Consider the following 137,985-nt stretch of genomic DNA (forward strand, 5'->3'; position numbering starts at 1 on the left):
TTTCTTTACTGTGTCTCTTGGAATATATTTTCCTGTGTTATGTTAACAATTTATAAAACCATATTTGATATTACCTTTTTAAAAAATTGAAGTTGATTTGCAAAACGTTTCAGGTATACATTCTTTTTTAAAAATTTTTTTATTGAAGTATACTTGATTTACAATGTTGTGCTAGTCTCTACAGCAAAGTGACTCAATTATACACATGCATACATTCTTTTTTAAAAAAATTTGTTTATTTTATTTATTTTTGGCTGCGTTGGGTCTTCGTTGTTGCGTGCAGGCTTTCTCTAGTTGTGGCGAGCGGGGGCTACTCTTCGTTGCAGTGAGCGGACTTCTCGTTGTCGTGGCCTCTCCTGTTGCGGAACACGGGCTCTAGGTGCGCGGGCTTCAGTAGTTGTGGCACGCGGGTTCAGTGGTTGTGGCTCACGGGCTCTAGAGCGCAGGCTCAGTAGTTGTGGCGGACACGCTTAGTTACTCCACGGCATGTAGGATCTTCCCGGACCAGGACTTGAACCCGTGTCCCCTGCATTGGCAGGCGGATTCTTAACCACTGCGCCACCAGGGAAGTCCATGTGAGTCTATTTCTGTTTTGTAAAGAAGTTCATTTGTATTATTTTTTAGGTAACACATATAAGTGATATCATATATTTGTCTTTCTCTGTCTGACTTACTTAGTATGATAATCTTTAGGTCCATCCGCTATTATCTTTTAAAAAAATTTATTTTATTGAAGTATAGTTGATTTACCTGCTATTATCTTTTTAAGCAAGGATATGTTTTGTTTCATGACACTTCTTTCTCTGGAAATATCTCAGAGTTACAGAAAAGTTGCAAGTACTGTACAAAGAAATTATTTTTCCTAAGCCATGTAATAATGAGTTGCCAATATTATGCCCCGTCACCTATGGGTGTTTAGTGTGTTTCCTACAAACAGGACTGTCTCCTACATAACCAAAGTACAACCTCAAAAATAAAAAGTATTAGCATTAAAAAATTACTACCATCTAATCCTCACGCTCCATTCAAGTGTCACCAGTTGTTCCAATAACGGCTTTCACAACAAAGGTTCCAATCTAGACTCTCGCATTCCATTTTGTTGTCATGTCTCTTTTGCTTCCTTTAGTCTGGAAAAATTCTTCATTCTTTCCTTGACCTTCGTGACTCTTGTGAACATTACAGCCCAGTTCTGGGGTAGGATGTCCATGGATTTGATATCTTCTCATGATCAGATTCTGGTCGTGCATCTTTGGCAGGAGCGTCACAAAAGTGGTGTTAGGCTCTTACATCCCATCAGGATATTCTCATTAACGGTGGTGTCTTTCAGGCTCCTCCGCTGTAAAGTTCCTCTTTTCCCCTTTGTGATTAATGTGTTTTCTGGGGAGGTCTTTTGGGGTCATGTAAATACCCTGTTCCTTGTCAGACTTTTGATTTATTCATTTATTTAGTCATGTCGGGATGGACTCATAGCGTCAAGGGATTGTAATCTATTACAGTCATTGTTCATTTTGATGTTCCAGTTGTTTCCAGTTTGACCTGTGGGAGCTCTTTCCAGCTGGCTCCTGTGTCATTTTCGCCTGTCCCCATCATTCCTTTTTTTTGTTTGTTTGTTTTAGGAGAAGTTAACTGATTTTTAAAAAAAAATTTTATTGGAGTATAGTTGATTTACACCGTTGTGTTAGTTTCAGGTGTGCAGCAAAGTGAATCAGTTATACCTATACATATATCCACTCTTTTTTAGAGTCTTTTCCCATATAGGCAATTATACAGTATTGTGTGGAGTTCCCTGTGCTGTACAGTAGGTCCTTATTAGCTGTGTTTTTTTATATATCCCATCATTCTTTAAACTTGTGGAGTTCCCTGTGCTGTACAGTAGGTCCTTATTAGTTATGTTTTTTATATCCCATCATTCTTTAAACTTTTTTTTTTGCTTCGTGGCACAATAAGATGTGCCAGGCTCGCCTAGTACTTTCCCTGTCCCAGTCCTGGAATTAGCCTTTACTCTGGGAAGCCCTGGGCTATTTTGCTGGAGAATGACATGTAGAAACCAAGAGTTGGGAGTTACATGTGGCCATTGCTAATTGGCTCTTACTGTACCCAGGCTCTCTCAGAGTGGGCAGAGGTAGGGAATGTACGTGTGTATATGTGTAGATATAGATTTACATCTATATTCCTTTTTTAAAAATTTTAACTTAAAACATACAGATATGGGTTTATTTGCCAGCCTTTTGATGAGAAGCCTAGGCTTTTCTTTTCTTTTTTTAAAAAATCTTTTGGCCATGCTGTGCAGCATGTGGGATCTTAGTTCCCCCACCAGGGATCGAACCTGTGGCCCCTGCATTGGAAGCGCAGAGTCTTAACCACTGGACCACCAGGGAAGTCCCCTAGGCTCTTTTTTTTTTTTTTTTTTTAATTTTTATTGAAACACAGTTGATACAATGTTGTATTAGTTTAATGTGTACAGCAAAGTGATTCATGTACGTATATATACATTCTTTTATAAATTCTTTTCCATTATAGGTTATTACAAGATATTGACTATAGTTCCCTGTGCTATACAGTAGGTCCTTATTGGTTATCTACTCCATATATAGTAGTGTGTATATTTTAATCCCAAACTTCTAATTTATCCCTCTTCCCCCCCACCACTTCCCCTTTGGTAACCACAGGTTTGTTGTCTCTGTGAGTCTATCTCTGTTTGGTAAATAACTTCATTTGTATCATTTTTTTACATTCCACGTGTAAGTGATACCATATGATATTTGTTTTTCTCTGTCTGACTTGCTTCACTCGGTATGATAATCTCTAGGTCCATCCATGTTGCTGCCAATGGCATTATTTCATTCTTTTTTATGGCTGAGTAATATTCCATCCGTGTTTATTTCTACATCTGTCTCTCTATAGTGAAAGTCCTGAGTTTACACTGATAACTCCAGTTCCAACCCAGCACTACAGGGCTTATTCTTGTTTTCTCCCTTTACATAATTATAGCTCATTTCTCCAGCAGTGAGAAATCTGGCTCCCAGTGCCCTTAATATATTTACTTATTTATTCGATCCCCCTGAAAGTAACCAATCTCTTATGGCTGCCACTGCCTGCACCCCTGGCCCCTGAGGTGGAGGCCCTGCTCACCACATTTGGGTCCTGACACCCTATTCTGGGTCCTGTGTGGCCCCTACTCCAACCCCTCTTCCAGACACCTACTTGCTTGTGCTCAGGAAGGGAAAGGAGAGGAAGAGATTGATGTGTTTAAAATAGAATAGATTACTGTTTTGCTCTTCCAGTTTCTACTTTGAAGCTCCTAGCTATTCTTTCCTTTTCTTTTCTGTTCCTTGTTAGAAATGCCAGATTCTGCATGAGTTAAGTGTTCTTTTATTGAAATGGACATAGCTTAAAAATGTTTTCAGTGTAATGCTCACCATAACAGAGGTCACAATGAAGGAAAAGGAGGAGAAAGACGATGAAGAGCAGGAGAATGTAGTTGCATAAAAAGCAACAGAGAGGGAAATGACGTAATCGCATTCCTGTATTTTTTCCAAGGTTTGATCTTTGAGGTCCCTGGTTTGTGCTTGAGAAATGGATTTCAACATGAGGCAGGGCTCCTTGGGGACAAGGAAGGTGTGACAGGGGACCTGTCACAGGGGAGGCTCTGCCCGAACTGGCCTTGCTGGTTTCTCTTCTTCCCAGGTTTGTGTTTTAAATGAAGGGCTTATTTAATTTTAATTACATAAGTAATACACAAATACCTCCCCGCTGTAAAACATTCGCACAATATAGAGAGAGAGCAAAAAGCCCTTTTGAGAAACGGGAAGTCAACCAGTGACAAAGGGAGGAATTTGGAGGGCAGTGCGGAAATATTTTTCAAAATGACAAATGCACATCACTTTTGACTTGGCAGTTTTCCTCTTAGGAATTTATCTTACAGGCATGGATCATATGGCCAGCATGAGGTCTGCCCAAGTGATATTAATTACAGTAGTTTTTGTAATGGCAATAAAACTAGGAATCACCTAAGTGTTTATTAAAAGGGGTCTGGTTAAGTTAATGATAGTACATTCAGACAGTGTGATGCTCTAAGGGCATTAAAAAAAAACGAGGTACAGCTCTATGTATTAATCTGGAGAGAGCCTGAAGAGAATCTTAAGTGAAAAATTAAAGTAAGATGCAGAACTGTGTGCTACCATGGTGTAAAAAACATGATCCATGTGTGAATGCTTGTATATGCCTAAAATATCTCAGGAAATCACTATATTCTTGCTTCTGGAAAGGGAATCGGGTGGCCACGGGATGGGGGGGGAGGAGATTTTCCCATCCCTCCTGATGCATCCTTTATATCCTTCCTGTGGGATCTTGGACAAGCCATGTGTCTTCTCTGAGCCTCAGTTTCCTCGTTTGTAAAGGGAGGGTCATGACAAGGGAGACTGGAGTTCTTATTCTGGAGCTGGCACAGCAGATGGGCCGTTAATGAGAGGCCCTACCTCCCCCCGGTCTGGGTCTTCACAGAGAACTCACTCCAACTTTCTACTTTATCTGACGATAAAGAGACACAGGCACCCCAATGTTCACAGCTACATTATTTCCAGTAATGCCAAGACATGGAAGCAACTTAAGTGCCCATTAACAGATGAATGGGTAAAGAAGATGTGGTATACATACACAGTGAACTATTAACTCAGCCGTAAAAAGGACTGAAATATGCCATTTTCAGGAACATGGATGGACCTAGAAATTATTACACGAAGTGAAGTAAGTCAGACAGAGAGAGACAAATATTATATGATTTCACTTATATGTGGAATCTAAACTATGACACAAATGAACTGATTTATGAGACAGAAACAGACTCACAGACATGGAAAACAAACTGATGGTTACCAAAGGGGAAGCGGGGGGGAAGGGATAAATTGGGAGTATGGGATTAACAGAGGCACCCTACTATACATAAAATAGATAAACAACAAGGATTTACTGTATAGCACAGGGAACTATATTCAATATCTTGTAGTAAACCATAATGGGAAAGTATTGAAAAAATATAGATATATACATATATATATGTATAACTGAATCACTTTGCTGTACACCTGAAACTAACACAATATTGTAAATCAGTTACACTTAAAAAAAAAAAAAAAAAGAGTCAGTAGCATTTGCAGCCACCGGTCTGCAGTGAGATGCACAAGGGGATTTTCCTAACTCCTTGGCAATCTCTGGCGGGTAAGAGGCAAGATAATCCAGTCCTTTCCCAGGCCTCTGCATTCCCAACCACACCCCCGTGCTTGGGTCCCCCTGTGGGTCTCCCCTTCAGGAGTCTCAAGAACCATGATCGTTCTCTCCCTACGGAGACCTCTGGTGAGTGGGGAGTGGGCTCCTGTGGGCTGTCACTCACCCAGCCTAATAAGTGACCTGTGTAGGAGCCCATCTTGGTTCTACATGGCAGGAGCTCCATCGCCTGGTCCAAAATCCTGCTCCTCCACCAGTCTGTGACTTTGGGCAAGTCCCTTCATCTCTTTGTGCCTCAGTTTCCTCATCCATAAAATGGAAACAGTTCCTACTTCATAGGGCTGTTGTGAAGACATCCTAATTAGCTAATGTGACTAGATCTGCTCTGTCCACTAGGGTAGCCACTAGCCCCCCACGTGGCAATTGAGCCCTTGAAATGTGGCTGGTCTCAACAGAAGTGTGCTAGCAATGTAAAATACACACTGCATTTTGAAGACTTAGTATGAAAAATAAAAGAATGTAAACTAATTTTTATGTTGATCGCATTCTAAAATGATAATTTTTGGATGTGTTGGATTAAAGCATGATTAATCTCCCCCGTTTCTTTTGCCTTTTTTTAATGTGGTTACTAGAAAATGTAGAATTACATGTGAGGCTTGCATTATATTTCTGTTGGATGACACTGGTTTAGAAAAACTTCGGGCAGCCTCACAGCTGCTACTCCAAGCAGCCCTCAGAGCTCATTTTTTGTCCCCACAGCTACTGATTGCTTTTCTCCACAGCTTTATGGAGGTATAATTGACAAATAAAGTTGTATACATTTAAGGTGCACAAAATGATGATTTGACATACATATGCATTGTGAAATGATTGCCACGATCAAGCTAATTAACACATCCATCACCTCCTGTAGTTACCGTGTGGGTGTGTGGGTGGTGAGAACATTTAAGATCTACTCTCTTAGCGATTTTCAAGTAAACAATACATAGTATTAACTATAGTCACCATACCATATGTTGTTAAATCCCCAGAACTTGTTCATCTTATAACTAGAAGTTTGTCCCCTTTCACCAACATCTCCTCATTTTGCTTGATTGTTATTTTGATTGTGTTTTGTTGGTTGGTTGTTGTTTTCATTTCGTTTTGTTTGTTTGTTTGTTTCGGCCGCACAGCATGTGGGATCCTAGTTCCCTGACCAGGGATTGAACCAGCAACCCCTGCATTGGAAGCGTGGTCTCTTAACCACTGGACCGCCGGGGAAGTCCTGGTTGGTTGGTTTTTCTTATTTTTTACTTTTATGTTTCTTTAAACTTTTTAGTTTATATTGGAGTACAGTTGATTAACAGTGTCGTGTTAGTTTCAGGAGTACAACAAAGTGATTCATTTATACATATACATCTATTTTTTAAAATTAATTAATTAATTTATGGCTGCGTTGAGTCTTCGTTGCTGCGCGCGGGCTTTCTCTAGTGGCAGTGAGCGGGGGGGGGGGGTGGTGCGCAGGCTTCTCATTGCAGTGGCTTCTTTTGTTGCGGAGCACGGGCTCTAGGCACGCAGGCTTCAGTAGTTGTGGCTCGCAGGCTCTAGAGCGCAGGCTCAGTAGTTGTGGCGCACGGGCTTAGTTGCTCCACAGCATGTGGGATCTTCCCGGACCAGGGCTCAAACCCGTGTCCTCTGCATTGGCAGGCGGGTTCTTAACCACTGCGCCACCAGGGAAGCCCCATCTATTCTTTCTCAAAGTCTATTCCTAATTAGATTATTACAGAATACTGAGCAGAGTTCCCTGTGCTAGGTTGATTGGTTTTTTAGAATAAGAAATTTGGGGAGATCGCCAGCACATACAGAATTCTGTGTGACTCTTGAATATCTCTCAAATCTGTTCATGTCTTCTGTTTCTACTGCTTGAGTCCAGGCTTTCTCTTCTCTTGCCTGCTTCCTGCTGTTCTTTTTTTTTTTTAATTTAATTAATTTATTTTATTTTTGGCTGCGTTGGGTCTTTGCTGCTGCACGTGGGCTTTCTCTAGTTGCGGCGAGCAGGGGCTATACTCTTCATTGTGGTACACGGGCTTCTCATTGCGGTGGCTTCTCTCGTTGCGGAGCACGGGCTCTGGGTGCACAGGCTTCAGTAGTTGTGGGTCGCGGGCTGTAGAGCGCAGGCTCAGTAGTTGTGGCTCACGGGCTTAGTTGCTCTGCGGCATGTGGGATCTTCCCGGACCAGGGCTTGAACCCGTGTCCCCTACATTGGCAGGTGGATCCTTAACACTGCGCCACCAGGGAAGTCCCCATCAGAGGACTTCTGAGAAGTGGGATGCTGTCTCTTCCTCTCTCTTCCCTTCATTTTTCTATGGGGGAGGGGGGGAACTTCCTTCTGATCCAAGACTTGACAGTTGTCATAATAATTCGTTCCTGAATGCTGCAGGAAAGTGGCTGTGGTTTCTGTGGAAAGTCCCAGAGAAATTCTTATTTTCTTGGCTCCTGTAACCAATTCAACCCAGATTTCTTTGCTGAGGCCACCATCATCAACTTTTATTTTTACACTTTCCCAAACCTTTTTAATGAAAATTTTCAAACATAGAGAAAAGCTTAACTAATTTCACAGTGAACGCTCGTGTACCCATCACCTAGATTTGACCATTCCCATTTTACTCTGCTGTTTGCTTTATCACACGTCCACCCGTCTTTCCATCTCTCTGTCTATCCATCACTCCCCCTGATTTTTCTGATGCATTTCAAAGTCGATGTCACCACTTCCCTCTCAACGCTATCGCAGGTGTAGCTCTGTGCCAGCCAGATTCCTATCGTGAATCAGAAACTTACCATCATTTAGAGGGTTTCCTTGCACCCCTTCTGGGTCCATTTCTAGGTTTCAGAAAGGAGTAGGGGAGATAGGAGTAATGCAGTGGAAAGATGGGGGCTAGACCTTGAAGGCCCTCTTAGACCATGATGAGGAGTTTAATAGTAAGATCACTACTCTTGATGATGATGACGATATACTGGATATTTTTTGTTTGCTCTTTCAGGTCCGCTCTCCACCTTTCCCTGTCATACTCTTGGGAATAGGATCCAACCTTGGGAGGCTGATCACTATGGACTACCATGGGCTTTCTTGACCTCCAGTTTCCTGTGGGTTGGCCAGTGGGGACACTGACAAGAGATTGGAAGGAGGGATGTTTATTTCCCCACCTCCCTCCCTGACACAGCTGACTGTGTCTTTCCACCCAAGGCCACAGCTCCTGTCTGGAGGTCCACTCCACACACATCTGGGTTCTTTCAGGCCTGGGGGTAATCAAAGCTCCTATCTTTCTAGACCTGAAGTGCTGCACCACCCTTGTGGTTTCCCTGCTCACTGCTCCATCTTTGGAAATAGTCTTTTATTTTTTTTAATTGAAGTATAGTTGATTCAGAATATTGTGTAGTTTCAGGTGTACAGCAAAGTGATTCAGTTTTGTGTGTGTGTGTGTTTGTGTGTGTATGTGTATTTTAGATTCTTTTCCATTATAGGTTATTACAGTATATTGAATATAGTTCCCTGTGCTATACCCTAAATCCCTATTGCTTATCTGCTTTATACATAGTAGTCTGTATCTGTTAATCCCATATTCCTAATTTATCCCTCTTCCCCCTCCCTTTCCCCTTTGGTAACCATAAGTTTGTTTTCTATGTCTGTGACTCTGTTTCTGTTTTGTAGATAGATTCATTTGTATTATTTTTTTAGATTCCACATATAAGTGATATCATGTAATATTTTCTTTCTCTGTCTTCACTTAGTATATTCTCTAGGCCCATTCATTTTGCTGCAAATGGCAATATTTCATTTTTTTTGTGGCTAATAGTAAATAATCATTTTATTAAACTCTCCCCAGTCGATCAGTTCGGATTTGCTGTTTCCTGCTTAGACTCTGAGTGAGGCAGCAGCTAACTGTGCTGAGAACATCCTAAGAGACATTCTTCCAAGAGCTTTATAGGAAACAATGTATTTTTTTAACATCTTTATTGGGGTATAATTGCTTTACAATGGTGTGTTAGTTTCTGCTTTATAACAAAGTGAATCAGTTATACATATACATATGTTCCCATATCTCTTCCCTCTTGCGTCTCCCTCCCTCCCACCCTCCCTATCCCACCCCTCCAGGCGGTCACAAAGCACCGAGCTGATCTCCCTGTGCTATGCGGCTGCTTCCCACTAGCTCTCTACCTTACGGGAAACAATGTATTTAATCCACCTGATGACCCTATGGAGAAACAGAGGTCTGGAGAGGTGGTCTCTAGCTCAGCGTTTCAGAACGAGGAAGTGGCTGACCCACGATTTGAACCAGCAGGAATCTGAACTGCTAAGAGTAACTAACTGGGAGCCACTGTGGGAGTTTTAAGCCAAGAAGTCAGGTTGGTGTTTCGAAAGCGCCCTCTGGTGGCTGGGAGGAGCACTGTCAGCTGAGTTAGCATCTACCCTGTCTCTGCAGAGAACTTCTATTTGGCTAATGTGTCGACAACATTCAACTAAATCCTGCACCGGAGACCCAGACAAATGGACTCTGCCTGGGTTCCAGGATGTCTTCTTGGAGGAGGTGACGTTGGAGCAGGGCTTTAAAGGACAAGTAGCAAAGGCCTGAGAGAATCCGCCTTGTTCTGGGAAGAGGGTGCAGCATTGTGTCCGGGAAAGCCCAGCAATGAGGCTGGGGAAATAGGTCAGGACTCATTTGGGAAAGTACCTTGGCTTTGGGACTTTGTCCTATAACTCACTTTGGAGCTTGCGAACCAGCAAATTTCAAAGATAAAATTAGAGGTCAGACATAGGGTGGTCAACTTTTTATTCTGCCAGTTTGGACTTAAAGAAAAAAGAGAGGGAGAGAGAGAGAGAGAGACCATTTTGTTAATTCTAAAAGCATTTATTGAGCACCTACTGTGTATTAAGGAATGTTCTGGGGCAGGGTCTGAGTTTGTTTTTCCCACTCTTGTACCCTCAGAGTCTAGAGTCATGGAAAGCCCCTAATAGAAGGAATGAGTAAAATTAAAGGCATTTGCTAGGGTAAGGTCAGTGTGGGAATAAGCTGCTGGGAATGAGGTCAAGGTGTGTGAGGCTGTAGATGAGCTTGGAGATAGAAGGGAATAAATTTGGAAGTCTTCGGTCTTTAGATTATTATCAGTTTTAAAACTAATTCATTTTATTTTTATGGTTATTTCCTGTATTCTGGGGATTTCATAAATAAAGATGAAAGAGATTTCCCTGGTGAGTCTCTTTCTTCTTAGTTGCAGCAGGGGCAACCATGCCATGGGGATTTTCCTCTTAGGGACTCCGGAACCGGGAGACACTGCATTTTGTGGGTGAAAACTCCAGCGGTAGAGTGAAAGCTGTCACCTGCTGAACACTCGTCATGACCCAGGCGCTGTCCAGAGCTCTGTCCACATATTAACTCATTTAATTGTCATGACAGTAAAATGCAAAGTCCTTACTCTCATGATCCCGTCCCTGGCCCGCTCTCACACATTATCTCCTGCCACTCATATAACCTCCTGCCTCCTGCTTCCTGCCTTTTTCACTCCAGCCTGCTTCCCATTCTTCCTACACACCAAGCTCATGTCCAGCCCCAGCCCTTTGCACCGGCTATCCCCTCTGCTGGGAAAGCTCTCTCTCCATCTTTGGACGGCTTCCTCTCCTTCATTCTCATGTCGGCTGGAGCGTGACCACCTTATGAGAAACAGCATTTCTTCTTCCACACCCCCAGCCCTCCAGCCCTCTACTCTGCTTTACCCCTCTTCGTAGCAGTTCTCTCTTCTGACATCCTATTGTACATGTATCTGTTTTTTATGCAACTGCCCCACATGAATGTCAGCTCCATGAGGGCGGGAACTTTGTCTCACCGACCTTTCCTCCTCACCCAGAGCAGTAGGAGCTCAATAAACATCAGGACCCTGAGTGATGGAAACAATCTGTCGAGGTAAAACAATCTGTCCCATTTTACAGATGAGGAATCAAAGGCACAGGGAGGTTAAGTCACTCAGTTGACAAACGGCAGAGATGGGATTCAGATCCAAGCAGCCCAGCTTAAAGATTGGACCAGGGGCCTGCAGGTTTCCCATATCATTTAGCTTTTGCTATAATAATGCTGTGTAACAAACCACCCCGACTCTCAGTAGCATTTATTTAGCTCACGAAGTTTGCGGTGGGCAGTTTTAGGCTGGGCTTGGCTGGATGGTTTTCCTGGGCTCAGCTGTGCTTACCCACATGTCCGGGGATCTGGTGTTGGCTGATCTAGCCTGGTCTTGGCTGGGGTGGCTGGGAGAGTTGGTTTTGCTCCACATGTCTGTCCTTTCCAAGAGGCTAGCCCAGGCTTGTTCTCATGGAAGCAAAAGTACAGGTAAAAATGTACCAGGCCCCTCAATTAAGTCGTAGGCTGGAGATTGGCACTCTGTCATTTCCAACTCATTCTGCTGGTGAAAGCAAGTCACACAGCCAACCCAGAGTCATATAACTACAAAGTTACATGGTGAAGAGCATGGATACAGGAAGGGGTGAGGAACTGGGGCCAAAAGTACAATCTACCATAGTTCCCATCAGCTGAAAGATCTTGGGCTCTGCTCCCCAGCAGGAGAGGTCAGAGGCCATTTAACAGAGGATCCGAGGGAGCTCCCTTTTCATGCTTCTTTGAAGGAAACACTCAGGGTCAGGGTGGACAGGGTTTGTGTGGGGGGAAGGGAACAAAGTAGTAGAGAGTGGATGGGGGAAGAAGCTATTGTGTCTGCATTTCTTGTTTGGGTGTGGCTGTCTAGAGGAAGCTGGCTGGAAGCTTGGAAGGCATCCACGTTATCTGGTTGAGGAGTGAGTGCTTTATTTGATCATAGTCATGGCATTATCTGATTTGAGGTTTTTCATCTAAATAGATTAATTTAGATCTATTTATCTATCAATCAATCATACATTGGCTATGTTTTTCTGAATTTTTGTCTTTGGCTCAGTGAAGCCTTGGTTTGTAAATAATGGTGCAGATGGGGGTTTCATGCATCCTAAGATCTTTTGAGTCATTTCAAAATCTTTCCTCCTAGTTCTTGTGTAAGCTTTGGGCTTTGCAAACCCACCTTCCATGCTGCATGCCGTGCAAAAGCCACTTAATCATCACAACAGCTCTATATAGCCAGACTATGATTATTTCCATTTGACAAGCCAGGAAGATTTAGTGGTTTCCACAAGCCAGTTTCCCAGAACTTCTACTGCTTGTAAAAATGATTGGACCCAGATGATTCTAGAACTTCCCTGGATACAAAAAGCGAGGCTGGCTACGCTGTCACCAGCATATTAGAGACAGCTGTCCTGGTACAGGGGCATGAGGCAGGGATTCAGACATACTCCTGTTGCAGGAGGGGGGACCCCTTCCAGGGCTCTTGGCTAGCACTCGGAAATGAACTGTCCAAGGAGACACATGTGCTGACAAAGCAAGAGACTTTACTGGGAAGGGGCGCCCGGGTGGAGAGCAGCAGGGTAAGGGAACCCAGGAGAGCTGCTCTGCCACGTGGCTTATAGTCCCGTGTTTTATGGTGATGGGATTAGTCTCCGGGTTCTCTCTGGCCAATCACTCTGACTATAAGTCCTTCCTGGTGGAGCTCGCATCACTCAACCAAGATGGATTCAAGCGAGGACTCCGGGAGGCTGGTAGGACATATGGACTGGAGTCTCCTCTCTCCTTTTGGCCTGTCCTGAATTCTTCCGGTTGGTGGTAGTGAGTTAGTTCCGCATTCCTTACCAGGACCTCCTGTTTAAGAAACTCATGCAAATGGTTACTGTGGTGCCTGGCCAGGATGAGCAGTTTCAGTCAGTGGTTCCCGTAACACTCCCATCTCTCCAGCACCACAGGATGTAGAATGGCGGGACTGGTCTCTCTGCAGCTGTCATTCTTACAGTAACTGTGGGTGTGTGTTTTTCCTGGTTCCTGGTCTGGAGTAACCTTCATATCCTCAGGGCTCATAGGCTTTGAGAAGCTCAAGTCCGTAATAACAGTGATCCTTTTACAGCTCACCTGGCAAACCCAAACTCAGTCTTCCACATTTGGTCCCTCATGGTGCATTTGGAGTGTTAATTAATTTCCCTGTGTTTTACCAATCAGAACTCAATTTTTTTTTCTTTTTTAAAATGTATTTATTTTTGGCTGCGATGGGTCTATGTTGCTGCCCTCAGGCTTTCTCTAGTTGTGGCAAGTGGGGTCTACTCTTTGTTGCAGTGCGCAGGCATCTCACTGCGGTGGCTTCTCTTGTTGTGGAGCACAGGCTCTAGGCTGCAGGCTTCAGTAGTTGTGGCACGCGGGCTCAGTAGTTGTGGCTCGCAGGCTCTAGAGCACAGGCTCAGTAGTTGTGGCGCATGAGCTTAGTTGCTCTGCGGCACGTGGGATCTTCCTGGACCAGGGCTCGAACCTGTGTCTCCTGCATTGGCAGGCGGATTCTTAACCACTGTGCCACCAGGGAAGCCCAGAACTCAGATTTTTTGGTTCTTGATCTCAGAGCACTGAGAGACACAGGTATGTCCCAGCCACTCAGAGATACTATTCAGGCCCAGAGCAAAGAACCTGGTCTAAGTGTTGGGCCTTTGCAACGCTGAAGATGCTCCCAGCTCTCCCCACTCTTATCACTGCATCCCTAAGGGCTTCTTCAGCACTGACCATCGCACCAGGAACAAATGTCCTATTACCCAGCGTGGAGCTGGAAGTACTTTATCAGCCCCACACTCTGTCACCCTCAGCCTGTGCCCATCAACCTCCTGGGAAGGCTGCCCATTTGTTGGGACAGCCCAATGATTAGAAGGTGCTTCCAGACAGGGCCTTGAGGCAGCTGGCCTCTTGCAGCTTGAGTCCTGAGGGTCCCACATTTCCCAGCTGCCTAGGGGCAAGTTTGGCACCCCCAGGCTATACCCTACTCCTGGGTTTCTATGTCTCTCACAGTGGAGCCAGACTGCTGGGGTTCAAATTCTCGCTCTGCACTAGTAAGCATGCTTTAGCATCTTACTTAGACTTTCCTGTGCCTCAGTTTCCTCATCTGTAAAATGGGGCTAGTAAAAGCACTGACCTCACAGTGTTGTGAGGAAGAGGTGAGTGGACCCATGTAAAGTGCTTCAAACCCTGCTGTGGTCGGAAGCCCTCCATGAATACTGACTGTTGATACTTTAACTATTCATAATGCATCATACTCTACCAGGCACATTGATACTCACTCCTTCCCACTGTGAAGGGGAAAGATTCAGGGCCCAAGGTGGCTGGGTGTGAAATGCTGAGTCTTTATTTATCCATTCTACCGTTTACAGGCATTTGGATTGCTTCCACGTTTTGGCAACTACAAATATTGCTGCTAGGAACATTCTTGTAGAGGTCCTTTGGTGGACATACCTATGCACTCCTGTTGAGTACCTAGGCTGGGCCGGAAGTGCAGGGTTAAAGGGTATGCATATGTTTAGCTAAATACTAAGAAACAATTTTCCATGGTACTTGGATATACTTACTGAATTTTGAGAATTCAATATTTGAACCATGAGATTGTATTTCCTGTTTGAATAAAGAAAATTCAGACGTACAACTTGCACACAGCACCAAGTTGCCCAGACATTGCTTGAATTGAGTGTATCAGTTTCCAATTGCTGCTTGTAACAAATGACCACAAACTTAGTGGCATAAAATAACACAGGCTTACTTACAGTTCTGGAGGTCAGAAATCTTAAATAGGTCTTACTGGGCTAAAATCAAAGGCCGTCTTCCTTAAAGAGGCTCTAGAAGAGAATCCACTCCTTGCCTTTTCCAGTTTCCAGAGGCTGCCTGTCTTCCTTGGCTCCTGGCCACGTCACTCTGATTTCTGCTTCTGTTGTCACATCTCCTTCTCTGACTCTGATCCTCCTGCCTCCCTCTTATAAGGACCTACATAGTCACACTGGACCTTTCCTGATAATCCAGGATAATCTTTCCATCTCAAGATCCTTAATTTAATCACACCTGCAAAATCCCTTTTGCTATGTAGGGTCACATAGTCACAGGTCCCAGGGATTAGGACGTGACATTTTAGGGAGGGCATTATTCTGTCTCCCACACAGAGGCACACAAGTTTGGTACCTACAGAAAGATTCGTGAAACCCTCTGGGCCACAGATTTGGACCAGCACTGGCTGTGGTGGCTATGAGTGGGCCATCAGGTTCTGGAAAAGAACATAGAAACCAGAATGGCATCTCCAGTTTAGCCAAGCTCCCCATCCCCAGTTGGTTTCTGAAGAAGTGGGATGCCAGGTCTTCCCTTATTGGTTACTGAGATTTCATCTCTTAATATTATTCAGTTAATGACTTTGAGCTCTTCTTTTTTGCCAGGTAATGTTCTAAGAGCTTCGTGAAGACTAACTCATTTCACACGAACAGAAACAACCACACCACAAGGTATGTAGTACTATTATTTCCACTGTATAAATGAGGATACTGGGGCACAGAGAAGTTAAGGAACATTCCCAAAGTCACACAGCTAGGAAATGACAGAGCTGGGATTCAAAACCTAGCTTTGAAAGGGCTACAGTCCTCTGTAGTGAGGCCGGCATCATTATACAGCATTCCCACCCTAGGCCCATGCTCTCCTTTCCTGGAGCACACAACCCTCCACCACCAGTGATACTTCTAAGTGGGCAATGTCATCTTCAGCTGGTTTTCCCTCCCAGAGACTTGGTCAGAGAGGCTTGGGGGAGGAGAGAGAGCCACCTTGTGGTGAGAGTGGGAATCTAAGAACCTGGGCCCAGTTCTCCATGTGTGTACTCCACCTGACCAGTCCTGCATTCTGGCATTGCGTGTCTTGAAAGTACCAACATACCAGTCATTTATTCTATTCTATTTATTTAAAATTTTAAAAATTTAAACTTTTTATTGCAGTATAACTTAGAATACAAAGTGTGAAGCTTGATGCATTTATATTTGTATACATATGTGTTCATTCATGTCACTGCCACCTAGGTCCAGATATAGAACATTCTAATCATTCCAGAAGGTTCCCTTGTGCCCTCTTCCAGTCAGTACCACCCAGGGGTGACCACTTTCTGATTTCTCTCACCATGAGTTGATACTTACATAAAAGGAATCATTCAATTATGTACTCTTTTGTCTTCTTTCACTCAACATTGTGTTGTGAGATTCAGCCATGTTGTTGCATGTAGCAGTATTGTTATTTTTTTAATTGCTGTGAAGGGAATTCCCTGGTGGTGGTTAGGACTCGGCGCTTTCAGTGCTGTGGCCCGGGTTCGATCCCTGGTCGGGGGAACTAAGATCCCGTGAGTGGCACGGTACAGCCAAAAAAAAAATATTGCTGTGAAGCATTTCATCTTATGAACATACCACACTTATTTACCCAAGTCTATTGTTGATGGACATGTGGGTTTTTTCCAGTTTTTAGCTATTATGAATAGAGCATCCTTGTCTATGGCGATATGCACTCATTTTTCTTGGGTATATACCCAGATGTGGAATTAACGAGGTCATCGGGCAAACGTACGTTAGTCTGAGTAGGTACTGCCAAACATTTTTTTTCAAAGTGGGTACTGGTATTTTTCAACTCCACCATATAATTTTTTTTTTTTTTTTTTGCTGAGCCATGCGGCATGCAGGATCTTAGTTTCCTGGACCAGGGATAGAACCAGTGCCCCCTGCAGTGGAAGTGCTGAGTCTTAACCCCTGGACCGCCAGGGAAGTCTCCTATTATTTCTGTCTTTTAAAATGAGTCAGGAATCTGAGTCATTTGTCTTGAGACATGCTGAGAAAATCAAAACACTGCATTAAAAGTTTGTCTTGAACAAAGTTTGCTCATTTCTGACTAGTTCCTTCCCTTGTTTGGAAAGCTGCCAAGGTAATTTATTGTTGTTTTAGTTTGCATTTCCTGGGTTCCCAGGGAGGGAAATTGAGCATATTTTCCAATCTGCTAGCACACTAGATCATTTATGGGTAATGCCATTGTCTGAAGACCTGGGTCCACCACTGAGGGGCACCACCCCAGAGGCACCCTTCACAGTGTTCTGCTCCACGGTGCATCATTTACATGCACCGCTGTAGACTGCAGTGCTAATTAAGGCCCTGCCTCTCTTCTGCTAGGATAATTTTTTAAAAATTCAAACTTGCTTTCCCAAGTATCCCATCTGGATTTAGCACCTAAATTTGAACACTGGAGGAATAGTGAAGTGGCCGAGGACACCGTAGGGAAGACAATAGTGACCAAAGTCATTGGATAAATATTTACTGGGTACCTATTCTGTTCCAGGCACTGTTCCAGTCACTCAGGCTACCTCAGGGACAGAATAGACAAAAATCCCTGCTCATGTGGGACTTGTTTTCTAAGGAGGGAGACACTAAATACTGTAAAGTTTGACATATGATGGCGATGAGTGCAAAGGAGAGAAAACAGGTGGGGAAGAGGGAGTGCCTGGGTTGGGGAAGATGGTTGCAGTTTTATATAGGGTGGTCAGCGAAGGTCTCCTTGAGAAGGGGACATTTGTGTGAAGACCTGAAGAAGGCACCAGAAGGAACAGCAAGTGCAAAGGTCCTGAGGTAGGAGTGTGCCTGGTGCCTTAGCAGAACAGGAAGGAGGTCAGTGTGGCTGGCATAGAGGGGGTAGAGGGGCCCAAGGCATGTGTCTTAGGGGAAGGGGTCAGAGAGAAAGGGGTTGGTATAGAGAGTGTAGGACCTTGTAGGCCGTTGTAAGAACTTTGACCTGACCTTGACTCTTAGCCTTTTTTTTTTTTTTTGGCCTCACTGCGCAGCTTGGGGGATCTTAGTTCCCCGACCAGGGATAGAACCTGGGCTTCAGCAGTGAAAGCGCCAAGTCCTCACCCCTGCACCGCCAGGGAATCTCTAGACTTATTGTTAAAAAGGATCTCTCTGGCTGCTGTGTTGAGAATAGAAGGGGATTGGGGAAGAGCAAAGGTTGAAACATAGAGACCATTGCAATAACCAAGGTGGGAAAATGTGGTGGCTTGGACCAGGGAAGTAGCAGTGGAGGTCATGAGAAATGGTCAGATTCTAGAGGAAATTTGAAGGTTCGATATGCTAATAGGGTAGGAGAGGAAGATCAAGCATAGCTCCAATGATGTGGTTTGAGTAGCACACTTAAAAAAACTCTTGGGGGGCTTCCCTGGTGGCGCCGTGGTTGGGAGTCCGTCTGCCGATGCAGGGGACGCGGGTTCGTGCCCCGGTCCGGTAGGATCCCGCGTGCCGTGGAGCGGCTGGGCCCGTGAGCCATGGCCGCTGAGCCTGCGCGTCCAGAGCCTGTGCTCCGCAACGGGAGAGGCCACAGCAGTGAGAGGCCCGCGTACCGCAGAAAAACCCAGAAAAACTCTTGGGGACTAACCTGGTGGCACAGGGAACAATCCACCTGGTTGAGAATCCGCTAGCCGATGCGGGGGACATGTGTTCGAGCCCTGGCCCAAGAAGATCCCACATGCCGCGGAGCAACTAAGCCTGTGCGCCACAACTACTGAGCCCGCGCACCTAGAGCCCGTGCTCCGCAGCAAGAGAAGCCACTGCCATGAGAAACTCGCGCACCAGGACGAAGAGCAGCCCCCGCTCACCGCAACTAGAGAAAGCCTGTGCGCAGCAACAAAGACCTAACGCAGCCAAAAATAAATAAATGAAATAAATAAATTTATTAAAAAAAAAAAAAGTAACTCTCAACTTAAAAAAAAACTTATTTTGGACGATTTCAAACATATACATAAGTAGACAAAAATAGTATAGGAAACCCTATGTAGCTACCAATGAGCTTCAACAATTTTCAACTTATGGTCGATGTTATTCTTCTATGCCCCCACCTCTCTCCATCCCATATTACATTGAAGCAAATCTCAGACTTTGTTTCATGAAATTTGTAAATCCTTCAGTATATTTCTTCAAAAATATGTACCCCCTTTTTTGTTTTTTTAAATTGAAGTATAGTTGATTTACAATGTGTTAATTTCTGCTGTACAGCAAAGTGCTTCAGTTATACATATGTATATGTATATATATATATGCACGTTATTTTTTATATTCTTTTACATTGTGGTCTATCACAGGATATTGAATATAGTTCCCTGTGCTATGCAGTAGGACCTTGTTGTTTATCCATCCTGTATATAATAGTTTGCATCTGCTAATCCCAAACTCCCTCCCCCTTAGCAGCTACACGTCTGTTCTCTGTGTCTGTGAGTCTGTTTCTGTTTCATAGATAGGTTCATTTGTGTCATATTTTAGATTCCACATATAAGTGATATCATATGGTATTTGTATTTCTCTTTCTGACTTACTTCACTTAGTATGATAATCTCTAGGTCCATCTATGTTGCTGTAAATGACATTATTTCATTCTTTTTTATGGCTGATATTCCATGGTGTATATATACACCACATCTTCTTTATCCATTCATCTGTCAATGGACAGTTAGGTTTCTTCCATGTCTTGGCTATTGTAAATAGTGCTGCTATGAATTTTGGGGTGCATGTATCTTTATGAATTACAGTTTTGTCCAGATATGTTAAGCCCCCCCCTTTTAAATAAACATGCCAGAAAAATATTATTATACCTGTTAACAGTTGGCTCTCACAAAGACCACAGAATGTCAGTAGTGCCACAAAGGGGAAAATTAAGTAAGGCTACTTGAGATGGGTTTTTCAAAGCAAGGAACTGGATAAGATTAAGCAACGATTATGGCACAATAATGCAGGGTTGGTGAACACAGTCTTCAAACAAGCCTTGATAAGCAAACTGTAGTGTAATAAGTGAGCAATCTGTAATCCTGAAAGGGGAGCTGTTTGCCCAGGTGAATAAACTGTTTGCTTAGATAAATTGGTTCGCATGCATTTCCGGGGGTAAATAATGAATTATTTATTCTTTTTCAGACTTATCCTTCTAGGCAAGACTTTCTTGGAACAAACCATTAAGTCATGTTGAAATGCATAGTTTCCGTTCTCATGTCTAATAGAATTTAAAATACCTCGTATGGTTAAATAGCCAATCAATGAATAGATTTCCTTACCTGTCTCATAAAAATATCTTTTCTTGTTTTTTCAAGTCAGGATCCAAGTGAGGTTTACACATTGCACTTGATTTTGTGTGTTTAAGTCTCTTTGAAGCTGTAGCTTCCTTCCTGTCTCTTTTTATTCCACTAAAATTAACTTTTGACAAAGCTAGGTCACTGTCTTTCAGAGTTCCTGCAGTCTGGATTTCACTGATCGTATCCCTGTGGTGTCATTTAACATGCTCCTTTGCCCCACAAATTCCCTTTTACTTTGTAGTTAGAACTACCGATCTAAGCTGTTCAGCCTAAATAACTATGGCAAACAGTGGGAAGATGGGAGAGTAAGAAGCACTAGGAATCTGTCTCCCCACCTGGACAACAGTTGCACTGGCAGTGTCTGTCTGATATAACTGTTTTGGAACTCTGGAGTCTGTTGAAGGCTTAACAACTTCCAGAGGAAAGCTTGATGGTAAATTGCGGTTCATTTCAGTCAATCTCATCTCTCAGCACAGTAGCAGCTACCCATCCAACACCCCCAGCCGTGTGACAGGCTGCTATGTTGTGTTCCAGGAGCAATTTGCATGCAGCTTGTGGGAGCTAGAGGGCAGCAAGGACCCTGTCCTCCAAATGTCAGGGATCTGTGCTCTGATCACTGATTGCCGCTTTTTTTTTTTTTTTTCTTTTTCGGCACGCGGGCCTCTCACTGTTACGGCCTCTCCCGTTGCGGAGCACAGGCTCCGGACGCGCAGGCTCAGCGGCCATGGCTCGCGGGCCCAGCAGCTCCGCAGCATGTGGGATCTTCCCGGACCTGAGCACGAACCCGTGTCCCCTGCCGGACTCTCAACCACTGCGCCACCAGGGAAGCCCTGATTGCCGCCTTTGATCGCAGACAAAGAGGTGGGCAGCTGAGGTTGTTGCACCTTCCCCCATTGTTGTGAGCCCCTCTCTCTCCAGCTGAGACTGACTTCCAGGTGACTTACCTGGCTGGTACCTTTTCTCCCCCGTTCATTTTTACTTTTTCCCCTTTTGAGAGCCAGACATTAAAAACAAGGACATTGAAAAACAACTACACATATGGGGAAAATTAGGAAGCGACAGTGCATATCCAAGAAGAGGCTCAGAAAAGACCTGAGAAGAACTTAAGTTTACACCTCAGGCTGATCCTCTGCACAGAGACAGCCTACAACAATCAAAAAAACCCCAACAACCTGAAACTTCCATGAAAACAATAAAAACAACAAACCCTGGGGGAGGGGAAGAATCTGATGTCCAGAATTACCACTTCCTTAGATTCAAATGTCCAGTGTTCAACCAAAAAAAAAATCACAAGGCATACAAAGAAACAGGAAAGTATGGCCATTCAAAGGAAAAAAAAAATTAACAGAAACTGTCCTTGAAAAAGACCTAATGGCAGATATATTAGACAAAGACTTTAGAACAACTGTCTTAAAATTCTCAAAGAACTAAAGGAAGATATGGAGAAAGTCAAGAAGACAATGTGTGAACAAAATGAAAATATCAATAAAGGGATAGAAAACCTAAAAAGAAACCAAAAAGAAATTCTGGAGCTGAAAGGTACAATAACTGAAGTGAAAAATTCAGTTGAGGGATTCAAAGGCAGACTTGATCAGGCAAAAGAAAGAATTAGTGGGCTTGAATATAAATAATGGAAATTATCAAGTATGAGATAACAGAAAAAAAGATTGAAGAAAAGTGAGCACAACCTAAGGGTCCTGTGGGATACCATCAAGTAAACCAACACACGAATCATGGGTGTCCTAGAAAATGGAGAGAGAGAGAGAGAGAGCACAGTGAGAGAATATTTGAAGAAATAATGGTTGAAAAATCCCCAAATTTCATGAAAAACATGAATATAAATATCCAGAAAGTTCCACAAACTCCAGGTAACATGAACTCAGAAGGAGCTGCCCTGAGACACATTATAATCAAACTTTCAAAAGACAAAGAGAGAATCTTGAAAGCAGCAAGAGAGAAGCAAATCATCACATACAAAGGATGCTCAATAAGATATCCAGAAAATTACTCATCAGAAACTTTGGAGGCCAGAAGACAGAGGGTCAAAGGGCTGAAAGGAAAAAGACCTGTCAACTAAGAATTCTATACCCAGCAAAATTGTCGTTCAAAAGTGAGGGAGAAGTTAAGACATTCCCACATAAATGAAAGCTGAGGGAGTTCCTGACCACTAGACCTGCCTTGCAAGAAATGCTCAAGTGAGTCCTGCAGAGTAGAATTAAGACACTAGATAGTAACTTGAAGCTGTATGGAGAAATAAAGATCTCAATAAAGGTAAATACATGGGCAATTATAAAAGCTAGTATTGTAACAATGGTTTGTAACTGTGCTTTTTGTTTTCTACATGATTTAAGGGACTAATACAATTAAAGAGAAAAAACCCAATTATTAGTAAAAGCTAGTATAACTGTAACTTTGGTTTGTAACTCTAAGTCTTGTTTTCTACCTTATTGAAGAGTCTAATCCATTACAAATAATTATTCATTTATTTAGGGGGCACACAATATTTAAAGATGTAATATTGTGACATTAATAACCTAAAGGGGGTGGGGATGGAGCTGTAAATGAACAGAGTTTTGTGTGTTATTGAAGATAAGGTGGTATAAATGCAAATTAGAGTGTTATAACTTTAGGGAGTTAAATGTAATCCCATGGTAACCACAAAGAAAACAGCTATGGAATATACACAAAAGGAAATGTGAAAGGAATTTAAACATTTTACTACAAAAAATCAACTAAACACAAAAGAGGACAGTAATGCAGGAAATGAGGGACAAAAAAGCTAAAGAGCATACAGAAAACAAATAGCACAATGACGGAAGCATGTCCCTCCTTATCAGTAATTACTTTAATTGTAAATGATTAAACTCTCCAATCAAAAGATAGAGATTGGTAGAATGGGCAAAAATATATGATCCAACTGTATGCTGTCTACAAGACACTCACTTGAGATCCAAAGACACAAACAGGTTGACAGTGAAAGGATGGAAAAAGATATTTCATGCAAACAGTAAACAAAAGGGAGTGGGGGTGGCTATATGGTATCAGACAAAATAGACTTTAAATCAAAAGTTTATAAGAGACAAAGAAGGACATTATATGTTAATAAACGGTTTACTACAGCAAGAAGATATAAAATTATAACATATGCACACCTAATGACCAACTATCAAAATATATAAAGCAAAAACTGAAGTTGAAAGGAGAGATAGTAATAGTTGGAGATTTCAATACTCCATTCATGCTAATGGATAGAACAACTAGACAGTGGTTAAGTAAGGAAATAGAGGACTTAACACAAAAAAAACAACTAACTCTAACAGACGTATACAGAGCGCTCTACCCAACAACAATAGAATACACATTATTCTCAAGTGTACATGGGACATTTTCCAGGATAGACCATAAGTTAGGTGGCAAATGAAGTCTCAACAGATTTAAAATAAAGATACGTACAACGTATTTATCTTATCTGACCATAATGGGATGAAGTTAGAAATTAATCACAAAAGGAAAACTGGAAAATTCACCAAGTTGTGGAAATTAAACAACACTTTTAAACAAGCAATAAATCAAAGAAGAAATCATGGGGAAAATTAGAAATAGTGGAAGCAATGCTAAGGGGGAAATTTATAGCTATAAATGCTTACATTAAAAAATAAGAAAGATACTAAATCAACAATCGAACTTTACAACTTAAGGAACTAGAAAAAGAAGAGCAGACAAGCCCAAAGCTAACAGAAGGAAGGAAATAATAAATATTAGAGCAGAGATAAACAAAATAGAGAATAGAAAACAATAGAGAAGACCAATGAAACCAAAAGTTGGTTCTTCTAAAAGGTCAACAAAATTAACAAACCTTTACCTAGATGGACTACGAAAAAAGAGACTTAATTTATTAAAATCAGAAATGAAACTGCGGGTATTACTACCGATTCGACAGAAAGGATTATAAGAGAGTATTGTGAACAATTGTACTCTAACTAATTGGGTAACCTAGATGAAACGGACAAATTCCTATAAACACAAAACCTACCAAGACTAAATCATAAAGAAATAGAAAATTTGAAAAGACCTGTAACTAGTAAAGAGATTGAATCAGCAATAAGAAAAATCTCTCAACAAAGAAAACCCTTGACCTGATGGCTTCACCGGTCAATTCTACCAAACATTTAAAAAAGAACTAATACCAATTCTTCTCAAACTTTTCCCAAAAAAAATGAAGAGGAGGGAACACTTTCTAACACATTCTGTGAGACCAGCATTAATCAGATACCAAAGCCAGACAAAGATACTATAAGAAAAGAAGACTACAGGCCAATATCCTTATGAACATTGATTCAAAAATCCTCAAGAAAATGCTAGCAACATAATTTATCAGCATATTAAAAGGACTATAAACCAAGGCCAAGTATGAGATTTATTCCTAGAATGTAAGGATGGTTCACCAAATGAAAGTCGATCAATGTAATATACCACATCAACAGAATGAAAGAAAAAATAAACACACATGATCATCTTAATGCAGGAAAAGCATTTGACAAAATTCAACATCCTTTCATGATAAAACACTCAACAAACTAGGAATAGAAGGAAACTACCTCAACATAATTAAAGTCATATATGAAAAATCCACAGTGCCATAGTCAATGGTGAAAGACTGAAAGCATTTCCTGTAAGATCAGGAACAAGGCAAGAATGTCTGTTTTCACTGCTTCTATTCAATATGGTACTAGGGAAGTTCTAGCAGACCAGTTAGGCAAGAAAAAGAAATGAAAGACATCCAAATTGGAAAGGAAGAAGTAAAATTATCTCTATTTGCATATATGATCTTGTATGTAGAACACCCTAAAGATTACACACAAAAAAAAACCTTTCAAAAAAAAAAAAAAAAAAACCTTTCAGAGCTAACAAATGAATTCAGCAAAGTAGCAGGATACAAATTCAACACACAAAAATCAGTTTCATTTCTATACGTGAACAGTGAACAATCTGAAAAGGAAATTACAAGAACAGTTCTATTTATAATAGCATCAAAAAGAATAAAATACTTAGGAATTAACCAAGAAAGTGAAGGATTTGTACAATGAAAATAACAGAACATCGCTGAAAGAAATTAAAGAATGCTCTTGGCATTCCTTGGCTTATAGCTGCACCACTCCAGTCTCTGCCTCCATCTTCACATGGCTTTCTTCTGTGTGTGTGTGTGTGTGTGTGTGTGTGTGTGTGTGTGTCCTCTCCTCCCCTTATAAAGATACTAGTCATTGGATTTAGGGCCTACTGTAATATTCAATATGACCTTACTTAACTGATTATGTCTGCAAAGAACTTATTTCCAAATAAGGTCACATTTTGAGGTTCTGAGTAGACAAGAATTTTGGGGGGACACTATTCAACCCCACACAGCTACCTTGAGCAACTACTAATATCAAACTCATTTATGAATCCCTCCAGAATCACAACTTGGACTATTTGAAAGAGAGAGAGAGAGAATGCTTTTCACTGCCGGGAAATATTTCATTATGCAATAACTTTCGGTGTTCTTTCATCTGAGAGGAAAATTCCTCTTTTCTCTTACCTAAGTGCTTCTGTCACTCAACTCCTTCCCATCCTCCAAAGCTTGACAGAGTGTTTATCTCTGGCTTTGATAATGGTGCAACTCACAGGACTTTATGATATTTGTTTCAAGAACATAGGACAAGGGCTGTGGAGAAGTATTTCTCTGAGGCCTGACTGGTGTTAGACACAAGAGCTGACGCTTAGGGCTTTGGATTGTCCTGAACCATTGCTGAGTGCCAGATCTGTGTGTGTGTGTGTGTGTGACACTCTAAAATGTGCCCTCTTGCCTAAGTCTTGCCCAAGAAAATTGTGAATGCTATTCTAAATTTAAAAAGCTAAAGAGGCATAGCAACCAAATGCAGTGCATGGACCTAGATTGCCTTTTAGTTAAAACACAAATAAGCTCCAGAAGACATTCTTGGAACATTTGGGAATGTTCAGACAAAGATATATATTCAATGATATTATGAAACTATTGTTAACTTTTTGTTATTTTTTAATATGATGATTATGATAATTGTGCCCTCTCTTGCCATTTTATTTTTATAATGCTTATTGAAAGTGGTTTCTGCTACCAGGGATGGAAAACTTATTGCAAGTAACAGCCGTAGTGTTTTTAAAGTAATGAAAGTGAGATGTACATTTTAATGAAACACGTGTAGAGATTTGGGTTTCCAGAGACTTAATTTTCTTATATGTCATAATGGTATTGTGTCTCTATAGAAGATTGTCCTTATTCTTGGAAGATGCATGTTGAAATGTGTAGGGGTGAAAAGTCATGATGTCTAAATTTACTTTCAAGGATTCAACAACAGTACAAGTGGCAGGGTGGGGAGGAAGAGAGAGCAAGCAAATATGGCAAAAAGTTAATAATTGTTTGACCTGGGTGGAGAGTATATGGGTATGTGTTGTTCTATTCATTAAACTTTTCTATGTGTATGGAATTTTTTTTTTGGCACGCAGCTTGTGGGATCTTAGTTCCCCAATCAGGGATTGAACTCGGGCTGTGAACCTAAAACTGCTCTGAAAAAAATAGTCTGTTAAAATTTTTAAGGGGAAAAGTAGCAAAAGATTTAGAATTTTTGAGGACTTGAGTTCTCAGAGAGTGAATAGAGTTTTGATTGGAATGACCAATCATCGTTTATGAGATGAGCACATGTGGGCACCATACACCTCCTGATTTTATGTAGTGGGCAATGATGCCTGCCCTCCCAGGCCTGAGATGGGGGTTGAGGTGGGAAACATCCCTCACACATTAATAATAGAGAAGAAACACCTTGAGAATGTAAAGGTTTGTGCTTTTAAAATTTGTTAAAATGTGTTGTACATTGTTACTGAACTTGGAATTGGGTCTGCTCACCCGATGCACAGCAAAGCCAATGTACTGACACCAGGTTGTGGTGAAGGAAAGTACAGTGTTTATTTGCAGGGCACCAAGCAAGGAGAATGGGCAGCTAGTGCTCAAAAGACCTGAACTCCCTGATGGCTTTCAGGCAAGGTTTGATTTGTTGTTGTTTTTTTTTATTTTTAATTTTTTTATTTTATTGAAGTATAGTTGATTTGCAATGTTATGTTAATTTCTTCTGTACAGCAAAGTGACTCAGTTATACATACATACATACATATAATATTATATATTCTTTTCCATTATGGTTTGTCACAGAATACTGAATATAGTTCCCTTTGCTATACAGTAGGACCCTGTTGTTTATCCATCCTATATATAATAGTTTGCACCTGCTAATCCCAACTCCTAATCCATCCCTTCCCAAACCCCCTCCCCCTTAGCAACCAGAAGTCTGTTCTTTATATCTGTGAGTCTGTTCCTGTTTCCTAGATATGTTGATTTGTATCTTATTTTAGATTCCACACATAAGTGGTGTCATATGGTATTTGTCTTTCTCTGTCTGACTTACTTCACTTAGTATGATAATCTCTAGGTCCATCCACGTTGCTGCAAATGGCATTATTTCATTCTTTTTAATGGCTGAGTAGTATTCCATTGTATATATATATATATACCACATCTTCTTTATCCATTCAACTTTGATGGACATTTAGGTTGTTTCCATGTCTTGGCTATTGTAAGTAGTGCTGCTATAAACATAAGGGTGCATGTATCTTTTCAAATTATAGTTTCTTCTGGGTGTATGCCCAGGAGTGGGATTGCTGGATCATATGGCAACTCTATTTTTAGTTTTTTAAGGAACCTCCATACTGTTTTCCATAGTGGCTGCAACAATTTACTTTCCCACCAACAGTGTAAAAGGGTTCCCTTCTCTCCACACCCTCTCCAGCATTTGTTATTTGTAGACTTTCTAATGATGGCCGTTCTGACTGGCGTGAGGTGGTACCTCATTGTAGTTTTGATTAGGCAAGGGTTTTTAAAGGCAACTTTAGGGATGTGGGTTGCAGGGTACCTGATCAGCTGGTGGACATTCTTCTGATTGGTTGGTAGTGAGGTAACAGGATGTTTGGGGCATCAACATCATCAACCTTCTGGGCTCAATTAGTCTGGGGTCCATGTGCTTGTAGTTAGCAGTTTCCATCTGGTGAAAGTCTGGTTTCTGTAAAAAAACAGTAATGTACATCAGACATTGTTATCTATGTCCTTTAGCGGGGAACTAAAACTCCTGTGACTCTGCTATATGGCTGACCTATTGTTTAAATTGTTACCAAGTTCCTGGCCCAACAGTTTTTCTTTGTTACTACATGTTCATATTTTCCTAATCATTAACTCTTTTTTTTTTTGCGGTACACGGGCCTCTCACTGTTGTGGCCTCTCCCGTTGCGGAGCACAGGCTCCGGACGCGCAGGCTCGGCGGCCACGGCTCACGGGCCCAGCCGCCCCGTGGCATGTGGGATCTTCCCGGACCTTGGCACGAACCCACGTCCCCTGCACTGGCACGCAGACTCTCAACCACTGCGCCACCGGGGAAGCCCCAAGATGCTATTTTTTAAAAAAACAATTCTACTGCTAAAAAGCAAGAACAACAACAAAAACTAGCTCAGCTACTTTACTGTGTGACCTTGGGCAAGTTATATCAACTCTCTGAGGCTTCATTTCCTTTTGTATAAAAGTTAATAAATAAATATCTTGCTCAGAGGATTGCAGTGGGAATGAAAGGTTGAGTATTAAATGGATAATGCCTATAAAGCTCTTGGCGCATTCCTGGCTCATTGTAAGTGTTCTGTAAATGTTAGCTGTTATTGCTGTCACTTTTAGTTCTGTGAGTCAGTGACACCAAATTAAAAGTTCCCCCAGCTGATGGAGGAAAAACTGAATCATGTTCTCTCGCGCTCCTGATTTTGTGTGATGTTTGTGTTTAATCTGTTGATGGAATTGCTAGATTTTCTAATTCTGAACCCACATTTCTTTCCCTAGAAAAATTCAACTTGGATATGGTATAGTCATCTTTTAATATACTGTGGCATTCTCCTTTTCCTGATGATGTAGTTAGTTATGCAGAAAATCCAATAGACAGTTTTTGTTTTTAAAGGGAGGTGGAATGAGAGAATTTGTGAAGGTGGCTTTTCTCCCTTTTGGAAACAAAAGAAAGTGAACTTCCTCCAGCTCTTTTGTCTGAATCTGGGTATTTCTCTGCATTTTGTTTCTTGGTTTATTGCTTTTCTCTACATCAAAGGCTTCTCACTAATTTAAGAGAATTAGATATCCCGAAATGCCTATTGCTTCCTTCTCTGCACATTCTCTTTTGTGTCGCTTTGTTTCATTCTTTTATTGGCTAATGTTTCTTGATTTCAAGAGCGTGTCTTTACCTTTAATCTGGTTAGAATTCTCTGCACCAGAAGAAATCATCTTTGAAGTGTCTCTTTTCTTTCCCTCGCTTAGGGTCGCTGTCCTGTGACTTGAAGGTCCAAATTCGCTCTCCCCCTCCCATCCCAAGCCTGTTTGATCACAGGTCAAGTAAATACCACTGGAGAAGAAAGGATTTATTTATTGAGCACCTTATGAGTGTGTAGAATCCCCACCAATATCTTGCAAGGGGAGTTGGCTGCTCCCATTTACAGAAGGGAAAACTGAGGCTCATAAAGGATAATTTGGGGGGGGCAGGATTGAGTTTGGAACAGATATTCTTACAATTACATCACATTATCTCTTTAGTGGTTGGCACATACATGGCTTGAATCCATCCTGAAGGGTAGCATAGTATAGATTTAGAATTTGGAGTCTGATCTTCATTTTCACCTTCAGTAGCTGTCACATCCTGGGAAATTTATTTCACTTTTTCTGAACTTTTGCTCTCTTATATGTAAAACGGTGCTCTTTTTAGTCCTTCCACTAAAACTTGGTGAGACTCCATTAGGTGATTCAGTGTAGAGTTCTCACCACAGTGTTGGGTACATAGTTAATATTACAGCTCTTCTCTCTCTCCCGTTTCCTTCCTCTTCCCCCTCCCTCTCCCCTTCCTCTTTCCCCTTTTCTCCATCTCCCCACTTTCCTTGCTCTCAGCCTCCTCTTTCCTTTCCATCTCCTCTCCCTTCTCTCCTTCCATCACCCATCACCTCCTCTTCTCCTTTTATTCCTCATCACTAACCCCCTTTTCACTTTTTTTAAAATTAATTAATTAATTTATTTTTGGCTGAGTTGAGTCTTTGTTGCTGCGTGCGGGCTTTCTCTAGTTGCGGTGAGCGGGAGCTACTCTTCGTTGCGGCGTGCGGGCTTCTCACTGCGGTGGCTTCTCTTGCTGCAGAGCACAGGCTCTAGACATGCGGGCTTCAGTACTTGAGGCTCACGAGCTCTAGAGCGCAGGCTCAGTAGTTGTGGCGCACAGGCTTAGTTGCTCCACGCATGTGGCATCTTCCCGGACCAGGGCTCGAACCCGTGTCCGCTGCATTGGCAGGCAGATTCTTAACCGCTGTGCCACCAGGGAAGCCCTTTTTCACTTCTTCTATTTTGTGAGGCTGCTAGTTTCCTTGAATAGGAGAAATAGTTAATAGGTGCATTCCTGGAAGGATTAGGTGTGGTTGGTGTTGAGTAGAAAGGAGTAACGGTGGTGCAAGGGAGAGAATATGATCAGCTGAAACAGATCCTATGTCCAATGAAAGTATCAGTGACAGACTTGACTCAAGTTAAGGCAAGCAGCAAGGATATCTATTTCTTGTGTTAGGATAGGGGTAATAATTAACGAACAGACATGGCTTTTCCTTGAAGATAGGAATGTGTCAGGGTCCCATGCATTTGCCAAGGGAAAATGGCAAGAAGGAAACAGGGATAACGCTATAGAATTAGCTTTCCAGTTTTGCATATTATCTATTTATAACTTTTTACTCCTATAATGAGAGGACTAATGTGGAAATCCCACAGTACACACAGTGAACTTGGATCATTCAGGTTTTTTCAAATTAATTAATTAAAAATTTTTTGGCTGCGTTGGTCTTCGTTGCGGTGCGCTGGCTTCTCATTGCTTGGCTTCTCTTGTTGCGGGGCATGGGCTCTAAGCACCTGGGCTTCAGTAGTTGTGGCGCACGGGCTTAGTTGCTCTGTGGCATGTGGGATCTTCCCGGACCAGGTATGGAGCCCGTGTACCCTGCATTGGCAGGCGGATTCTTAACCACTGCACCACCAGGGAAGTCCCGATCATTCCGTTTTGAAACTCACATACAACCCATAATATTTGCGTTGTCACACTAAAATATTTCTACTGTATTCCCCTCCTAAAAAAAAAATCAAACACTGAAATTCCACTAACCTGAGATCCCCAATGAATCTTTTCCTAGAATCTTTGAGTGTTAAAAATAGCCTCTTGTGGAATTCCCTGGTGTGGTCCAGTGGTTAAGACACCGTGCTTTCACTGTGGAGGCCCAGGTTCAATTCCTGGTCAGGGAACTAAGATCCCACAAGGTGTGTTCTGTGGCCAAAAAAAATGAAAACAAAAACAAAACAAAGAAACACCACCTCTTGCTTTCTGTGAAAGCCTGGACTCACTGAGAAATTTATGCCAGGCCTGAGAGATAGAAATAGATGTAGAGAGAGATAGAGATGAAGGTGGGGTGTGTGGTGGGGGGAGAAAGAAAAAGGAGAGATCAGGTGGTTTTTTTCTTTCTTTTTTTAGTGTGGGGTGTGGGAACAGAAACAGTGAGAGTCATGGCAGATTCCCAATGTTAGGAGGAGGATGGAGGTCTGCACGTTGCCAGAGAAGTGGACCGTTGATTCTATCCCTTACAGTTCAGTAGTACCTGTATGATCATCAGGGAAATAGCCATACTGTTCTGATTATCTTCTGTTCAGCCCACCTGAAACGGTATGAGAGGACCAAATAAACAACACCCAGCACTGCACAACTGAGAAAGACAGCAGTATATAAGCCACATATATTCACAGCCTGGGGGAGGAGGACATTGCACACCGCACAGGGCCACCCAGGGGTTGCACTTAGGTGCAGAGTGAATAAGCAGGGGCTGTAGGAAGCAGGCTTTGTAGTAATGAGGAGGAGGCGTGACCTGGTTCTCTTAGTTTGATGGAAAAATCCAGTCGTGAAAATTCATAAGGTTGATGCGGGGGGGGGGTAATATGCATATAGATTAATCCCTGGGAGGTGTCTAGGACTTTGTGATTAGTTATCAAGAACATTCAATCTCTAGAAGAGAAGAACTCATTGTCCTGCCAACAGAATGATAGTCCAGGCTGTGGGACACAGTGTAAGCACCCAAGAAACTTCCTTTTATTCTTGTTTTTTAAAAGAGCTTTACTGAAGTATCATTTGCGTACTGCTCAAAAATCCACCTGTTTGGTGTATACAGAGCATTGCAGAAAGAAATTAAGAAGACCTAAATCAATGGAAAGGCATTCCATGTTCATGGATGAGGAGACAACATTGTTAAGATGACAATACTCCCCAAGTTGATCTTGTTATTATTTCTGCTGCTTTCTCTCTTCTCCTTCTGGTAGTCCCATGTTTGTACGTCGCTAAACCTGATAGTGTCCCACAGGTCCCTGATGCCCCGTTGAATTTTCTTCATTCTTTTTCTTTCTTTTCTTCAGATTGGTTAAACTCTATTGATCTAGCACCGAGTTCATTGATTCTTTTGCTGGCTCAGCTCTGCCGTTGGGCCCCTCTAGTGAGTTTTTTAAAATTTTGTTATTATACTTTCAGACTCCAGAATTTCCATTTGGTCCTTGTGAAGAAAACAATTTCTAGCTCTCTCTTGGTATTCATCATCAAACCTTCTTTTAAATCTATGGCATGGCTTGTTTTTAGTTCTTTGAACATATTCATAATACACTCTTTGGAGTCTTTGTCTGGTAAGTCTACCATCTAAACCTCTGAAAGACAGTTTCTACTGACTACTTTTTTTCCTGTGTAAAGTCCCCTTTTCTGTTTCTTGGCATATCTCGTAACTTTTTGTTGAAATTGGACATTTTATTTTTAACTTTTAAAAATATTGAGGTATAGTTGATGTACAATATTATATGAGTTTCACGTATACAACATAGTGATTTACAATTTTTAAAAGCTATACTTCATTCATAGTTATTATAAACTAGTGGCTATATTCCCTGTGTATACATAGCAGTCTGTGCCTCTTAATCCTCTGACCCTGTTTTGTCCTTCCCTCTCCCCACTGGTAACACTAATTTGTTCTCTGTATCTGTGAATCTGCTTCTTCTTTGTGATATTCAGTAGTGTGCTTTATTTTTTATTTTTAAAATTATTTATTTATTTTGGCATCGTGTGGGATCTTAGTTCCCTGACCAGGGATCGAACCCCTGCCCCCTGCAGTGGAAGTGCCAAGTCCCAACCACTGGACTGCCAGGGAATTCCCTCTTAGCTCACTTTTTTTTTTAAAGGTAATGGGGACTCCTGGGATGGTGGAGTTGTTAATATATTTTAATATGTTTTGTTTATTTATTTGGTTGCGCCGGCTCTTAGTTGCGGCAGCCAGGCTCCTCAGTTGCGGCATGCATGTGCGATCTAGTTACCTGAGCAGGGATCAAACCGGGGCCTCCTGCATTGGTAGCATGGAATCTTAACCACTGTGCCAGCAGGGAAGTCCCTTAGCTCACTTTTAAATTGGGTTATTTGTCATTTTATTATTGAGGTGTAAAAGTGCTTTATATGTTCTAGATACAAGTTCTTTATCTGACACCTGACCTGCAAATACTTTTCTCCCATTCTGGCAGTTTTCATTTTCTGAAAATTAAAGTATAAATTTTGATAAGGTCCAATCTGTAAACTTCTTCTTTTGTCATTTGTCTTTTTAGTGTTATAAATAAGAACTAATTTCTTAACCCAAGGTCTTAAAGATTTACTCATATTTTCTTCTAAGAATTTTATAATATCAGCTCTTAAAATTAAGTGTATGACCCATTTTGACTTAACTTTTGCATATGGTGTGAAATGAGGTATCCAACTTCTTTATTTTGCATGCAGATATGCTTGTTTCAGCACCATTTGTTGCAAAGATTATTCTTGCCCCATTGAACTATCTTGACATGTTGTTGAAGATCAACTGCAAATGTGAAGGATTAGTTCTGGACTTTCAATTAGAGTCCAGTGACCTAAGAAATAAATAATAATTATAAGGTTCATTTTTTTCTTTTTTTTAATTGGAGTATTGTTGCTTTACAATGTTGTATTAGTTTCCGCTGTACAGCAAAGTGAATCAGCCATATGTATACATATATCCCCTCTTTTTTAGATTTCCTTCCCATTTAGGTCACCCATTTAGGTCACCCATTTAGGTGACCCATTTAGGTCACCACAGATCATTGAGTAGAGTTCCCTGTGCTATACAGTAGGTTCTCATTAGTTATTTATTTTATACATAGTAGTGTATATATGTCAATCCCAATCCCCCAATTCACCTAAGGTTCATTTTTTTTCTATAAATTATTTTCCATTTTTTCTTTGTCATAGCAGGTGAAATTGAATATGTCAGTTATTTAGCATGTATTGTCTGAAATGTGCTAATTTTTTTGTTTGTTTTTGGTAGAAGCATCTCTAGAGATTGGTTTTAAATCTTTTTCTGCCGATGCTTTAGTAAAAGGCTAAAGATTTATACAGTCTGAGAACCTGCCATTTCTCCCACTTCCTCCTCCATTTCTCTGCCAATGCTTTAGACTTTTCAGCATTCTTCAACTAGGAATGCATGTGTGCGTGCATTGTGCAGGCGTGTGTGTGTGTGTGTGTGTGTAATCTTGCCCTTTTTCAGTTGTGTAAATTCAGTGCCATGAGCAAGTATGTGGGGACTTCCCTGGTGGCGCAGTGGTTAAGAATCCGCCTGCCAACACAGGGGACACGGGTTCGAGCCCTGGTCCGGGAAGATCCCACATGCTGCGGAGCAACTAAGCCCGTGTGCCACAACTACTGAGCCTGTGCTCTAAAGCCAGCGAGCCACAGCTACTGAGCCTGCGCTCTAGAGCCCGTGAGCCACAACTACTGAGCCCACGTGCCTAGAGCCCGTGCTCGGCAACAAGAGAAGCCACCGCAATGAGAAATCCACGCACCGCAACGGAGAGCCAACACAGCCAAAAATAAACTAATTAATTAATTAATTTTTTAAAAAAAACCAAGTATGTGAAGGCTTTGGGATTACATTTTCCCCCAGGGTAATATTTCCTTATAATCTGTTCAGAGAGTCAAAAATGAAAACTTCTTTGGAACCACGAGAGACGATTTTCTGGTCCCCATTAACTGCATAGCCCTTACAGTGTCCTGGTTTCCTTTTATTTATTTATTTTTATTAAATTTTTTTAATTAAAAAAATTTAATTTAAATATTTATTTTTATGTCCTGGTTTCAAGTGAGGCTCTGCGTTACTGGCTTTAAATCACGGGGGACAAATATTGTACCTCCTCCCTGCACGGCGATTAAAAGTCTGTGTATCTCTTCCCCAGATGGTGACTGAAAGTCCATCACCAGGTCCCATGGATTTATTAGATAGGCACTGGGTGTTTCTGACCAGGATAAAATTTAGTGATCAGTCTTTGAGGCACTTCATTATTTCTGACACCTGTGAATTTAACCTTCTTTGAATCAGGCCCAGTTAGTGAGGGCAATGATATTCGTCTAAAATTCCTGTTTGTTTTAAAAAGGAGAGTAGTCCTTTAGAAAAATGCCAAGGATGTGTTGGATTCCGTACTTAGGACTGAGGCCAGGGCAAACGCAGTCCACCCTGTCCTCCCCAAATTACAGTCCCCCAGGGAAAATGGACAGTTTAATTGTAAGTAAAGAAAGGATGAACTGGAAAGACACGATCGGGACTCCTTATACTGGGGAGTCAGAGAATAGCTCCAGGAAGAAATAAAATCTCAGCTAAGTCGGGACGAGACAAATCTTTTACGACAAGGACCAGCCCTCTATACCCTCTGGGACCCTCCTCCCACCCTCACCTCAAGTCCCACCACCGAGGCTTCAGCTGTCAATCAAGCCCCCAGGAGGACAATTGTGATGTGTACTTTTTTTAAAAATTTTTTTTAACATCTTTGTTAGTGTGATGTGTATTGATGTTCCATCAGGACCCCGAGGAAGGGAAGGGAAGACAAGAACATCCTGACTGATTAACCTGAGCACGCTGAGACCCTCCCATTTGATACATAGGTTTCTTTGTAGGGGGAAAAAAAAAAAAGACCACACCTGCAGAGAAAGTGGTTTATCGATTGGATCCCCACACAGCGGGAACATGGTGGAGATGCAGGGAAAGGATTTCACCTCTGTCACTCAGAGCATCACCTTCACGCTTGAGATTTCTTGATTTTCTTCACTGAGGTTTCAGAGGCTTGATTGCATTCATGGCCACGGGTGGATGCACTGGACAGTAATTGAACACAGTCTTGGGGTCAGCGTTAATGAGTCTGTTTTTCCAGTCAGTCCCATGGAGAGCAAAGGTCTGTTTCTCCTTTGCTCTCTGCTCTTCCCATGTCGACTCCTGCTGTCTCATGCCTGCTCCAAAGACTGTGCTGTCCTCTCTCTGCCCCTCTCTCACCTTCTCTTGCCACTAATCCTTCCCAGATCCTCTTCCTTCCATTTCTCATCCTGCAAACTCTCTTGCTTCTTCCCTCTCAGACTCTCCTCTCTCCATCTTTTGCCTTTTGCCTTTGTCGCTTCCTCTCTTTACATCTTTTCTCCCCTGTCTCCTCTTCTTCCTCTGTGCCTCACTCTTCCTCCTGTACATTTCTACCTCATCGTATCTCTCCACCTGCCTCATCCTTCCTTCTCACTGTGGCACCTGACCCCACCTCTTTATCCAGCTCTGTCTCTTCCTATCCTCCCCGGACGCTCTCACCTTTTTTATTGCTAGCAATACCTCCAAGCTCTATCCTGGTCAAAGTTTGGAGAGAGTGAGCACCAACGCCTCCAAAAAATACTCCCAGGGGCTTCCCTGGTGGCGCAGTGGTTGAGAGTCCACCTGCCGATGCAGAGGACACGGGTTCGTGCCCCGGTCCGGGAAGATCCCACATGCCGCGGAGCGGCTGGGCCCGTGAACCATGGCCGCTGAGGCTGCGCATCCGGAGCCTGTGCTCCGCAGCGGGAGAGGCCACAACAGTGAGAGGCCCGCGTACCGCAAAAAAGAAAAAAAACTACACCCAAGACAGTTAAATCTCCTGTATTCCATATCCCACTATTTTCTGGTTGTACCAAAACCAAACAAACAAGCAAACAAAAAACAACTAGCAAATGATTGTATGCTTTTAAAAAATTACACTTAACAAATGGGATGAGGTAGGATTCCTCTTTCTTTTTTTGGCTGCGTTGAGTCTTTGTTGCTGCGTGCGGGCTTTTCTCTGGTTGCGGCAGGCGGGAGCTACCGGTGCGCGGGCTCCTCATTGCCGTGGCTTCTCTTGTTGCAGAGCTCGGGCTCTAGGCACACGGGCTTCAGTAGTTGTGGCGCACAGGTTTAGTTGCTCTGCAAGAGGGACCAGGGCTCGAACCCGTCTTCCCCGCATTGGCAGGCAGATTCTTAACCCCCTGCGCCACCAGGGAAGCCCGGAATTCCTCTTTCTTAAAAATGTTTCTAGAGCTACTAACAACTTGCATTTACAAAGGAGTTGAAAAAAGTATTCCTCTGGAATGTACAAGAAGGGAAACAGGGAGCATTGATAAGGCATGGTATATGATATTAATCAGACTTCTTTTTCTCCTTCTTCATCAGAGCCTGGATTCTCCTTGTTTTTAGTTTCTCCACTTTCTGCAGGTAACTCTTTAGTTTCTTGGTTAGGTACTTCAGCCTGTTTTCTCGCTGTTCCCCTTTTCCCTTTTGTTTGCACTTTTTTTTTTCCTGCCACCTTTTTGATTTCCTTTGCACTTTTGCAGCACCAGGTTTAGCAGACCACCCCTCTCATCTCCTCCTGGGCTCCTCCTTCATAGTCTTGGGCATCATGGCTGTGGGGAGGGTGTGTGCCCCGTGCCTACCTGAAGGGCACGCTGAGGTCCTTCCCAAGATGGGCTGCCTGGCCGCTGTGCTTCTCCCACCACCCAAGCTGCTGGGACCCTTGGCCAAGTAGGGTGGTGGGAGAACCAGATGGAACTGCATTGGACTTGTTATTTATTTTATTTTTTTGCTTTGCTGAGCAGCTTGTGGGATCTTAGTTCCCTGACCAGGGATCGAACTCATGCCCCCTGCAGCAGAAGTGCAGAGTCCTAACCACTAACCGCCGGGGAAGTCCCTGTTACTGATTTTTAATGTAATTCCATCGTGGTATGAGAACATAACTTCTATGACCTGAATCCCGCCACATTTACTGTGACTAAAGTTTTGGTCCAGGATATGGCCTATCTTGATAAATGTTCCATGTATACTTGAAAAGAATTTGTATTCTGCTCTTGTAGAGTGCAATGTTCTATACATGTCAATTATGTCAAATTGGTTGATAGTGTTATCCAGTTCTATTATATACTTGCTGATCTTCTCTCTGCTTGTTCTATGAGTTACTGAGAGAAGGGAATTGAAATCCTGAACTATAATTGAGGACTTACGTTTCACTCTGCAATTCCTTCCGTTTTTGTTTCGTAGATTTGAAATTCTGTTATTGAGGGCATCCATGTTTAATAGTTGTATCCACTTAATGAACTGACTTGTTTTTCATATGAGATGATCTTTATTCTTGATAGTGTTCTTTTTTTTTTTTTTTTTTGCGGTATGCGGGCCTCTCACTGCTGTGACCTCTCCCTTTGCGGAGCACAGGCTCCGGACACGCAGCCTCAGCGGCCACGGCTCACGGGCCCAGCCGCTCCGCGGCATGTGGGATCTTCCCAGACCGGGGCACGAACCCATGTCCCCTGCATCGGCAGGCAGACTCTCAACCACTGCGCCACCAGGGAAGCCCTTGATAGTGTTCTTTGATGTGAATTACACTTTGTCTTATATTAAAATAGACATTCTAACTTTTCTTTGAACTACTAGCATGGACATGGTGAGTTTTACTTGTTTGGTGCTGGATCTTTTTTGTCTACCTGTACATATTATTGAGTTTTGTTATCAAATTCAGTTTAGCTATTTGGAAACAGTTGCATCCTTTCGGTCTTGCTCAGGAATTACTGCCCTTTGTTGCTTGATGTCAGGTGTCTTGAAAACAATGTATTTTGTCTAGTTTTTGTTTGTTTCATGTAGGAGGATAAATTTAGTCCCTGTTACTCCACTTGGAGCAGAAGTGGAAGTGTATCATTTTATTTTTAACCTACCTGTATCATTGTATTTGCAATGATTATCTTGTAGACACCATATAGTTGGTTCATGTTTTAATTTTTTTTATTTTTAAAAAATATTTATTTATTTATTTATGTATTTTGGCTGCTCCAGGTCTTAGTCGTGGCACTCAGGATCTTTAGTTATGGCATACAAATTTCTCAGCTGTGGCATGCGGCCTCCTCAGTTGCCCGACCAGGGATTGAGCCCGGGCCCCCTGCACTGGGAACGTGGAGTCTTGCCCACAGGACCACCAGGGAAGTCCCTATTTTTAATCTCTTCTGACGATTAGTTTTTAACAATGTAATAACTGGTCTTCCATGGTGTTTCTAGCATTGTTCTAGGGAGTATAATACTCATACTTAACTCTTCACTGTCTACTTATAATCAATATTTTGCCACTTCAAGTGAAATGTAGAAACTTTATGATCGTATAGATTCCTTTACCCTCTTCCTTTATGTTATAGTTGTTAATGGGAGAGGCATTTAATTGAGATTTCATGGTTGGTACAGTATTTTAATGGCATTGTGACAACAAGGAGGGAGACAGAAAGAAAAAGTCATTAGAGGTGAGATGGTTAAGGGTGGAGACCCAGTTACTGGGTAATAAGAGAAAGGATGGAGAGGAGGCAGTGACAAGGGTGCAGTTATCAACTGAGGACAGGACTTTTTACAGGGACTGGTTGATGCTGACAACAAGGAAGGGTACCATGTGATAGAGTCTGATTCTGAAGGCATAAAATCAAAGCAGTTGGGAGTAATATTGGACTAGGACCAGAGACTCAGCTTCCTCGTGCTAAAAACACATATTGAAGGCTTCACCGGTGACGCAGTGGTTAAGAATACTCCTGCCAATGCAGGGAACACGGGTTCGAACCCTGGTCCAGGAAGATCCTACATGCCGCAGATCAACTAAGCCCGTGCGCCACAACTACTGAGCCTGCGCTCTAGAGCCCGCGAGCCACAACTACTGAGCCTGTGAGCCACAACTGCTGAAGCCTACGTGCCTACAGCCCGTGCTCCGCAACAAGAGAAGCCACCGCAGTGAGAAGCCCTCGCGCTGCAACGAAGAGTAGCCCCCGCTCGCCGCAACTAGAGAAAGCCTGCACACAATGAAGACCCAATGCTGCCAAAAATAAATAAAAATAAAAATAAATAAATTTATTTTAAAAAACCACACATATTGAGATTTTGATTTTGGCTTAGGATGTGGGAGAACATGGAAGACCTTAACTTCTGCAATAACACCCAAGAAATATCTGGACATTATAAAATGTCACACATTGGAAAATTAAACAGAAATGGAAAGGGAATTCCCTAGCGGTCCAGTGGTTAGGACTCTGCACTTCCACTGCAGGGGGCACGATTTCAATCCCTGGTCAGGGAACTAAGATCCCACAAGCCTCAGGGTGTGGCAAAACAAACAAATGGGGCTTCCCTGGTGGCGCAGTGGTTGAGAGTCCGCCTGCCGATGCAGGGGACACGGGTTCGTGCCCGCGGAGCGGCTGGGCCTGTGCGTCCAGAGCCTGTGCCACGCAGTGGGAGAGGCCACAACAGTGAGAGGCCCGCGTACCACAAAAAACAAACAAATGAACAGACAAACCCCCCAAAAACAGAGAAATGGAAATGGATACAAGAAAGCCCCTCTGGTTACCATAGAAGGGAGCCCTTCATAGGTGACTCTGGCAAGCCATGGCAGCTTCCTGAGGCAAATCCTGGGTCAGGGAGTTGGGAGGCGGAGGAGAATATCTGTCAGAGACAGAGGGATTTTACTGTGTCCACAGGGAGCCAGTTGATTTATTGGTGACAGCAGGAACAGATGGGATGGATTGGAGTCTGGCAGACCACCAAACACAAAATTAGTTTTCTCAATATAATAATTCTCTCCTCCATCTCTACTCCAGTTTTACCAAGAAAAGGTAATTTAAGGTAATACTGAAAAACAGAAAAAGTGTTATCAGTTTGTGCTTTTTTTTACAGCTTCATTGAGGTATAATTGACATATAGTACACTGCATTTTTTTTTTTTTTTTGCGGTACGCGGGCCTATCACTGTCGTGGCCTCTCCCATTGCGGAGCACAGGCTCCGGACGCGCAGGCTCAGCGGCCATGGCTCACAGGCCCAGCCGCTCCGCGGCATGTGGGATCTTCCCGGACCGGGGCACGAACCCGTGTCCCCTGCATCGGCAGGCGGACTCTCAACCACTGCGCCACCAGGGAAGCCCTGCACATATTTAAAGGGTACAATTTGATGATTTTTGACATATGTGAACACCCCAGAAACCTCACCATTACCATAGTCAAGATAATGAATGTATCCATCACTCCAAAAGTTTCTTTGTTCTCCTTTGTAATCTATTCCCCCCTCTTAATCCATTCTAGATAACCACAGATCTGCTTTCTGTCACTGTAGATTTAACTTTCATTCTCTGAAGTTTAATATAAGTACAGTCGTGCGGTGTGGACTCCTTTTTGTCTAACTTCTTTCATTCAGGATAATTATTTTAAGATTCATCCACGTGGCTGTATGCATCATAGTTCATTCCTTTTTTTACTGAGTAGTTTTCCATCATAAAGATATGTCATAATTTATTTATTTTTCCACTGTTGATGGGCATTTGAGTTGTTTCCAGTTTTTGGCTATTATAAATAAAGCTGTTATGAACATTTGTATAAAAATCTTTGTATGGACATATGCTTTTGTTTCTTTTGGGTAGTACCTGGGAAAGGAATGGCAGAATCCTATGGCAAGTGTATGTTTTATTTTTAAGAAATTTCCTAAGACTGGGAACAAAGCAAAGTGTCCACTCTCACTACTTTTATTCATTGTACTAGAAGTCCCAACCACTATAATAAGAAAAGAAAAGAAAGAAAAGGTCGACATGCTGGAAAGAAAAAAAAAAAAACAACTGTCCCTATTTGCACATGACATGATTGTCTACTTAGAAAATCTCATGGAGCCCACAAAAAAGCTCCTAGAACTAATAAATGAGTTTAGCCAGATTCAACACACAAAAATCAATTGCACTTATTTTCTATGCCAGCAATGAAAAACTGAAATTTAAAAGTACCATTTACAATAGCCCCGTAAAGGTGAAATAAGTATGATTCTAACAACATATGTTCAGGACCTGTATCCTGAAAACCGCAAAACTAGAATTCTCATCCATTGCTAGTGGGAATAAAAAAATGATACAAGCGCTCTGGAAAACAGTTTCTCAGTTTCTCGTAAAGTTAAACACACTCTCGCCATATGACCCAGCAATGCTACTCCTAAGTATTTACCCGAGAGAAATATAATTTTATGTTTACAGCAAACACTTGTACGCAAATGTTTACTTTATAACTGCCCCAAACTAGAAACAACCCAGACGTCTTCAATGAGTTAATGGATAAACAAACAGTGGTATGTCCATACAATGTAATAATATTTCTCAATTAAAAGGAGCAAGCTGTTGATATGCACAACACGGATGAATCTCAGAGCCATCATGCTGAGTGAAAGTAGTTGGTTTCAAAATGTTCCATTCTGTATGATTCCATTTCTATGACTTTTTTGAAAAGACAAATCTATAGTGATCAGAGAACAGATCAGTGGTTGTCAAGGACTTGGATGAGGGGGATGTGATTACAAAGGAGTAGAACAAGAGAGTTTTTGAGATGAAGGAACTGTTCTGTATTCTGACTGTAGCGTTGTTCAGTTAATTAATTAATTAATTTTTTTGGCCATGCCAAAATTGTTTTTGGCCACACGTGGCTTGCAGGATCTCAGTTCCTCGACCAGGGATTGAACCTGGGCCACGGCACTGAAGGCCCTGAATCCTAACCACTAGGCCACCAGGGAACTCCGTGCCTTGTTTAATTTATACAAGTGATATTTCACTGCAAAGGAAATTTCTTACTTTTTAAAAAAACATAATGCAGGGCTTCCCTGATGGCGCAGTCGTTAAGAATCTGCCTGCCAATGCAGGGGACGCGGGTTCAAGCCCTGGTCCGGGAAGATCCCACAAGCCACGGAGCAGCTAAGCCCGTGTGCCACAACTACTGAGCCCACGTGCCACAACTACTGAAGCCCACGTGCCTAGAGCCCGTGCTTCACAACAAGAGAAGCCACTGCAATGAGAAGCCCACGTACCGCAATGAAGAATAGCCCCTGCTTGCCGCAACTAGAGAAAGCCCGCGTGCAGCAATGAAGACCCAACGCAGCCAAAATAAATAAATAAAAAAACACCCCAAAAAACTCATCTCCCACTCTGACATCGCTGCCCCAAACGAGGATGTGCCCACCTGGCCACTATAACATCATTGACAAAAGAGAGGAATTTTCAAATTCTTACTTTCTGCAGTGCCCATCCTTCTTAGACTTCTACCTCTTTTCTTGTCTACTCTCTAGAACTTACTGTTTTTTTCACGTCAGCACCAAGTTTCAGGTAATTGGCTGCAGTTGATGGTGGTTAGTTTTGTTGTTGGAGAGGGGTGTGTGTGCATGTGTAGTGGACTTTGGTTCACTTCAATAAGCAGAAGACCCATAACCTCAAGTTGCCAGTCACATCTTATGGGTGCTGTTAAGTTGTAAAGCTGTTGGAAATAATGCCTGTCCCTGAAGTGCTGCTACCTTGACAGGGGAGATTATATGTTGTGTGGGAAACTGTAAGATATTGAAGGAAGGCTGGCAGATGTGCTGGGGCTATGCTGAGGGAGATCAGTGGGTGCCAGAGAAGTCAGAAAAGGTCTGCTGGAGTTGGCAGTGAGATGTCTACTGGGGCCCTCTGGGGTGGGTAGGTGGGAAGAGGAAATGGAATTTCAGGGAGGAAAGGACGTGAACACAGACAGCCCTGGAGGGAGCAATGAATATCATGTGTGATGATGGAGGCTAAATCCGGGTGGGTGAAGCACACGTATGGCAGGGTGATATGATGCTATTACTGTTACCTCCCCACGCCTCCATTCTTTGTACTAATTCTCTTGTCCCTTCTCCTCTAGTCAGTCAGTAGGCCTTTTATCCTAGAAATGCAAAGAGCCAGAAGTACCTTCATGTTCAGCCCTGAAATTTCAGAGTAGGCTATGTAAATTGAAGTTGATGTAATTCCAAAGGCCCAACTTTTAACTTGTTAGACTTGGAATTTTTAAGTTTCAGTCTAAGAATGAAGGCTTTATGGCATGATTGTTTGTCGTGGGATCTCAGTTCCCCGACCAGGGATTGAACCCCAGCCCTGGGCCCTCGGCATTGAGAGCGCAGAGTCCCAATCACTGGACCGCCAGGGAATTCCTATGGCATGATTGTTGGAAAAAGAAAAAGTAGGTTTGAGAAGAATGTGTGATAGTGGTCTGTGTATGGTGGGTGATAAATTGTAGGGTCTAGGCCGCATCTCATTCTCAATTACCTTGGGAGAAAGCAAGTCTCTACGAAATTATCTTTTCTTCAGATCTTCAGGAATTTCATCACCTATATGGGATTCCTAGGCTGCTTTAGATTCCTGAAGGACCTCGGTGGGATTTGAGAGCAGTTGGAAGAGGCCCCGAAGTCGCTAAGAGGGATGGCAGAGCTTACAGGGCCTGCGTGGAGCCCATGAATCCCCAGACAGGGTTGAAGATTTCCCAGTGGAAGCCAGCAGGAATGGAAGCTGAGAACCCAGGCATCAGTGAGAACCTGGACATGAGCAGCATGACGGGTGAAAACTAGACAGTCACCTCCTGCCCACCAGCACTATAGCAAAGCCCTGGGTGAGGAGAGTGGAAAGGAAAACAAGCCCTGAATTGACTGAACTTAGATCTGAAATGACTGAGAAAACCCTGACATGACTGAGTTTACTCAGACTGGTTACTCCACTAGGTAGAATGGGGGATTGTTATAAACAAAATTATCATAAAAAAATAATATATTTAAAAACAAAATTATCATAAAAAGAAACAATATATTTAAATAGTTTATATTATATATTTAAAAATTAAGAAAGTCGGCACACTTGAGTTTGTGGACTGAGAAATTTGTACATGCTGCATAAAGCTCTTCGGCAAATGATAGATATAATTTTAAAGATACCAAAACAATTCACAGGCCAAATTCTTAAAAACTATGGCTCTCCTCCATTTACTCAGGAATGTCTTCTGCAACTGTCTTCAGTGCCATTAAGAAGCCAGTGTCCTATGGGAAACAGCTACTTGGCTTTTTCGGTTCGTTTTTTGTTTTTGATTTTGTATTTAACAGTCAAGGCTCTGAATGCTTGTAATTTCCCAAATTTATATGTCCCCTCATTAAGTTAAAGTTTTATTTGTTGGTGTTTCCACTCCCTCTTTAGAGAGATTCACCAAACTGACACAATGGAGAACTGGATGCCTGGGAACAAAGATAACGTAGTAGCTGGAGTGGGCCTTTAACTCAAAGAGTTAGTAAGAACTAGAGAACTTTCTAGAAAGAACTTGGCTGGACTATACTATGATCAGACTCCCCTGTCCTTTGTGGGAGGGGTCAACAGTTTGTATTAAAAGTCTCTCCTCCCACTCCCAGTGCGGTTTATTGTATGTCAATTAAGCCTCAATAAGGCTGTTTTTTAAAAAAATGAAAAAAAGGCTGTTCCCCTTTACTCTACCTTTGCTCTATACAGCTCCTATATCACTGGAGTATTTTACAATAACATAGACTTTACGTATTCTTGAGTAATAAGTTAAATAAATAAGCATAAGAATGTGAAAAAAGAATCTCCCCACCCAATAGTTTTTCACCAACATTCATCAGACCCTACTGAACCCCAGGTCCCTCCTAAGTTCCTTCTGTCCACTGAGGAGGCATTAAGTAGTCAGCAGAGATGGGAAGGAATGATGTAAAGTGGGCAAGGGACAAACAGGATAGAGGGAGATGGGGCCACTATAATTGAAGAATTTAGAGTCTGATTTTTCTCATTCTGCCACACCTCCCAGGGAAATATCAGAACCCCAAGGCAGGTGACGTTGGCCTTACAATTGGGTTGGGAGCGTTCTGGAGGAGGACAACATTAGCCTGTTGTCCAGCTAGCAAGACAAAGAAACCTATTAGAGTGAAAGGAAAACCGGACTTTAGGTCAAAACATCAGAGTTCTGGTCCTGGCTCTGCCCATAGCTATGTAAGTGTGAGAAATTCATTCAAGTTTTCGAGATCTTTGATTCCCTTTCTGCAAAATGTGTAGGTTGGAGGAGATGAATTTTAAGGGCCCTTTTAGCTCAATAATGCCACTTCTAGTTTTGAGGCATACACACATCACGGCAGAAACTTTATTAGAAATGTCAGATGCATCCACTGGGACTGTTCTTCAGGCTTCCACCTGCCCCTCAGCTTGCTGATGACCACTCAGAAGAGATGTCCCGTGACCTGGGACCCGAAGCACCTACTCAATGGACAAGCGCTTGCAGCGACAGCGGCAGCAGTAGCTCTAACCTCCAGACTGAAGTGTGAAGCCATGTGGCCCCACTTTCAACCTTTCGGGGAGAGACAGACCTGAGTGGACACGTTTCCTTCACCCACAGGGGCCCTATTGTAAAGATCCCAGACATCAGCCTGCAGCCATCCGCGGATGTACAGCCTTTGATCTCCAAAGGTGCGCTGAGGTCTCCTGTGGAACAAGGAGGGATGGGGAGACACATAGATGTTTTAGGAAACCAGAGAGGAGTCCACGCCTCCCTCATTCCTGGAACCCTGAGTGTCAGAACCTCTTGGGCTACACTCAGATGCCTGGTTTTCCAGCCTCTGAAACCATCAGATGTTCAGTTTACCTCCAGTGACCTGAAGTTTTCCTTGATAGCATTGATTTGTATCGTTGGGGCAGGAAAGAGAAGGAGCATTCAAACAGGACCCCAAAGCCAGACAGGTTGGGCAGCGGAGGTCTGTTGACCCTCTGGTAGCTGAAGGGGGAGAGAGAGGGACAATTAAGGGCGTGTCCGCCTCTGAGTTGCCTCCCCTTGCTGCCTTCTCTTCCTCCAGTCTTTCCTGCTGATGCCTCTCTACTCAAGGACTGTTACTACCACCTCCCCACCCCTCTCCAACTGATTTCTGTGCTGTCAGAACCCCATCCAACATGACTTCCAAACTCTGTGCTTAGGTGTGGAGATACAGATATGAAAAGGACACAGTTCCTGCCAGCTAGGATCACTGCCTTGAAGGAAACAGACATGTAAGTAATTACCATACAATTCAGTAGGCATTGTGTCCAAGGTCTAGTGGCAAAGAAATGGAGGACCACCTAAGTACCTAAAATAATTTTGGTTAGGTATTTTCCCAGAGCCAACGCCTGAGTGGAGATGGAAGAAGAACAGAGGTTAGCTATGTGAAAATGGGGGAGGGGGAGGAGGGAGGGGAGCAAGGGAAACAGTGAGGACCAAGGGCTGGAGGCGTGAGCCGGCTTGGTGGATTGGAGAATTGTGAGAAGTTGTGGTGTTGATACTCAGCTGGTAGGCACAGGTGGGACTGGACTGTTTTTTATAGCCAGCATCCATTCTGATTGGTCAGTACCATCTCCACTGTTAAATATTTTGAATCCTAGCCCCAAGTAGAATACAATAAATGAGAGAAGGAAGAGAAGGAAATGAGCTGAAAAGATAGGCGGGGCCAGATTTCTATAGGCCTTGAGGACCAACAGGGGAACCGGGATGTGGCCATGCGGCGAAGGGGGAAGCAATGCTTGTTAGATGGATGATGCCACCACGCTGCTCAGAAACCTCCACTGACATTGTATTGCTTAATAGACCCCAAACCCCGTTTACACTCCAGACTTCACCGATGCCCCTCTGCTCGGAGCAGTGTTTCCAGACCTCAAGGTAACAATTCAGAAAAAGAAAGACGAGCCAAAGGTCTGAGGTCCTTTTGTGTATGGCGCACTTGGACCTAAGCAGAGTAAGCCCCGTTTTTTCAGGGCTGTATGGAGTTTCTCTCAGCACCCATCTCTCCCCTCCCAGGGTACCGTCAATCTCTTCTGTCCTCCATAACTCATGTAAGTCCTCTTTGTTGTTGCAGAAGGAGTCCTCACAGTAGTTACTGTAGGAGACTGCGACTAGGCCAGGGGCTGGCGTGTGCTGGATAAACGTTATTGCCGGTGCCCCGTCTGAGCTGCAGCCCTTAGTGGCCAAAATTGCTGTCTTGGTCCCTGCTGTGAGACAAGAGGGAGGGAAAGTGGGTGGGGGGCAGCGCCTGATTTTTGGCCTGGGGAAGGGGGAACCGCGTTAACATGGCCATGATCGCCTTCCCCCCTGCCCCTGCCCCACCAGCCAAACGGCCTCTTTCTCATTTTACCAGCCTTAACCATCAGCACGGTTTCCTGGCACAATGCCCCATTGTCACAAGTCTCAGCTTTGTCTGTGGTCCAGTTAAATGTCTCTACTGGATCCGCTTCTAAGCCCACGAATGTACTCTTTTGACAACGCAAGTTTTGTGCCACTGGGGAGAAAATGAGATAAAGATAAGCACGTGCCCTTCTCTGCGGGGCCCCAAAGCACTCCTTTTTCACCAGAAATCCATCCTCCGTGACCCAGCCGCTCTCCCCCCACATCCCCAATACATACAGATCAAGGTCGGGGCTCCTAGGAGAAAGAGGAACAGTAAAACCTGGAAATGACAGGCTCCCATGGCTTCTCTTAGAGACGTTTGGAAGAACCGATCAGGATCTGTGATTTGATGGAGAAGAAGCTTTTCAACCACATGGAACGAGATTAAATCTAAGTTCTGGCAACAAGTACTGACTTCAGGGCAGAGTTTACGGGTATATAAAACGATGATCTCGGGCTTCCCTGGTGGCACAGTGGTTGAGAGTCCGCCTGCCGATGCAGGGGACATGGGTTCGTGCCCCGGTCTGGGAGGATCCCACATGCCGCGGAGCGGCTGGGCCCGTGAGCCGTGGCCGCTGAACCTGCGCGTCCGGAGCCTGTGCTCCGCAGCGGGAGAGGCCACAGCAGTGAGAGGCCCGCGTACCGCAAAAAAAAATAAATAAATAAAACGATGATCTCTAAAGTCAGTCTGTCCCGATCTAGCTTGTGAGTTTGGGCAAGTTAACTAGTTAACAACCCTCAGTTTCCGTAGCTGTGCTTCTCAGACTCAGCCGCCTACACCAAGGAGCTCAACAGCCCCATACCCTCCAGCCTCTGGATCCGTAACCTGGCCCAAAGGCCCCTTCTCCCTCAGACTCCGGAGTCCAGGTTCAAATCTACGCTCTTTCGCGGCCCAAGAACCTCAGTCCCCAGCTCCCAACTTCATCAGAACCCAGGATTCTGAGATCTAAGCCCTGTCCTACCTAGGGATCCAGGAGTTTGGGTTCAGTCGTCTTTTCTGTCAGGACACATGATTCTGGGCACCCAGCTTCTCCCCCTCTCCGACCCAAGAGCGCAGGGCCCCGGCCCTCACCGCCCTCAGCTCCAGGAGTCCCGCACGCCCTGCCCCCCCCCGCCCCCCCCCGCCTCTCTTTCCTCAGGACCCAGGAATCTGGGCCCCCAGACACCCTTTTACTCTTTAAGGGACCAGAATTCCTCCTGGCTTCTATATGATCTCACAAGAATCTCCTTGTGCTGAAGGAACGCCCTGGAAGGCTCCACTCGCCCAGCCGGTCCTTCTCCTTCTAGTGTCTACGAGGCACGGAAGGCGGGGCCTGCTTCACCGGACAGATCACTCGAAGCTCCATTGGTCGATACGAAAGCATCTGGTGAGCTCATTGGATGAGCCTGGAGGAACGCCACACCCCATTGGCCTATCCCAGGCTGTCTTGCTAGTACGCATGCGCAGGACGCCGAGTGGGTGGCAAGCTGGGGGACCTAGAACTCGCTGGTCTTTGCCGCGCTAGGCCTGCAGGGCGGGGCAGGTGGTGCATCCCCAAATGGCCTTGCTTACACTTTTCTGTCTTTGGGTTATAGAATCCCTACTTCTCCAGCCACACTAGGAAGTCAAACCCTTGGCTTTCACCCACTGAACTTTTCTCCCTGTCCAAATTGCCTCGCATGTTTCCAGCCTGGCCCCTGACCCAGCACCCATCCAGTGGCCATAGCCGCTGGAAGTCAACTTGGCCTCCTCACCTGTCACTTGCAGTGGTTCCTGCTCAGCCCAGCCCTCATCCTCTGAACACGTCATGGCACCAGCCTCCTCCGTGACCTTCTGGAAGGCTGAATAGGGTAATGCGGGCTTCAGTGTTACTTCCGGCACCCCTGAATGACTGATTGCCATCGTATCTAACCCACGTGTCAGTGTCAGTACCATGAACACGTTGTGTCATTCAGATTTCTTGTTCGTGGCTGGAAAATCCTATTTCATATATATATATATACACACACACACACACACACACATATATATGTGTATATATATATATGTATATATATATAAGCTTTCCGATGTAACATGAAGTAGAGATGTCCTTTGTTCTTTCAGACTTGGTACTGTTTCTGTGAGTTCTATGGTATAAATGAATATTTATTTTTAATAGAGAAAAATGCCGCAATAAGAATGGTGTTGGTAAAACTCTAAATTTTGTGTAAAAATATATTAAGAGTTTTCAATTGGGGACTGCTAATATTAAGAATATTATTATTAATATGGTTATTAACATAAATATTAGGAACAGTTCATATGTACAGTAAGAGAGCGTTCTGGTCCCAAAGACCCTGTCTCTCAGGACCCAGGACTCTGAGCCACCCTCCCTTCTTCTTGGGACTCAGGCCTCCAGCACTCACCTCCTCTGAGCTGTAACAGTGTGTGGTTTTCCCGGTCATTGTGTACCTATAGGTGTGGTGCAAGGTCTCAGGTCTTGGCCACAATTGCCAATGCAGGACCAATGGGTTAGGGGAAACTGGAGGGCAGAGAGGGTGGTAGGGAGCTGCACAGACACCTGCTTCAAGCTCCAGAATCTTGTCTCAGGGCCCTCATCCCTTCCCATGCTTCTGACTGGCACTCACCCTTCCTCTTCTGTCCTAGCCCCAAAGCTGGCTTCTAGCACCTGTAGTGAAGGTCATCTTAAATAATCTCTTGGCCTGTTAATTAGTTTGCTGAAGCTGCCGTAACTAAGTACCACAGATTGAGAGGCTGAAAGTCCAAAATAAAGGTATCAGCAGGGTTGGTTCCTCCTGAGGGCTGTGAGGGAAAGATCTCTTCCAGGCCTTTCTCGTTGGCTTGTAGATGGCTGTCTTCCTCTCGTGTGTTCACATCGCCTTCCCTCTATGCATGTCTTTTTTAAAAAATATTTATTTATTTATGTTATTTTTGGCTGCGTCAGGTCTTAGTTGTGGCGCCTGGGCTCTTCGTTGCAGCCTGTGGGCTTCTCTTCTAGTTGTGGTGCGTGGGCTTAGTAGTTGCGGCTCTCTAGTTGCGGCATGTGGGCTCCAGAGCGCGTGGGCTCTGTAGTTGCGGCACACAGGCCCTCTAGTTGTGGCTCACATGCTCAGTAGTTGTGGCGCATGGGCTTAGTTGCCCCGTGGCACGTGGAATCTTAGTTCCTCTACCAGAGATCGAACCCACGTCCCCTGCACTGGAAGGTGGATTCTTAACCACTGGACCCCCAGGGAAGTCCCCTTCTATGCATGTCTGTGTCCAGATTTTCCCTTAGTATGAGGGTACCAGTTGGATTAGGTCCCACCCTAATGTCCTTGTTTTAACTTCATTACGCCTGTGAGGATCCTATTTCTAAATAAGGTCACTTTCTGAGGTAATGGAGGTTAGGACTTCAACATGTGAATGTGGGGGCAATACCACCCATAACAGCCTGTTAGAGAGACTTGTGTTACAGATGAAGCAGTGAATAGCGCTCCAGGGGCATCGTGCTACCATTTTGTAATTTCTTCTGTGTTAACGTCATTCCTGATGCAGCCTTTGCTTCCCACAGAGGCTACCTTGATGGCTGGTGAGGGAGGGTGTGAAGATGCAAGACTGAGGGGGTATCCCCGGAGCGAGTCAGGGGCTCAGAGGCTCACTCAGGGATTCCAAATAGGCCAGAACAGTGTCCCTGTTAACACAAGGTATATATAGTGCATCCCAGTGGGTCAGTTTGTAGGGGAAACGCCCCTTTCTACCCAAGCGTGCCCATCTGATTCTATTATGAGAAGAGTAAGGATCAGATATAGGTTCAGTTCTTGGGGGGCTGTAGGATTTCTCCTGCCTTCAGGCTTGCCCTGTCTTTGACATCTTTGAGTGATTCCACATCAAAGCATCTGGGAAGAAAGTGCCCCCTTTCTCAGTCTGTGTCTGTCCCTCCAAGTCACAGGCTTGGGAAGGTGATGCTTAAGTCACACTCCAGGTGACCTGGCCATAGAGTCCCTCCATCTCAGGTTTAGAAGGAACCTTGGAAGTGTAAGACCCCTTCCTCTATTCTTCATCCCATTTCTGTTTATATACCTGTAGGGACCTTTCACCACCACCCCTGTGGGAGAAGTGGCCCTGCCGTTTTGGTGTGAGAGAAATCCCTAGATCTTTCTTAGCCTCAGCTGATCTCTTTTCCTTTCTGAGCCTCAGTTTCCTCATCTGGAAAATGAGAAGGTTAGTCTAGAGCAATGGTTGGCAAGTTATTTGTGACATTATATGGAAAATAAAATGAAAACAAAATGAAACGAATGGCTCACCTATAGTGAGGACTTTTTTTTCTTTTTTAAACACTAACGGGACCATCATTGTTCACCTGGATTTTTGCAATACGTGCTGCCTTTGCCCCACTTCAGTCTATTCCCCTCTTGGTATCAGAGTGATCTGGTAAATATAAGTCAGATTCCCGTTTTACCCCAAGAGAGAGTCTAAGTCCTTACGATGGTCTCTAATGCCCTACTGTGTCCCCACGTCCTGTTCTGCCCTCCCTCATTCGTTCTGCTCCGCCCACACTGGCCTCCAGGCTGTTCCAGGAACGCATGGCCGGCACACGCTGACCTCAGGGCCTTTGCATATGCTCCTCCAGCTCTCTGAAACCATCCACCTTATGCCCACTTCCTCCCTTCATTCATGTCTCTGTTATAACAGCACTCTTTGCTGACTCTTGTTTAGAAGAACAGCAGCCATGTCAGTCTCTGACCCCTTGCTCTGCCTGAGTTTCTTCTGAGCACTTATCATTGCCTGACATATTATTTGTCTATATTTATTTCTATGTTCATTGACTACTTTCCCCAACAAGAAGGTAAGCTCCACAAAGGCAGGGGGTTTGGTTTTGATTTGTTTATTCCCTGGTGTATCCCTGGCATCTACGACAGAGCATGGTAATAGAAGGGGCTTGTTAAATAAATACACATCACATTGGGGAATGAGGCTCAAGGAGATGGTGACGCTCAAAAGCTGGGACTGGCACCCATGTCTCTGATTCAGACACTAGGCTTTTAACTGCTGGGCTCTTCCTGACTGTGCCGACCCACCGTTCTCACTGGGACCACCACCCCTTATGGGGACAGTCAAGGCCACTCATGTTTCAGCCCTTCAGTTCTACTTCAGTATGGGCTCTTGCTGTGGCCTATCTTGAGCAATCTATATGTGCTTGTACCCAGCCCTCTCTGACCCCCAGGCCTTCACAGGAGCTGTTCTATCACCCTGGGATGCCCTTCTGTCCTCTACTTATTCCCTGACATCGTGCACACCTCTCCCTCTGTCTCCTGGTCTTCCTGATGCTCAGTAAATATTTGCTAAACTGTTGATGTCCAAAGTGTTTTGTCTATGCCTTTGTATTAGGAATTTTTGCTTTATGGTACAATGGCTGTGTGTGTGCGTGTGTGTCTGTGTGTCCATGTGAGTTTGTGTGTACGCTTCTGTACATGTACATGTCCGTGTCTCTGTGTGCATGTGTGTGTCTGTGCATGTTTCTCTGTGTGTACATGCCTGTGTCTATGTGTATGTTATGTGTACATGTATGGCTGTATGTGTAGACCATGTCTGGGTGTATTTATATGTGTGTCTGGTTCCTTCCAACTGTGTCTGATCCATCCCTGTGTACCCAGCACATGATTGTAAATGCTTGCTACTATATAAAGCTCCTATAAACATTCATATAAAAAGACCTTGTTTGGACATATATTCTCATTTTCTAGGGTAAGTGTAGAACTGCTGGGGCATAGGGTAGGTGCATAGTAGGTTTTATAAGGAATTCCTAGACCTTCTTCCAAAGTGGTCGCACAGTTTTACACTCTCACCAACAATGTAGGAGAATTCTGGTTGCTTCACATTCTTGCTAACCCATGGTTTTGTCAGACTTTTAACCATTCTAGAGGGTGTGTAGTAGTATCTCATTATGCTTTTAATTAGCATTTCTCTGATAATGAAAAATGTTGAGTAACTTTTCATGTGCTAATTAACTATTTGTATACCTTTATTAGCAAAGTGTCAGTTCAAATCACTGGCCCATTTAAACCTGGGTTATTTGACATGAAAGGATGCTCAACATCATTAATCATTAGAGAAATGCAAATCAAAACTACAATGAGGTATCACCTCACACCGGTCAGAATGGCCATCATCAAAAAGTCTACAAACAATAAATGCTCTAGAGGGTGTGGATAAAAGGGAAGCCTCTTGCACTGTTGGTGGGAATGTAAATTGATACAGCCACTATGGAGAACAGTATGGAGATTCCTTAAAAAACTACAAATAGAACTACCATATGAGCCAGCAGTCCCACTACTGGCATTTACTCTGAGAAAACCATAATTCGAAAAGAGTCATGTACCACAATGTTCATCGCAGCACTATTTACAATAGCCAGGACATGGAAGCAACCTAAGTGTCCATCGACAGATGAATGGATAAAGAAGATGTGGCACATATATACAATGGAATATTACTCAGCCATAAAAAGAAATGAAATTGAGTTATTTGTAGTGACGTGGATGGACCTAGAATCTGTCATACAGAGTGAAGTAAGTCAGAAAGAGAAAAACAAATACCGTATGCTAACACATATATATGGAATCTAAAAAAAAAAAAAAAGGTTCTGATGAACCTAGGGGCAGGACAGGAATAAAGGTACAGACATAAAGAATGGACTTGAGGACAGGGGGAGGGGGAAGGGTAAGCTGGGACGAAGTGAGAGAGTAGCATTGACATATACACACTACCAAATGTAAGATAGATAGCTAGTGGGAAGCAGCTGCATCTCACAGGGAGATCAGCTCAGTGCTTTGTGACCACCTAGAGGGGTGAAATAGGGAGGGTGGGAGGGAGACGCAAGAAGGAGGGGATGGGGGATATATGTATACATATAGCTAATTCATTTTGTTTACAGCAGAAACTAATACAACACTGTAAAGGAATTATACTCCAATAAAGGTGTTAAAAAAAAAAACGGAGTTATTTGCCATCTTATTATTGCATTATAAGAGTGCTTCATGTTTTCAATATATGTATTGCAAGTATTTTCTTTCAGTCTGGGACTTGTCTTTTTACTGTTAAGAAAATGGTATCTTTTGAAGAGAAGAAGTTTTTCATTTTGAGAAAGCCCAATTTATCAGTTTTTTTCATGATTCATGTTTTTTGGTGTTCAGTATAAAAATGTCATTTACCCTAAGGTCACAAAATTTTTTTTGCTATTTTTTTTCTAGAAGATTTATCATTTTGCCTTTGCATTTAGGTTTATGATCCATTTTGAGTTCACTCTTGTGAATGGTGTGAGGTAAGGATTGAGGTCCATTTTCTCCCTAAATCCACCAGTTCTAGAATCCTTTGTAGAAAAGATTGTCCTTTCTCATTAAATTACTTTCATACCCTTAGCTGAAAATCAATTGATCATATGCATATACATTTCTGGACTCTACTCTGTTCTATTTAACATATACATCTAGATAATACCACACTCTGTTGATCACTGTATTTTTTTAAATTAATCTATTTATTTATTTATTTTTGGCTGTGTTCCGTCTTCGTTGCTGCGCCCGGGCTTTCTCTAGTTGCAGTGAGCAGGGGCTACGCTTTGTTGCAGTGCGCATGCTTCTCATTGTGGTGGCTTCTCTTGTTGCGGAGCGTGGGCTCTAAGTGCACGGGCTTCAGTAGTTGTGGCATGTGGGCTCAGTAGTTGTGGCGCATGGGTTTAGTTGCTCCGCAGTATGTGGGATCTTCCCGGACCAGGGCTCGAACCCGTGTCCCCTGCACTGGCAGGCGGATTCTTAACCACTGCACCACCAGGGAAGTCCCAGATCACTGTGTTTTTGTAGTAGCCTTAAAATCAGATAGTGTAAATCCTCCAACTTTCTTCTACTTTTGTAAAACTGTCTTAGCTATTATAGGGCCTTTCCACTTCATCATAAATTTTAGAATCAGCTTGTCAGCCACTACAAAAGGCTTGCTAAACTTTTGATTGGAATTAGAATTTTATTTTAATTGATTTGAATTGCATTGAATATGTACGTCAATGTGGCAGAATTGATATCGTCACAATATTGAGTCCTCCAATCCATGAACATGATATCTCTCTTCACTTATCTAAGACTTCTTTCACTTCTGTTTAGCTATACTCACTAGATTTTAGTGTACAAGTCTTCCACATATTTTGTTAAATTTATTATTTGATATTTTATGTGTGTAGATGCCTTTGCAAGTGGTATTTTTAAATACTTCACTTTCCAGTTGTTCATTGCTAATATATAGGAATATTTAAGAGTATAGAATAGAGAATAATATAGAATAGTTAAGCTCTGTTAACATGGGTATAGGATAGACTTTACTCTAGGGGCTGGTTTAGCTCTACTCATAAATTATAACTTTTCTGGGGTCTCCACTGAATGTCCTATGTGTTCAACAAGGTCTCTCTGCCTGGTTTATTGAAATTGGAATGTTTTCTCTTTCCGTGTGAGCTTTGGACATTGTTCCATATATAGCCCCCTGGAAGGTTATTTTAAGTTTGTTTGCACGCAAACTCACAAGCTTAAATAAGGGGTTTTATCTCTATTCTAAATTGCCTGTATCTGCTCACTTAACCCTGGTCAGGGAGACATGGCATTTTTATTTGTGTGTTTTAAATTAATTTTTGGCATTGTGAAGATGGCCCTAACCCACCTCTAAATAAAGTAACCCTAAGCGGGCATTTTAACGAGAGTTAGTGTGGGTTTAAAATGTTAATTATTGATGTAAATAAAGTAAATCTTCCTTTGGGTTCAGTTTTTAAAGCCATCCATCACTTAAAGAAACATGGATTAACACTGAGCATGAGAAACCACATAGAGAGGCCTAGCTCACAACCAGCACCAACTGTCAGACGTGTGAGTGATGCCATCTTAGACCCACCAGCCTCAATCAAATTGACAAATGCAGACACATGAGCATCTCCAAGTGAGAGCAGCAGAAGAACCACAAGCTGAGCCCAGTTCTAGTTGATGACCCATAGAATTGTGAACAGATCAAATGGCTGTTGTTTTAAGTGACCATTTGTGATGGTTTGGAAGGTATCAGTAGATAACTAACATAATATGTTGTCGCAAACCCAAGTATCCATTTGTGGCTAGACCTGCGGAAAATAGCGTTAAAGAAAAATCTCATGTGAAAAATCTCAGATGTGACCACTGAATGTTATTCTTGCTAGCGAGGCCGAGCTATTGGACAGGTTGGGTAGAAGTCAAATAGAATGGTTTAAAAGGAAATACAAATAGGAGCTTCTATTCAATTTAAGCCTAAATTTGGCATTAAAAATTAGCAATTGGTTCTTGGCTGGGGTCATAACATAAATTTGAGTTTCCTAATTAATCTTTCTCATTGGAAAGTTTTTAAGAGGTACAGGGGATTCCCTGGTGGTCCAGTGGTTAGGACTAGGTGCTTTCACTGCCGAGGACCTGGGTTTGATCCCTGGAGGGGGAACTAAGATTCCACAAGCCTCGCCCGTTTGGCCAAAAAAAAGGTACAAAAAGTCAGACCAAATATATGCCTCTGGTCACCTGAGTTTTACAGTTGTCTCATCTGATTGGTCAGCGGCTGTTGCACATCATAGGAAAATTTTGTCTTTTGTGTACCTGGCTCCAGTTTCTTATTTTGTGTTAGCTTTCAGTGGCCCGCACCCATCGCTTTTTCTTTTACCACTGTTCTTCCACCAGGAGAATCCAACCTTCTTGTATCTTGGGAACTGTAAGTGTTGGTCATCTTGGGTGACTTCTCAAGCCATAATAGGGAGAGCCACAGTGCCGATGGCGTCAGTGCTCACACACCACACACCTTGGATACTGAGGTGCACATGCTTTGGGCAGTGACCAAACTTGGTCCCCTGCTCACACACCCAGAGGTGAGGGCTCCCTGACAGGTTCAGAGCTGGAAGGGAGGATAAGAATCTATTCTTTAAGAATCGAGAGCTCAGGGGATCCTTGAGGGCTCTCAGGGCAGGGTATGGCCAAGCCCATGTGTGCATACTCCCCGGCTCTCTCTGGGGTGTGCGCAGTGCTGTGCTGGGACTAACTCCACCCGGTTCATAAGAGCCAGTGTTGACATTTTCAGGAATTTTGCAAGCCAGTTGCTAAACACAGCCACTATTAAAAATTAAATTATGTCAACTTACAACTAAATTATATTCAAACAAAGGTAACAAATACTCAAAAATCATCACTTCCTAAATTATCGTTCTACATTTCACTATTATCTATGTTCTTGAGGCTGTTTATAGATATTATATTTGTATAGTAGAAATAATGGTTGTTCATGGGCATTTCTTCCCAACTCCATGGGCAGGGACATCGTGGTAGCTTGAAATCAGCCACAGTGGGAGTATTTATACTATGGGCATTGGCAAATGCTACAGATCAGAGCTTTTATTTCTCCCTTCAGGGAAGCAGTTGTTCAACATTTACCAGCACACCACGAGTGTGCATGGCCTTGTGCTCAAGTGTAGATTTATGTAGAAGGGAGCTCTCTCCCCCTGTTTCAGTGTTGAGGCTTTTCATACCAGTTATACATCTATGAAGTGCATGGCACCCCCTAGATGTAGAGCATTTGTGCAATGCACAGCATGACCTGTGCAATGGTCATGGTGGTCCTGACTCTGTTATATGTTGTCACAGTGATATGTTTAAAGTACATGAGGGAGTTCCCTGGTGGCCTAGTGGTTAGGATTCTGGGCTTTCACTGCTGGACCCAGATTCAATAGCTGGTCAGGGAACTGAGATCCTGCAAGCCATGCAGCGCAGCCCCCCAAAAAAGGTTAAAAAAAATAAAATGAAATACATGATTACTCCCAACTCCTGCACAATCCTTTGTGGTTTCCCTGGATCCAACCTTAACAGTTGTAAGCAGTACTCCCTTTAATAAATTCTACTCAAGTTACCCAGTTTGGGTATACCATTCATTTCCTGCTGGGACCCTGACCAATTCAGTAATTAGAATGAGCAGTGTCACCCAGAAAGAGACCAACAAAACTGTATTCTGGGATTAGGTTTCCACCACAGGGAAACCCACACAGAGAGAACCACCTTGATGGGGCACAGGTGAGACGAGGCCTATGGAAATTTCACAGTTGCTCAAATTGTTGCCGAGTCCAAGCTCGCTCTGCTTGCCGCACAACGGGCCAATACATCAGAGACGAGGTATTGAGGCAAGGAATACAACTTTATTTGGAAAGCCAGGAGACTGAGAAGATGGTGGACTAGGGTCCCCCAAAAAACCATCTTATCAGGGTCTGGATGAGGCAGGAGATAGATGGGCTCCTGGAGAGACATTTACAACTGGCCTCTTGTTCACACTTCCTGGCGTGAGAAGAAGATGGGCTCCAGGCCAGACATTCATTCCCAGCCCCCTGTTTACATTTCCTGAAGCAAGAGACAAACGGGCTCCAGGACTACATATTTATGACGGGACCCCTGTCTATATTTCGAGATCTGCACCTCAATATAAAAACCAGCAACAGAAATAGGGTAAATAACTAGACATTGGACATTTTTATGGCAGGGACAGAGTGGGACTAAACCCTGTTAAAAGATCAAGAGGGGCTTCCCTGGTGGTGCAGTGGTTGAGAATCTGCCTGCTAATGCAGGGGACACGGGTTCGAGCCCTGGTCTGGGAAGATCCCACGTGCCGCGGAGCAACTAGGCCCGTGAGCCACAACTACTGAGCCTGCGCGTCTGGAGCCTGTGCTCTGCAACAAGAGAGGCCACGACAGTGAGAGGCCAGCGCACCGCGATGAGGAGTGGCCCCCGCTCTCCGCAACTAGAGAAAGCCCTCGCACAGAAACAAAGACCCAACACAGCCAAAAATAAATAAATAATAAATAAATTAAAAAAAAAACTAATTTGACTTATTAAAAAAAAAGAAAAAGATCAAGAGGTCATACATTTCCCATCCCTGAGGCAAGGGAAACATTGCACATGCGCAGAAGGGCTCCTTGGGGGTCAAAAAGGAGGGGGCACCACCCCATAATATGTGATGCTAAGGCTGTCCACCGGCCTCTGGGCTGTAATCCATCTGGGAAAAAAGTTGTGCACACGTGTTGGGGAGGGTCCTAGGACAGGTCAGGTGTGGAAAAAGAAACCAGATAATTGGCCAGAGGTAAACAGAGACCCGGAAGAACTGCCCTGTATAAGTGACTTAACCGCGTCTCTACTGCGCTCCTCCTCATTGGGGGGATGCCCACACCCTTTCTCTCCGGGTGTGCATCTCTGCCTTGCTTCTGTCTTAACTAAACAGTTTCTCTGTGTGCTCTCCCACCTGTTGTTGTGCTATGTCTCTAATAATAAACTTTGTACCTGTTTTTACAGTTTTTGCCTCCGTGAGATATGCATTTTTCACAGAGGGCAAGAGCCAGGGGGTGTGGTGGCTAGGATTCCTGGTTTCATCCAGGCAACCCAGGTTCAATTCCCGGGCAGGGAATTAAGATCTTGCTTCACACCACCACTCACAGCTGCCTCTCCGAGATCTTGGACGCCAGTTTCTTTTATAGAATCAGAGAGGGAAGTAAAGTAAAAAGGCAGAATAGAGAGGGAGAGGCAGGGAGGAAGTAAAGTAAAAAGGGCCATCAGTCTTGCAAAACATCTCCTGGAATGGCCATCCTTGGGGAGGGGACGTGTTAATTTCTTTCTTGCAGCCATTTACAGGCGGGTAGTGTTCCCTGAGGCAGGCCATTATGTAAGATTATAACAAAAGCAAGGAAAAGCAAAGCCTAAAGTCAAAGAAACAGATCTAACTTGGAGTGAAAATTGGCTCTTCCCTGTTACAAGATTATCACTGGTGGTAACGGTGAAAGAAGTGCAGGTGGAGAGCAAGGTATTGGGAGTCGATGTGGGTGTGGTACTTTGTTACTATGGCAGCAGTGGTGCCGAGGTTGATTGTGGTCAGCTGGTTTCTACGGATGACCCTAGAGAGCAACTGAAAGATGAGACTGTCCAAATGGAAATGTGATGGACACTCAGAAAGCTCCCTTAGCAGAGCGTCCCTTGTTTCCTGTAGTCACAGGGCACATACGGCTGAGGACAAGGCCCAAAGTCTGAGTGAAAGTGTTACAGAGTTGCACTGCCAGGTAAATGTTCAACCCTGCCACTTTGTGCTAAGGAAAAGGCGCTGGGGGAGAAGACAGTGTGACCCTCATACATGGGACAGGGTCCCCTTATAGGGGACTGCTTCTCCTCCAGACCCACAAGAGTGAATTTCCAACGTCGTCCAGAGAAGCACGGGGCTTGGTCCGGCATGGGCATGCCACACACTGAGAGCGTTACAGGACCTCACCAGTCTGTACTGGCAGGAGTCCTGGAGCATGTGTGTGAACAGACTCTGTGCCGGTTATCCATCTATTGCCTCTCAGCTCCAGATCCACTCTTCATTGCCCTGCTGGATCTTGCAAGCATTTTTCATCGTCTTCCTGGCACAATGTTAGGCTTTGCCAGTAGAGGGAGCAAAACGGACACTGCAGGAGGGAGAGCTTGTCTTCCAGCCCCAGGTATAGAGGTTGCTTCCTAGATCTGCTTGCTATTCTCTTATCTTTTAAAGTTCTCTTTACCCTTCTTTACCCGTTAGTAACCCATCCCCTCTTAATCCTCATCCCCTGTTACTAGTTAATGATTTTCTTTCTTTTTTTTTTTGGTTACGCCGAGGGATCTTACTTCCCCGACTGGGGACTGAACCCAGTGCCCCCTGCAGTGGAAGCACGGAGTCCTGACCGCCTGACCACTGGGCCGCCAGGGGATTCATTAATGATTCTTTATATTAACTGGGTTCGATCCCTGGTCGGGGAACTAAGATCCCGCATGCCACGTGGCCAAAACACCCAAAAACCAAAACCAAAATACTTTCCCCTGGGCTTCCCTGGTGGCGCAGTGGTTGAGAGTCCGCCTGCCGATGCTAGGGGACACGGGTTCGCGCCCCGGTCCGGGAAGATCCCACATGCCGCGGAGCGACTGGGCCCGTGAGCCATGGCCGCTGGCCCTGCCCGTTTGGAGCCTGTGCTCCGCAACGGGAGAGGCCACAGCAGTCAGAAGCCCGCGTACCGCAAAAACAAAACAAAAAAAACAACAAAACGTTCCCCTTTAAAATTGGTGCGTGGTTCCTGATGCCTGCCTGGACCCTGGCTGATACAGATTCTAAGGGTGTGAGACCAGATAGGACCAGGAGAAAGGCTTCATGGGGCCAAGTTCTTTCACATGGGATATAGGATTGCAGGTGTGGGTTCAAGCATCTGGGAATATCATTATGAGCCTGCTAGGTTAGTGAGTTCCTATCTGGACTCAATGCTAGAACTTCTCCAGCGTATTGGAGAGAAACAGAGTCCCAAGTTTGGGGACCAGGGGAAGCTGGAAACAGTCCATCTTGTGCAGCCTCCTCAGTCACCTCCTTATCCTGTCCCGTGGGAAGGCATCGGAGGAGGGGACATCGAGAGCGCTGCGGTGGCAGAAGAACCTCTGAGGCAGAAGCTGCTTATGGGAAGGCTGGAAAAAGGGGATTTGGGAGCCGCCAGATGGTGTCACTGGGTGTGCAGGACAACGTGGCCCCAACCACTGGGACAAGCCACAGAGCAAAAATGTCATCAGAGTGTTTTGACAGGTGGGGATCCATGGCAAAAGCTAAATGACCGGGGGTCCCTAAAGGTGCAGGGATTTTTCTAGCTCTGACGGGAAGAGATCTTAGGTCACCATGACAGGGACTTCTTATCCAATTCCCAGACTAAGCCAGTTCATAGACCTGGAACCCCGTGAATGAGCAAGGAGGCCGGGCCCGTTTGAGAAGGACCCTGCAGTGCAACCATGGGTGTAGGTGGTGAATCTTCCCCCAACACCAGAAAGACTGGTTGCGGGGGGCGGGGGAGGTGTGCATGTATCTGGAGGACTTGGGCGCTGGTCAAAGGGGAATAAATGCTCAGACCTTGTGAGGATTACTTGGATGATAGCTCTGGATGGATGCTTATCGCCACCGTGAGCCAGGTGAGGGTGTAGACAGACTTTCGGCTCAAGTCCCTTTCCCAGTGGGCTCCAGAGGACCACAGACTCATCCTGTTATTTATGTCATCCTAGAATGTATAATAGGAACAGGTAACTGGAAAAGCCCTCACATAGGTTCCCTGACCCATGGAGTGAGGGCTGTTATGGTAAGAAAGACCGCATGGTGCTCCTGAAACTATTATCACGCCCACCAAGATGGTAAATCAGAAGCTATAATGCACCCGTGGGGGAATTTCTGAGATTAATGCCAACACCACAGCATGAGAGACACAGGGACCTAGGTGGCTATCGCATCTCGGTCTAGAGCATGACGACAGTTTCTGGCAAATATAAGTGGCAATGATAATTGCAGCTACGGTTCTGGTTGTGGTTTCTTACAGATCTAACAATTCGTTGTTCTGTATTCGTTGGCAGAGATAATCAGAAGCATTTATATTTCAGGGACAAGAGGACACCTTCACTTTCTGGCCTCATGTCTTGGTCAACTCTCCTCCCCTCTTGTCCCAGAGGGACCTTGATCGTCTGATTTTCTACAGAACATCACACTGGTCCACTTCATCGATGAATTTATGTTATTTAATCAGAGAGTAAACAAGAAGTCGCAGGCGCCCTTGATGATAACACACGTGTGCCACAGGGTGGAGGATAAACTGTGCGTCATCTACTCCCCATCCCATCACACTGGTGTAAGTCCTAGGGGACTATAGGTCTGGGGCATGTCTCAATATTCCTTCTAAACTGAGAGACAATTTGCTACACCTTGTGTGGCTCCCTTTACAAAAAAGATCAGTCCTTTAGGAGTTGGCTGGGGGGGTGTAGCACATTTTGACATCCTACTCCTACTCATTTGTGAGGGAACCCATAAAATTGCCAGTTTTGACTGGATCCTAGAGCAGGAAAGGACTCTGGTGCAGGTTCAGACTGGAAACCTAGCTGCTCTGAACCTCGGGGCATCTGATCCAAGAGACCCAATGTCCCTGAAAGTTTCTGTGACATAAAGAGATAATAGGATAATCATAGTGCAGAACCTTGGGGTTTTGGAGCAAAGGTATGTCTTCTTCTGCAAATAACTAACCTCCATCTGGGAAACAGCTCCTGGCTTATTACTGGGACCCAGTAAAGTTTGAATACCTGACCATGGCACACCATGAGCGTTGTGACCTGAACTGCACATCACATACTGGGTGTAGTCAAGTTACCAAACCATGACGTTGGGCACGCACAGAAGCATCTGCCATCCATGGAGAAGGTGTGTATGAGGTCAGGGCACAGGTGGACGCCCCAGCAGGTGGCCCAGACACCTATGGCACCCGCTTCTCCTGCCTTTTCCCCCACCCACACCTATGAGCTCATGGGGATTCCCTGGGATCTGTTTACAGGGGGATTGACGGCACAGACTAGGTTTACGGATAGATCTGGAGCGTGGGCTGGCGCCAGGCAGAAGTGGGTAGCGGCTGTGTTAGCACTTGCACGTGTGGTCCTGAAAGAGCGATGCAAGGAAATCCCTCAGGCGGCAAAACTTCAGGGGTCCACTTGTGGGAGGGAGAGAGGTCCTCAGGTCCACTTCGGCATGGACCCCTGGTGAGCCATTTGGTCAAGGACTTGGTAAGAAGAAAGGTATCAAATGAAGACGGGGGGATATGTGTAAGGTCCTCTGGGGATGGGCACAGAGTGTGAAGATGTTCACGTCCCACACGAATGCCCACCAGAACCCATGCCCTGAGCATGGGTACCCTTGGTATCCTGTGGACAGTGTCAGGCGGCTTCTCTCCCATCAGTGCTTGCACGCTGGGCCCATGTGCAAAGTGGCCATGTGGGTGGTGGAGGCTCTGATTTTGGATAGACAGCAGTAAGTGATCTTGACACAGGATCTTATTTCCCTGCCCAGAAATTGAACTTGAGTAGCCTGGATGAAAACCAGGAATCCTAGCCCCTAGTCCACCAGGGGGCTAGAGGCTAGAAGTGAAGTTGCCCTGGCTCTTGCCCTGTTGTAACAAGAATGTTTCAAGGAGGCAAAAACTGCAAAAACAGGTACAGAGTTTGTTATTAGCAACACAGCACAACATGTGGGAGAGCACACAGAGAAACAGTTTATTTATATAAGACAGAAGCTAGGCAGAAATACACATCAGGAGAGAAAGGGTGTGGGCGTCCTCCCTCATGAGGAAGAACGCAGTAAAGAGGTTGTTAAATCATTTATAGAGAGCAGTTCTTCTGGGTCGTTTTTCTCCTCTAGCCAATTATCTCGCTGCTTTTCCCACATCTGACCTGCCCTGGGACCCTTCCCAATAGGCGGGCACATCTTTTTGGCGAGATGGATTCCAGCACAGAGGCTAATGAGAGGTTTGACAGCACTTATTATGGGGTGGCACCCCTTCCCTTTTTGACCCTGAGGAGGCCTCCTGCGCATGTGCAGACAGGGAAGGTTTTCCTGGCCTCAGGAGTGATAGATGTGGTCATCTTATCTCTTTACTCCAGCAGAGCTCAACTCCTGCCACTAACTTTGTCCTTGGAGTGTCTAGGGAAAACAAAGTTCAAATTTACTCCTCTTGACAAACTCCAGCTGCTCTATCCAGGGCCCATCTATCTTCTACCTCTGCTCCCCATAGTGACGACAAATGGGCTAACTCTCCCCAAGGTGACCTGGCTGTTGACTGTACTCAGTGCCCAAACCAACAGAGGCAGAGGCCAACTCTAAGCCTGTTATGGCGTCTTTCTACAGCAGGACCACCCAGGACATACCCCACCCTCGAGCGGACTGAGCTCTCTCCCCACAGGGATAAATACACACTGTGGGTTCTGATTTGCCTTCCTCGTACCCAATGCTTCTGTCAACCTTGCCATTTGGGAACTTAGAAGATGTCTGTTCTACTGCTACAGTATCCCCTGAAGTATCGCTTCCAGCTAGAGGACATATTTTAAGGCAAAGGAAGTGAGGCAATTAACTCCCATCCATGGAGCTCACTGATCTTCCAGGTGCCCCACTACACAGAGACAGTTGACTTATCGGAAGGGTGGAATGGCCGTGATGGTTGATGAGGGCACCGGGTGAGAGAAGGTACCCTGCCACCCCACAGGAGATGCTGTATGTCTTGAACCAGTGGCCAGTCTATCGTGTCACCTCTCCCAGAGCCAGAATGCAGGGGTCCATGAATCGGGAGGATAAGGGAGTGTCCCCTCCCACTAGTACACCTAACAACCCGCTTGAAGAATTTTTGCTCCTGGTCTCTGTGACCTTGGGCTTGGTGTGGGTGAGGAACCCCATCAGAGCTCTAATCAATCGGAAGCCAGGACTGCCCCCGTTTTGTGCTCCTTGCGCTGCTGAAATAACAGGCAGAGACGAGGGCCACTCTGCTGATGGCCAGAGGGAACCTGACCACCAGAGGGAGGCTGGGTTGCTGGACCAAGGAAGACTATGTTTGGAAGCCAGGGGACGCGTTGGCGGTAATATCTCCTTGGCCGGTGGCCCTGTTCAGCAGAAAGTGGCCAAGAGCCAATAAAGACAAGACCATTGAACACTTACTTCCCTTAAGAATGAAGATTTGTGTCACACCAATTGTCCCGAGGAGGTGTTGGCAGGTGGTAAGAGAACGTAGAATGGGTGGTAGGAGAGGGCAGCTCTGATCACCACCAGCTACACAGTCAGGACCTTTTCATCTTCGTTACATGCTGTTTTTCCCCATCTTCCTCTCACTGTGGTACATGAAGAACTGGTTGTCTAACGCTGTGGGTGCAATATGGTAACGGATGGGAGTTGTGTCTTCTGTATTGAGGACTCTGATTTTCATCGGGACAAGGGAAAGGGGTGACTGTGCTGGACACTTTCTGTTTCCTTCTTCAAATTCACTCTCTCAGCTTCTTCCCCTGCCCTGCGCTGTGGGGACTGTCAGTGGGATCTCCTGCCTTCCAGCTGGGTTCAGTCAATGGGGAGACCCAACAGGAAACCAGAGGGCGGACACTGAGTGAGGTTGGGGCATTAATTCCTCCCTGTAGTGTCGCTGTGGGCTGGATGGGTTTTCAGCCTGGGATCAGAGATCCTGTCAGGCAGCGTTCTGTAAACACCACCCCCTCCAGATCCTAGTAACGGTCATGACTTCTCCTCAGTGTTTCAGACCTAGGATGATAACAGCCCCAATGATATCAGCCTCAGGAAACCGTGCAAAGCCTCTTGTTTCTCTGCTTCACACAGACCCTTACGTTATTCAAGTGGGGTGAGCCCGCTGTTGGTGCTGAGGCCCTGGCTACTGGGATAGAAGCCTCATTGGTCCCGGTGCACCTTCGCCTCCCAAGTCATGGCGATGCCCAAATGCTTTTACTTGCGGCAAGCTGAAGACTCTGCCGCCGCCCAGTGGGGTCCAATGGGGATGTGGACCAGATCAGTAAAGGACAGCCTGAGATGGTCAATCTGTCACCGGATTCCTCTCCTCCCTCATGCCAGATCTCTGGGAACCCTCCCCTCCCCTCACGTAGGGAAACCCCAGCATTTGGGGGAAAGGACAATGTCTTTATTATCACACACACACGGGGCCACTGCTTGAATGTCCACCCTCCCGCAGGGCAAGTTCAGCTGCTCCGAGGCCCTGTCATCAGGTCATACAGTACGTGGGGTGGGTGTGGGTGATAACTCGTGTAGAGGACTGGGAAATAATTCCGTGTCCAAGGCTATTTAGTTATGAGGTCAGAGGGAGGGTTTGGGCTAGGGGGTCAGCAAGGCCTAAGAATCATGGGGAAATGGGGTCAGCAGGGAGGGCGCCCCACACCAAAGGGCTAGGGATAGTCCCAGCCCTGCCACCCAAGCCAGGTAGGGGGCAGGGGCAGCTCCATCTGGCACTAGGGTAGGGGCAGCTCCATTTGGCACTGTAGCCTCATCACGGTCCTCAATCACAGAAAAGACCCCGATATTCTGGGTACCGTTCAATAAGGAGCTGGAAGGTTGGGCCACGCAGCCCTGGATGTCCACTGGGGAGCTCAGCCCACCTGGAGAGTGAATATGAGTCAGAGAGGGCTCAGGTTTCCTCAGCTTAAATTCCTAAACCCTCGGAGTCCTAGACCCTCCCCCCGTCAGACCAAGAGACCAGGCTCTTAGGCCCCTCCTCCCTCCGACCTAGAAAATCTGGGTCCCCAGCCCCCTCCACCCTCAAACGCATAAGCCAGGGTCTCAAGCACCCTCCCACCTCAGGACCAGTGAATTGAGGCCCCCAGCCCCTTCATCCTTGGGACCTGACCTTCAGCACTCACCTCCCCTGAGAGCAATGTGACCCTGGTAACAATGACTGGTGCCCTTAGGACACATCACAGTACCAGAGTTTTGTGTGCAGGATCCAAAGACGGACAGACAGGTGGGACACTGCAGGTCTCCCGGGGCAGGGGCAGCTGGGGAGCAGAGAGAAAGTTGGGGGCGCACAGCTCTGCTCTTAGCTCTTAGCCACCCTCCTTGAGCCCCAGAGTGTATCTCTGGGGCCCCATCTCTCCCCACCCCCGGTCCCACCCAGCCCGCTGGGGTCCCACACCTGGACGAGGGAGGGAGTTCAACAGGACACTGCTGCTGGCAGCCGAGTTGCACTTGTCGGAAGTGCAGAACCGGGCAAAGGAGGCGACGAGCACTCCGGGCGGCCCCGAGTGTATGGAGATAGCCTGGGAATCCTGTGTCCTGGCCTTGCTGCAGCCTTTGCTCCCCACCAGGAGCGATCTGAGTCCTGAGGGGTGACAGAGTGAAAGCTGGGTGGGGGGAGGGGAGACTCGGAAGGCGGCAGAGCCAGGGGTTCCTCGGTGCACAGCAGGCAGAGGCGGGATGCGGGTCCTCTGAGGACGGGAGCACAAGTCCCGGTGAGTGCACGGGGAAGACCACGGCCAGAGCCTGGGTCCTCCCCCAGCTCTGCCACCTCTCAGTTCTCGCTCAAATGTCACCTTCTCACTAGAGCATCCTCAGAGAGCAAATTACCACCTTTACCTCACTCTCCCTATCTCCTTTCCCTGCTGGATTAATTTCCATAGCTCTTACCTCCATAGGCATATCTTACTCTTTTTTTTTTTTTTCTTCTGCTTCCCCACTGGCACGTAAAGTGGCAAGAAGGCAGATGCGATGGGATCTACAGCACCTAAAACAGTGCCTGGCACACAACGGGCAGCTCATTAGACCTTGAATACAGCCACTGAGGTTGCTCTGTGCCAGCTCTCTCAGCCCTTTGCCTGGACTACCGGATACAGCCTAGCGACCACACAGCAGGGTAGGTACTATGATCGCCATCACCTCGCCCCCTTGGTTTCAGAAGGGGAAAACAAGGTGCAGAAAGAGGGAGAATTGGGTTTAGAACTGCAAGCGTGAGGGGAACCTGGCAGGAGATTCAGGGCACAGAATCCAGGGCAGCGAGACGCAGGACCCCGTGCGGGGGTCTTGCCCTCTTGGGCAGCCCACACACCTACATCTATGAGCAGAAGCGTCTCCTGACACACCTCCCCACGATTACACAGCTGCTCCGTATTCGCGGACCACGTGACAGGTTTCTGAGTCAGGTCTTGAGAAGTCCGAAGCATGACCCCCCGATGACAGGTCAGCATAGCTGCGGAGAAGGAATGACCAGGGTCTGGGTGATTCAGGGGCCTGCCTGGTCCTGCGCTTGGGAAGATGGTCACGTTCTTGACTCACCCTCCAAGCCATCTAGCCGCTGGGTGCCTCAACCTCAGATTAGCAGGGACACAGGAAGTCCGAGCCCCACCCCCAGTTTTTTCCCCTGTTCTTGCTGGAACATCGCAGGGGCTTTTCCCAACCCCCCTTGGGGACGGCTGCTCCTCCCTTTGGGTGTGAGAGAGATGGATGGCTCTTCCTTAGCAAGAGCCAATCTCTACTTCCCTCTCTGGGCCTCAGGGTCCTTATCTGGAAAATAAGGAGGGCAGCCTGACACCGCAGATTTCTTTTAACTGAGAAGCCCTATGTTCCAAACAAAAATACTCAGACGCTTCGTGCGCACTGAACATTTAACTGAGGTGCCCGGCTGCCATGACTACTTTCCAGGGGTTAACCCCTTTAAGCCTCCCAAGGAGCTTGCCTCGCCTGGATTGCCTCATTTCCTCCTGGCCCCCTGGCCCCCGCCCCGCACCAAGCAGATGGTGTTATCCTCGTCATCCCCATTTTCTTTTCTTTTCTTTTTTTAAATATCTTTATTCCCCTTGATCACTCTGCTGGAGCCACACTGGCCTCTGGATTCTTCCTTGAACACATGGCAGGCACATACCACCCCAGGGCCTTTGTATACTCTGCGACCCCTGACTGTCTGGGGTTATCTCCCCCTCCCTGAACTTGGTGAAAGAGGCTCAAAGAGGTGGTAATCCTCAAAAGCTGGTTCAGCGGCAGAGCCCAGACAGAAACCCACGTCTTTCTGATTCACACGCTAAGCCCTTAAAGGCTGTGCTCTCCCTGACTGTGTGACCCACTGCTCTCACTGGGACCACCATCCTATTCCTTAGGGGGAGAGTCAAGGCTGTTAAAATCCCAGCCCTTTGGTTCTTCTTTAGTCTGGGCTCCTGCGGTGGTCCATTTTGCACCCAGTCCTGGCACCCAGTCCTCTCCTTCCCCCATTCTTCCAGAAGCTGTTCTAGCTCCCTGAGATGCCCTTCTGTCCTCCACTTACTCCCTGACATCTCACTGTACCCCATCTTCTCATGCCTGGCCTTGCCGATGCTCAACAGACATTTGCTAAACTACCGAACTGAACTTAACCAGGGAAGACAAATGCACCGTCCAAGATCTGGCTCTGATGCTGAAAGGCAACAGAATATGGACATATATTAGGGATATCCATTTGTGGCCTAATGGCTGTGTTTTATGTGACGTGTGTGGTTTGGGGGCGTACATATATGGGATGTATGTAGATGTGTAGTGGGTATGTGGGGTGTGTGGGGTAGTGTGGGAATGTGTGAAATGTGTATGGTGTGTGTATGCTATGTGACGTGTGTGTACAGTGTGTTGGTGAGGTATGTGGTATATGTTTGTTGCATGGGTGTGGCGTGGTGTGTGTCCTGTGTACCTGTGTTTTGTTTGTGTGTGCTGTCCGCGGCGTGTGAAGTGTGGTCTGTGTGCTGGGTGTGGCATGTGCTATATGTAGTGTGTGAAGTCTGTGGTGCGTGCGGATGTGTGAGGTTTAAGGAGGCCCGTGTGCGGTATGTGAGGTGTGGTGTGTACTTGGCACAGTGTGTGTTTGTGTCTCCTGAGTGTATTGTGTGCGTTATGGTGTGTGGTGTGTGTGGCGCGCATCTGATCTGTTTCGGAAACGCCTTCTGAATTATGAATGTTACCTAGTCCCAGAGACGAAGGCCAGATAAGTAAACCAACATTAATGAGAAGGAAAGATTCAGACTCTGTCCTCCTCTGCTCAACACACTTCCACAGCTCCACTGCCCTCAGCAGAAAGGCCAGCTCCTCAGTCTGGCTGGGCAGGCACCTGACCCGCCACCAGGACCCCCCCGCCTACCTCTCGGCTCCCCCAACAATATCCATTCCCAAGACACAGCAGGGCATTTCCTGCCTCCTTGGCCTGGCACCCGCTGTTCCTTCTGCTTGGAACGGCTCTGCCTTCATGGCCCACACTCACCTTGTCCACCTGGAAAACTTGTGATCACCCACCACCCCCAGCTGCACCCCATCCTCTCGATGAGCCCCTCCTCAGGCAGAGCCGAGGGACCCCTCTTCAAACCAGCGGGCTGCACCCACCTCCAAGCCGTTTCCTCTGCCTGTTCGTGTCCTTTTCCTCTTCTGTGAATAAACTGCAGCTCATCTTTAAGACACGGCTCATAGGTCACTTCCTCTGTGAAGCCCTCCCTGATTCGCCCCTCCCAGGACATCAGTATCATCCTTCTCTGAGGCCCCCGCAGACCCACTTCCACGACAGCCCTGTGACCATCTGTGTCTGCGATGTCTCCCTTCTCGGTCCTGGAAGCCCTTTAGGGCAGGGCCAGGGTCTGAGTCCTCTGGGGTCTCCACAGACCTTGGAATCCTGTACAAACTCACGTCAGCAAACGCATCCTGGGTGCCCATCCTCAGCCAGCCCTTGTGCTGCCCGAGGCTGGAAACCTGGCGTCAGTGACATCTAGGCTCTGTCCTCAAGGCTCCCAGTCCAGCCAGAGAGATCCAAACAAGAGGAACTCACTCAACTCTCTCCCTGAAGCTCGGACAGGGAAGACCCTTCTCCCACTTTCCTAAGACCCCACTCCCCACCTCGCCAGGGCAGGTGCTTCACAGCAAGACACTCTAGGCCACTCTCATCCACCGGTGTTCGGTTTGGCTGGGTTTCCATGGGGAAGTGGGGACCCTCCCCGTGTCCCCGTCTGGCTCTTACTTTTCCTGTCACACCTGAAGCACCCTTGATATCCTCTCTGATCTTTTTTCTCTGCAGCATGGCTGCTGGGGTGCTCTCGTACCATGGGTGGGGGATGGGTGAGGGTGGTCACGGGGAAGTGGAAGACCCAGGTTTACCCAAGGTCCGGGGTGTGGAGAAGTAGAATTGGAAGCAGTAAGTCACGCCCAGCAAGGAAACCAGCCGGCACACCTGCACTCACTTCTCCAGCCAATGGACAGAGTGGCACGCGAGGCAGCCCACCCTCTCTGCCCCTCTGGCCTTCCTCCCTGCTCCCCTGCCCCTCTCCCACCTGGACAGGCCCAGCATCATTTAAAACACCCACCAGGGGCTTCCCTGGTGGCGCAGTGGTTGAGAGTCCGCCTGCCGATGCAGGGGACATGGGTTCGTGTCCCGGTCCAGGAAGATCCCACATGCCGCGGAGCGGCTGGGCCCGTGAGCCATGGCCGCTGAGCCTGCGCGTCCGGAGCCTGTGCCCCGCGGCGGGAGGGGCCACAGCAGTGAGAGGCCCGCGTACCGCAAAAAAACAAAAACAAATAAAACACCCACCAGTGGATTCCTATCCTATAGATATGTCCCCTGGACCACGCACCCTCTGTCTCCCCTTAAGCTGGACACCTCTTACTGGCATCCCCACCTGAAGCGCCTACTGGGAGAACCCCTTACATCACATCTGCCTGAGTGAGTAATAAATATCTGAACGACGTGATGCTGGCTTTGGTGGGATGTGTTTGGATGTCCGCCTTTCACAGGGTCATCATGGCCCGAGGCCGCGGCGCAGGGCATTTGGTCTTGTGGGTATGACACTCACCTTCAGAATCACAGGTCTCCTGCAGACTGATGGGCCCGATTTCCCGAGTCCCATTAAGCAGGTTGCAGCCTGCTTGGGACATGCACCCCTGGACTCTCAGATGGGTGGAGCGGTTCCCTGTGGAAAGTGAGAGGAGGGGAGAGAGGGAGACACTGCTGCTGGGACCATCCATCCCTCATGCGGGAGGCGCAGCTCTGGGAAGCCAGGCCCACCCTCCTCCGGGTCCCAGACCTCAGCTCCCTTTCCTCCCCAGAGACTCAAATCTTGGTCCAGCTCACCAGCACTGAGCAGAAGGTGCCCACTGTAGCAGTGTGTGCTCTCGGCGGGGCAGGTCAGCTCTGCTGCAGACCGGCAGCTTTGGGCAGACAAGCAGACTGGACACCGCACAGACCCCAGGGCTGGGGAGGTGACAGAGAAAGGGAGGCAGGACTGAGAAGGCTCTGAATTCAGACCATGTGCCTTCCCTCCACCCCTCCCCCATTTTGCTGGTCCCCAAGAATCAATTCCCTAGTGTCCCCCAAATGTGCCCTCCTCAAGCTCTTCTCATGAAGGCCTGGGGTGCAGGGCATTTGGAACATGAGCTAGAGAGACAGCAAGGTTGAGGAGGGGACGTGAGATCTGGGAAGGGGCGTCTGGGACTGAGCACAGGAGGTGGTACGAGTCAGGGAGTGGTGCCCGGGGAGGACCCAGTGGCTTCACCCACAAGTTCCACTAAACAGTCCAAGAAGACAAGACGCCCATGTCCACAAAAGATGCCAAAGAGTAGAGAAATGCAGAACACAGCCCCAAACCTGATTTACGGTCTCAGACAGAAAAAAACAGTGGGAAGTCACAGGCCCGTTTCACTTAGGAGGAGGAAATGCCAGAACCCTGACTAGAACACGCGTGGACCAAATCCAGCGGGATGGAAAGAAGGAGCTGGCACCAAGTCAGGGCCGGAGCCAGAGTCGGAGGTGGGTGGTTGAACATGGGAAAAGCGGTCCAGTTTTCTGCTCCGGGACTGTTAGAAGAAGCTGTGCTGGGGAAGGTGGGCAGGGAGGGATTCTAAAGGAGCATCCCCAGCGTGCTCACCCCAACGCCTCAGCCCCATGGCTTCCCTCCTCCCAAACACCCTCCTCCTCTCCCTCCGGCACCTGTGGGTGGGTGCGGGGCCCAGAGAGGGAGGCTGGTGGACAGATGGTTGCACAAGTCCTCCCGGCACACCCGGGTGTAGGAGGCGATGGACACGCCGGGGCCTGCCCTGTGCTGGGTGATGAGGTCCTCGTGATCGGCTGCCTGGGTGCAGCCCTTGATGAGCACCACGTACACTTGGGGTCCTGGACCAAGAGAGAGAGACGGGCCAGGGTGAGGTCATGACTAGAGGGTGGATGTGCCTCGTGCTCTGGGGTGAGAGGCTGCAGAGCAGGCCACGGGGTAGCCGAGGAGGGAACAGCTCCTGGTACTGGGGGGAGCAGGCTTTCGAGTTTGTACACAGAATATGCCGGTAGGAGCGGGGGCAATAGGAGCGTCTCTGCACAGGAGAGGGTGGGAGTCGGGCGGGGGCCCACGGGCCCTCCTTACCGTTCTCCATCAGCATCAGAACCTCCTGGCAGCTCCAGCCTTCCTCACAGTGCTTCCGGCTAGTCGTCCACTGGAGGGGCAGTTCCGATGCATTCTTCACAGACGCCAGTGTCCCCCAGTAGCAGGTCAGGGCCTGCACTCCTGAGATGGGAAGAGCCAATCAGTCTTAGCTCATCCTCCAGAGTCCCCTCCCGTCTGAGGTCCTCACTCACGGGGCACGGTGATGCCCAGGAGGGCCAGCAGCAGGAAAGGGCTCATGATCAGGGCAGCTGGAACCCTCACTCCTGCTCTCTCCTCCTTTTTATATCTCGCCTCACTCAAGGCAGTCCAGGAAAGGGGTGGGGAGGGTAGGGACTTGCTAAATGCGGCCTGGGCCTCTGTCTGAGTCTCAACACCTTAAAGGCAGCAGGGGTGGGGAAGGGTGGGGGCTGGAGGGTTGGCGAGTGAGGTCGAGGGGGAGTCTGGGTCCTCCCTCCTTCCCCAGACCCAGGAGTCTGGGCCCCCAGTCCTTCCACAGTTAGAGATGGAGGCATCCTGGCTCCTAGACCTCACCGGCCCAGGTCCCCAGCCCTCTTTCCTCCAGAGCCCAGCTGTGGGGGTCCCCACCCACATCCTGTTTCAGGACAGTTTGTGAAGGCGGTTTCCTCATCTCATAGCAACTTGGCCACCTTCTGGCCCCAAGTGAGGAAATGGCCCAAGTGCCCCTGAAGACACTGTGAGGTGAGTCTTGGCTGGTCGTTACGCTCTCCCTATCCTAACCTCTGCCCTCCTGCTACTTCCCTTTTCTTTCTCTTTCCTTTCTATACTGCTGTCCTTTTTATTCTCTTTTTCACTTACTTCCCTCATGCTTTCTCTTCTTCTACTGTTCTCTCCCCTCCCAGCACAACACAGGCCCTAGAATCTCCATCTCCCCGCCACCCAGGAGGGAGCTGAGGAATGGTGGGGTGGGGGGAGGGGTAGAGACTGAATCTCTATCAAAGAATTAGGATATTCCTCAGCAAAGCAAAGTGTCTTTGCCAGAAATAGATGGAACAGTGGTGTGCTAGAAGACCAGCTTTTCAGAAAAACCGCATCAACAAACCCTGCCTCGGAACATCGGCCTATTTCTATGCTGTAAATACTCCTACCATGTCTGATTTTAAGCTAGTAATCATTTAACAGCCAGCTCGCAAAATTCCTAAATATTTAACAATCGGTTTTTGCAAGCCTGCACAAACTAGCTCTCGCATGCTGGGTAGGAGGGAGACAGGGAAGAATCAGGAGTGTCTGTCGGTGGCTGCAGAGGCCAGATGTGGGTGTGTGAGAAAGGGGAAAGGGAGAAAAGAGTGAGAATAGGGCCTCCCTGGTGGCACAGTGGTTGGGAGTCTGCCTGCCGATGCAGGGGACACGGGTTTGTGTACCCCACATGCCGCGGAGCGGCTGGGCCCGTGAGCCATGGCCGCCCAGCCTGTGTGTCTGGAGCCTGTGGGTCTGGAGCCTGTGGGTCTGGAGCCTGTGCTCCGCAATGGGAGAGGCCACAACAGTGAGAGGCCACAACAGTGAGAGGCCCGCGTACAGCAAAAAAAAAAAAAAAAGTGAGACTAATAGTAGAGGACAAAGAGAAATGAACATGAAACTTGCAATTATATGTTTATTTCAACATCTTTATACATTGTATTTTTCTTTGTGTTTGCAAGTTTAAAATTTGCTCCATGGACAGAGGCACGTTCCTCTCATGTCCCGCTGTGTCTCCACTATTAACATGGAATAGCATAGGTGCTCAATAAATATTTATTGAAGGATGGAAGGAAAGGAGGGAGAGGAGGGAGGGAGGGAGGGAGGAAGGAAGGAGGGAAGGAAGGAAGGAAGGAGGGAAGGAAGGAAGGAAGGATGTAACAGTGCCATCACCACATTTGTCTAGGTTGTGCACTAAAGAAACATCACCCCCTCCCCAGTGATCCACATTGTTGCTGTGTGAATGGCACCCTCTGGAGTTGTGTGTGGCCTGACGCAATGTCCCTGGAAGAAGAGAAGGAAGGGTGGGCAAAGAGGCACATAAGGTCATAGGCCTCAATTAAGTGTTTGATTTTAGTCAACAGATATTTACCAGGCTGGAGTCTGTGTCTGGTACTGTCCTAATTTCTGGGGAATCAGGAAGACCAATAAGAATGAAGCCACTGTTTTTGTTGAACTCACAGTCTAGAGAGAGAGACAGACACTAAACAAATACATGAGCACCAAAAAAAAACCAAAACAAATGGTGCTGGGTGCTGGGCAGAGAGTGAAAACCAGGTGATGTGAAAGTGAGTGACTGAGCTGGGATCAGGGAGGGCCTCCCTGGGGAGGTGACATTTGAGCTGAAAGCAGAATGAAAAGAAAAAGCTTGCCGTGGAAAGACAGGCAGGAAGAGCATTCCAGGCAGAGGTGAAAGCAGGTACAAAGGCCCTGAGGTGCGATCTAGCTTGGCTTATGTGAAGGTTAGAAAGAAAGCAAATGGCTAGACTATGGTGGGTAAGAGGGAGAGTGATAGAAGATGAGGGAGGAAAGGCTGGCAGGGGCCCAGCAACGTATGACTAAGTTGGGTTATTAAGGCAACCTTTCTGGGAGTCGTTATATTTCCAGTGACTTATGCAAAGTCTGGATGTGGGGCTGTTTAGCAAAAGGTCTGACAGTCCTCGGTGTGTAAAACTGTTTGCTACCAGACCGGATTCTGTTGCTCCCTGATTGTGTAGCCTTGGGTCACTTACTTTCCCTCTCTGAACTTCATCATCCTCTCCTGTAAAGTAGTTGTAATGGTTACCTGCACCTCATGGGTTGTGGTGAGGATTAATATCTGGATATAACCCAAAGTAGGTTCTCAACAAACGATAAAAATAGTTAATGTTATGAGCCTTTACTCTGTTCCAACCCTAGTCCAAGCACGTTTTTTTTTGTTTTGTTTTGTTTTGTTTTTTTGCGGTACGCAGGCCTCTCACTGTTGTGGCCTCTCCCGTTGTGGAGCACAGGCTCCGGATGCACAGGCTCCGGACGCACAGGCTCAGCGGCCATGGCTCACGGGCCCAGGCGCTCCGCAGCATGTGGGATCTTCCCGGACCGGGACACGAACCCGTGTCCCCTGCATCGGCAAGCGGACTCTCAACCACTGCGCCACCAGGGAAGCCCCCAAGCACTTTTTGTTTCAACTCATTGAATCGTGACTCATACCCTGAGGGAGATTCTATTAATAGCTTGATTTTATAGTTAAAGAAACTGAGCCCCAAAGGAGTTAAATAACTTGCCCAAGGTCATACAATGTGGCAGAGATAACTGCCCACCAAAGATCCATGCTCCCTTCAGGGTGTAAAGATGTTACTACGTGGCAACTGCCTAGCCAGGGGAATTACATTTCCCAGCCTCCCTTGCCTCTAAGTGACTAGTCCCCACCAATGGAATGTGGGCAGAAATGACTGGTATCACTTTTGAACCTCAGTGGTTACAAAGCAGGAGTGCCACCTCCTTCCTCAAATACTCCATCAAGTAAATGTGATACAAGTGAGAAATAAACATCTATTATGTTAAACCACAGAAATTTAGTTTGATAATATATCTGTTTCAGCTACTAGAATTTTTTAATACACACAGCCAGAAAGTGCTTTCCTTGGGATGGATGTCCTAGAAGAAGAGCCTGAGACAGAGATTCTTCTTGTGCTAAGTGCTTGTAGCATTACTTGTAGCATTACTTGTAGCTTGTAGCATTACCAGTACTGGTTCTTTTCTTTTCCCTACCCTTCCTTTTCCTTCCCTTCCCTTCTCATTCCTTTCCTCTCCCTATTAAGAGCAACAATTGCAACTATTCCTTGTGCCTCTTGTAGAAAAGGATCCAGAAACTAAAAGAGGGAAAGGAGCTTGCCAAGACCTCTGTTTCAGGCTCTGGTTGAGCTAAAATCAATTCTGGGCCCCTCAGTCCACACTTTGGCCGACTCATTCTGCTTTCTCTTTCAGAGCTGGCCAATGGGTTCAGCAGGTATGAGAAGCCCGGGTCATGCCAGAATGTGCTTCGATATTTACCTATGAGGACAAAGCAGACCCTCTAGCACTTGGGTGGGGCTTCTTCCATATTTATTTCCAACAAAGACACTTTCTTTGCCCCGGGACTCCCTGAATGCTGTGAGGAACAAGTACATCCCCTCTGGGTCTCTACAACCTGGGTTTGTCTGTTTCTGCAGGATGAGAGTCATTTTAGTTGTTGATGACAATATTCTACGTGAGTGACGTTGCGTCTTTTCTACTGCATCACATCCAGAGGTTCGTAATGTCAGTTTGTTGCGTTATTGGCTAATTATGTGAACATCCCAGTCTCCACCAATAAGACCCTTTTATTTCCTTGTACACACCGTTTCCAGAGAATCTTCCCTTATCGACACAGATTACACTTGGGTCGAGCTTCTCCACCTGCCCTGCGCTGCCTGTTATGCAAAGCCCTTCCACTCGGGTGGCTCATCCCTCAGAGCTGATACTATTAACCCACCTCATGAAGTGGGAAACAGCCCTGACAAGGGAGAATGAGCGCTCGAGTCACGGAGTCAGGAAATGGTGGCAGCATCCGGGAGCCCGGGCGTTCCCAGCAACCTGCACTCTGTCCCACTGCACCAAAGCTCCCCGAAGATGGTCGAGTCATCTGAATGATATACTTCCAGTCTCATCTGATGAGCACCCAGTTTTCTCCAGCAAAGAAAAATTATTCGTATGGCAAAACAGTTCACATTCAGATTACAGTACAGGACCTTATGTTATAAAGAGGAGGGATCCGTAGCATGTGATGAAAAGTTACACTTAAATATCTTTATCGGCCTTTCTGTACTCACCAGAGGAACAAAAACAAGTAAAAATCGAATACAGCTACTGGCATTGACTCCTGTCAATATCCTCCAGTGCTGGAGGCACGGTGGATAGATTAACCCTTTGGAAGCCAATCTCACACTAAACCTTCCAAGTCCTAGGAAAAAAAATATTCCTAGTGTGTGAGGAGAAGGGGAGCTGTGATACCTGGAAATTGTGAGCTTTTAGTAAAGAGGCTGAGATTCTAGGCCAGACATTGTTTCACTCTGATCTGAACAATTTACTTCCTCTTTCTTGCCTTCAGTCTCCTCCTAATTAAAATGAGGCATGGTTTTCAGTCTTTTCATCACACAGGAAGAAACAGGGAAGGATAAAGTCCAACACTGCAGCGGCAGGACTAACATCTTAGTGTTTACAGCACTGTGGAGAAAGCCATCTTTCCTAGAAGCCACCAAGCAACGTACAACCACAGTGGTTTGAGCTGAGAAGGCACTCACCTTCATCAATAACATCAGTTGTCAGGCAAAAATCTTTCAAGATAATTCCACTTGACTTCACGTTAATTGAAGTAATATAGAAATGGAATGGAATTGTTGAGTCACATGGTAGGCATATGCTTAAGTTTTTTTGCGGAGCACAGGCTCCGGATGCGCAGGCTCAACGGCCATGGCTCACGGGCCCAGCCGCTCCGCGGCATGTGGAATCTTCCCGGACCGGGGCACGAACTCGCATCCCCTGCATCGGCAGGCGGACTCCCAACCACTGCGCCACCAGGGAAGCCCTATGCTTAAGTTTTTAAGAAACTGTCAGACTGTTTTCCAAAGGGGTTGTGCCATTTTACGTTCCCCACCAGCAGTGTGTGAGAGGTTCCAGTTTCTCCACATCCTTGCCAACACTTGGTATAGTCATTCTTTTCCCTTTTAGCCATTCTAAGAGTTCCATGGTGGTATCTCATTGTAGCTTCTTTTTTTCATTGTAGCTTTATTTTGTATTTTTCTAGTGACTAATGCTATCGAGCATCTTTCCACGTGCTTATTCACCATCCATGTATCTTCGTTGGTGAAGTGCCTGTTCAAACATTTTGCCCATTTTTTTATTGTCTTCTTATTGAGTTGTAAGCACTTTGTATATTCTAGTTGCAAATCCTTTGTTAAACAGATGTTTTGCAATAGCTTCCCCAGAAATAAAGGCATATGAGGCATATGTCCAAATAAAGACACACGAAGACATATGAATGTTAATAGTAGCTTTATTTGTAATGGTCCCAAACTGTGAAACAATGCAACCAAACTGGGATATAACCACACCGTGAACTATTACTCAGCCATAAATAGGAATGAGCTATTGATACATGCAAAAATTTGAATATGAACTTCAAAATGATTCTGCCTAGTATATTTATGAGGTTCATCCATGTTGTAGCATGTATCAGTGCATCATTCTTTTTTGTGATTGAATACTATTCCAATGTATGTTTATACCAGAATTTTTATCCATTGACCCATTGATAGACATTTGGGCCATTTCCACCTTTTGGCTATTGTGAATAGTGCTGCTATAACATGTGTACATGTATTTGTTTGAGTATCAGTTTTCAATTTTTTTGAGTATATACCTAGGAGTGGAAGAAACCAGACACAAAAAGTCACATACTGTATGATTCATTTATATGAAATATTCAGAATAAGTAAATCCATAGAGACATAATTGGTGGTTTGCAGGGGTCGGGGGCTGGGGGAATGGAGGGCAACCTCTTAATGGGTACAGAGTTTTATTTGGAAGTGATGAAAGTGTTTTAGAACTAGATAGAGGTGGTGGTCATACAACATTGCGACTGCATGAAATGCCACGGAATTGTTCACTTTAAAATGGTTTATTTTATGTTATGTGAATTTCATCTCAATAAAAAAATTATACTGAATGAAAGAAGCCAGATGAAAAAAGAGAACATACTATAACATTCCATTTATATAAATTCTAAGAAGTGCAAACTAATCTATTGTAAGTGAAAGAAGGTAAATGATTGCCTGGGTACTGGGGGGCTGGGGGGTGCCGAGTGCAGAGGGAGGGATTACAAAGGCTCGTGTGGAAACTTGTGGGTGGAATGGATACGTTCACTGTCTCAACTATGGTGTGTGTATGCCACACTTATGGAGTGTGTATGCACATCAAAACTCATTATACTGTGTACTTTAAATATGTGTGGTTTCTTGCCTGTCCATTATACCTCAGTAGAGCTGTAATCAAGGCTTGATGTTATGGATTGCCTGTGTAGTCAGGCGGAGAGAATATTGTTCCTCTATTACTGCTACTTCCAAATAGGTAGACCCTGGATGTGTGCCCACTGGTGTGCAATAATAATGACTGTTGGCCTTTATGTGGCCCTCACTGCATACTGGGCACTTCAGGCGTCTTAGCTCATTCAATCACCCAAATGAGTCAGTTGAACTCATTTACTTCACGCAACTTTCCTACCCCCTGGCCTTTGCACATGCTGTGTCCTCTGCCTGGAATGCATTTCTGCCCCTTTGTGAGCTCTAGGTTAACTCTGTCTGGGTCATTCTCCATTAGATGTCTGTCTTCAGGAAAGTCTTCCCTGGTCCTTCCATCTAGGTCAGCATCCCAGTTATAAGGTCATAACTAACTATATGAGAGGACTGAGGAGCAGTTAAACTCACCCTGTAGGAGAAACTTTTAGGGAGTGGTCATATGTGTCTGATGATAAAGACACCATCTTTTCCCACAATGACAGGATTTCTCTATGTACGGTATAGGGTAGGACACCCAGAGGTTTGGCACAGGGGAAGGAAAAGAAACCAGAGAGAGATTCACCATCTAAAGCCTGTCCTTCACTGGTCGGGTGCGCATCTCCATTCCAGCTCCAATGGTAGCAGAACCTTCAGGGTGCTGCAGTCAAAGGTATTTGCCCATCACCATGACCTGGGAGGTGAAGGTGCACTACACCAATATGGATTCTACCTAGCAGTCAGGGCCCCAGCACAAAAGGGGACTCATTCCACCTGCATAACTTGAGAAGAGATTAAAAATGAGATAATTGGCAAGGGTGTGTGACTGTTAATGGAGACACAAGGGTGAGAGCAGTTTCCTGGTGCTGACACCACTGGGTTTCTGTACTGGAACACTGAGGAGTTACAAGACAGAGACATAGAGAGAATCCTCTCCGGAGAAGGCTACTTGACAGGAACTCCAACTTCAGGCTGAAAAATCCATCCAGCCCACAGCAACACTACAGGGAGGGAGCTGGGGAATTAATGCCCCAACCTCACTCAGTGTCCGCCCTCTGGTTTCCTGTTGGGTCTCCCCATTGACTGAACCCAGCTGGAAGGCAGGAGATCCCACTGACAGTCCCCACAGCGCAGGGCAGGGGAAGAAGCTGAGAGAGTGAATTTGAAGAAGGAAACAGAAAGTGTCCAGCACAGTCACCCCTTTCCCTTGTCCCGATGAAAATCAGAGTCCTCAATACAGAAGACACAACTCCCATCCGTTACCATATTGCACCCACAGCGTTAGACAACCAGTTCTTCATGTACCACAGTGAGAGGAAGATGGGGAAAAACAGCATGTAACGAAGATGAAAAGGTCCTGACTGTGTAGCTGGTGGTGATCAGAGCTGCCCTCTCCTACCACCCATTCTACGTTCTCTTACCACCTGCCAACACCTCCTCGGGACAATTGGTGTGACACAAATCTTCATTCTTAAGGGAAGTAAGTGTTCAATGGTCTTGTCTTTATTGGCTCTTGGCCACTTTCTGCTGAACAGGGCCACCGGCCAAGGAGATATTACCGCCAACGCGTCCCCTGGCTTCCAAACATAGTCTTCCTTGGTCCAGCAACCCAGCCTCCCTCTGGTGGTCAGGTTCCCTCTGGCCATCAGCAGAGTGGCCCTCGTCTCTGCCTGTTATTTCAGCAGCGCAAGGAGCACAAAACGGGGGCAGTCCTGGCTTCCGATTGATTAGAGCTCTGATGGGGTTCCTCACCCACACCAAGCCCAAGGTCACAGAGACCAGGAGCAAAAATTCTTCAAGCGGGTTGTTAGGTGTACTAGTGGGAGGGGACACTCCCTTATCCTCCCGATTCATGGACCCCTGCATTCTGGCTCTGGGAGAGGTGACACGATAGACTGGCCACTGATTCAAGACATACAGCATCTCCTGTGGGGTGGCAGGGTACCTTCTCTCACCCGGTGCCCTCATCAACCATCACGGCCATTCCACCCTTCTGATAAGTCAACTGTCTCTGTGTAGTGGGGCACCTGGAAGATCAGTGAGCTCCATGGATGGGAGTTAATTGCCTCACTTCCTTTGCCTTAAAATATGTCCTCTAGCTGGAAGCGATACTTCAGGGGATACTGTAGCAGTAGAACAGACATCTTCTAAGTTCCCAAATGGCAAGGTTGACAGAAGCATTGGGTACGAGGAAGGCAAATCAGAACCCACAGTGTGTATTTATCCCTGTGGGGAGAGAGCTCAGTCCGCTCGAGGGTGGGGTATGTCCTGGGTGGTCCTGCTGTAGAAAGACGCCATAACAGGCTTAGAGTTGGCCTCTGCCTCTGTTGGTTTGGGCACTGAGTACAGTCAACAGCCAGGTCACCTTGGGGAGAGTTAGCCCATTTGTCGTCACTATGGGGAGCAGAGGTAGAAGATAGATGGGCCCTGGATAGAGCAGCTGGAGTTTGTCAAGAGGAGTAAATTTGAACTTTGTTTTCCCTAGACACTCCAAGGACAAAGTTAGTGGCAGGAGTTGAGCTCTGCTGGAGTAAAGAGATAAGATGACCACATCTATCACTCCTGAGGTCAGGAAAACCTTCCCTGTCTGCACATGCGCAGGAAGCCTCCTCAGGGTCAAAAAGGGAAGGGGTGCCACCCCATAATAAGTGCTGTCAAACCTCTCATTAGCCTCTGTGCTGGAATCCATCTCGCCAAAAAGATGTGCACGCCTATTGGGAAGGGTCCCAGGGCAGGTCAGATGTGGGAAAAGCAGCGAGATAATTGGCTAGAGGAGAAAAACGACCCAGAAGAACTGCTCTCTATAAATGATTTAACAACCTCTTTACTGTGTTCTTCCTCATGAGGGAGGACGCCCACACCCTTTCTCTCCTGATGTGTATTTCTGCCTAGCTTCTGTCTTATATAAATAAACTGTTTCTCTGTGTGCTCTCCCACATGTTGTGCTGTGTTGCTAATAACAAACTCTGTACCTGTTTTTGCCTCCTTGAAACATTCTTGTTACAACAGGGCAAGAGCCAGGGCAACTTCACTTCTAGCCTCTAGCCCCCTGGTGGACTAGGGGCTAGGATTCCTGGTTTTCATCCAGGCTACTCAAGTTCAATTTCTGGGCAGGGAAATAAGATCCTGTGTCAAGATCACTTACTGCTGTCTATCCAAAATCAGAGCCTCCACCACCCACATGGCCACTTTGCACATGGGCCCAGCGTGCAAGCACTGATGGGAGAGAAGCCGCCTGACACTGTCCACAGGATACCAAGGGTACCCATGCTCAGGGCATGGGTTCTGGTGGGCATTCGTGTGGGACGTGAACATCTTCACACTCTGTGCCCATCCCCAGAGGACCATCCACATATCCTCCCTGTCTTCATTTGATGCTTTTATTCTTACCAAGTCCTTGACCAAATGGCTCACCGGGGGTCCATGCAGAAGTGGACTTGAGGACCTCTCTCCCTCCCACATACTGGACCCCTGAAGTTTTGCCCCCTGAAGGATTTCCTTGCATCGCTCTTTCAGGACCACACGTGCAAGTGCTAACACAGCCGCTACCCACTTCTGCCTGGCGCCAGCCCACACTGCAGTCCCATCCATACACCTAGTCTGTGCTTTCTGTCCTCTGTAAACAGATCCCAGGGAATCCCCATGAGCTCATAGGTGTGGGTGGGGAAGAGGCAGGACGAGTGGGTGCCATGGGTGCCTGAGCCACCTGCTGGGGTGTCCACCTGTGCCCTCCATTCCTGCTTGAGCCTGATCTCAAATACACCTTTTCCACGGATGGTGGACGCTGCTGTGTGTGCCCAACATCATGGTTTGGTAGCCCGACTGCACCCAGTATGAGATGTGCAGTTCAGGTAACAATGCCCTTGGTGTTGGTGGCCAGGTGTCACTGTCAGTTTGAGCTTCTATAACAAAATATCATGGCTTATCAAGAACAGAACTATCTCTCAGTTTTGGAGGCTGGAAGTCCCAGATCAGGGTGCTTGTGTGATCAGGTTCTGGTGAGGGCCCTCTACTGGGCTGCAGGTGGTAGATTCCTCATCGTATCCTCCCATGGCTGAAAGAGAGCCAACTAGCTCTTCTTTCTTCATGGAAGGGCACTGCAGTGGTTAATGTTCAACTTGACAGGTCTAAGGGATGCCCAGATAGCTGGTAAAACATTATTTCTGGGAGTTTCTGGGACGGTGTTTCCAGAAGAGAATAGCATTTGAATTGGTGTAGTGAGTGAAGATGGCCCTCACCAAAGTGAGTGGGCTTCTTCCAATCCACTGAGGGCCTGAATAGAACAAAAAGCTAGAAGAGGGCTTCCCTGGTGGCGCAGTGGTTGAGAGTCTGCCTGCCGATGCAGGGGACACGGGTTCGTGCCCCGGTCCGGGAAGATCCCACATGCCGCGGAGCGGCTGGGCCCGTGAGCCATGGCTGCTGGGCCTGCGCGTCCGGAGCCTGTGCTCTGCAATGGGAGAGGCCGCGGCGGTGAGAGGCCCGCGTACCACACACACACAAAAAAAGCTAGAAGAAGGAAGAATTTGCTCTCTGCTTGAGCTGAGGCATACATCTTCTCCTGCCCTGGGACATCAGCCCTCCTTGTTTCAGGCCTTTGAACCTGGACTAGGACTTACACCATTGGCTCCCCTGGTTCTCAGGCCTGAGGTTTGAATTGGTACTGCCAGCTATCCTGGGCCTCCAATGTACAGACAGCAGATCCTGGGACTTCTTAGCCTCCATAATTGCATGAACCAATTCTTCATAATAAATCTGTTTCTATATATTCATATATACCCTACTGCTTCTGTCTCTCTGGAGAACCTTGACTAATACAGGCACTAATCCCATCATTAGAGTTCTACCCTCATGACCTAATGACCTCCCAAAGACCCCAGCTCCAAACACCTTCATACTAGGATTAGTGTTTCCAGTGTACCAGGTACCCAGACTCCACTGGGGCCCAGTAATAAGCCTAGAGCCCCTTTCCAAATGTCTGATTGCAATCTTCAGAAGAAGGCATAGATTTTCTCCAAAACATGGAGTTCTGCACCGTGATTATCCTATTGGACCTTGTAAGATGTTCCATATTGTAATATACTGGGTTTGAAACATAGACACTGTTACTGCCTTTATTTTCTAAGTACAATCACCCAGGAGTTATTTAGAAGTACTTTTTTATATTTCCAACTGGGAGATTTTGGTGGAAGGAAGCTAGGGTTAATTTCTAGTATAATTCTTTTGTGGTTTAAATGGTTTGTTCTTTTTTATAATTTATGGCTACTCCCTATATGGCCTATTGCTTACTAACCCTACTGTTTGATATTAAAATGTATCTGCATTTATCAACACATGATTTTACTTCTTCAGAACCAGTTGAGGATTAGCCAAGTCTGATGTCCTCTTACAGGAAGTTAAGGGTTTTGCCTAACTGTACTTGTGAAACAAGGTTACAAGGTTTTAAAAATCAATTTCCGATAAATTAATTTGCAAACTGAGTCCCGGCTTCTCCTTTCTTTGGTACTTGAATAAAGTTTGTTCTGTTCCAGTCCTCCCACCCCCCCAAAAAAAAATCAATTGCAAGTCACTGATTCATTGCAAAAAAAAAATCAACTGTGGGCTAAAAAAAAGTATCGGAATTTAGATTTTGCTTATTTATTTGTAGAGCCTTGAACTAGCTAATGCTCCTTTGGTTTCTAAATTATTCATGTTGGGTCTAAAGTCAATTTCAGTCAAAGAAATAACTTTTAAAGCTGTTTGCATTCTTCTAGTTTGAGTTGCAAAGATAGAGGGGAGAGAAAGGGGGGTTAGGAAAAAGAGAGAGGAGAAAAGAGAGGAAGAGGGAGAGAGATAAATGAAGAATAGAAGGAAAGAAAATTAGCTACAGAATGGAGAAGGAGAAAAAAAAAGTAGAGACAGAATGAAGCTCAGGTTTGTTATATCTAAAGATCAGCCTGTCTCTTCTGGATATCGACCCCTAATCTGATCCCAGAACCAGACTGATTCTTAACTCTGACCCTATACAATCCCACATTCTGAGCCTAAACATCTCGTATCAGTTCCTGACCCTGAACAAGCTAAGCCCTAACCCTGACCCTAAACCCTGATTCTGTTATTTGCACTGCAGACTTGAACTCTAAAGAATCTAAAATAGTCATTCCCCAAGTGGACATTCACATCCAGCGATGGTGCTTCATGGGCTTACAGTGGGTCAGGCAGCCTGTGGCCTTTCAAGCCCTCAACTTCCCCCTCTGCATCAGTTTTGTCACCCATCCCTCACAGCCCCTAAAGACACTCACCGAAAAAAAATCACTTCCTTGGTCTTCCATTCCTTTCACTGCCTCTTCCCTTCTCAGTCAAGCATCTTCAACTATCTGGACATATTTTCTTTGCTTCTATTTCTTCACCTCCCACTCACTCCTCCATGCTCTCTTTCCATCGCCTCTTTCTCTAAAATTGCTTTTACTGGGCTTCCCTGGTGGCATAGTGGTTAAGAATCCATCTACCAATGCAGCAGACATGGGTTCGAGCCCCGGTCTGGGAAGATCTCACATGCCGTGGAGCAACTAAGCCCGTGCGCCACAACTTCTGAGCCTGCGCACCTAGAGCCCGTGTTCCGCAACAAGAGCAGCCACCACAATGAGAAGCCCGCACACCACAACAAAGAGTAGCCCCTGCTTGCTGCAACCAGAGAAAGCCCGCTCGTAGCAACGAAGACCCAACACAGCCAAAAATAAAATAAATTTATTAAAAATAAATTAATTTTTAAAAATAAAATAAATAAAATAAAATTGCTTCTACCAAGGTTGAGATTCTGGGGGAGGGTAAGAGCCCAGCTGAGGTGGACACCACACTCCAGGTTGCAAAACGACCTCCAGTCGTGAAGATATGAGAAGTTTATTCTTCCTTTGGATAAAGCTAATTAACTAATACAATCACCCCCAATTACCAGATGAATTTAGGATATGTGACAAATGGTGCTGTCAAGTCCTCTTACTTGAGGACTAGTTACTGTTTACCTTAAGAACATGTATGTAGGGGGTTGTATCTGTCTGGCTATATAAGGGAGTGAGCTTTCTTTCGGTCTTTGCAATTTCTTAGCAAAGTGCCTGTAGTGCACATCACATTCTGGTTTAATGCTGTAATAAAACTTTTTCTTTTTTCTCTTCTACCTGTGTGGAGAGGTTTTCTGGGTTGAGAAGAGCCTTTGTTTTTCTTTTTTTTTTTTTCTGTTTTAAATTGAATATATTTGACATATAACACTGTTTAAATTTAAGGTGTACAATATTTTAATTTGATACATTTATATATTGCTATATGATTGCCATTGTAGCAATATTTCACACCTATATTCCGTTACATAATTATCTTTTCTTTTTAGTGGTTGGAATAATTAAGTTCTAGTCTTTTAGCAAGTTCGATGATTATAATAAAATGTTGTTGTCTATATTCATGTTAGAGCTCGATGGCTTATTTACTACTTGTTGCAAGTCTGCACCCTTAAACAACATCTCTCCTATCCCCCCCAAGCCCATCTCCTTGTTACCGACCAAGGTTCCTGGCCTCCTTAATCAATAGAAATTGATCAGAGGCCAGCCAAGAAATTCAGGCAAGGCCTTATTGCGGTCCCTGCTGCAGCAGGGGGGAATGAGAACAAGTAACAGGTTTCCTTGCTGGCTTGCTCGCTGAGGGGGCTGCGAGCTGGTCCCTCACATGGGGAGAGGGTAGGGGTGTGTCCAGCGGTGGGGCTGGAGGAGGGGCTGAGGTGGTTTGCCCACCCCTCAGGTGGTGATGTGTGCAGGGGGCATGCGCAGTACCCCGATTTTGCTCCCGACCCCCTGCTTTTGCTCCCAGCTCTTCAGAAGTGGCAGTACGGCTTTTTGGTCTCTTTGTATCTTGTTGTCCAGATTTTGCCCCAACTGCGCATGCACGCAGTTATTTTTTTTGGTCCCTTATAGTTTCTTTGTATTTTGTTGCTCAAGGAGACATTTGTCCAGGTGCAAGCGTTGCAGCACTGCAGCATAGGGCCCCACGTCCCAGCCTGTCTCATCCTGGTAACCACCATTTTTACTCTCTGTTTTTATGACTTTGGCTTTTTAAGATTCCACATATAAGTGATATCATACAGTACTTGTCTTTCTTGGTCTGACTTAATCTCCCTTAGCATCAGGCACTCAAGGTCCATCCGTGTTGTCACAAATACCTGTAGCAGGATGTCCTTTCTCGTGATGGAATAATATTCCATTGTGTATATATATATATATATAATATATATATTATATATATATAGGTCTATACCCCAGAAGTGGAATTGCTGGATTTCATTTTAGTTACATTCTCGAAACACCCCCGACCTTCTGAATTTCTAAGACATCACCTTGCTGGCCAATCCTCAGAGAGGAGGTGCAGCCCTCTCCTTACAGATCATCAATGAAGAAAGCCCCATGACCTTGATCACCTTTACAGAGCTCACTGGCCCCGGGGGTGGCTGAGACCTCTGAGGAAGGAGCGTGGCCCCAGGCCCCTGACCTATTCTCAGTCAGTCACCTCCTCTGTTTCTCCACAGGCCCAGTGGCACAGCCCTCCATCTGAACCGGCAATACCACAGTCACAGAACATAAGGACCCTGCCGTCCTGACCTGCCTCTCAAATGAAGCTGGGATCTCCATATGCTGGTTCTTCAATGGCTAGAGTCTACTGCTCACAGAGAGGATGAAGCTGTCCCCAGACAGCAGCACCCTCACCATCAACCCTGTCAGGAGGGAGGATGCTGGGGATTATCAGTGTGAGGTCTCCAACCTGGGCAGTTCCAGCAGAAGTGACCCCCTCAGACCGGGTGTGAAATGTAAGTGACCACTCGCCCCATGCTGCATCTTCCCGGGAGGATTACTGTACAAACAGTGTGCAAAATGGATAGAGGTCACAGGGGGCAGAATAGCAGTTAAGAGGCCATTATAGTAAACAGATGGCAAAATCTTAATAGCACCGTCTCTGGAAAAAATACAATTAGTTTCTAATCCTGGGTCTGACATTTACTCTGTGACCTTGTACAATATATTTTTTTTCTGGCACACTTTCTTTATATGGTAAAAATAAAAAGTATGTAAGGTTTACCATTTAAATGATTTTTAAGTTTATAGCTCAGTGGCATCAAGTACATTCATATTGGTTTGCAATCATTACCCATATACATCCACTACATTTTGGTTAGTATTGTCATCTGAAAATATTATCTTCCAGTCCGTGAACACAGAATGTCTTTCCATTTATTTATGTCTTCTTTAATTTCTCTTACTATGTTTTCTCCCTTTTGAAAAATTGTTTTTCAGTTTTTCTGTGTACAAGTCTGTCACTTACCTGGTTAAGTTAATTCCTAGAGGTTTTATTCTGATTGATGCTGTTATAAATGGAATTTTTAAAGTTTCCTTTTCATACTGTTCACTTTTCATGTATAGAAGATACAACTGTATTTATGTGTTGGTTTAGTATCCTGCAGCTTTGCCAGATTTGCTTATTAGCCCTAACAGTTTTTTGTGACATTTTTAGGGTTTTCTATATAAGGTCACATCGTCTGCCAACAATTAATCTTGCTTCTTCATTTACAATTTCGATGTCTTTTATTTCTTCTTCTTCTTCTTTTTTTTTTTTTTTTTTGCCTACTTGGTCTGACTATTACTTTCTTTTTTTTTTTTGCCGTACGCGGGCCTCTCACCGTTGTGGCCTCTCACCGTTGTGGAGCACGGGCTCTGGACACGCAGGCTCAGTGGCCATGGCTCACGGGCCCAGCCGCTCCGCAGTATGTGGGATCTTCCCGGACCGGGGCACGAACCCGTGTCCCTTTCATCGGCAGGCGGACTCTCAACCACTGTGCCACCAGGGAAGCCCTGACTATTACTTTCAATACTATTTTGAAGAGAAGTGGCAAAAGCAGGCATCCTTATCTTGTTCCTGATCTTAGTGGAAAAACTTTCAGGCTTTCACATTTAGAATGATGTTAGTTAGATATGGGTTTTAATATATGGCCTCTATTATGTGGAGGTAATTTCCTTCTATTCTGAGTTAGAGTGTGATGAAAGGATTTTGAATTTTGTCTAATGCTTAAACTGATTTAATCTCCTTCTTAGTTATAGGTCTATCATATTTTCTATGTCTTTGTGATTCCACCTTGGTAGCTTTTGAGTTTCTAGGAATTTGTCTATTTCATCGAAGTTATGCAACTTGTTGGCATATAATTATTCATAATACTCTTGTAATTCTTATTATTTCTTGAGAATTGGTAGTTATGTTCCCACTTTCATTTCTGATTTTAGTAATCTGTATCTTCCCTTTTTTTCTTGAGCATTCTAGTTAAAGGTTTGTCAATTTTGTTAACCTTTTTTGAAGAACCAATTTTCGTTTTGATCGATTTTCTCTATTATCTTTCTATTCTCTGTTTATCTCCACTCTAATTGTTATTATTTCCTTCCTTCTGCTAGCTCACGGTTTGGTTTATTCTTCTTTTGCTAGTTCCTTAAGTTGTAAAGTTCGGTTGCTGATTTGAGCTCTTTCTTTTATTTTCAATGTAAGTATTAACAGTTATAAACTTCTTGCACAAGATTATTAGCTACTCTGAGCCTCAGATTCCTCAACTGAAAATTGCAGTAAAAGCACCTGCTTCATGGCATTATTTTAGAGATTTAATGTACTATTAAATTAAACTCTTGGTAAAACGCCACACACAGAGGAAAATGTTCCATAACTGTTAGATGCTATTACTACTACTATTACCATTAGGCTCTATAAAATCAGGTACTCCTACAGTTAAGGACTACCTGAGTCTAGATCCACCCGTTAGCTATACGACAATGGGCACGTTTTTTCACCACTGGAAGCCTCAAGTTTTTCACCTATGAAATGGAAATAATGTCGATCTGGCAGGGTTACATGAATCAAATGAGATATATGTAAAGTATATAGCCCATGCGCCTAGAGCCCATGCTCTGCAACAAGAGAAGCCACCGCAGTGAGAAGCCTGTGCACCACAACGAAGAGTAGCCCCCGCTCACTGCAGCTACAGAACACCCGCGCGCAGCAACGAAGACCCAACACAGCCAAAAATAAAATAAATAAATTTATTTTTTTAAATGGATAACCAACAAGGACCTACTGTATAGCACAGGGAACTCTGCTCAATGTCATGTGGCAGGCTGGATGGGAGGGGAGTTTGGGGGAGAATGAATACATGTATATGTATGGCTGAGCCCCTTTCCTGTTCACCTGAAACTATCACAAATTTTTAATTGGCTATACTCCAATATAAAATAAAAAGTTAAAAAAAAAAGAAAATTTATTCCTTGAAGGAACAAGTAGAGACTTGTTGTTTCGCAGAGCACCTCCCACTGTAAAATAATGTCACCTTCATTCATTCTTCTCTGTTCTTTCCATGACAGATGATTCAACACAAGGAGGTTCTTCTGGCCTCTCAGGTGGTGCTATTGCCGGCATCGTGATTGGAGTCCTGGCTGGCGTAGCTCTGATTGCACCCCTGGTGGATTTCCTGTATATGAGATAGACTGAAGGATATGATGCCTTTCCTCTTGTTCTGCTTTCTCTGAGGCTAACTGCCATGCTCGGGAGAGGGAAGGAGACTTCATCTCTGTCTCTGGCCTGGATCTGCTCCTCATGCTTCCTAAAGCCCTGCTTCTTGGCACTAATTCTAATGGGTCTCTTCTTCCCTGGTCTTCACGCTTCCTGTGCCCTACTCTCTCTTGGACATAGTTATTCCCATCCCCACCTGGTTTAGAGGGGGCAGAACGAATTATGTTCCTCTGTCCCCAGTCAGGGAAGCCAAGGTCCAAGAAGGAAAACTAATGAGGAAATGAAAGAAGCAGGAGGAAGGGGGTCCTGCGCTCTGTCGACAACAGTAGCAGAAGGAGGGAGGGACAGGACAGGAAGAGAACCTAAGAAAAGCAGAAACAACCAAAGGCCTCCTGGGCAATAAATAAAGTGACAAAGAAACAGCATCTACCTACAAAAGGGGAAAGGTGTCAGGGTAGAAATAAGCTCAGAAGCAGTTGGCATGAATGGCCCCAAATGTGAACAGCCAGTAAGCAGGAGAGGAGTAAACACCAGAAGGGATGATGGGTAGATTGAAGGAGGAGGTCCTCAGAGGAAAGAGGACCAACCAAGGTATAAAGGAACACTGAGGAGCCCCAAGGAGTCATGCTGACAGGGTCCTTCCTAATTCAAGGAGCAAAGGTCCTGTGCCTGGGAATAGCAGTCACAGTGTCTGATATTTATTTAGGGCAAGTGACCAGCACGATCTCACAGAGCACAAATCCTCAGACCACAACCAGAGTAAGTAAACCTGCTCACCTAGTGAGAGCTCGTATGTCCTACTATATACCCTGCCCTACCAGGGAATCCCGGATTTCCAAGTGAATCCCTACCTTCTGAATTATTAGAGGGGATCTCAGTTTCCCAAGCTTAAACTGGCATAGGTCCTCATGCCCTTCCTAGCCATGTAAGATTCCCCTGAGACACAGCTGGGGGAGAGACACTCGCCCCTCCTAGGCCAGGCAAGCCAAGCAGGCCATGAGATGGACATGTTTCCAGGAGCCTTTTCCTCATCCTACCTCCTTCCCCCTCCTGCCTCTATTACGGATGCGGGCATCTCCTTTGGTGAGACTTTCCCTGCCTTTGGTGCTCTGGGTACTGTGGGCCTCAATGCCCCTCCTTGCCGCTGGAGCCTGCTGCTGAGACACACACCTGGGCAAAACTCGGGCCTTGTGAACTGGAAGAAATCTTCAGAAGTGCACTGAGGCCTCTCCCCACCCCTCCTTGGTCTCATGCCCTGGGGTCTGGACTGCAGACTGAGGGGAACGAATTCCTTAAGTCTTAATCATGGGCCACCCCCCCCACCCCACCCTCTCACCACCTGCCACCTCCTTCAGCTAGAAGCACAACAGCTTAGGAACACCACGTTCTGAGGCCATAAGTCAGCTCTGCATTTTCATGGGTTGGTAACTTCTTTTGCTTCCCCAGGTCAGGGCTACTCTGACAATTCACCCAACAAGGCAGTTTCATTGGATCTTTTTCTCATGAAAATATCTCTGTGTAGAATGGGTTATTCTTGAAGACACAAATGGGAGATCAAGTTTGGATCAAAGTTCCTTACTGCAACAACAAACAAAGAAGTATTGGTTAATCACTCCCATGGGTCTAATTCATGCAAGAATGTTGACTTTAGAATTTTTCCCATCCTGTATTTCAATCCTGGCTGTGACCTTAAGCAAGTAACTTAACCTCATTGATCCTCAGCTTTGCCCTCTGTAAAATGGGCATGCTGCCTACTTCAAAGAGAAGGTCAAGGAATTAAATGACAGAAATGCAAAGCCCTCATCACACTGCCCAGCTCAAGGAAGGCACTAGATCATTCTCCTTCCTCTGCCTCCAATCTGATCCTGCCCTTACTGTCAAATGATCATTTCCATTCTAATGGGTCTGAGGCCTTAGTTCCTTTACTGTCTATTAATAAATTTTACTGAATATTCTCATCTTAACCTTCAACAGGATATACATACATACTGAAAAGTGCTTAAACCATATTTTAACAATCTGAACAACCCATGTAAGCAGCACCGAAATCGATAAATAAAACATGTCATTCCCCTCCCTAAAAAAAGACCTCCAGTTACTTCCCTTCAAAGAGTAACCACTATCCTCACTTCCAATGCACTGGATTAGTTTGCCTGATTACGTTCTTACATAAAGGAAAAACACAGTATGTCCTTACATGTATCTGGCTTCTTTCATTCAAAATTGTTTTGTAAGATTCATCCATCTCATTGTATGCCCTTGTGCTTAAGTTCATCCATCTCATTGTATGCCCTTGTGCTTAAGTTATTCTCATTGCTGTATCTTCATATTTCACTGTAGCATTCCATAATCTATCTCTCCTAATGATCATTCAACAGGATGTTTGTAAGCAGAGAAAATGGGTAATAAAAGCCCTTCTCTGAAGCTAAAAGTTTCAAAGTGGCGAAAGCATGTGGTGCTGAATCACACTGGACAAGGTGAGGGCCTGGCCTACGACCCTGATTTAACTGACTGCTGTTCATTCCTTTCAGATTGACGAAGGTGCGTATTCTGCCCTGAACTTCAATGCCCAGGAATCAAAGAAACCAACTTCAGCCTCCTATCCCCAACAGCTACAGAAGTGGTTTATTGAGAAGTTAAAAAAAAAAAAAAAAAAGTAGTGTTCCCTGCATTACTGACTTATTCCAAGTTTCTCATCCCCATCGCTAGGAGATTCTTTCACTGTAAGGGAAAATGGGAAGTGTGTCTCCCCCCCGCCCCCCGCACCTCCCTAATGACGCACATCCTGGCTGCCGGGTCACAGCCCCTTCCTTCAGTGTCAGTAGATGAAAAGGTACATCCAGGAGGAGGTCTGGAGGAAACCCAACCTTCCTTGTCATTGAACTTTGGCAAAGCAGACCTTGGGAGAGAGTTGCCAGAACGTCCACCCCTCCCATTTGCTGACCCTAGACCAGTTTTATTTATTTATTATAAATTTATTTATTTATTTGTTTTTTATTTTTGGCTGCGTTGGGTCTTCGTTGCTGCGCGTGGGCTTTCTCTAGTTGCAGCGAGTGGGGGCTACTCTTCTCGTTGTGGTGCGCGGGCTTCTCATTGCGGTGGCTTCTCTTGTTGTGAAGCACGGGCTCTAGGTGCGCGGGCTTCAGTAGTTGTGGCTCACGGGCTCTGGAGCACAGGCTCAGTAGTTGTGGCGCACGGGCTTAGTTGCTCCGCGTCATGTGGGATCTTCCCAGACCAGGGCTCGAACCCGTGGCCCCTGCATTGGCAGGCGGATTCTTAACCACTATGCCACCAGGGAAGCCCTAGACCAGTTTTAAACTTGTGTATTCAGAGCACACTCATTCCTTCCCACCTCAGTCCTGTCCTATTGGAGTCTAACTTGAATTTGCCATAACCTTGAGAGTTATGTCCTTATGCACTGAAATGCATGTGCCAGAAAAGAAGAGAGAGAAACAGGAAAAGGAAAAGCTTCTCCTAGCTCTTCAAAGTTCAGTATAAATCCACAGGAAAATACATATATAACCAATTTAGGACTGCAAATTCTACACCTTTGTCTACTGTCAGGATCGTCTACCTGCAGGATCAGGGCCTAAACACCTTGCTGCTTACCTAGAACACCACCTAGGCCCTTCGGAAAACTCTTCTTCAGAGAACCTACTAGAAGAAACTAAAAAACTACTTGTCTAGGTCCATAAGTAATTCCTAATAAAAAATGCAAAAAATGCAGGTACGTTTAAATAACTTTATGGGCTTTACTCCAGGAAGTGTCCAAAGAGGAAGGGGTTATTGCTTTAGGGGGCAGTTGGCACTTAACACATACAATCTGCTGGGACTTGGGAAAGGAATCAGAAAGCTACCCTTCAGAGGTGATCTAAATAGTTGCTAAAGAATGCACAGTTTGTGGTACTGAGTTTTTCCCCTTCCTTCTGAGACATTCTGCAATTTTAATTGTTGTAACTCCTTTCTATGTGAAAGGGGTTGTTTACTTAATTTGCTGTGTAAGCCAATCTGACTGCGTTAGGTGAAAGACGCCACCAAAACCCCTCAAGTCCCTCTGGCCAGGAGCTCCTCAAGCTTTTTATGTCAGGGGCTCCACATAGAAAATAAGAAGAAGCAGTTTTCTACATTCGTGGCCAGAAAGGGATCTCGCTCAGTTTCTAGGCACCTCAGACCAACCATCAGCACCATTCTATTCCGCGTTTCTGCCTGTACACGTTCCATCTGCCCCACTCACCTTCTCAGGAAACCTTGGCCTCTGCTAAGGTGTGTTTGGTTCTGGAGAAGCAGGAGCACCTGAAGGGGACACGACCACCCACGCAGCTGGCCTCGTTTACAACCTAGAAAGCTGCACTTGTGCTGATGCTCCTTAGGACACAAGGGGAGGATTATAGTTCAGCTCTGGGCTTCGTGAAAGCCTCTGAAATTTGTTTTCTCCCATGGGGTCTATGAGACCCAATGTGTCAGCATAAAAAGGACGGGCAGGAGAAGGAGAGGCACGTCTACTTCCCACCCAGCCTCCTTCTGCATGGATGGAACCTCCTTGAGGCTGTTGAGAGAAAGGTTTTATTCCATATTCATTACTTGATCTAATGCTGTGTGGAACTGGCCCCCTCAAAGAGGGTTGGTTGGGAGTTCTCTGTACTCAGGTACCTCTTTCAGGGTTTTTTAACCCTGACACAGACTTGTATATACCTCCCCTCATCCACGCTATTCTGTGTAATTTAATTTTGCCTGGCTAAGGCCGCTTCTGAATTATTTGTAAAATTTGCTCTATATTTATAATAAAAATTATGTATCTGGCATCAACATGCTGCCTCACAGTTGGTACTATTTTCTACAATGTTTTCTTTACAGGCAGAAGAAACAGGAATTGCTTAATAGGGAGTCAGCGTGAGCCTGTTTCTAAGTCCACATGGTATCTGATCTAGCGATCAGAGAATTCGCTCAATTCATTTGCACACCTGCTAACAAAGTGAGTCTATCTGGAGCAACAAGCCACAGCTCCAACCTGCCTGGGAGAAACTGCCTGTCTTCCTCTGGGACAGAAGATGATTTCATGAGTAGAAGATCTCCTGGCCTCTTTACTAGGGACAAATCACACTTCCCATGCAGATGGCTCCAGTGAATCAGATGCAGCGATACAGCTTTCACTCCAACAGTCTCCACGGCTTCAGGGGTATAGAAATCTCTCTAGCACCCTCCCTCCTCCTTGTACCCTGTTCCTTTCTTTCTGCCCCTCAGAGGGTCAGAGCTCTTCTAACCTGGATAACCTTCATTCCTTAATTAGCCTGTTATCTCATTTCCTTCACTTCCAAGCAATTGAAACGTGTGCTGTCTTTCTCCTTCCTCATGCCCTGGTTTCTCCTGGCCCTCTGCAGTGCTGGCTCCCTTCCCAAGACCACCGGAAGCAGCAGAAAATCGGCACCCATCTCTTGGCCAATTCAAAGGTACTTTCACTGTCCTCACATTGTTCGCTTTTACCACATCTGAGACCACACACAACTTCTTCCTTCTGGACACTCTCCTCCTCCCAGCCCCACCTGTGCATTGCACCCCGACCTCAGATTTCCTACTCAGACCTGCTTGTCTCGCTCCACACCACCCTCTTTCCACAGCTTCCATGACCTCTCTGCAGGGGGCTCCTTCATCTATATCTCTAGCCCGTCTACTTCCCAGAACTCATGACACTCACATCCAAATACCTTCTGAAATTGCTCCCCATCTGAACTGGCTTTCCCCCACAGGTCACTCATTCCTCTCAGTGACGCCACTGCTTCCTCAGCCCTTGCTCTTTCGTTTTCTAGATTCAATACTTCGTCGAAGCCTGTTGATTCCTTGTTTAACATCTCTCAGTTATGTCATTCTCTCCATTCCCATACACCTAAATAACCCAGGCCCTCAACACCTCTGCTGGAAATACTGCTTCCAGTACTGAATTCTAATCTTTGGTCTCTACCGAAATCTCCCTTGCACACTAGTGCCTCACTGCCTTCCTAAAAACTGGTTCACTCTCCTACCCAAGAACCTACAGTGACCTCCCCTGGTCTACCAGATAAGTTCAAATTTCTTCCTCTTTACTAATACTTCTTACTTCCTTTCCCACTACTCTCTAGTATTATTCCTCCATTCTAATTAGCTCTGTCTCCTTATCCATCCCTGATCCTCTTCCCCATACACACATAGACTTCTTAGTCCCAATAATATGCCTGAAATCAACTACCAAACAGGGCAATGTCCTTTCTCTTATCTCATGGAGCAGTTACCCACACCAGTCATCACAAGCAAAAACTCCAACCATGGGGAAGATGAGGACCCTGTAGCATTAACGTGTAAACCTCAGATTCAGGACATGACCAACCTGTGATTGAGAATCTTTTCCTGATGACAATTTATGTGTTCATGAAATCCTTATGGAGCACCTACTGTGCTACAGGTCTCAGTGTTAGACCCCATGAAAGATACAGAAATGAGAAATACAGGGTCCCTACCCCAGGGAATATAAAGCAGAAGGCAAGAGATAAGACATAAAAAATTATAATACAGAAGTAGAAATGGAAAATGCCACAAGAGAAGAGAGGGAGAAATCCAATAGGAAATATGACTACACATGAAACGACTGGGGAAATTTTTAAAAACAACTGGTATTCAGACCACACCCACAGATTCCAATTAATTGGTGCGGGGTGGAACCCAGGCACTGGTAATCTTTAAACTTTCCAAGATACTTTTAATGTGTAGCCAGGATGGAGAACCTCTGCTATAAGAAGTAAGACTTAAGTGTAAAGGCAGTGGGTTTTAGTTAGGAGTATAAATCAGAATCACCTAGGGAACACTTTCACCGTTCATAAGAAGCCCATAAACCATCACTAAAGAAGCTGATACAGTATGTCTGGGGTGAGATCTGGGCTTTATATTTTGAAAAGCTCCCAGGTGATTCTCACATGTATTTTATGTTAGCAAACACCTAAAACATAGCTATGATGGATATACAAAAATAAACTCAAAATGGATTAAAGACCTAAATGTGAGACTGGATACTATAAAACTCCTAGAGGAAAACATAGGCAGAACACTCTTTGACATAAATCGCAGCAATATTTTTTTGGATCTGTCTCCTAAGGCAAAGGAAACAAAAGCAAAAATAAACAAATGGGACCTAATTAAACTTAAAAGCTTTTGCACAGCAAAGGGAACCATCGTCAGAACAAAAAGACATCCTACTGAATGGAAGAAAATATTTGCAAATGATATGACTGATAAAGTGTTAACATCCAACACATATAAACGGCTTATACAATTCAACATCAAAAAAGCAAACAACGCAATTAAAAAACGGGCAGAAGAACTGAATACACATTTTTCCAAAGAGGAAACGCAGATGGCCAAAAGGCACATGAAAAGATGCTCAACATGGCTAATCATCAGAGAAATGCAAATCAAAACCACAATGAAGTATCACCTCACGCTTGTCAGAATGGCCATCATCAAATAGAACGTAGGGACTTCCCTGGTGGTTCAATGGCTAAGACTCCACGCTCCTAATGCAGGGTGCCTGGGTTCGATCCCTGGTCAGGGAACCAGATCCCACATGCCACAACTAAGAGTTCACATGCCACAACTAAAGATCCCTCGTGCGTCAACTAAGACCCGGCACAGCCAAATAAATAAATAGTAAAGGAAAAAAAAGAGCACAAAAAAGAAATATTGGAGAAGATGTGGAGAAAATGGAACCCTCCTACACTGTTGGTGGGAATGTGAATTGGTGTAGCCACTGTGGAAAACAGTATGGAGGTTCCTCAAAAAATTAAAAATAGAATTACCATATGAGCCAACAACTTCACTGCTGGGTATATAACCAAAGAAACTACAAAAACATTAATTCGAAAAGATACATGCACCCCAATGTTCATAGCAGCATTATTTACAATTCCCAAGGTATGGAAGTAACCTAAGTGCCCATCAACAGATGAATGGATAAAGAAGAAGTGATATATATATGTACACACACACACACACACACACACACACAGGAATATTATTCAACCATAAAAAAGAATGAAATTTTGCCATTTGCAACAACACGGACAGACTTGAAAGGCTTTATGCTAAGTGAAATAAGTCAGAAAGACAAAGACAAATACAGCCTCTCTTCATCCATAAATCGGGGGAAGGAAGAATTAATCTAAATGACCTCTAGGCTTTGCTATTCAAAGTGCTATTCAAACCAGCAAGAACGGCATCATCCAAAAGCTTATTAGAAATGCAGAATCTCAGGCTCCACCAGAAAAATCAGATTTGTATTGAACAAGATACTCAGGTGATCTGTAAGCACATTAAAGTTTGGGTCACTTCTCTAAAGTGTCTGCCACTTCTACATTGCAATGGTTTCAGACTCGCCTCAACTCTGTCACTTAGCAGGGGAAAAAAAAATTTTACCTCATCACTTCACTTGCGCCCTTTTCCTGATCCTAACCAGAGCTCTCAGGCTTGCCCGTAACCCAGTAGAGTTTTCAGAAACACGGATGGGGCAGCGCTGCCGCCTTGTGGTCATGATCAGTAAATGCACTTGATCTTACCGTTCTCACCTGGAAAGGAGGCGGGAGGGTTGGCAGAGGGGGGTGACGTCTAAGTCACAGATGAGATAAGAGAATCACAACCACCCACAATGACTGGAAGTAACTGTCAGACAGACCTGGGCCTACATCATAGAGTAATGTCACATTTCAAAGGGCAGATTTTATAATACCTAATAAAATGTGGTATTAGTGGGAATCCTGGGTCCCAGACCAAGATCTACCCTTGGAAACTTCAAGAAAAAAAAAATCACTGTGACAGTTATTTTCAGACATCCAGCCCCCACCTGAACTCCATCAGTAAACTTGTAATTTTCCAAGGAAACTTACTTTGCTCTGACAGTTGTCTCTCACCCTGAGCCAAAGTGTGTCTGATGTAGACTCACCAAGCCTGCGGCTACTCTGTGTAGGCACAGAAATAAGCCTCATACCTTTCACACAACAGACCTTCACATTCTTGTGAACAACCACCATACGCCCTTCCATCTTCCCTCAGCCATTTCCAAAAGGACATATTCGGAAGTTCCCTGTACTCTCCTGTAACCTTCTGAAGGGCAAGTGAAGTGTGTCAACCAGAGCAGAAACTCTGAATCCTGGGAGTGTCCCAAGCACAGCAGCAGAGCCACAGGACGACCCACATCCCCATTCTGAGCACTTCACCTGTATTTAGAAAGCCAAATTCCACATCAGCTCATGTGAGGAGATGGGTTCTCGACTTGTGCTGCTACCCAGTCATCCCATAGCTGTGTAGGTGTACAATTTTTGTTGTTTTATTTTTTATTTTTTTTGCGGTACGCGGGCCTCTCACCGTTGTGGCATCTCCCGTTGCGGAGCACAGGCTCCGGACGCGCAGGCTCAGCGGCCATGGCTCACCGGCCCAGCCGCTCCGCGGCATGTGGGATCTTCCCGGACCGGGGCACGAACCCGTGTCCCCTGCATCGGCAGGCGGACTCTCAACCACTGCGTCACCAGGGAAGCCCCTGTTGTTTTATTTTTAAGAAATATCTATTACAGCCTGCGATGCACTATGCGCTGGAGACACAAGGATGAACCAGACCTGGTCCCTGCCCTCCCTGAGGGCCAGGTACGGAGGGAACCCAGTCCAAAGCCAGAGCATTGCTGTTACATGAGAAACACTTTGATAGAGGTGAACACAGACGTGGGGGCCCATCTCGTCAACCCCCTGTGAAGACTGTCCACTCTGGGTTTTCTGGGCTCCCGTTTTCCTCATTTCAAGCTCAAAGTGAAAAAGAAAGAGAACGCAAGTGTCCCCGATTTTTGCAGTCAAGGTTCAACCAGACATTTCTCTCTGGATAATCCAAGATGTTGGTGGGCTCCCGCTTCATTCTGATGTCCTCTCTCTCCTCCCAGAGCTCACCACACCGGCACATGCAGCAGCCCGGCAGCGGCTTACTAACAGACATTCCAGCAAGTCAGGAAACTTGAGTTTTTCTTCCCTGGCTTTGAGGATAACTGACTGTGATCTTGAACAAGTCACGTAACCTCCCTGAGCTTTCATTCCCACTTCCATAAAGTGGAGCAGCTGGACTAACTCTCCAGGGGTCTATGTGTGTAGTGGGAGCTCCTTAGAGATAGCGTCACACCTTCTTCTTCTCGGGAGCCACCACCTGCAAATACCGGGCATACATTATGGACTCAAATGCTCACTGAATGTGTGTATGAATAAATGACTCTTCTTAGAGCAACAGGAAGCATGGAGTCAATCAACAAGCATTTGTGAATGTCTACTACGTATACTGTAGAGTGGGGAAACGAAATAACAGTGGGAAAATGGTTATCTCTCCCACTTTCCCCTTACCTCCTTCCTGGAGGGGGAACTTTGTAAGTCACAAAGGCTGTGCTTACACAACTAAAGTTCTCAAGACGAGCTCTAATTAGTTGTCAATATTAACAAGAGAAGAGTCTGACTCTTTTCCAGGGAGGAGCCACATCAGTGGTTTACATCAGACCCAGCGCAGACCAAGCCTCCAACTTGAGGACAATCTCCACTGCCTAGCACAGTGCCTGCCGCCTGCAGGTGCTTTATAAACTTTGTAGTAGCAAAGTCTACAATCAACCCTCCAACCTGTCCATAGGCAGAAATAATCTGAAATTGAGAGGGTAAGAATGAGCAAACAAAAACCATGCCTGGCCTCTTCCCTCCTCTTGGCTGGAACAAAAGTCACACCATCTTTACTCACTCCTGCCTGGAGGAGCCAGGGAGGACTTCCTGTTAACCTTCCCCTCAGCCCCATAAATATCACCCAGCACTTAAGCCCAGCCTCCCCCCATCTTTGAACCCATTTCCTGAAGCCTCTGGAATGAGTCACACTCAGTAAGTGCTGGTATTGTGTACCCTCAATGTTTGCTCCAAGTAGTATCACCTCCTTGCGCTTTGGGCTGTTTCCTGACAAGGTCTGAAACAAGAGCCCCAGCAGCCTGGGCAAACACCTTCCCTGCTGTGCCTCCTGTTTCTCAAACCCTCTTGGACATGAAGCCTTGAGGGTCTTCCACCAACCCAGTTCCCTCTCCTTTAGGCGGGAGCCACGAGCCCACAGCCACCTGCCTGACCAACAACAAGGAGGCCTGCTTTGACCCAGTGCTCCAGGCCAGGGTTCGGGGCAAGAGAGAAGAGCCTCTCCTCCTTGATCCTCTCTGCTTCCCTCCTTATGTGGCCACAGAATTGGAGGAAATTGTAAACAGTGGGGACACGGCAACTTCCCAAACAACAACACTGCTATTGCTGATCCAAGGACGGGAGTGGGGAGGACAGAGGGGACACACGCCGTGTGATTCTCTCTTTGCCAGCCCTTAGCACTCTCTTTCCTGCCAGACACTAAGCTAGAAAATGTCACTCACATGTATTAGGAAATTCAAACAAGGAAAAAGACTTGGGGAAGAAATCATAGCACACTGGCGGGTAGGGAGGCGCGAGGGAGGAGGGGAGGGGCTGAGAACTGCTGCCAAGTTATCAGTCGCCCTCTCATGTTCCTAAGAATATGCTTCACTCCTTCTCTTTGGCCACCTTTACCTTCCAGATTCCCATAAATCACATGGTCCAGTTATCTAATGAGACCAGCGTCACTTGACCGTTCTCGCCCTCTAGTGGGAACACTGGCCTGGGAGTAAGGCTCAGACCCCCAAGCCACGTACCACGCACGGCCTGAGCCACTCCAAGAACTCGGGACCCTCTCACTGGGAACCTTCCACACACTCTTCAGGCAACGCACAGCAGCACCAACAGTTGAAATGAAAGTTCTAATCTCTTCCCTCCTTCTGTTGCTGCCACTAATGCTGGTGTCCACGATCCACAGCAGCTCAAATCCAGGTAAAAAAAATTTCTTTTTTTCTATGAAAGATAAAGAGGGGGGAGAAACATGGCAAAACAGAAAAGAACGTGACCACACATGCAGTGAAATGTAGCCGCTTTAGGTTACAGGGATTAAGGGCAAGTTAGCCTGTCTCAGTGCCTGTTTCTTCACTTACATAAAGGAATGAACTGTACATAAATCCAAAGAGTGTTGTGAGAGTTAAAGAAGCCCGTGTGTATGGAAGTGTCTGCAACTGTAGCTGGCGGGGGAGAAAAAAATAATGGCCCAACAAAGATTTGCTGCCTCACCTGCCCCCCAGTCCCTGTTCTAGAGAGTAATGAATGTCCCCAGGGCCAGGCTTGGAGGCAGTGGTGGGAGGGTGTTGAAGGCAACTGTACAACCACAGACAGTAAGTCATCCTCGATTGTATTCTTTACAGTGCACCAGATGTGTCCCAACAATTTTTAATGCTGTTTCACAGTATGGTGATAAACTAGAAAAATCACACCACCAGGTAGTACCCATGATTGAAACTGTAGGCACACCAAGCCCTGTTTGAACAGCTCACCTTTGGGAAGCAGACCCTGGGTTAGGGGCTCCGAATCGGCTCCACTTTTCACTACAGCTGAAGTGGCCTAGCCCTTAGCAGAACAGCTGTGCAGAAGAGACCTCATCCCGACCTATGTCTGCACTCGAGGGGAACATCTCCCCAAGGGCTACTTTGAGGTGAAATAGCTTTGTTATATACTGAGCATCAACTCTGTCCTAAAATCAGGAGTTCTCCCTACTCCACCCCAATTTCCAACGGTCCCTCCCTTACAGAGAGAGCTCTCTGGAAGCTGCTGGGCCCCCCAGCCCTGGGGCCTAGACCACCATTCTGGAAGCGAAGGCTTTTCCACCACTAGGACAGACACCACTAGAGTCCTCAGCCTGGATTCCAAGCTGCAGCCGCAGCTGCCTTTCCAGTCCAGCCCTCCTCGCACTAAGTGCTCTGTGCTCCACTCAGCTAGGCCTCGGGCTGCTCCCGAGCTGCTCCTGTGCTTTCCCACCAGCTCAGCTTCACTCACAAAACCCACCCCAAGCCCCTCCTCCCACAGCCTCCCTTGATTCGTCCCAGGACCACACGTGAGCCCTCCCGCCTGTGAACAAGCTTAACCCTAACTCGACTCTCTGCCCTTTTCATGTTCTACCTTAAGTTGAGGTGTTGGTGTGCCTCTCCCACCTCCACCCCTGCCCTTCTACACTGTAACCTCCCCTCTGGCACAATCTGGTGTATTGTTTCCACACCCCTCACACTATCTCGCAAGGTGCTCAGTAAATATTCGCAAAGTGAAAGAATAAATCCTCAGGTTTCTGAGCTCAAAATGTTGCCCTTAGGAGACTCGACACCCGCGTCTCATAGCAGGCCCACTGACATTACGGCTGGATAATTCCTTGCTGTGAGGAGGGGGGGCTGTTCTGTGCTTTGTAACCTGTTTAACAACAGGTTACAGGATGTTTAACAACATCCACGTGGCCTCCACCTGCTAGAAGCCAAGAGCAGCATCTCCCCTACCACCCTGCCCCGCCCAGTTAGTACAGCCAAAAATATCTCCAGACATTGCCAAATGTCCCCTGGAGGGGGAACCACTGCCCAGTGGGGCCACTGCTCTCTACCAATAATTCTCAAACATGGCGACACGTTTAGACTCACCTGGACCTTGAGACTCAGACTTGAATTGAGGGGAACCGCGATCCAAATCCTGGCTCCATCACTTACTTTGAAACCCTGGACAAGATGCTTAACATTTTTCAGCCTCAGTTTTATCTTCTTAAAATGAATAAAATACCACTTAGCGTGTGCAACTGTTGTGAAGAGTAAACTATGGATAATGTGAACCTAATAAGGGTTCAGTAAATGGACTGAGTAAAATTTCTAAAGTACCTACTAAGGCACAGGAGCAACGAACTGGGGAAAGCTCACTGAGCTGCCAGGTGGCGCGATTACAAACCAGAGGGGACCGGTGGTGGCTGGGCTCAATTCTTGTTTCCCAGGCAAGGGGAGTTTGCAATGATGGACCAAGTCTGGCAAGAAGAAATAAAACACTACACAATCCTCCCGCCCAAAAATTCTCCAAATAAAATCTGATCTTGCTTTATCTCTTCAAATAACCACATACATGTTTAATATGCTTTTCACAGGGAAGAGGAAAAAAAAAGAGAACCGATGACAATGTTAAGAAATAAATTACTTACAATAATAGAATACTCATTCCTTGTAAGATTACTTATTAATTATAAAATTATTTATAATAAATAGCTCCCATGTGTTAACCAATCCTATGTGGCAGGCTTCTCCTAAGCACTTTATACATACTACTTCATTGTGTCCTCACAGAAATGTAGTGTACTTTTTTATTTTTAACTTTTCATTTTTCAGGCTTAAAAATGTTGTGAAAAGAATCAGAGCTCCAATAGATCCAAAAACCCCCACACAGTTTTTTCATAGCCATAATATGATTATCAAAACCAGAAAATTAGCAATGATACAATACTATTAACTAATGTATGAATTTTCAGAATTTGCTAATCATCCATTGACGTCCTTTTCCTGGTCAGAATCCTATCCAGGATCCTACACTGAAGAAAGGCATCATCTCTCCTGGTCTCCTCCAATCTAGGCACTTTCTCAGCTTTCCTTGTCTTTCAGGACCCTGACCTTTTTAAGAGTACTGTCAGTTATTTTGTAGAATGTGCCTCAATTTGGGCTTATCTGATGTTTCCTCATGACTAAATTCAGATTATGCACTTCTGGCACTAATACCATAGAGGCGATACTTGCCTTCTCAGTGCAGCACATCAGAAGGCCCACGATAACAATCTCTCTCATGATGGGTGATGTTACGTTTGAACACTGCTTAAGGTGGTGTCCATAAAGGTACTATTTTCTCATTGTAGTTAATAAGTATCCTGTGGAGAGATACTTTGAGACTATGCAAATAGCCTGTTTCTTCTCATCATATTTTGCCCGTTAATTTTTAAAATCCATTGATGATTCTTGCCTACAACAGGTATTATAGAGTCTTAGCAAAGCAGTGATTTTCTATTTCCATCATTCCTTCTACATTTATTAATTAAGATTCTACTATAAGAAAGAGCTGTTCCTTCTCTTTCCCAGTTATTTAGGTATTCCATTATTTATTTTTATAGGTAAAGACTTGGGGATATTTGTGGATTATAATCTATTACTATCCTTATTCACCACGTCACTCATATTGTCCCAAAGCTGGCCACTGAGCTCCAGGTGGCTTTGGTGTCTTTTTTTTTTATTTTGCGGTACGCGGGCCTCTTACCGCTGCGGCCTCTCCCGTTGCGGAGCACAGGCTCCGGACGCTTAGGCCCAGCGGCCATGGCTCACGGGCCCAGCCGCTCCGCGGCATGTGGGATCCTCCCAGACCGGGGCACGAACCCGCGGCAGGCGGACTCCCAACCACTGCGCCACCAGGGAAGCCCTTTAGTGTCTTTTTGACATGTCATTTCTTTAGCAGTTCCTGACTTTCTCACACCACGAGATGTTCCAGCCTCATCTTGTACTTCCCTTCCGCAGCCCTGGCGTCATTCATTTGTCCACGGAGCCCTGGCTCCTTTCATGGGGGAATGATATTCACAAACCTTGGGCACTAGGTATTGCCCATGGCTACTAGGGCTATTGCGTCTAGGCCCTCTGGTGGACAGATGTGTGCATACGCACACCAATGTACTTTTTTTAGCCCCGTTTTATTGGATTGGGCAAAAAGTTCATTCGGGTAAGATGTTACCAAAAAAGCGAACAAACGTTTTGGCCAATCCAATACAAATTATGTAAATGAGGCACAGAAAAGGTAAGCAGCTTGTCCAAAATCACAATGCTAGTAAGTAGCGGAAATGAGAAGTCAAAATAATAATAGAGCTACTGCAAAACCTAACAAGTGGAAGTAACTTCTTTACACATACAAGTCAGCAAAAAGCAGTAAGCCTAATACTCCAGCATAGACACTCCCTTTGGGAAATAACTAGAAGTCTGCAATAATAACTACAATAATACCCATCGTGTACTGAGCACCTACTTGGGCACCAGGCCCCAGTAGCTCCTTTATTCCTAACAACACTGCAAGGTGGATACTAATATCCACTCTTTACAAACCAGAGAACCAAAGATCATAGAAGCTAAGTGACTTCTCCCAGACTACAGAGTTAACTGACAGAGGAAGCAGTTGACCCCAGGTCTGTCAGGATATAAAGTCCATGCTATTCTACTGTATTAATATTATCCAAAGCTGATTTTATGTAGAACAGAAATAAGCTTTTACTTTAATAGTTATATGTTTATTTTAATGCATGTTAGGAGAACAAGCTAAGCATGTATCAAACCCATAATCTCACAGATAACATTGCATAGGATGAAGCTCTTATGTAAATTAAATTTATTTAGAAAAAAGTATCAAGTAAATAGTAGAAAAGGTGGTATAAGTTATAGCAAAAATCATTAAGGTGGTCCAAAAATGTCTGGCTGACACTTGGAGGACATAATATTATAGTAACACCTTCGTTTTCAGTTACACCATGAAGTTAGGGTCATGTAGGGCTGCAGAAAGAACAGCAGACTACGAGCCTTGGACCAAGGTTTTAGCTCCAGGTGTGTCACCATTACCTTTGTGAACTTGGGCATTTCATTTGCTCACTCTAGGCCTCAGTTTTCTCACCTGAAAATAAGAGATGGTGATTTAGTTAATTAGTACAATGCTTTAAAAACAACTTGGTAATGATATCAAGAAACATAAAACTGTTCATAACTTTTGACCCAGTAATTCCATTTTGGGAAATCTTGCCCAAGGCAGCAATCCAACATTTGGAAAACGGTTACAAGCACAAAGAAATTTATCAATCTCCAAAAATAAAACAATCTAAATATTCAGCAATGAGAGAAGAGTTAAATAATCGGAAACGCATATACTTGAGAGTGTTAGTCAGTCATTCAAAATGTCTGTTATAAATGTTGTAGGAAAACAAAGGAACAAGCTTATAAAGTGAACAAAAAGAAATTGGCTCACATACTATGGTTATCACTTCATTTAAAAATTATATGCAGGGACTTCTCTGGTGGCGCAGTGGTTATGAATCCACCTGCCGGTGCAGGGGACACAGGTTCAAGACCTAGTCCAGGAAGATCCCACATGCTGCGGAGCAACTAAGCCCGTGTGCCACAACTACTGAGCCTGCGTGCCACAACTACTGAAGCCTGCGCACCTAGAGCCCGTGATCCACAACAAGAGAAGCCACTGCAATGAGAAGCCCACACACCACGACGAAGAGTAGCCCCCGCTCGCCGCAACTAGAGAAAGCCTGCGGGCAGCAACAAAGACCCAACGCAGCCAAAAATAAATAAATTAAATTAATTAATTTAAAAAAATTATATGCAGTAAACAACCAAAATTCCAACAGCTGATAAGGGTAAAGATTTCTTCATTTTTACTTTACAAATTTTCTCTAATATAGTTATATTGCATTAAAAATGAAAAAGAAAAACTTCTCAGTGAAGGGGTTCCACTAATAATCTCCAAGTTTCCTTCTGGCTCTAATATTCTGTGGTTTTTCTCTGGAACCAGAAGTAGAGATCAGGTGACAGTGATATAGTAGAAAAGTTTAGACAGCTGGGGTTATGCCCGTTGAAATTACTTTAATGCCACTCCAAATAGCACATGAAAACACTTGGAAACCAGCACTTGGAGAAATGATGCAACACCCTTCATCTGTGTGGCAGAAAGGGCAGAAAGAGTTTGGGAAATAGGAGAGCGGGATTGAACCGGATGCTGCTCTAAGGGCCCTCTCTGGACAACTTGTTCATCTGCTTATCAAACAAACATTTACCACGTGTCTACCATGTGTCAGGAGCCATGTAGCTGAATGACCACTGAGCCATTGGTTCAGAGTCTAGTGAGGAAGAAAAATTTTTAGTTTGCTAGGACCGCCATAACAAAATACCACGGACTGGGAGGCTTAAACAACAGCAACTTATTTTCTCACAATTCTGGTGGCTGGAAGTCAAAGATCAATGTGTCAGCAACTTTGGTTTCTTCTGAGGGCTCTCTCCTTGCCTTACAGATGGCCGTCTCCTTGCTATTTCCTCACCTGGTCATTCCTCTGTGCATGTATATGCCTGGTGTCTCTTTGTGTGCCCAAATCTCTTCTCCTTATAAGGACTCCAGTCAGATTGGATTAGAGCCCAACCAACAGGGCCTCATTTTAACTTAATCACCTCTTTAAAGGCCCTATCCTCAAATACAGTCATTCTGAGTTATTAAGGGTTAGGGCTTCAATGAATTTTAGGGGGACACAATTCAGTCCACAACACATTTCAAACAACAAACTATAACTGTGCAAGGATAGAGCTGTATTGAAATGTGACGGGGAACCCTGGGAAGCCGTAATTAATTCTGGCAGGAGATATGAGCAACTCCTGTACAGAGGAAGCATCATCTGGACCCAGGTCTAGCTCAAGAATCTCTATAAAACATCATACTTGATTGTCATAAAAATATTTTAGGTATCACAAAATGGGAATAAGATAGCATCAGGTGATAAGACAGACCTGAATAGAGGCCAAAAGAGGAATGGATTTGTTGCAGAGGAACAAAGGTAAATACCATCCTCTTATACTTAAACTGGGATTATGGATTCAAATACAACCGAAGGTGGAAGTCCAGTGAAGCTCCTGACTGGTTTATGGAATAATCTACTCCTTGCTCTCATTCCTTAGGTCATGAGGATTTTAATATGTGTAGGGAGGGATCTTAATGGGGGGAGGTTGTAAGGTGTTGATTAACCCCTACCTATTGTCCTCTCTTCCATCCAGAAGCCATTCTTTCTCCACCTACCTCCAGCTAAGCTTTTCTCTAGGCCAGATTTTAAACCTCAGTTCCTTATCCATTTAAAATACTCCTCTCTTGAAGCACCCTAGATCCCTGAGTAAAAAGGAAGAGCAATGGAGCTACGCTGACCTCGGTAGCACAATGATGGGGGACCAATTCTCTTGGTCCCTTCCCTTTCCAGTGACTGGAAGTGACCAGTTTTCTTCCTACAGGGATTGCCAGAGGCCATAGGGACCAACGCCAGGCTTCTGGGAGGTGGCTCCAGGACGGAGGCCAACAATGTGAGTGCAAAGGTCAGTAATCCAGTATTGACAACAGCGATGCACCATCAGATCCCAACTTGCTCCCTTGAGTTCCTCTGGGACCGGAGCAGATGTTATCTGAGCTGACCTCACCCTCTCCCCTCTCCACAAGCCCACCACATGCAGCACCAACACTTATTTTCTTCCTGAGTTTCATGTAAGAACCAGACTCCTCCAAGGTCCAGCGGGGAGCTGGCTGAATCTCTGGCTGCCCCCTCTCCCTTACCCTCTTTTCCCCAACAACCCAGGGCTGCCTTCCAAGTCTTTCCTGGACCCCATTCTCAACCTTATTTTACTCACAGGTAAGACTGAAATCAGAGAGGCAAGGCTTGCTTGAGGTAAAGCAGCCACTAAAAAGCAGACACCTAGGTCTTATTCCTCATTTTTCAGTCTCCCTAATGACACCCTGATGCCTCCTCCAAACCTGCCACCAAATCCTTGCCCATACAGGTCAGGCAAACAACTTAGAGACCCTGGTGCTCATATAACTGGATATCTTCACTGTGCTTGGTTGACCCTTTCCCACACCACTGCTGCAGTATGAAAACGAATCAAGAGGCAAGGAAGATGGCAAGTAAAGCCCTGACTCAAACATATTAACCCTTCTAAGCAGCAACCCCCTTATTTCAGATTGGTTCCTGAGAGCCCCTGAAAGAAAACTCATGACAGTGCCCAGGCTGCCAAAGAAGCCGTGTCCCTGTGATCATTTCAAGGGCAGAGTGAAGAAAACCAGTAAGTTCCAAAAGAATGACCTTCCTTAAACCAGAGTCACTCTGTGGAATCAACTAGGGCTGAAGCAGGGGTTGTGAAGAGACAAGAGAAATGAAATGAAGACCAGGATAAGCACACTTCTCAGCCCTTTCTACTCAGTGTCAGCTTGTGGGGAAATAGGAAGAGAAAGAAAAGCAAAACGCAATTCTCCTAATACTAGAGAGGCTTAACCAAATTCCTTAATGATAGAATGCCATTGCTTATCAAAGTGGAGGCAGATGGGGCTGTTGGGGACCGGTCATTGATCTCTGACGATGACACCGGTGTTGGTGTCAAACAAAATGTGATTCCTCCCTAGTCTAGGTATAAATAAATGTCATATAAAAAGAATATTGGCAAGAGGTAAACTGATTGATGTTATGATATTATCAAGAATGGGATGAATCTAGATCCTTATCACTGTTGACGGAGGTAAAATAAAATTTGGTAGTACCTATCAAAAACTTAAATGTGTGGGGCTTCCCTGGTGGTGCAGTGGTTGAGAGTCCGCCTGCCGATGCAGGGGATACAGGTTCGTACCCCGGTCTGGGAAGATCCCATATGCCGCGGAGCGGCTGGGCCCATGAGCCATGGCCGCTGGGCCTGCGCGTCCAGAGCCTGTGCTTTGCAACGGGAGAGGCCGCAACAGTGAGAGACAAACTTAAATGTGTGTACCTTAATCAGTAATCTCACTTCAAGAAATCTCTAGTATAGAATACTAGCATGAATATTCAGATATATGTATAAGAATATTAATTATAGCAGTATTGTAGTGACAAATGAACATATTAAATGCTCATTATTAACAGACTTATAGTTTGTTCATTTTACAACGTATACAAATATCAAATCATGGTGTTGTACGCCTGAAACTAATATAATGTTAGATGTCAGTTATACCTCAATAAAAAATTCATCAAGAGCAAACTGGGCAATTCTGCACTTGTCAAAAATAACTAGGTAGATCATTATATGTTGATTGGAAAGATGTCCACAATATATTAAGTGAATAAAAGGTGCAGAGACCCCCTAGCTCAAGCCCATCACAAAAATAAATTTCAGTGAATTAAAGGTCTAAATTTGAAAGACAAACTTACAAGGGAATATTGGAGGCTATATTCATGACCTTGGGGTAGGAAAGGATTTCTTAAACAAGTAACAAAAATTATAAGTCATAAAGGAAAAGATTAGTAAATTGGACTTTATTGAAATTAAGAAATTTCGGTCATCAAAAGAAAATGACAAGAAGAAGAAGAGTAGGGGTATGTCTGCAAATATTAATATCGATAAAGGATTAATATTCAGACTGATAAGTAATTCCTATAGATCCATGAGAGGAAGGCAGGAAACACAACAAATAGGCAAAAGAGTTGAGGAGGCACTTCAGAGACAAGAAATCCAAATAGCTAATAAACATGTGAAATGGCACTCAACCTTACTAGTAACTGAGAAAATATGAGTTAAAACCGAACAGAGGGACTTCCCTGGTGGCGCAGTGATTAAGAATCTGCCTGCCAATGCAGGGGACATGGGTTCGAGCCCTGGTCCAGGAAGATCCCACATGCCGCGGAGCAACTAAGCCCGTGCACCACAACTACTGAGCCTGCACTCTAGAGCTCGTGCTCTATAACAAGGGAAGCCACCACATTGAGAAGCCCGCGCACTGCAACGAAGACCCAACGCAGCCAAAAATAAATAAATTTATTTAAAAAAAAAAAGATCACTCTACATCATAAGATTGGCAACAATTTTGAATTTTTGAATTTTATTTTATTTATTTTTTTATACAGCAGGTTCTTATTAGTCATCCACTTTATACATATTAGTGTATATATGTCAATCCCAAGGATTGGCAACAATTTTAATGTCTGATAATTCCATGTATTGTCAGAGAGTAGAACAGAGAAACTATCATCTCCTGCTAAAGGGAGTGTAAATTGGTAAATCACTTTGAGAAAGTGCTGGTAGTTATCTACTAAAGTTTAATTTCTGTGACCAAGCAACTCCACTCTTAGCAATTCCATACTCAAAAGGAATGTTGCTTATGTACAGTGGAAGAAATGAACAAGGATTTCATAGCAGGATTGTTTATAACTATCCCAAACTGGAAATTGGTCAGTGAATAAATAAGTAGTAGTATATTTGAATATTATGTATCTGTGAGAATGAACAATAATAAAGCAACATAATGTTGAGTAGAAGAGAAAAAAATAAGAGAGAATAGTTATAGCATGATTTGATATACATAAAGTTTAAAATAAGGCAAAATTAAACTAAATTATATAGGAATGTATAGGTAGGTGGTAAAGCCATAAAGAAAAGAAAATAGACGTGCCATAATAAAAGATTTGTTAAAGGAACGTAGCAAAAACAATATGTATAGGATAAGCTCATTTTGTTTTTTAAAGTGAACTATTATGTTTATATACAAAAATGTATGGAAAACTATGTAGCAAACTAGTAACAACAGTTAGCTCTACAGAATGAGGAGTAGCAGCTGGGGTTGGGGCATCCTTTAACTTTTTACTGGATATACTTTTTCATTTTAATTTTTCCCATGGGATGAGTCTTACTTTTAACATTTTAAAAGCTCTCATAAAAAATAAATTCTAAAAATGTTTTTAACAGTAGTCTCTCCCTTTTCTTTTCACCCTAGGGCACCAAAGACACCACAAGAAGCCAACCAAACCCTCCAGAGCCTGCCAGCAATTTCTCAGACGATGTCAGCTGGCAAGTTTTGCTCTGCCCTTATAGGAGCTCTGAGAGCCCACCGTCCCGATAAAACATTCTGTCAATAAGGCAGTGAGCGCACCTAGAAGATGCTCTTCTCCCACCTCAAGCTCCCCATCCCTGTCCCTACTCCCTAAATCATCCCAAAAAGCATGTTCCCCAAGATTATTGCCCCCTCTAGTGGCTTCTTTTCTTGTCAGTCTTTTCCTGGGGCCTCCCCTTACCCAGGCTTAAACTTACTTACCGGGAATCTCTGGTTGCCTAGCTGGTCCCACTGGATATTAAATACAACCAAGCAAGTAGTAAACAAAAGTCAATAAATATATTTAAATGTAATAGGTCAAAATCATTTTCAAATGGGGTCTGGAAACTCACATTCAATCCAGACAACCCACTTTACCCTGTTCATTCCAAACTCAATCCAGATTATACACACACCTCTATCCAACACCACCTTCAATCTCGCTCCAGTTTCCAACTTTTTATTCTTTTACTCATTCAACAAACCTTTCTGAGGTAAGAGCTAGGTGGGGCAAAGAAAGAAGTTAAAGTAATGAATCAGACATTGTCCTACTAAAGATACTATAGGTTTAAAAAAAAAGAAAACCTGGCACCATTTCCTAGCACATAAAATGCCTCTAGTATTTATGATTATCATCATCACCATCATTAACGGTCATCTGACTGTAAGTTTCCAATCTACTACAGAAGACATATGTGCAGAGGCATAGTTGAAGGCTAGAGAGATGGTGTGGAAGATTTCAAATGCCACTCGAAACAGCTTCAAGATGTAAAAATGAGATGTCTTTCTTATTTTTATTTTCCTTTTTTTTGCGGTACGCGGGCCTCTCACCGTTGTGGCCTCTCCCATTGCGGAGCACAGGCTCCGGATGCGCAGGCTCAGCAGCCATGGCTCATGGGCCCAGCCGCTCCGCGGCATGTGGGATCTTGCTGGACCGGGGCACAAACCCGTGTCCCCTGCATCGGCAGGCGGACCCCCAACCACTGCGCCACCAGGGAAGCCCCAGTCTTTCTCATTTTTAAACATGGGAGTGAAATGATCAGAACGATAATAGAAGGAAATTAAAGTGGAAACCATTTGTATGAATGAATAAAGAGGAAACAATTACAACAGGGTAGATCCTGCTTCCCTCTCTGACCCTTTCCTCAAACATCAGACGGAGAGAACAGAAAAGGAACACTCCTCCAGAATCTGGCTTCTGTCATCCAGATGAAACAGAGGACTAAGTTGGGGTGCTGGCCTTATGAGAAGAAACATTTTAACTGAGTGGTGAGTGGGGCCTCCTCTGGTAGGAGAGTGCTGGGCTCTCAGCCTCCCTCTGCCCCCAATCCCTCCTCCCACAGCAGGAGGCACACGAGCACTTCATTTGGCACAGGAGTGGGGAGGCAGCTGTGGTCAGCCCATGTGCCAACTGCCTTAGGAAGAGCAGGGATGCCAGGATGAAGGAGTGGAACCCAAATGGAGGTGTCATCGTGAGTAACCACTGAGGGATCTGTGACAAAGGAGGTCTGTGAGAGCCCAGAGGAATGAAGCCTGGGAGATCAATATCCCCCTTGAGAAAAAAAACAACAGTGGAGCCAGGTTCTAAGTCAGTATTTAGGCCCATTTGAGAATCAAAGCCACACCAGACACCTATCACCCAGTAAGAGTCTGGGCCAGAAAAACACCCACAGCCCAGGCAGCATCTAAGGCTCAGCAGGGACCGGATACCCAGCGGGAACGCACTGCACAGCAGAGGCCTTCCCACAGCAGGAGCCCCCTGAAGCTGAATCCCAGCAGGAACCTCAAGCACAGCAAAAATCTGCTTTGCAGCAGGAATTTCTTGCCCCACAGGAGCCTGCACCACAGCAGTCACCTCCCATCCAAAGGGTGCCCTTCAGGAAACAGGAAGCTGCCTCACAGCATAGACCTGGGCCAGGAAAAGATTCTAGAGCTCAACAGGAGCCGGAATTGAGAGAGGGAGCTGGAGCCCAGCCAGGACCGGGCCCGGTAGAGTCAACTCTAGCTCCACAAGAAGCTGGGTCGACACATCTGGCCCAGCCTAGACCCAGACCCACAAAAGGACCACCAGCCCAGACTCAACCTACATCCCAAGAGAGACGGCGACAGTCAGACCCCAAGCCCAGCACGCAGCTCCAGCCCAGGGAGCCAAATCCCAACAAGGGTCTTTGAGCCAGTGGAGATTTCTATCAAAACCAAACCAACCGTCATACAGAGACCCACTGCAGAGCAGAAGACATTTCTTGAATGGGTAGTAGATTCTGGTGCAGATTCGGATTTAGGGTTTACGTTAGAGACCAATTCGCCAGCCCAGAGGGGTGGAACAGTGGCCCAGGGAATGAAGCTGGTCTTCAAGGGGAAACCTGGTTATGAAGTGATGTCAGGATTTGGTGGGACGTCATTACCCAGTAAGAAAACCAGCAGCCAGAACCCCAGACACTACTGGAACCCAGGTAAGTTGAGCTGGGAGGAAGGGGGCCTCTCAGGGATGGTCATTCATTTGGTCAGGAAGAACTTAGGCCTGCCAGAATGTCAGGTGAGCTCAGGTGACCCCGCAACAGTCCTGCAGACACAGATCAACAGCCCCATTTGACGGAGGAGGAAGCTGAGCCCTAGAGAAGAGAGGGATCCTGCAGGAGGCTGGGCAGTTAGGGGCTGGCCAAGCCAGGACCCCCAGCGAGCCTCTGACTCCTTCCCCTGCTCCAGGCTGCCTCCCCGCGGGGATCTGGGGGAAATCAAACAGAAACTAAAAAAGGCCCTGGGCGAGGGGCCCGTACTCATCCCTTGGGCCCCCAACTCTGAGCACCGCTCTGGGGCGGGCACCAAGGGGGCCACCGCGGCACCCTGCTGAACGTGGACCCTTACCTTCGGCGAGTGTCCACACAGGCCAGGCCGAAAACCGGGCAGGAGCGACCCTTGAGCTCTCTGGGTTGTCCAGTGGGCAGGAGGACACTTGCCCCCAGGGAGTCCCAGTCCCGCCGGGCCCATGGCCTCGTGGGCTGTGATCTCAGGAAGGGGGCGCCTGGGAGAGGCACTGGGGCTCCGCCCAAGTCCCAGGCAAGGTCGGTGCTGACGAAAGGGAGAGCTGGGGGAGCGGTATGGGCGGGTCGTGGGCACAAGACTCCACTGGCGGCAGCATCCCTGCCCCTCCTCCGAAGCCGGCCACGGTGCCCCCGGGGAGCAGGCTCGGGCCCTGAGCTCCTTCTCTGCGCTCAGAAGCCCTGCCCTGCACAAAGGGGGGCGCAAGTTCTCTCCGGGGGACGTGGGGAGACTCGGTGAGATAGCCAGAGTGGGGGAAACAAGGCAGCCGCACTCCGGAAGCTGAGGGCACTGTGAGGACGGTTAGTCCGAAGGCTGGTAATGGGGGTCTCAGCCCAGAGGCCTGTGTCCCCCGGAAGGGCTGGGCCGCCTCTCTCAGGACTGAGGAGAAGAGGGTCATCCGGGTCTCTCAGTGCCACGGCTGCTCGTGTGCTTTGGGAGGGCGGGGAGGAGGGGCGGGATGGTGCTTCTGGTGCTAAACAGCGGTCTCCCGGGGCCTCCCGAACCCAGTCTCAAGGGACGCCTTCACCACAGCGCCGCCACAGCCAAAGCCGCCTCTCCGGGACCTTCGGAAAGAGTTGATTTGTGCGCATGCACGAGCCTCGAGCCTCCTCCGTTTCCCGCCTTTTCCCAGGCTGGCGCCACGCCCTCTCTCCCTCCAGCGAGGCAATGCGCTGCTCGGGACCAGTGCGCAGTCATTGATCACTCTTAGGTCCACCATCCACTCACTTCCATTCTCGCCAGAAAGGAGAGGGCAGAGAAAAGAACCCTGAGAAAGAGAATAGGAGAACTAGAGGACAGAAGGCGGAGGAAAGGGCGGGGCTTCCTCCTCCAATGGCTCACAGACAGAGCTTTGCCTCAGGCACTGTCGCCCCGCCCGATTTCCAATTGCCTGAGGACCTGGCGGGCCCCTCGCCCCTAGAAGGAGGCTCAGCAGCAGCCTTGTCTCCTGCTCCAGCGGGTGGGCGGGATGCGTTCTAGATGATTCCTATGTGGCAAGTGCAGTGAGGAAACGACGCTGACAGCCAACACGTGAAAAGACCCAGGCTTCCCCGCTGGAGAGACCCCCGCGGGACTCCCCACTAGTTTGGCCAGAAAGACGCTTTTGCCGCCTCCAGGGCTGCATTTGCTGTTGGTCCGTGGTCTGTTCGATGCGCGTAAGGGGGCGGGGCCAGGCCTCAGTCCTTAGCCATGGGGGGCGGGGCCCCGCAATGGAGTGAAGCCCGGATTGCTCTTGGGGCGCGACCCAGAGAGGAGCAAGTCCGGGACTGGGTGGTGTTGGGGGCCTGATAGCAAGGATTGGCCCTAGGGGCCGGGACTGGCGGCTGGATTCGGCCCTGGCCTCTGGAATTAGCCCCGGGATCGGGGACCACATAGGATTGATGGAGCAAGCTAGGGGGACGGGACCACCTTGGCCCGTGGGGCCCCGACAGCGAAAAGGGCCCAAGAGGGGTCCAAGAGCCGTAGGCGCCGTCGGTGGCTAAAAGACAAAGCCAGAGGTGAGCGGGCGGGGGTGGGCAGCAGCCCTGAAGGTACTTTAGACATCCTATGGGAAACTGGGGACCGAGTGGACTGACGTCCTGCCACAGGAAGTGGGGGAGCCCGTAGACTGGCTCATTGCCGCCCTATGGGGCGGGCGTGCGGGGATAATCCACTGAGAGAAGCGGGTGATGTGAGAGGGAAATACCACACCCAGCAGAGAGACTATCAGACATCCCAGTACCATCTTGGGAGGGGAGCCCAGAATGTGAGTGTCCCGGACCAGGATTCCTCTTCGGCTCTGGACTCACTGTGTGACCGTGGGCAACTCCTGCCCTCGGTGTTTCTAAGGTGGGAAATGGTTCAAGCGCGATTTTCAGGTATGAGTCACCTTTTTTTTTTTGGCCACACTGGGGCATGCGGGAATCTTAGTTCCCCAACCAGGGATCGAACCTGTTCCCCCTGCAGTGGAAGCGCAGAGTCTTACCCACTGGGATGCGTTAAGAAGTCCCAAGTCTCTGACACTCTTGCAACGGTAATGAGGAAGAGGTTTAGAAGCTGTTGTCCAAAAAGGAAGTTTAGGGGTGAGTCGGAAAGGAAGGAGGAAGGGGTGCCCCATAGTGGGGAATGCCTGGAGGAGGGATGCAGTACAGCTCCAAACAGCCCTGTCCCACCACCATTCATTCAATCCGCTCATCCATTCGTTGTCAGTCCACCTGCCTCAGCCTGGCTGCCCTAGGACCTAACTTCTTGACTCCTACTCCTAGGACTAAGGGGCCCTGGGTTGGCTTTGGACAGCCTAACCTTCACTTGGGAGAAGGAAGTGCTGTCACCTGGGTTCCCTAGGGGGTCACATTATTTACAGATCTCATCAGGCTGGAGAAACACTGACAGACCAACAGAGATGCTACAAGCCTCAGGCAGAGGCACACATGAAGTCCTTTCTGGATTAGGAGTATGTGTCAATCCAAGTGAGGACCTTTGGGAATTTCCTGTGCAGAAAAGAAACTGACATAGCCCCTGGGCCCAGAGACCCCCAGACTTATCATCCTCCCTGCCATAGACATCATTATTAGCCAAGCATAGAACTGGAGTTGGCTCCAGACACACACAGGAAAGCTCACACAGGCTCAGAGCTCAGACTGGGGCCCAAGGCCATTCCCTGTCACATGGCAAGACGCAGCCTCACCAACAGGACAGTGTGCCCAGAGGCAGTACACACCATGGTCAAGAATGGGCCTTGGAGGGCTTCCCTGGTGGCGCAGTGGTTGAGAGTCCGCCTGCCGATGCAGGGGATACAGGTTCGTACCCTGGTCTGGGAAGATCCCATATGCCGCGGAGCGGCTGGGCCCATGAGCCATGGCCGCTGAGCCTGTGCGTCCAGAGCCTGTGCTCCGCGACGGGAGAGGCCACAATAGTGAGAGGCCCGCGTACCGCAAAAAAAAAAAAAAAAAAAAAAAATTGAACTCATAGAAACAGAGATTCAAAAAATGGTTGCCAGGGGCTAGGGTTGGGGGAAATAGGGAAAAGTTGGTGAAAGAGTACAAACTTTCAGTTATAAGATGAATAGGGTCTGAGAATCTAATGTATAACATGTTGACTATAGTTGATAATACTGCATTGTATAACTGCAATTTGCTAAGAGAATAGAACTTGTGTTATCAGAAGAAAGAAAAGGGTACACATGTGAGGTGATGGATGTGTTAGCTTACTCAGTGGTAGGAATCCTTTTACGATGTATACATATATCACATCATCGTGTTGTACACTTTAACTACATTGCAATTTTGTCAATCATACCTCAGTAAAGCTGGAAAAAAAGTGACCTTGCAACCTTGAGTCTGGCTGGCTCAGAACATGTCTCACTCACGTACCACGTGCCCTTTGTATCCACATCCATTTTCATTTAATAAGTTTTTTGCACCAAAAGCAAAACACAACAAACAAAAAAAACCCTAGCCAGATACTACCACAGTATCTGACTCATACCAATGAGCCACACTTCTAATTCATAAGGCCTTCATTTTATTTTTTTTAATGGAAACAAGTCTTCATTAAGTAACTTTTAATATCAGAAAAATAAAACTTTCATAATTCTCTTTACAGCAAATATATCATATCAGTGTCAGTGCTCTGGCCATCTTAAGTTAAAGGTGCTTTATCATAAAATATATGGTTTTAAACTTTACTCAAATTGAATTTATAATCCCTGTGACTTCCCTACAAGGCCTTCATTTTAAAGGGGAGGAAATGGAAGCCCAAAAAGGGAGAAGGTTTGGCCAGGATCTCCAAGTCAATGGCTGAACCCAGGCTAGAACTCAGGTCCTCAGGAGGCGGCGGCGAAGGGGAGTGTTTAGGTTTCTCCTGCTTGCTGGGCATGATTCTGTCACTTTGCCAATGATCCTCCTCCCCAAGCCCCCTGCGCACTTCACAGCGAGCACTGCCCATTACCTGCCCCTCCCCTCCGCCTCCCTGGACACGTCTGGCCCTCCTCAGACCTTTCACGCCTCCACAACCCTCATGGACCACAGGACAAGGCAGAAAGGCAACTCCGTAACTTTATTTCACTATGTGAAGGGGTAGGGGTATTTGGTCCAGCTAGATCGTCAGTCCCTGAGGGCAAACAGAAGGCCTAAGAGGATACCCCAAGCAGGTCTCCCACTAGAGGGCTCTGCACCAGCAAACTGGGCCTTCTCTAAGATGTTGATGGCCTCAGTCACTCTGATGCTGCCAATATGGTGAAAGTGGGATAAAATATCGGTGTATTCACGAGCACAGCCCATGAGGAGGAAGGTGGTATTGAGGTACCCTGTAAGGAAGAGAGCAAGGAGTCAGAGACACTTTCAAGACTCAAACATCCTACCCCTCCTTCCAGACACCCCTCACAAACCAGGACCCCTGCTCTCCCACCAAACACTCAGGTACCAGGCACCTTCTCCCCTCCTCCTTGGAATTACGTGCCACAACCCCCATCCCCCAGGACCCAGACACAGGACCATGGGACCTCAGTCCCACCCACCTCCCTCAGAGACGGGAAGGCAGCAGGCCTAGAGCAGGCATCTGAGAAAGAAAGTTTCTCTTCTCTCACCCGCCTGAAATTTTAAGGTGGAACTGTAGCACTCAGTAGCATTGTTGGGGCAAGCCTCGGTGGTGACAAAATTTGGGAGGCAGTCCTTGGAGTGCTCGCCCACACAGGTTGGGCAACTATGGGAAGAAGATGCTAAAGTCTTAGGAGCCTCGGCCTTGAGTTTCACAAAATGATCCATGTTGGTGAGGTTATTGCAGAGGTATGTCCGGCAGACACGGCTATAGGAGGCAATGGACAATCCAGGCGGCGAAACGAGGTAGGAGACTTGCGGGGGGTAAGATGAAGCTGGGCTGCAGCCTTTAAAACCCACAATTCCCCTTTTGGTCCCTGCGGGGCAGAAGATTGGAGAGCTCTGATCAGTGTCGCTGGCCACACCCAGTTCAAGCTCCCAGCCCACCCCCTGCTCTTCCTGCTGCCCCATCACCAACTTTGCCCCTCCCCCACTGTCCACTCGCCACTCAGATTTCCCACATCTCATCTGCCTCTCCTCACTCTTCTCCCCACAGGAGCCCGTCTGCGCCTCTCTCCCTTGTATCCCAAACTTGTCTTCTCTCCCAGAGTCCCCCTCTCCTCCTGGGATCTGTCCACCTCCATTGTGCCCTCTTATCCAGCCCACACCACAACCAGCTGGGTCCTGCCCCTCTCCTGCCGATGTCTGGATGCTGTTCCCAAACATATAATGGGGTAGATATCTGGAACTCAAGTCCAGAGTCCCTGGGTGCTAGGAATGGAGGTGGGGTCAGAAGACCAAGCAAACAAAATGTAGCAAAGTCACCCCCGTTCACCTGTCTCGATGAACACCAGCGTCTCCTCACAGCCCTCATTCAGTTTACACACCATGCTCCTCATCAGGAGCCATTGCCAGTTATGGAGATCAACAGCTCTGAAGAGGGAAGATGTTGCTTCATAACACAAGAGCGCTCCAGCCCCTAAACAGAGAATGTTCTTCCAGTCACCTGCCCCTCACATTGCCTTCTCAGCCCCGAACCGCCAATCAAGAGCTCAGCCTCCACAGACCCTATCTCCCAAGGGACCCAGATAGGCAGCTTTCCTTCCCCCAGTGACATGAATCCAGCCCTCCCATCCCAGCCAAGAGGGTCCCTAAGGGTCCAGCCCCACAGGACATACAAGGCAGAGTGGAAATGGCCCCTAGGAGACAGAGCAGCTGCACAGGGCTCAAATGCTGAGGTCCCATGGTCCTGTGTCTGGGTCCTGGATGCTGGGCCTCAGTCTGGAACCAATTTCAATCTAGGTCGCAAGCTCAGTTCTTGTCAGCCTCTGGGTCACTGTTTCTGGAGCAGAAAGTTGATTATCATTTTCATTAACATAGGCTCCCTGAGCCCTTCAGGGACACAGGTCTTCCCATCTCCATAGTCTCTCTTCCAACCTAACCCGAACCCACATTAGCTTCTCAAATCCTGACTCTTCACTCTCCTGCTTAGGTTATGCCACTGGACGTGGTGCTGAGCAGAGGACGCTGGCTTATTCAAAGGATCACTATCATACAGGCTATTCTCCATCCAGAGACAATGAGATCAGAACAACAAATGTGTGTGTAGGAGTTAACCAACATATTACTAAATAACCCTTGACTCGAAAAAGAAATTAAAAAGTATTTAGAACTGAATAATAGCAAACATACTACATGTCACACACACACACGTGCATGTAAAATCTGATGAAAACTGAATAAGGCCTGTAAGTTAGTTAAGAGTAATATACCAATGTCAATTTCCTGCTCATATACTACAGTTATACAGAATGTCCCTATGGGGAACTGGAAGAAGGGTTTAAGGGACTCTATATAAAATTTTTGCAACTTCTTGTAAGCCAATAATCATTTCAACATCAAAAGTTTTTTAAAATACACATCAAAATTTGGGACTCTGATTTCTAAATCAATATTCAGAAGTAAATTTATAATTTAAATACATTTATCAGGAAACAAGAAGAATTACAAAATGTTTATGAATTAACTCAAGAAGTTATATAAGAGACAATAAAGCATCCCCCCAAAAGGGATAGAAATAAAGATGACAGAAATCAATGAAATAGAAAACAACAAAAAAGTAGTACAAAAGACTAATATTCATTCTTTGACAATATTACTAAGATAATTCTCTGGCAACTCTAATCAAGAAAAAAGATGCAAATAAAATACAGAATGAAAAATAAAAATTAACAGACATCACATATTCTAAGAATAATAAAAGTGTCATTAACAACTCTACATTTACAAATTTGAAAACCCAGATGAAGTGGATAAGTTTCTAAAATAATATGAAGTGCCAAAATTGGCATAAGAGCGTATACAAAGTCTTAAAACGAGAATGGTCAAGGATCTCAGGCAAATTGACAAGAAAAAGAGAGCAACCCCAGCAGGGGAATGGACCAAGCATATGAAGAAGCAATCTCAAAAACAAACCAGGTGGCTTCCCTGGTGGCGCAGTGGTTGAGAGTCCGCCTGCCGATGCAGGGGACACGGGTTCGTGCCCCGGTCCGGGAAGATCCCACATGCCGCGGAGCAGCTGGGCCCGTGAGCCATGGCTGCTGAGCCTGTGAGTCCGGAGCCTGTGCTCCGCAACGGGAGAGGCCACAACAGTGAGAGGCCTGCGTACCGCAAAACAAAACAAAACAAACAAACAAACAAAAACAGAAAGGCTAACAAGCGTATGAAGAAACACCCCAGCTCAGCAATAATCAGAGAAATACAATGTATCCAAATGTGCATCTATCAGACTGGCGAGGGATCAGAAAGCTGGAAAACTATGAGCATTGGTAGGACTGTGGGGCTACAGAGACCCTTGTGCACTGCTGCTCATGGGGTAGTTGGGGCCAGGGATAGGGTCCTCTTCTGGACCCTGAGGAAGGGAGGAGTTCTGAACAGTGTCTCAGACCCAAAGCATCATTCATTGTGAGGAGGAGTCTGGCAATACTTAGTCAAATTAGGCTTACAAAGAGCCATCTCTGGTATATCCTAGGTACACATAACAGAGATTTCCACCTTCAACTACAAAGGAACACATGAGAATGTAGCATTATTATGGTGACAGTGAGCTGAAGGCAATGTGGGCATCCCTCCCTGAGACCTAGTGAACATGTGACACGCAGGGGATGCACACCATGGAATATCACGCAGCAGTTAGAAGCAACTGGTTAGATGCACGCATCACATGCACTGGATCATATAAACAGTGCTGATTATTTTAAACAGTAAATAATGTCATTTGCATAAATTGAAGCATCATGCACATAAAACACCGCACATCTTGCAAGAACACACACAAACTAAAAGATATGCATTAGCCACCTGAAATGAGTGCCTATGCAACAGTTAGAGAATAGAAGTGGGGAACTGGGGATTACTGGAAATAACTAAAACACTGTAGGTTGTACAAAGTTGATAGACTTTGGACTCAAAGACAGACCAACGTTGGAATCTTTGCCTCTCCATTGTCTAGCTGTGTAATCTTGTGCATCTTATTGAACTCATTTATAAAATATATTAGTAATATATCCCATAGAGTCATTGTTGAAAATTAATAAGATTATTAGTATAAAGTGCCAGGCAAGAGCTAAGCTCTCCAAAAATGTTGGTCCCCCTATCTCTCTCTCCACTACCTAAAGGTTTAATGTCAATTGCTTTAGCTGGCATTAAAGCATTCCACACACCTTCACCCTTCCTCCCCCAGACTGGCCCCAAACAACCTTTCCAACTTCGTCTAGTACTGCCTCCCTGCACGGCAGTCCAGCTAGAGGTCACTTCTGCCACACTTCTCTGTCCAGAATGCCTGACACAGGATCCGTAACCCAGAAATCTGCGGCAAGCTAAGAGGCCAAGACCAGCAGAAAAGATGGGACACGGGAAGGGGAAATGAAGGCTGACAAAGGATCAAACAGAGGAGTTGGACCAAGCAGAGAAGATGGCACACACCTGCCTGGGAACGCAAAACAACGGGACCCAGCAATCTGAGAACAAGCACGGACACAACCAGAAAAGAGTGGAATGAAATCCTCAAGGAAAAAGGGATGGAGTGGTGGTCAGAGGCGATGCTATCCCTACAAAAGAGAAACCACACAGACAAGGAGGAGCAAACTGTTGGAATGGAACCTTGCAGGGAGCAGAGAAAGCACAATCGGGAGCGGCAGAAAAATGAGGAGTGGGGCACAAGGACCGGGTTCTCAGGGGAGAGAGGAGACAATCTTAGAGGCTCAAAGAGAGAAAAGGAGACAGGGCAGAATGCATAGAGAAAAGGGGACACCACAGGGAATGGGGAGGGAAACCGTGAGATGGGTCTAGTAGAGATGCACAGAGAAGGCTACAATTAGAGAGTGGAGCACCGAGAATGGGGTGCAATCCGGGAGGAAGATGAACACAGAGGGTGGAAAGGGCTAAAAAGACAGAAAAACCACAGAAGCGTCTCGGGAAGCGAAGAGGAGGATGGGAGGGGCAGGGGTCCAGGCTATGAGGGAATGAGGCACGTAGAGAAAGAGGTTCCAAAAATCAGAAGGATGAACAGGCAGAGAGGCTCTCAGAGACGGAAAATGTCGGGAGTTAGGAAAATCAGCACCAGCGCGGACGATAAGAGACACAAGGAATGGGGCTCAGCGTGAGAAGGTGGGACCCAGGAAGGAAACAGGGATATCACAGCACAGGGAACATAAAAGGAGAAAGGTAGATCGGGAGTTGGGCAGCGGGAGAGAAGTGCGAAAACACGGGCGTCCACACAGCAAAGAGTATCCGCCCGCGCAGAGTCGAAGACAAACGCTCAGGAGGTGCAGTCCCTGCAGTGCAGGCCGGAGGGCGAGCCTGCGCGTGCGCGGGAGGGCGGGCCGGGCAGCCGTTCCTGGGGGGCAGGGCCAGCCTAGTCCTGGAAGCGTTACTCGACGCCCCATTGGCCACCTCCCCAAAAAGGGAAAGAACAGTCTGGGAAGGCAAATCACACGAGGAGGGAGAAGTGTCGCGAGACTCAACTCGACGCTCTATTGGCTGGCCTGATAGTCTGGCGCGAGGAGAAGCGCGCCGGAGGTAAAGGGGCGGGCCGTCAGTGAAGGATCTTGAAGCGCACTGGTCGCTCGCCTCGGCGGCAGAAGGCGCCGCTTGAAGCTCATTGGTCCTTGTAAGAAGGGGCGGGAAAAGTGGCGCGAGCGAGGCCGTTCCTCACGCCACTGCCTCACCACCTTCTTTCGCCTCATCCTGAGTCTGACTCCGCTCGAGGCTGTGGTAACCGCAGGCTGACGACGCGAACGCGACCCCGCCCCTCCCGTCTCTTCCCCTCCCTGTCTTGCGCTGGACTCCCTGCCCCAGACATCCCCTCGCCTCCCAACTAACGGTCCTCGCGGCCCCTTCGCCCATCCCCCACCGCGGCTCCTGGGCGCGCTCCCCGAGCCCCGACCCCTCCCTGGGACCCTGGAGCAGGGCGAGGCCGCGGGGACAGCTGCAGAAGGGGGTGCACGCGAGGAACAGATGAATGGGGAGGTGTGGCGGGCGCGGTTCGAGGCTGCTTGTTGGGAATGGGCGAAGGCGCGTAAAGGCCGGGCGCAGCGACGGCGCGGGTTTGCCTTAGTTTGGAAGGCGTGTGGGTGCAAGAGAGGAATTTGGGCCGTGGGGAGGGGGCTTTGGGCCTCGATCAGGGCCTGGCACATGGAAGGGGCTCAGTAAACCTTTGCTGAAGGAATGAAAATAATTCTTGAAAGTGAGGCAAGGGACCCATGAGAATGATGTAGTTACTGAGGTGCAAGGGAGTGGTCTGATTAAAAGGGTTGCGGGGGAGAAATTGAATTGCAGGGCATACGTGAGGCTAAGAATTGAAAGGGGAGCATAAACGTTATGTGTGGGAATTGGATAAATGCAGGAGGGAAGGATGATCATTGTTGAAGAGAATGCCGGGGAAACTGTGGGAATGGGGTGTTGGTGGAAGGCGGGTGTAAGAACTGCTGCAGAGGGCGTGAGAGTGCGCGAGTATGCCCCAACCTGGGATTTCTGCCTGGAAAGGAACATGTGAGCAGAGAATAATGTTTGCATCGAAAGATACACAAGAAAGGAAAGAGAGAGGTTCTTGAGAAAGATGATGCCTGAGGAGAGTGAAGAAGGAGAAAGCCAGGGGAGACTCAAGGGTGACAGCTGAGTCCAGGAGTGGGCGAAATGGAAAAATCCTTCAGGCGTGGCCTCCCAGAGGCAAGAGGGCTGGTCAGGAGAGGGCCCACGTGTCCACCCTGACCCTCCACTTCTGCCCCTAGATACATGGAGCCCAATGAAATGCCTGCTGTCCACCACTGCCCCTCAGACTCGGCCACAGGGGGTGAGACTAGAGCCCCCCAGGGCGTGGAGCTCGTCCCCAGGAGAGCTGTCAGTCGCTCTCCAACCTGCGCCCGCTGCCGCAGTCACGGTGTCACTGCCCACCTCAAGGGCCACAAGCGCCTCTGCCTCTTTCAGGCTTGCAAGTGTCACAAATGTGTCCTCGTCTTGTGAGTACGAGATCCAGGGAAGGGAGAGGATGGGCCTCATCTAAAAGGCGGCTGACTTGCCTTCTGACTCGCCACCCCCCTCTTTAGGGAGCGCCGAAGAGTCATGGCTGCCCAGGTGGCCCAGCGTAGGCAGGAGGAGGCGCAGCTGAAGCGGCACCTGGCTCGGGGACAGATGAGGAAAGGGGCGGCTCCTCCCAAAGCTCCCAGCAGTGTCAAGAAGGGAGTCACTCAACCAGGGGTCCACCGTGAGTGTCTCTGGCCAGGGCCAGGGCAGGAATGTGGGCAGGGAAAGCCTAAGTAGGAAAAAGAGTCCCGGTCCTGCCACTGAATTGGTGCGTGACCTGGGGCAAGGTGTTTCTATTCTCTGGGCCTCACCCTCCCCAACTATAAAATGTGATTAAGTGTTGGGAGGATGCGGCGAGGTCTGTGGGTAGAAATGGGACCGAGGGAGATAATTCAGTTTGGGGCTGGAGTGGGATGGCCCTCAGGAGAAGGAGCTCACCAAAGCTCTCCCTGGTCTCTCACAGCTGGAAAGGAGAACATAGCACCCCAGCCTCAGACTCCCCATAGGGCAGTCCCACTGGCACTGACACCCCCTGAGAAGGTAAGGAAAAACTGGGCCCTGAGGGGACCCCTGTCTTAGCCGCTGCCCAGATCCCTTCCTGTATGCCTTCAGCACCTGGGTTCTAGGTCCAGCCCTGAATTGCTGTGTCATCTTGGGCAAATCACTTCTATTCCATGGACAAAATGAAGCGGTGGGATTTTATGGCCCTTCAAGCTCTAAAGTTTTGGGGTCCTACCTACATCCTGGAACATACCCATTCCTTCTCCAGCCTTGTACCTGACTCCAACCTATGCCCCCTGCAGGAGAACTCCCAGGGGCCTCTGCTGCTCAGCTGTCTCCCAGAAGCCTTGCCTTTGCCCCGGACTCCAGTGCCTCCAGGCCCTTTGGCCACTGGCCACTGGCTGCCTCCAGGCCTTTCCGTACCAACCCCAGTGGTGTGCCGCTTGCTATGCCAAGAACCTGCTCTCCCTCTGCATCCTTTCCCTGGTAAGATAAATTCAACATTAATTCAAGAGATATGTGAATGACTAGGTACCACTGTATCAGAAAGACAAGAGGAAAAAGATACAGGGTAGGAAGAGGGAAGACAAGCCATGACCTCTGCATACGCTCTGCATTCTCTTACCCTCATTAGGCTTTGACCGTGGCACTGCCCTCTGGCTGCCCACTCATGGGCCCCTCCCAGCCTGCTCAGGATCTCGCCCAGTACTGATGGCTCCTCTTTCTGGAGAATCCCAAGGGCCCTCTACCCTGCCCCACACGTGAGTAGGGAGAAAAAGATATGTGTTTATGATGTGCCTAACCCTGTGCTGGATACCATAGTAGATGATAAAGAAGAAGAAAAGGTCTCAGACTAATGGGTGAGGCAGAGCTCTCCTAGCTCTGCCATTGCCTAGCTGTGAACCTTTGTACAAGTATCTTTACCTCTCTGAGCCTTTTTTTCTGTCAGTAAATCAGAGACACTACTACTTCTTGGTAATAATGACAATTAGCAATAATATATGGAATACACCTAGCACAAGCCCTGGCCTTAAACAAGTAGTGGCTATTAAATCCACTTAAACAGATAAGATAGGGTTGAACTGCCTGCTGAAGTGGGGGGGGGCGGGGGGGACGACATGCTGCTAAGAGCCTCAGAGGCCTAGGAGAGAGGCCAAAGGCCATTAGAGAAAGCTTCCTAAAGGTGAGCCAAGCTGCTCCTCAAGTTCCACGGCGATTGGGGAACTAGGAGGGAAGGAAACCAGACTCTGGTAGGGCAGGAACAGTCACCTCAATCCCTCTAGATGTTTTGTCAGTTTTTTTATTTTTAGCTGACACCAATTATTTCCCATAATCCTCACAGTAGCCCTGGTAGGAAGAAGCTGACAGATATTTTCATTTTACAGAAAACAAAGCAGGCCATAACAGAGGAAGGGACTTGCCCAAGGCCACAAAGCCTAATGACCCAGCAGGCACTCAGATTCCCAGATCAGAACATAGCAAAATCCTGCCCCTGTTTCCACGTGTACCTGTCTGTCCATGTTTAATCCCTCTGGCATCTTTTCTCCTTATTTCCAGATGCTCGACTCTGAAACTTCAGCCCTGTGGCACCTCAGACCCGCTTCTGCTGCAGCCACAGGTCCTGGGGAAGAAGTGGGATCCAGGACCCTGGGAGGAAGTTGAGCTTGGGGAAGGGAAGAGTAGGGGATAATGAAGTAACCAGGGGCAGAGGGAGCACCTGGAGGGTGGGCAGAAGTGGGGATTCCCAGTCTGCTTCTCTCTCTTTCCTTTGCAGGCCCCCAGAGCCTCTCGCCTGGACTGGACCTCTGACCCCTCAGAGTGGCAGCTGCAGTGGGAGGCAGCCGAGGCTCTTATGGGACTGAAAGATTCGTTTCAGGCTCCCCGCCTGACCCCTTCTGGTCCTTCCAACCATGCCTGGATTTCCCTGCGCCACCCCTGTGGCCCACCAGGTAACCTGTTCCTTAAAATGAGGGGATGGGATAGGCATGACTGAGAAATGGAGGTACTGGAGTAAGCAGGGACTAACCAAGTAGATCAGGAAGTCACAAGTTCAATATCCCAGGCCCCAAGCTTTTCAACCTAGCCCCTGGGATTACAGCTGAGAGTTATTCAGTGAATCTGTTTTATCCTTTTTGTACTCAAAAGCAAATGTCCAGTGCCCTGATGTCAAGGAAAGTGAGGCCCTGAGAGAGGCAGGGACTTGCCTGAGTGCATATAGCAAGACAGTGGCAAAGCCTGTTCTCCTGACTCCAGCCCAAGGCTTTTTCTCTGGACCCAAACTGCCTGCTGAAGTCTGGAGAGGGGCTGAAGAGGTAACAAGGGTCTGGCCTGGAAGGAGATTTGATAACTGCCTTCAAGGAGCTTCCATTCTATTTGGGAAACCTGGATGCCTTCAGAAAGCTCAGTGACAAACCTGGAGAGAACTAGAGGAATCTTGAGGCATGAGAAACACCTATGGGGACAGAGAGGGAAGGCTGAGATTTCTCTTGTCCAAAATGGTGGATTGGACATGCTGTGTGGGACTGGAGGGACTGCTGGGACAGAAGCAGGTGAGTATGGAGGGGCTTCTGATCATGCAGGTCTGGCGTGCCAGGCTTGGGCATCTAGACAAGCACCTGTACATGAAGGGGAGCAAGGGAATGTTTCTGAGTAAGGGACATATTCTGAATCCCTGAGCTTTAGAAAGACAAGTATCGTGGCTGTGATGGAGGGATTGGATGAGGCAAGACTAGAAGTGGGAAAATCAGTGAGGAGGAAGTGTTTGCTATAATCCAGGTGAAGAAAAATGGGCCTGGATTAGATGGGGTAAAAAGAGAGGGTTTGCTGGGAGGGGAAATAGATGTGACCTGGTCCTGCCCCCTTCCTTCCTGTCTGTAGCTCCTGCTGAAGAAAGAGGATTCCAGCCTGTTGTCCCCTCTCTCTGACCCAGTCCAGCCCCCTCCGTGGCTCTGCATATTGGGCATCTGGGATCCATCTCCCTCCTGAGCTGGAAGCCCAGAGGTGGAGGCCTCACTGGGGTAGAGGGGCAACAGCCTGCAGGCATTGCATATTTGGTATTTTACTTACAGATTTATGCATGGAATTTAATGTAGCACAAGCTTCAGGCTTTTTTTTAAAGCTTTCAGGTGCTTTGTTAGCTTTTGGCTCCTTTTGTAGCATGGCCATTTCCCTGGCTGAAGGTGGATACTCTTTTACCTTCCTCGGATCCTGGGACCTTTTAAAATCCCCAACAAAGAGAAAGTTGTGCAGTTTAAGTTAACCAGTATCTAAATAGATTTTTGCATGAGTTCATGTTCCAGGGTATTTATTTGACGTGTGATTCTGTATATACCTGTGCACTCATGTCTGTCTCCATGCATGTGAAAACAGGAGAGAATTTTCATTTTGTGTCTAGGTTTGTGTGAGTAAGCAAAAAATAAACCTGTATTGTTTTAAGCCACTGAGATGTGGGGATTGTTTGCTACCGCAGCCTAACCTAGTCCATCCTGACTGACAGAAAGGACTTGTTCAATTCACTTCCCAAAGTGAAAATCAGATATTCAGTAACTACCACAAATAACTACAAACTTGGATTTCTTTTTATGGCCAGATAAGAAAGAGTGGTAGGCAGACACAGTAGGTGATTCACTGACTCAATAATTAAGTGACTGCTCTGTGCCAAGCACGGACAGTTTCCAGCTGCCCAGAGGGGCACAAGTGGAAATACCTACAGGGCCAAGCAGATCATATAAATGAGTAAAGAAGGCCAGAGGAGCCCTAGAAAACTGAGAATGCATGCCCTACCTAAGAAGGCAGCTTCCTTTTGGCCCTAGTGGATTGTTGCCAGGCAGGAACGTGGGCTCCGGATTGCCATATCTTCTGATTTTTCAAGAGAAGCTGGAAAACTAGATTTCTTTTTAAAACATGTTAATTTTCAAATGTTGGCTCAGTTTTCTTCTTTAAATCCTATGTAGGTCAAACAAGACATATTTTCAGGCCAGCTTTAGTCAATGGAATGTCAACTTAATGCTAATCTAACGTAACATTTTTCAAACGGGGAGACTGAGACCAATCAGTACAGGAAGAATCAAGTTAGTCTTTATCAAGGGTTTTTCCTGAACTAGAGAGATTCATGTATCTAAGTTCTGAAGGACCTATAAAACGTTAGTGACAGTTATTATCATTTATTGAGTACACTATGCAATTCACATATATCCTCACAGCAGCTCTGTAAGCTATGCACGATTACTCCAATTTTACAAACAAAGGAACACCTTAGATAAAGTGACTTGCTCAAGTATTTTAGTGAAAATTTGTAGGCAAATATTGGAGAAAGGTTCCTTCCTTGCCAGGCCCCAAATCAATAGGTAATTTTTATAATACATAGAGTGAAAAATTCAGGACTCCAGGAGACAGACACAAGTCCCAAGGGTTTTTCAAAAAGTCTTTATTTTTCTACTCAAGATAGCAGTAAGTAATAATGTCTTACTCACATTTGTTTCTTAGTCCTCTGCTGTCAAGTCCTTCTCCTTGAACTGTTCCAAGCACGTGAAGACCTGGTGAGCTATTCCAAAGATACGAAGACTCAGAGACCCCCATCCCCATTTCTACTCTTAGAAGGGCCAAACAGAAAGTTCAAGGGACGTGCCTGTTCACTGATTCTTTTTCCTAATGTTACCTACACCTCTTTTTATTCAAGATAATTGATGGTGATGGCATCCAATTACAACTTGCTCTTTTCTAGTTTGGGGCCTTGAGAAGGTGAGCTGCTTCTAATTCTAACATTACAGAGCAACAAATCTCCAACACTTCCCAGGACTCAGTGCAAGATAACCAAAGCCCGAAGTCTGCTTCACAGCTTCCTTCCCTGCCCTTGTTTTAACTTAGATGTGTGATTGACCCTTAATAGACCTGCCTAAACCTTGCTGTGCCATGCTCTCCCAGTGACAGAAAACCAAGCCCACATAGTCAAGGGGGGGAGGGAAGCGTTGCAACATGCAACGTGGCTAAGACCCTGCTACTCAGGGCTGACCAAAGGTCCCCAGTACACCAAGCTCACACAGCTGGGAAGAGTAAAAGAGAAAGTATAATTTGAGGTTAAAGGATGACACGAGAAAAGGGAGGGGAAAAAAAAGTGATGGAGACTGGAGGAAGGAGCTAGGGGCAGGGCACTCTTTACAGACCATTTCTCTGCAGCCCATCTCCCCTTCTTGTCAGACCTGGCAGGGCTTTTTACACTACTGGCTAGGCCTACTTTGTCTATCACATTGTCAGGGCTTCCCGATTGGTGCCTGAGGGAGAAGGGTGGAGGCTCTGCAGAGGTCAGCTGTGGGGAAAAGGGCACATTTACAAATTGCTCATGCTCCTCTGGCTGCAGCATCCTTCATCTGCGGTTGTGGGGAGCCAGCGGGCCCTTGGCCTCTGACCAGACTTTGGAGATTATAGACTGTGAGCACTGTTTCATGTGTCACTCCCTTTCCCATTACCCACTGCCAGGTGAGGAAAGGTGTTGCCCAGGTCCAGTAGGGTACCGAGTAAATCATCCCTCTTCTAAGCTTCCTTCATGTACCATCCTGATGTTCTGCAGAAATAACCAGTGAGGTTCCAAATGTGAAGCACCATCCTGCTCCTCTCTCCAAACAAGTCTCCCCCACAGACACCCATGTTTCACAGCAGGAGCTCATTTTACATTCTGCCCTTTGGGAATCCATGCTTCCTTTCATGTCAGCCCTATGTGAACCTGTTCCACTCCAGACCACACTCCTTGAGCAATGTAGAATCAACATCATACCACCCATGCCCATCCAGTTTCTCTACTCAGACCCTCATTGCCTGGGCCATGTAGACCTCATTCTGTATCCCCGTTCCATTGTGTAGCTGGCTCTGCAGCCGCCAATATAGACACATAGACAGTCCTATAACCCATGCCCTGCATAGACCCCCATCCTTTTTATCTGACTTAATGTCTCTGATAAGCCCCTTAGGTAGACTTCCTTACATTCCTTAGGGGCCCTTGGCCCGCAGTTTGCAGGCCTGATCACCCTAAGCTGTGCCTATCTCTGTCCAACTATGTCTTCCCTTCCAAGAATAAGTACTTTCAGAGGGCAGGGCCTGCGTGCAACTCCTCTCTGGGTTCTCAGAATAGATGACTAAGTAAACCACGCTGTCTTGATTCCTTAGGAATTGTTTTTTCTACACAGTTAATGCATTCTAACGTGGCCTCTCCCCTCATCACAACATAAACAACTTCCTACGCTCGAACCACTTTTTAAGAGGTGGGGTTTTTTTCTTTTGAGTAGCAAAATTGAGCAGAAAGTAAGAGTTATCATAGTCCCCCGGCCCTCCCACAGCCTCCCCCACTACCAGCATCCCACACCAGAGTGGTTCATTTGTTACACTGGCTGAATCTACACTGACACAGTATGGTTTACATTAGTATTCACATTAAATGCTTTCTCCTTGGGCTTCCCTGGTGGCGCAGTGGTTGAGAGTCCGCCTGCCGATGCAGGGGAGATGGGTTCTGTGCCCCAGTCCGGGAAGATCCCACATGCCGCGGAGCGGCTGGGCCCGTGAGCCATGGCCGCTGAGCTTGCGCGTCCGGAGCTTGTGCTCCGCAACGGGAGAGGCCACAACAGTGAGAGGCCCGCGCACAGCAAAAAAAAAAAAAAAAGTGTTTTCTCCTTGCAGAAAGTTAGCAACTTTATCAAATCACAGGTGTGTTCTTTGTGTTCTTGGGTG

General features: G+C 46.1%; 5 protein-coding genes, 1 long non-coding RNA gene and 1 pseudogene across 7 annotated transcripts; 4 read left to right on the plus strand and 3 right to left on the minus strand.

Annotated features, from left to right (window-relative positions):
* Positions 1 to 9,683: 9,683 nt before the first annotated feature.
* Positions 9,684 to 64,169, plus strand: LOC149744592 (uncharacterized). The gene is made up of 4 exons (XR_016390925.1): positions 9,684 to 9,788; positions 15,551 to 21,099; positions 47,513 to 49,165; positions 49,914 to 64,169. It is a non-coding gene; the product is annotated as an uncharacterized LOC149744592 (long non-coding RNA).
* Positions 46,180 to 49,182, minus strand: TEX101 (testis expressed 101). Its single transcript, XM_022585517.3, has 5 exons — positions 48,969 to 49,182; positions 48,700 to 48,843; positions 48,371 to 48,556; positions 47,187 to 47,315; positions 46,180 to 47,026 (listed from the first exon to the last, which is right to left on the minus strand). Exons 1-5 carry the CDS (start codon positions 49,030 to 49,032, stop codon positions 46,806 to 46,808), a joined length of 744 nt encoding a protein of 247 aa, XP_022441225.1. The 5' UTR covers positions 49,033 to 49,182; the 3' UTR covers positions 46,180 to 46,805.
* Positions 64,170 to 65,801: 1,632 nt separating the features above from the next.
* Positions 65,802 to 75,597, minus strand: CD177 (CD177 molecule). The gene is made up of 8 exons (XM_022585514.3): positions 75,456 to 75,597; positions 75,029 to 75,211; positions 74,174 to 74,293; positions 73,896 to 74,012; positions 70,154 to 70,294; positions 69,245 to 69,430; positions 68,973 to 69,107; positions 65,802 to 68,711 (listed from the first exon to the last, which is right to left on the minus strand). Exons 1-8 carry the CDS (start codon positions 75,469 to 75,471, stop codon positions 68,449 to 68,451), a joined length of 1,161 nt encoding a protein of 386 aa, XP_022441222.2. The 5' UTR covers positions 75,472 to 75,597; the 3' UTR covers positions 65,802 to 68,448.
* An 8,116-nt stretch (positions 75,598 to 83,713) lies between these two features.
* On the plus strand, positions 83,714 to 103,380 carry LOC149744593 (uncharacterized; annotated as a pseudogene). The gene is made up of 6 exons (XR_016391061.1): positions 83,714 to 83,807; positions 91,044 to 91,322; positions 93,907 to 94,026; positions 94,697 to 94,813; positions 95,501 to 95,532; positions 96,586 to 103,380. The product of XR_016391061.1 is annotated as an uncharacterized LOC149744593 (transcript).
* A 1,720-nt stretch (positions 103,381 to 105,100) lies between these two features.
* Positions 105,101 to 117,067, plus strand: CXCL17 (C-X-C motif chemokine ligand 17). The gene is made up of 4 exons (XM_089902770.1): positions 105,101 to 105,955; positions 113,038 to 113,118; positions 113,758 to 113,859; positions 116,534 to 117,067. The coding sequence occupies exons 1-4, from the start codon at positions 105,877 to 105,879 to the stop codon at positions 116,629 to 116,631; spliced, it is 360 nt and encodes a 119-aa protein (XP_089758896.1). The 5' UTR covers positions 105,101 to 105,876; the 3' UTR covers positions 116,632 to 117,067.
* A 6,584-nt stretch (positions 117,068 to 123,651) lies between these two features.
* LYPD4 (LY6/PLAUR domain containing 4) lies at positions 123,652 to 125,714 on the minus strand. The gene is made up of 4 exons (XM_089902775.1): positions 125,345 to 125,714; positions 125,021 to 125,172; positions 124,236 to 124,562; positions 123,652 to 123,956 (listed from the first exon to the last, which is right to left on the minus strand). The coding sequence occupies exons 1-4, from the start codon at positions 125,428 to 125,430 to the stop codon at positions 123,754 to 123,756; spliced, it is 768 nt and encodes a 255-aa protein (XP_089758901.1). The 5' UTR covers positions 125,431 to 125,714; the 3' UTR covers positions 123,652 to 123,753.
* Positions 125,715 to 130,475: 4,761 nt separating this feature from the next.
* On the plus strand, positions 130,476 to 134,536 carry DMRTC2 (DMRT like family C2). The gene is given in 8 exon segments (XM_089902774.1): positions 130,476 to 130,703; positions 130,791 to 130,948; positions 131,231 to 131,307; positions 131,571 to 131,754; positions 131,903 to 132,029; positions 132,826 to 132,886; positions 133,043 to 133,217; positions 134,146 to 134,536. Coding segments are annotated over 8 exon segments (1,221 nt in total). The 5' UTR covers positions 130,476 to 130,479; the 3' UTR covers positions 134,361 to 134,536.
* The last annotated feature ends 3,449 nt before the right edge of the window (positions 134,537 to 137,985 follow it).

Source organism: Delphinapterus leucas, chromosome 20 (assembly GCF_059928025.1).
Source record: "Delphinapterus leucas isolate spDelLeu-1000000601 "Yukka" chromosome 20, BTC_Dleu_Yukka2, whole genome shotgun sequence".
In the NCBI taxonomy this organism is placed as follows: Eukaryota; Metazoa; Chordata; class Mammalia; order Artiodactyla; family Monodontidae; genus Delphinapterus; species Delphinapterus leucas.

Coding starts and splice junctions, on each gene's coding strand:
- TEX101 (XM_022585517.3), bottom strand. CDS start 49,032: ATGGGAGCCTGTCATTTCCAGGTTTTACTGTTCCTCTTTCTCCTAGGA. Junction 48,557..48,699: donor CGTGCTGATGGTTAAGGCTG/GTAAAATGAGAA, acceptor CTTGTCTCACAG/CAGGGACCAAGACAGCAATT. Junction 47,316..48,370: donor GAGGACAGAAGAGATTGACG/GTACCCTGGGAG, acceptor CTCCCCCTTCAG/CTACCAGAGGGTCAACAGAC.
- CD177 (XM_022585514.3), bottom strand. Junction 69,431..70,153: donor GCTTCTGCTCATAGATGTAG/GTGTGTGGGCTG, acceptor GTCACCCCTCAG/GACTCAGATCGCTCCTGGTG. Junction 69,108..69,244: donor GAACTCCCTCCCTCGTCCAG/GTGTGGGACCCC, acceptor TCTGCTCCCCAG/CTGCCCCTGCCCCGGGAGAC.
- CXCL17 (XM_089902770.1), top strand. CDS start 105,877: ATGAAAGTTCTAATCTCTTCCCTCCTTCTGTTGCTGCCACTAATGCTG. Junction 105,956..113,037: donor CCACAGCAGCTCAAATCCAG/GTAAAAAAAATT, acceptor TTCTTCCTACAG/GGATTGCCAGAGGCCATAGG. Junction 113,860..116,533: donor GGGCAGAGTGAAGAAAACCA/GTAAGTTCCAAA, acceptor TTTTCACCCTAG/GGCACCAAAGACACCACAAG.
- LYPD4 (XM_089902775.1), bottom strand. CDS start 125,430: ATGGGACCTCAGCATTTGAGCCCTGTGCAGCTGCTCTGTCTCCTAGGG. Junction 124,563..125,020: donor GCTGGTGTTCATCGAGACAG/GTGAACGGGGGT, acceptor TCTGCCCCGCAG/GGACCAAAAGGGGAATTGTG. Junction 123,957..124,235: donor CACCTTAAAATTTCAGGCGG/GTGAGAGAAGAG, acceptor TCTTCCTTACAG/GGTACCTCAATACCACCTTC.